General features: G+C 39.9%; 1 protein-coding gene across 1 annotated transcript; it reads right to left on the bottom strand.

Moving 5' to 3' along the window:
• Positions 1–34,095: 34,095 nt before the first annotated feature.
• Positions 34,096–117,533, bottom strand: antxr2a (ANTXR cell adhesion molecule 2a). The gene is made up of 17 exons (XM_073466852.1): positions 117,003–117,533; positions 110,640–110,711; positions 107,064–107,135; positions 105,693–105,774; positions 105,487–105,591; positions 105,118–105,186; positions 102,766–102,846; positions 99,462–99,522; positions 98,508–98,603; positions 94,724–94,793; positions 84,808–84,886; positions 84,069–84,164; positions 78,722–78,772; positions 77,972–78,061; positions 75,839–76,006; positions 74,996–75,076; positions 34,096–36,847 (listed from the first exon to the last, which is right to left on the bottom strand). Exons 1-17 carry the CDS (start codon positions 117,173–117,175, stop codon positions 36,809–36,811), a joined length of 1,485 nt encoding a protein of 494 aa, XP_073322953.1. The 5' UTR covers positions 117,176–117,533; the 3' UTR covers positions 34,096–36,808.
• Positions 117,534–144,179: the final 26,646 nt, after the last annotated feature.

Consider the following 144,179-nt stretch of genomic DNA (forward strand, 5'->3'; position numbering starts at 1 on the left):
ATTGATATTGTAAATATAACAGCTTAAGCAAGCTCATGGTTAATCAATTGTGTCTAAGTGTTCAGTCTATAAAGTGTCTGTGAATAAGGAAAAAGGCCCATAACATGTTCCCAGAGCTTATGGTGTAGGTCTTCAAACTGCTTATTTTGTCTGAACAACTGAGAAGAGAATCCAAAAGGAGTTAGTTCATAATAACATGAGACAGAGAAAAGCTGCACATGTTCACATTGGAAAATCTCAAATCTACAAATGTTGAGACATTTTAATTTGAGAAATGACTGAAAACAAGTACACAGTTTCCTGCCCTTTATTAATTTGATAGTCATTTACACATTATTTGTTTTAGTCCTATCACATTCCTAATTAGTTCACAGCTAATATAAACAGGCATCTGCAGCATCATCATGCTGCAATTTTAAAGAACACCTTTAAGTGCGTTTACAGGTCTTGGGAAGTACTACTGCATAAGTGGAAAAAAAAATAGTATAAAGTCTTTTGTGGCTCCAGAGGAAGCTGCATGTAATCTAACTAATTGCCTCCAGTGATGTCACTCAGTGGCTACGCTGCATTGTGGGTAATGTGGTGCCAGGTTTAGAAAAGGAAGAAGAAGTTGTGGAATAAAAAGGTGATATTTCTGGTTCCACTGTATCGATTTGGATCATTTGTTTTTTAACTGTCCATAGTGAGTCCAGCAGTGTTATAGGAGTGCAATATTAGAGCAGTGGACTACTTTTCAAAACCTGCTTCCTACATTGCCCACAATGCAACTTTGTCACTAAATGACATCACTGGAGGCAGTTAATTAGATTACATGCAGCTTCCTTTGGAGCCTCAAAACGCTTTATACTACTTTTTCACATGTGCAGTTGTACTCCCCAAGACCTGTAAACACACTTTAATGTGCAATAATGGTGGCGTTACCCTTTAATTAAATATTATATATTTAACAAAATGGAAAAAAAGAAACCTCAAAGCTATCTCTTATCAGATTTTAGCTCAGATCAATACACAAAATTTAATTGTACACTATTTAAACATTTCTTTAAAGGAACCCCAGTGCATTTATTGGAGCTAAGATATGCATGCGTTGATCCTTCTGCTTCTACGACACCATTAATAACATTATGTTTATGTGGCGGGGGCTCCCCCTCCATATGGCCAGAGAGAAGCTTCAATGTCAGTCAGCACAACACGAGGCTGAAGCAACAGTGTGTGTTGCAGTGTTTACATTCACGTGGACGCATGTGTGCCCGTATGTCTGCATATGCATTGTCAAGTGACTTCTCTGACTGGGCTCATGGCTAGTTATTCATCTGTGCTGATCTCTCTCTCTCTCTCTCTCTCTCTGTTCTCTCTCTCTCTCTCTCTCCTGTCCTCAATGAATGTCTCTGTCTCTCGCCCCTCCACCCCGCTCTCTGTTGACATGCCAAGTTGATAAAGAGAACGTTTCATTTCATTCCCCGGCAACGGCACCATGGCTGCCCTGCATGAGCGGCTTGTTCGTTAGAGCGTACGACAAGCGAGGAAGATCCTCGAGCGGCCGGCGCTGCAACGCACAAAGTGAGATACAAAACAAATGGGCCAAGAACAGAAAGAGAGGGCGAGAGAGAGAAAGACAGAGAGAAAGAGAGAGAGAGAGAGAGAGCAGGAACCAAACATATGTGTGCGTTGGAAAGTCATGTCCTATTTAAGTGACTATTATTAGAGTGGGTCACCATCTGCAAGTCTAGATAAAGCAAAATGGGGGAGGGGGGAGGTGACTCTGCGGAAGATTAAACTGCAAAACAAACAAACATATTAGCACATGCTAATGTTAGCTTGTTAGCAGACGAGATGAAGTCTAACATATGTCCTGCAATGACTCTTGCAGGGAGTTTTGTCATGCATTTATCATGCACGTATTACGTATGTCTCATATACGTTTTTTCTTGGAAATTAGAAAGGGTAGGCTTTGGTTAGTTCCAATATAAGTTAACCCTGATGACATCACTATAACATCAATGCTGGTCATTTTGTTAGGCTTGATGAAGCTCCTTCGGGGCTACATCATGCACTGAACAAGGGCTGAGTAGCGCTTACGATGAGCAAACGATCCCCATGTGTAAATTCGGTGGAGTGTCCCTTTAAAGAGGCACTATGTATTTTTTGCAGAAAAAATTCAAACTCAGAATTTTAATATTCACAGCATTTATGAGGTAATGACACAAACTCAAGTATTTATTTTTCTTATCCCACTTTGTATCTGAAAAACTAAAAAGTATATCAAAGCACAAATGTAAACTTTTTTGTCTTATTATATTTATATTTCATATATATTGATTTACTGCTGACATGAAAATGTGTTCTTTCCTGAATATTCTGCCGTAGACACAAAATGCATCAGAAAAACTCAAATATGTGTATTTTCTCCCCAACTGCATCTCTCGGGCACGGAGTCAGAGTGCAGCAGCAGTCGAGCATCGCTGCATTAAGAAGTCAGACCTCTGCAGTCGCTCCAGTGTGCAGCTAATCGGAGTGGGTATGTTGTTCTCAGAGCTAATGTCACCTTGCTATGAAGGCACATATTGCGCAGTGTGAGAGCAACTGCTTTTCAGCCCACACAAACAAAACAGATGTTGCGGGTGTCAGGGGTCGGTGTGCAAGCTGCACAGGCCTTAATCAACTATTTAAACAGCTGAGAGCTAATGACGTCATTACAAACACAGATTTACAGGCACTTTCAGCTCCCTCTGGTGCGACTGGACACATTTTCATTTTAATTCATCTCGTTATTTCTGCAGCTAGATATTTACTTGTGCATCATGCACACAGTGTGGTTATGTTTATGTGCATACAGCCACAACCTATCCACTGTGTAAGCTCCTGTTGGGTTTGTGGTAATCACTCATGATGTGTCAGCAACTATTAACCAGGTCAGACGGTCAACTCCTCGTAAACCTGTTTTGTTTGTGTTATATGTGTTTAGGATTCCTCCAGTTCAGGAACATTTTTCCCTACGTAATGAACACAACTGTCAAGACAGCAATTAACAGATCTAAGAGTTACTGAAGAAAAAATAACATAGCAAGCTAAAGACAAGAATTGTAAGACAAGAAAGAAGAACACTCAAGTTGTACGGTGCCTTGGATAAAAGCATCCATCAAACAGAATATGCTATATTAGAGACAGCAAGCTGTGTTGCATCTCAGCATTTAAATATCACAAGTATTCTTTCATTTTCTATGAGGGAGACATTTTGTGCCACATTTAGCTCCAAAGCCACTCATTTCTAATAAAAACACATCTCATCAACCAAAGGTGTCATCTTTCCGTCGGTCCCGTTGGCTTTTATTTATTCACAAGCAGAATATGTACTTCTTTCCTTTTGTTTTAGTTCAATCATTAAACCTGCATTACCTGATTTTTTTTTTATCCCATTTGGGGGCATGGTGCACTTGTTAGCAAACATCTAGCAGACATGGAGCAACATTAGCATTCATTATAAATCATGTTTGGGTCTACCTGATGAATTTAAATCAAATATAGTCCACATTGCTAATGTCTTTATTTTGTTCTCCTATGCAGGTAGTGTACAGTTGTTGTCTTTTTTTTTTTTTTTTTTACCTTACTTTACTTCAAAAAGCTGCCTGTCATGTCCAGCACTGACACTAATGAGAGCGCATAAGAATGAACCAACCCTTACAATAAATGTTATATGTGAAATTTGCCTATTCACACGTGAATACCATGCAAATGCACATGCACTTGCACATCTAAATTATTTTTATATGCGAACTGGGTATTTATACAAGTGATTGGCTTTTTTCACATATAAATGAAATTGTACGCATGTGAAATTCACATTTTCAAATGCCAGTTACACCCATTCATATGTGATTGTCTTTCAAAAACTGTTTTACAGATGATTCACTGTTTTCACATACGAAAACTTTACATGTGAAAACGAAATAAAGCTGCATGTAAACTGAACTGAACTGAAACTGAAGTGTCTGGATTTTATTCACATATGAATGAAAATTTTCACATAAGAAATTTACATGTGAATTACAAATGTTCATATGTGTCTAGCTTTTGTCACAGGTGGATAAGAATTTCAAAATGCGTAAAAAATTTTAAGTTTAAAGTTTGCGTAAAAAATCCAAAATAATGAACCAAAAATCACTAAAAAGTCAGTTTGTTGGATTCACTGAAGTTCGCCATCCTGTCCGGTCTTTATACTGCAGCTATGATTGAATTCTAAGTGGATCCGGCGAGACAGCCTCTGTTAAAACTCATCACTCTCAGGATGCTCGTAACCCCAGCGTATGCCCCTCCTTCTCCTTGTACCGCCTCAACTTTTACTGTAATTGCACCCTCTTCTCTTTTAAAGCATACCGCTCTGATCCAGACTGCTTACACAGCACTCGTGTACATAGGGCAGGTTGTGCTTCCCTGAGTGTCCCACCGCAACCTCAAACAATTAAACAGCAGATCGAGGAGACACACACTCCCATTGGCTGCTACAACGATGATGGCGGCGGCTTCCCGTCTCACTGACTGACAGAACAGTGTGGCGGTGGCGGAGAGGACGTCAGAGAAGCGAGACGGACAGATAGAGAGGAAGGGAGAGGGAAAAAGAGCCTGGGGGTGTTGCAGTCAGTTTGTCAGAGAAACTCAACGGCCACCAGAGCTCCAACCTGCGTCACTTTGAATTCCTGGTCTCGCCACATGATATCCCCCGCTCCCACCCCATCCTGTCCGCCTGGAGATAGAAGATAGTTGCCCTGGCCGTGAAGCAAGGCCGGCTGTAACAACATGTAGGCCCCAGACAAATGATTGATTCCCTCCTAATTCTCTCAAATAGGATGAGGAGGGTGGAGGAGGAGGAATGGGGGGCTGTGGAGACAGAGTGGTGGTGATGGTGGCGGATTCGATGGGTGGGGTTGTAGGAGAAGAAAAGGGGCAAGAGACGATAAGTAGGCCACCCTGTGTCAGGTAAACTTTAGGCCTGTAGCTAACTGGACGTGTCAGGGCGGCTAAATGTTGAGCTGTCGCCTCGGAACAATGGGGTTAAAGATATGGCCTAAAAATCTTATGCTAGCATCACACAGAGAGAGACAAGGAAAGAGGGTGGAAGATACAGTGTGGGAGGAGGGACCATGAGTCATGCAGAGGATTCCTACGTTTCAGCTTTTCCTTTTATAAGTTGAGATGCACACTTAATTGGTTTTGAAACCTAATTTGTAATGCAATTTCTTCATTTATTTTGACATTGTCTTCATGTTAGTCTTTTTCCTGTTTCCTGCCAATTTTACATAGTAGTCAAACCGTGTAATTACAACGTCACGTGATGCAAAAATACTTTTTCCCATAAGCTAGCATTGTGAAAAAGGGCACTGTAAAACTGGGGAAATGGGACACCCAATGCTGTATCCCAATTTCCCTAATTAGATCCGTGGGCCTAACCTACTAGCAACTGATGAATTGTTCTTGTAAATGTCAAACTATGGTGGCGATTGTTGGGTGCAGTTAACCTAAAGTTTGACCTGTTGTTCACAGAAATATCTTGATTTAACAATTATTATTTCCGCAAGTCTACCTACAACTACCAATACAGCTGTGTCCATCCAAGATTCCCACCCTGAGTTGGAGGAAAATGGCTGTCATGTGAATAAGCTTGATTTAGAGGTCTGCAACGAGGGTAATGAAGAACTAGCAGACTTCTTGCTGAAACTTGATAATGCAGATGAATAATGACATTATACATGTAAAAACTAGATGAAGGAAATTATTGTTGGTATGGGATGTATGTCACATAAAGAGATTATTCTGATAACAGCTGGCAAACAGCTGTTTTTCTGTGGCCAGCAGGCTGCAACCAAGCACGTGGAAAATGCACGTTTTCATTCCATTAGAATGAATCAATTCATTTGTTTATTACTTCCTGTAAGTGTATTCAGTACAGATATCATGTTTTGACTAATTAGACCCCACTTTATTAAGTCTGTGAAATACACTGCATTTCACGTCACATTGTTTCACACACACCTGCCAGATGTTAATTGGACACATTAGATTGCTGAAGCATGTAAACACATAGATCATCTTTAACCATCTGCATTTATACCAGGATGACTTACCGCAATTATCAAATAGCTGCACGTCAACAACAAAGTGACTCTCTTATCTATAGAGCATGTTTGAACACCTTAATGGTGTTTAATCTGTTCATCACTTATCAATATGGGATGTCTGAGGGATACAAGCAAGGCGAACTAACCCACTGTACTGCAACGAATGGTTATTGTCAAAACTATGTCATTTCTTTTTGATTTAACGTTCAGTTAATAAAAGGCGATCCATCCCACAGGCTAAGAATCAATAAACACTGATATAAGACGGAGAAAAGCAGCAAATCCTCACATTTAATAGGTTGAACCCAGAGAATGTCTGACATTTCTGATTGTGGCCTAATCATCCAAACTTTAGTTGGTAAACAAATTGACTGGTCAATAATTGTTGCACTCCTTTAACTACAAGGGCATTTTTATGTTTCTCTTCCTTCCAGTCAGCAGTCCCTCGCTGTTCTAATAAGTCATGTAAACGTATGGGACAAACAACAGTGATCCAGAGCTCCTCTACAGAGACTGGGCATCTGCCTTCGTTAATCAACGGTCCCTTCCCCCTCCCTGAGTACGAATTGGAATAATGAGTCAATTAATGTGCTAAAACGTCAATGAGAGATAGCAGAGAGAGGGAGAGAGAGAGCGGGGAGGGGAGGGGAACTGGAAAAGACAGTGACAAGAGAGACAGGAGCGCCATGTGAAAAGGAAGGAACTGAAAGGGAAACAGTGTACAGAAGAAATGGGGTGTTGTGCCATTTCATTGATAATTGACTGTTTGTGTGTGTGTGTGTGTGTGTGTGTGTGTGTGTGTGTGTGTGTGTGTGTGTGTGTGTGTGTGTGTGTGTGGCAGTTGTTTGCAGTGTAGCGCTTTGTTTTTTTTTTTTTATCACATCCACAGAGCCACACCGCGGCGTCCATGCATGACTGATGGTCTCGGCTGACACCCGCCTCCCCTGGCCTGTCTGTCTTAAGTGAGGAACCCCCGGGTTTAATTGCAAAGGGCACATTGGAAATGAATCATGGGAGAAAAGAGAGAGAGGGGTGGAGAGAGAACGAGTGTGCGTTAGACAGTGACTATAAAGTGAGCTGGAAAGAGACTCGTTGGGGTTTCACTTTATGTTAACCGGCTCTGCGATGTTTATTTTGGCGCGTCCTGCACACACACACACTGACACACACACACACACACACACACACACACACACACACACACACACACACACACACACTTTTTTATTGACCAAGCTCTGTGTTTTTCTCTATGACACCTGGTTCTACTCCAAGATAATGAATTATTCAGTAAACTCCAAACAACAAACGAAATACTTACGTCCAGTTGTTGATATCCATCCCTGTTTCATACTGGCAGCCAGCCAAGTACTGAAGACAGGAGAACACACAAGATTTGTAAAAGAAAAAACAACCCTTCTCTTAAAACCCAGAAATAGTCTTATGAAGATTTTGTATCGAAAATACAACCAGTGCAGGAATTCACCAAATGGTATGTGTCAGTATTTTAGCCATTTTTGACTGAATTTCTGAACAGACCATACATTTCCTTCAATCACCTTCTCGGCAGTGACACATTATGAGGAGAGTCTTCTGATTCACTTCATCATTTGACGTTACCATTGTGACAAGTGGAAATGAGGCACTAATTGGTCATTTCTGAGACATTTAAACAAGGTGACCAATCAATATGGAAATATAAATGATGGGTGACAGCAGGCAGTTGAGAGAAATGATTGTATCCGGTTTGCATTAACTCTCAACCAACTCACTACACAGGTCTAAAGTAGTCTGAATAAGTCAAGATAGGGTACACACACTCTCACTGTAGTATTAGTGAAAGCTTTAGTGTAAAGGAATGTTTGGATGTACAGTTGATATAACTTACCTCCAGGGAATGTCTAACAATTTAAGGGTACCAAAGACAAAAATATGGATCTTGTATTTTAATTAAATCAGGCAAACACATACAATCTAATGTTAACTTAGGAGGAAAATAAGAATTTTAAGTTGCATTCAAAAGACAGCTTACATCAAGCTTTCAACCACCACAGCTCTCTTTAATCTGTTGGGTTGAAGCGTGATACTGCGTGCCGACACCGGTGCACACATGTGGCATTAAGAGACGCTGGTTTTACAAATTGGCAGTAAGTGTAATTACCCTGCTGCTAATTGCCCCCTGTGAAAGTGGCACTGCCCATGCCATTACAGTCCACAGCCTCTTCAACCTCGCTGATCAATTATTTCCACTCTTGAATAATTAATAACAACTTAATTGTCCGTGTTGCTGGCGAACAGTCAGGGCCTTGACGATGGCAGCAGGAGGATTCTTTATTCACACTCTTGTTGTGCATCATGTTTCACTTTTTGAGTTGTTGTTTTTCATTACGGCTAAACACACAGACGTAAATCAGAGTGTTCACATGGTTATAATCCACAGCCACAGTGACCTGACTGATCAATTATTCAAAGCCATTTGCCTTTGAATCAGTCACTGACACACCGCACGGACGACAGGAGCTTGTACAGCGACTAGGAGAACACCAGGAGGTCCGGGCCCCAGCGGAGCTTCAGGTTCAGACGCCTGCACACTTACTTTCAGCCTGTCACTAGGAGTCACCGACGACCTTTTAATGCTCGCACCCCCCCCACCACCACCCCTCCTGAGGCTAAAGTAAATTAGCATGTGTCTCCGAGGAGCTCCTTTACAAGGCGAGGGTCTTTTAAGATACAGCGTGTCTTATGAACGTGTGAGATTGTAAAATGCAAGTAGAGTCGCTGTAGCGTTCAGAGAGATTCAGGAAGAACAGGCAGGCGGGTGGTGATAGCGACAACACGGCAGGGAGGAAGATAATGACGGGTTAGGAGCACCTGAATGCAGCATCAGTGAGAATCAGTGTTTACAGCGACACACTGAATATCACCACACAGACAGGTGAGAAATTAAAGGGAAAACCTGAACAAATGCAGATGCTGTCACACATGACTGCTCAGTGAATGGTCTGATGAATATGACAATGATGTGAATCACACTGTGGCTTTCACCAAATCTTAGCTCAGTTCAACACCAGTAAACAAGTACAGGAGAAGCCTTCATTTCTAGTTAGATTTTGTCCTTTAAAGAACAACATTTTTATAAATATAGAAATCTTATATCCTTTCTCTCATCAGTTGCTATAACACATTTAACCCATAGCCAGTTCGTGAGAGATTTTTACATTTGCTGCTCTGTGAGATGATGCATTTCAAGTTTGTTTGGAACCAGTAGGAGAAGTGGGTATAGTTTGAGTTGCACCTTGAGTAGATTTGCAAAGTTATACCTCTGTTTGGTAAAACATTGTCATTTCAAGTCATCAATATTTATATACCCATTCTGCTCTGATTGGTCAGCTCAAACATGCCTGACCCAGCACCACTAACAACAATAGAGCAGCTGTGCTAAATCAAATCTTACGTGACAAACTAACCGCTCTGCTGCTTCATGTCGGATAAATGTCACTGAGAATGCTCAGCAAGAATATGACACCACATAGCTTTTTACGCGTGTTTATGAATTTTATACTGAATATAAATAAATAAAATGATTGGCTGCACGGACATCTGTTAGTAGGATAAGTGAACTGCTGGTTTTGGTCTTTTCATTGGATTTGTTCATAAAATAATACTTTCATTCATCTTGCAGGAAAATCCAAACAAAACAAACCCTTCCGACCAGTTCACTGTTCAAACTTTCAGGAAAATCATACAAAACGCACCACTGTCCGTACCCTTTCGGCCTTTATTCGCTCCTTAAATAACGCTTTCTGTGTCATTTCCTTGATTGCATTTAGAACACACACAAACTACTGACTAGCAAGACAGAGAGGCCTTGAAAGCATTTTTCCTCGTCCAGATGTTGGTGACATCTCCCAGGCCATTCAAGCCTCGCACAGACAGACTAAGTCGCCCAGAGACTGCAGTCAGATGGGAAATTACATGAGGAATAAGAGCCAGTTTGTGTGCTTTTCCATGCAGGCTTAAGGGAACAGTGGGGAGGGCGCTTTAATAGACAGTGCGAGAGGTGGTGCGATGGCACTGGATCCATGGCAGCTGTTTCCTTCAATGTTTCATGCTCATAGCCACAGCTGCTCTCCAAATGAGAGTTAATATTGCAGGGGGGCCGTCCACCCTGGGTCGAGCCTTGTCGCATGGTCTGAATGTCAAACTCCACCCAGCAGGGTGACACCGGCTCAAAGGACACACTGTGTGATTTCTCCCCTCTCTCCTCTTTTGCCCTCTCCTCCCTGTTGATGTGTCTTTCTGCCTCATTGGATCTTTTTCCCCCAACTGGACAAGGGTGAAATCTGTATTTTTCATGGGTACACCAATGTGGTTTCAGCTTTAAATGAAAAATAAATGAGGAAATAAAAGACGGTTGTTTAGTTGTAGCCAGGAGAATTATGTGTTGACACTGGGATCAGACTGGAACATGTTTTTGAAGGCTGTCACTGACACCAATGTTTTTTATAGACATGCCAGTTTTGCCAATGCTCAAATGTTATTGTTCTTGTTCAAAGATTCACTGTTTTGTGCATCCATCTGAGCTTGTGGACAAACTACCAAAATATCATTTGGACAACAATAAATCAATAAATCTACAGATGGAATGATTTTTACTTAGTTACTACTTAACTGCTTAATTACAGGGGAAGCCACTGTGATTAACTTTACAAAGGATACATTATTGTCTCTAAATAAAGAATTATTTCATACACATTTAAAGTTTCTTTAATTTAAGTGCTCTGCATGGTTGCTGAAAAGGAGGAATATTCAGAAGTGGGTGACAGTGACCCTCTAATCTCCAATAATTACAAATAAAGCCAGTGATTATGAGAATATCAATGCAGAATCAGTCTAAAGTTATTATTTATTTATTGTTATAGCTAAAGCTATAGCTTCAAAGTAAGAATAAAATATTAATACCCAATATCAAGTCATTTTAATCTTTTTTTCTGTGCTCTGCAGTCACATTATTCCATTAGACAGTGCATTTCAACCTATTTACTTACTTTTAGAATCATAATCGAGCACAGAGTACAATTTGAATTAATATCTAAACCTTAAATCCGCAATTTTGTAGCCAATAGGGCTATCGAGTCCCAAAGGGCCGATGTAAACCCTGACATACAGACAAAAATCAAAACAAAAACCCCCACGAAACTCAAAGTAAAGCAGGAGCTGGGAGTAATTTAGAAACCCCTTTGATTGAATGCCTGCTATTGATAATGCATTAAACATCAACGGTTAAAAAGTAACTAATACTCTGAGTAGTGATTGAAAAGGAGTACTTTGTGTTAAGTATTATTTTAATACCACTAGTTTTATTTGCAATTGAGAAATATCTATGTAATGTAACTATACTTGTACTTGAGTACAGATTTTCAGTACTCTTTCCACCACTGTAAACTATCCCAATTCAGTCTCCAAGTAGTAGCTTTCGACCTTATCACATGGTGCTCATCAGTAAACGGAGCTTGCTACGTTGTCATGGAGATGGATCTGTTGGCACGCAAGCTGCTATGATTGAGCTTGAGGATTGTTTTGTCATACTACTGTTTCACGGGATATTTTAAGCTTCTAAGTCAAATGACTGATTCTGTTGTTTCTCTGAGAAGAAAATATCCTCAGTTTCTTTATGTAATTAGAAAGAAGTCTAAAAAAATGGACACGAGTACTGGACACCTTATAGATGAACTGCTTCACACTATTAAACAATACAAAGAGTACAAAGATGTTACTTCTACGGTTAGTAACTCCATGAATGCCACCCACAAAGCACCTCCTGTGATTCACAATCTCTGATAAATAAGGAATAACACTTTTTCTCAGGTGAGCCAGTTTGCAAATTAAAGTAGGAAAGTAGTAAAATAAAGGGTGGAATGAAGACAAACTGTTATCCCTTGAACTGATTATTACATTTTTTTTTCAGACCGACTGAAATATCTGCCTGGACGGGCTCGTTTATTCCCACAGAGTCGGTTACTTGAGGCATTTTTGATGCAACGTAGCTTTTATTTCTGGATATGTGTGGAATAAAAGCATCCATGTCAACGCAGCTAGTGCCATGCACTTTCAATAGACAAACACACAACCTGCGCAGTAGACCTGTGCTTCCTCTGTGCTGATAATATCCATAGTGATAGATGTAGGGTGCCCCTCAACCCTGTGTTGTGTCTCACTGCAGCGACGAGCAGTAGATCCCTTTGGACTGCCACACACACACAGTGGTGGCAGCGATGAGCATGATTTGAAGTGTCCTGTCTGCGGCGGTGCAGCTGCATAAAGGAAACAGCTGCTGAAATATCACAGGCGGCCTCCCCGTGTCTCCTAGTATCTATCACACACACAGTGGCCAGCTCAGCCTGGAGAGAGAGGACACAACAAAGACATCTGCAAGATGGCCTCGGACACACAACCCCAGTGATGTGTGCACTGCTGTGATGTCGTCTTTGCTGGGTGGATGACAAGAGCGCCGCTGTGATGTGCTCCTCTCCGGGTTTTATCCCGCGCCTGCTGTTTTCTTTTTTGTGTCGTATGGTGAGAGACTGACACGCAAACAGGAAATGATGTTCAGAGTCTTTGTTTGATGCATGAAGAGGCTTTTTCTGATGCTGCATCTGTGTCTTGTTCAAGGATGGTCCTGGCCTTTCCACGGTCACTCTGGTTCCTTTCCTCATCCTCTCAGCTTCGGTTCGTGTGATTGTTACCACCTCTGATGGTGTTCTAGACCTCCTGGAGATGTCACTGCCACTCATGTGTGTTTACATCTTGAGTCTACATGCAGCCCTTTAAAATCCTTGGAGCTAATGTTGACCACACGGTGTGCAGCAAAAAGCAGATGGTGGAAGACAAGCTCTGACACAAGCGGCGTCCATTTTAAGAAGAAAATGGATATATGGAAATAACTGGTATTAAATTTAATGCCACAAAACATTTTAAACTGTGTGTTGAATGCACCCTTTTCCCTATTTTTTTGTTGAAAAATATTAGACACACATTCTCATTCAAAAAAGAATATTCTATATGCATCCTAAAATGCGTCAAAATGTGTTATAATTGGAGCTAATATTATTTAAGGAGTAATTGGCTGATATATCAAGGTTTATGCATCTAGGATTTTCTTATTGTTGGTAAAGAAAACAGGATCACAGCCTGTCAGCTGAAAGAAAAAAAAACAGTGTGTCATCCCTTGGGTTCATTTGATTCCACATACGGACAATTGGTGGCATTAAAGCACAGGAAAATGTATTCTCCACCAAAAGAGAAGAAAATGCAGACATGTTAAACGAGGCAGGAATTACATTGAACATGGTTGCTACGCCTCAACAAAAAATACGATTTGGTGAGAAACACTGAACGTAAACAAAACCATATTTGATGACAATGAAAACTCCTTCGGGTGCCTTTAATGATACCCTGCTTATCTGGTTGATAGAATTATGACCCCAGAGGAGGACGAATAAGATATAACAATATATCACCAAACATCTGGTTACTGTCAGTTAATGATTCATGCTCCATTACACCATATCATCGACCAGATATAAAAAAGATTATATTTCTTCAGGAAACACTTGAGGCTCTCTTTTCACCTCATCAGCTGTTTAATTCTCAGTGGGAGTTTTAGGTTCCTGGAGTCTTTCAGCTTTCACAGTACCATCTCATCACACTTTGAAGGGAAACAGAAACCTCTGCCAAGTTATTTCTCATAGACGTCCCATACGCCCCCGCACCTGTTGCGTTACAGCTCCTTGGGGGATGTGCCATATACTGCTGACAATTACAAGACATAAAAAAAGAATGTAAGGAAAAGTCGGTGGCATATGGATCCTATTTGAGCAGCTCTGGTGGAGTTGAGCTCAACCAGATGTTTTGGCAATCCAGCATGCTGAAAGGTGGAGTGTGTTATTTGACAGATGACCCCGTGGTGCATACGAGCCAACGACTTCAGTGATCACTGAAAAATCGAGTTGCTTTTTCCGTGCATAAAAGTTCATCTCATGTCTAGCTGAGAAAACGGGTGCAAGATGGTCACTCACACTGCCATTCATGCATTTCAATCAAAACGTCCAGATTTTTTTATTGACAGAAAGTTTGTTCATAACTTATGATGGAGTAAAAAAACAGAAATAATAATAACAGAGCTTGTTTTATATTCTAGTGTCTCAACAATTCACACTAAGTTCAACTTTCAGTGAAGAAAGATGAGGGACACTTCGCTTATGGCTCGATGCCGAGGGGAAACAAATAAAGTCCTGCTACTCTCAACATGAAAGTAAAGGAAATACAGGAGTCTATAAGAGTAAAGCACATTGCATCAATAATACAAAGGAAGACAAATGTTTTTGCTGTCAAAATAAGTCCACTCTGTGTAACCGGGGCAACAAGGACAGTGAGTGACAGACAGCTTGCCTGTCATTGTAGCTGTCATCCGCTTTCACAAATTCTGTTACTCATCTCATACCTATCTGATACTCTGCTGTGTCTTGTAACACTGGTTTTCATCATTTCTTATGTCATTCCAAGCATGTAAAAATGTACAGTATGTTTTTGATTACATGTTTATACATGTGTCCATTTGATTGCCCGAGCTTAAAGGATAAGTACACCCAAAAATTTAAATTCAGTCATTCACCCCCATGCCCATGGAAAGTAAGGTGAAGTTTTGTAGTCCATAAAACATTTATAGAGCTTCAAACCAAACAGCGTGGCAGCATTCTCTTGAACAACTGAAGTAGATGAGGACGTTTATTTTTAAGTCAATTTGGGATTGCAGGCCTTCCAGAGACTTGGATTGTGATGGACAAGTTGTTTGGAGCCATTTTGTTTTGTTTTTATTTTTCAGTTATTTTTTTCTGTTTTATCTAACTACGTTTGTTGTTGAATTCTGCAACACTGTTTTGCTGTGAAGCTCCAGGACATTTTTGTGGACTATGAAACTTCACCCAAATTTCCATCAGCAAGGGGGTGAGTACATAATGACTGAATTTTAATTTCTGGGTGAACTTATCCTTTAAGTGCTAACCATGGAGTTTTGATGCGACTTGCACACCCAAGAAAGGATCTGTCCATCTTGTTATTTATCCAACTAGTTTAGAGGCAATGTACATGGCATCGAGCTGCATCGCGGCAGCTGGAGACGATCCCCTACCATTTTAGGAGGAGTGTGTGTGTCCACCGGGTCCGTGTCTGCAGGGTCTATGTTTGTCTTCATGTCTCTGAAGATTGAAATTCACTTGCAAATGTACTGTATACTGTCGTAATAAAGTTGAAAACTATTGCCACAATTGTGATGCACTTCATTTGTTTCTGAATGTGTGTACACATAACAAAGCAAAACCAGTGTGAGCGAGGGAGAGAAGAAGAACAACTGGGGATGGAGGGAGAGGGAGGACCCAAAATGTCTGATCACTACGTTGTCCGGCAGTCATTACAAGGCTGCTGAGCTGCAGATGAAGCTAATTATTAAACGATCGACATCAACAGGCAAAAAAAAAATGCAGATAAAGTCTGGTTTGGTTGAGACTAGCTATGTTGACATTTAAAAGGTTTGAAGAAACAAAAAGCTGTCATATGAAGTACAGCCAAAAATCATCCAATACATAACTAAATGAGCTGCAAGCACATATTTATCTATTGCATTAATTTCCAATGTTCCTGGTGCTTACATGGTAACACAAACTCAACATAATGGACACCTGCAAGCCAAACAAATATTTCGACTGATTTTGATATTAATAATAATATTAATTTCATCATACTGTATATACAGTATAGTGTGCATGCACAGTAGCCTGCCCAGTATGTCAGAGATGTATCAGTGAGAAATGTACTACAGAACCATTTGTCTCACGTCTGCTTATCGCTCCATGCTACTTCTCACATATGGCCATCTTCAAAGAACGAGATCTCTGCTGGAGCCGGTTTTCCATCTGGCAAAGTCATACAGAGCCTCTCAGAGCCGAGCTCGCAGCAGGGTGACGCTGAGCTATATCAACAGTGACAAAAGTATATTGAATAATTATCTTTGGAATTAATACATTAGCCCAAACTTAAGTAAATGTCAGCAGATCAGTATATCTGGGAATGAGAGGGAAAGCGGAGGAGAAATGTGAAGGACGCTGCGCTTCATTAATCACGTCTTCCAAAGTAATGTAGGCAGATGAAATGATTCTTACAGAGAGCTGTCATTACAATCACACTGGTCATTTTAGATATCTAATTCACCATTCACCATCACAGCCTTCTTAACTAGATGGGGGGCAGAAAATTAACTCACTCAGTGCTGATTTCTATCCTATTGATACGCAGGCAGATGTGAAGCAGGAAGTTACCACCAAGCAATTTCACAGTCATGGTAATCTGCATAAAGCACGGCTAACCTCAAGATCTACAGTACTTATATTTTCTTTTTTGGACTTTGACAATGTTCCAGTTAGTTTGTACGTTAGATCGGCTTCATGGAGTTCAGATTTAATTGGAATTGTGGAAAGTAAGGCTGCAGACCAAAGGAAAACAGGCTACATTGGGTACATTTCATCCAGACTTTCTTCTTTTAATTGCCTGACATTCACATGACGTAAGGTAACCATGTTTGTAAACAAACTAAAGGACTACATCATCCTTTGCTGGATGAGTGTGGCTCGGGAGGCAGAACGCTTCGATTCCCAGCTCCTCCTGTCCACCTGTCCAATTGTCCTTGGGCACTGAACACCAAATTGTTCCCGATGGTCAGGTCAGCACCCTGGATGGTAGGTCATTGCTATCTGTGTGTGAGTATGTGTGAATGGTATGCAAATTGCAAAGTGATACTGAGTTTTGCATCATAACAAAGCTCAGTCTATCACCTATAAACTAGACTATTCCCCTCATTCCAGTGGCATAAAAAAGAGGGAAAACTTTTCCAAAACAATTTCAGAGCAGGGCTGTAGTGCTCAAGTGAGGACATACTTAAGTTATAGACTCAGTGACACAAGAGCAAAAAATCCAAAGTACAAACAATAAAATGGCAGGCAACAAAAAGGTAAGCTATACTAAAGTAATACAAACTGATCCTGTTCCTATCACATTGTAAACCTTTCTAGATCCAACGTCTTGTACTGACTGATTAAAGTTACACTCAGCAGCCACTTTATTAGGTACATTTGTATAAGTCTAAGGCAACCTGATACTACTGTTCAGCCATAAGTTCTACCATAATTTACATCGGACTGAGAAGTGTTACTAACGTACTGTCAACATGAGGAGGGAAGACTTGTACAGTAGAAACCAACCCAAGTAAGTTTCTGCAAAACCAGAGATAAGTTAAAACTGAGTGTTTCAACTTTACGTCTGTTTAGGTTGAATTTTTTATTTCTCTTTTGTCACAACTCTGTGTTTATGCCCTGTTTAGGTTTAGGCATAAAAAAGTTTGGTAGACGTGTCAACCTTGAACTTGAAATGTTAATTGCTAACATAATGTCTTTGCAACTGGGCTGGTAGTGGTATAATCCAGTCTAGTGTAACCTAAGTAACCACCGTAAAGTTGTATTAAGACCTCTCTGACAATGTCAACTAAAGTGGGAGCTTATGAAATATAGAATTTGTGGCAGATCTGTTGTTTTAGGTTGCAGTAAATGTAACAGCACTGTCTTTTTTAAACGCTGTCCTGACTCTTCCATTTTGACTTGGTCTCAACTCGATCTCAATCCTGTTCTAACTAAGACGGACTTAATAAAGGCTTTTTGATGAGGATGTTGTTTCAAACGTTAGAAAGCATGCAGTAAAACGATTCAACTTCAACGGCTAGAAAGAGGATGCTGTTGTCTGCATCTGCACAATCATCCATAGTTAACCTCACAGTGAAATGTGATTGATATTTCCTGTGACACGAACATCAGTTTGTCGTGAGCCGCACACACCCGAACCAGAGACTGCCCCACTAAAAAAGTCTGTTTACATTATTCACTGGTATGAATAAATCACTCCCAGCTCTTGATCGTGCAGCATATGTGAGGCCTAAGTTGTGTTCATCTGCCATTCCAAACATCTGTTTAGCCGCAGCCTCTGAGGATCGCTGCTCAGTAGTGACCTAGCCTGAGCCGCTGGGACGCGAGAATGAAATATACATGACAAGTGTAGAAAAGAAAACACAGGAGTGAGTTCAGGGCGGTGGGTTATTGATGACCCTCCATCCTGGCTCAATCCTGAGCTGCTATCTCTCTTATTTTGTTTCCCACAGCGTCTCCATATTACATGATCGTTCCAGGGTCAGAGGGTCTTACATACATTTCTGATTACACTTTAATTGGCTGCATGCATGTTCCTGATCTATAGTCTTTGTACTTGTAGGTTGCTTTGAATAAATGATGCATATAAACGCTGTGTAAAACAAATGTTATCATGTAGTAGGGTATTCTTAGAAAAACTGACCAATAGATGAGGAAAAACTGTTTTACATAATTACTTTTGTTAAAAGAAGCTGCATGACACCATTATTCTCACCTTATTTCATATTACAGTCTTTTAAGCTACTGTAAAACAAAACAAGAGAAGGCAGATATGACCTGCTCTTACAGTGCATTATCCACTCATAGCAACTAAATCATGATTAGTGTGTTTTATGGTAATGTCGAGGAATTTGGTTAAGTTTAGAGAAAGACAGTCTTCTTGGTCACATATCAAACTAGTAATCTGACTAACAAGGCACAACACAGGGCATGTTGACGTCATTAACAATAAACCAAAACCACAATCTTTCCCTGAACTTAAAGGTGCCAATACCGTATGTAAGAGTTGACCACCTGTCGAATTCATACTCAAAGCAATAGGGAACAGCATATCACCAGAGTGACCGCTAACTGCTGCGAACTGTAGCTGCCTTGTTAGCTCAGTCAGCTGTGCAGCTAGCAAAGAGAGCAGAGAGAACTGGGGGAGTGTTGGTATTTACACCGCTAGCACAGGAGCTTTAAAGCCTTTTCAGACCAACCACGGATTTTCGTCCGAAAAATTTGCACAAAAACTGATTTTACAGGTTCTTAATGTACGCACACCACTGCAGAACATTTGTGCGGGGTATATCAAAATATGAGAATGAACCTTACAAAAAAACAAAACAAGAAATGATAACTTAACCAAAAAACATTCCTAAAAGAATATCAGATAAGCTTCCATATCGACCTGAACCCATGAGATAAAACTCTGTACAACAGAGCAGGATGAGATCAGGGACATGGCAGCCATCCTCCTGGCACAGTCTGCAGTGCTAATTTATCTAGATTAAGTTGTCTTGATCCTGTTCAAAGTGTGACCTCCTCCATACAGTAGCAGGTGCTGAGGCAAGTAAAATGGCCCTGGATGATTGATGCCTTTTCAATTAGTCACAATGTGAGACCTTCACATGTCACTCTCCCTTCCTTATTAATGACATGCTGTGTTAATACTGGGTGTGTTACGGAGCCTCTGAGTGAGGTTTGTAATTAATGTGCACGGCCTTAAAGACACACGCTGACTGAGGAATCATCAGATTCAGCTTCAGGTGTTTCAGTTCAGTGTTTTTTTTTTATATGAATGTACTTAATTATCTACATGTACCATCACAGAACATACACAAAGATTTAGTTATTCAGTATTAACATGTACTACACATCATTTATATGCATTTATAAATGAGTGTTTAAATGAAATGAAACCCCAGTTGTAACATTTGACTGATTGAAAAAGTTCAATCTTATCTCTCCCTGAGGCTTCTTATAATTGAGTGTACAGGAGATGTCTCTGATGCATTCGCATGAAGATGTGCGTTCAACGCCCATTACTTCATTACATGTTTTAGCCAACAGCATCCATTGTAGGCAATTTGATTTTGTTCATAATTGAAGCATGAAGCTGGTAATTTAAAAAATAATAATTCTGTATTATTATTATTAATAAATCCAATGAAAAGACCAAAACCGTGCAGCTAGTGGTCCGGACTGCTAAGTCAGAGAGGTATTAAGAGACAGGATGGGCTGGGGTTAGCTGGTTAGCATGCTAGCATGCTGACTTCATCAGATATCACAACAACACAAGACATTGTCTTTGACAAAACGGCCAAAATCTTATTTCTTCACATTCTGTTGATAATTTACTTAAAGGTCATATTGATAACATTTTTTCTTTTTCTTTTTTTTAAACAATGCATCTACAGAGCAGGCAGACAGGTGCAGAATAAAAGTATCAACTCTAAAAATGTTCCTTAAAAACATTATGATGATCGTGAATTAATAATTAAAGAACATTTGTCGGGTCCACAATGATTGTTTTGTTTACGTCTGTGTAAGAATTTGGACAGTTGGTTCCAGCTCCTAACAAGGTTTGTGAGCCAACAGCATAACGCCATTGGTATCACCTGGTATTTTTTTCTCAGCGTCAAGAGTCTTGGTTGTTGCCAGTTTGCACCTTTAAAAGAATAAAACATACAATTGATAAATTAACATATATCAACAATAAACATTGTTCTGAGTAGACTAGTTTACAGTAGTGATGAAATTAATAAAAGTGTAATGTAGACCGGGTTTGCAGTAGTAGTAATGTATATGCTTAATGAGAACCAGTTAAAGACAGTTATAAGTTATATTAATACAGAACTAATGAGCAAATTAATTGGTATGCATTTATTTATAAAGCAACATGTGCTTGCGACTGACGCGTTGCTCCTCTCATGTTTCAACAAAAGACATGTTCTACATATTTTAATCCCATCTCATGTCTGATACAGGAAGATTTCATGTATGCTTCCCAGACATTACAGTATTAATAATATACTAGAAACAGGCTAAGCCTCAGAGCTGCCTCCCTCGCGTGACTTCCGATCATCACTCCCTGCCTTAAGAAGTGCAGGAGTTAAGCTGTGTAATATGTCATCAGATTCCCCAACAGATTTTCATTTGGCCCTCATGACAACATGAGTGATCTGATAGCTATTGATCCTCCAGTGTAAGTTTGGAGGTCACATAAGTTTGGTCACGCTATCGGAGATTACAACAATATCTCCAGACAAAAAACATATAAAGGATTATAGAGGACATACACTACAAATGAGAGTACATATGTGTTCTCGTTGCATGCTGTATGTTGTTGTTTAACAGATTAAAACCCAAGAGACACCTCTGATCTCCATACAGAACTGGCTGAACTCTCTGAGAGGGCAGATAGCTTCTTAATGCAGTCAAGACTGTGGGATTTTTACTGATCTCACTGGCTAGAAACCCCTCAGACAGACTATGTGTGTTAGCCATACATTTAGTAAATGCACAATACTCAGATACTGATGTGTTTTGAAATATATAATAGTCTCCTAAAAATGTTAGGGAACAGGCCAAAGGCATTCTCTGAGCTGATGCAAGCAAACATGCACGGCCTCCTGACACAAAGTTGGATCAACCGATCATCCTGTCTGACGCGCTGGACCAGACAACACAGTGGTAGAATTTGGAAAGTGTTCATGTGGACTCCTCTGCAAACCCGTGTCCCCTCCAGTTACCCAGAAAACCCTGTTAGATGTTTCTTTACAGAACTACAATTACAACCCAGTGGCATTCAGCAACGCGCTGCTCCTCACAATCTCAAAAAACCCTTTTTAAAATCTTATAATAAAGACTTAAAGGGTGTTATTTTCCTGGTGTGAAGGGGCTTAACGACTAATCCTAATGTTTGGGCAACTGAGTCATTTGTTGCATGTTTGAGCTCGATTCAGAAGTACCAGCAAGTCAGTTAGTTTTTGAAAATGAGCTTCAGTAAGACACCCACTGTTTATGTCTTTATTCTTTCTAAGCCATGTCTTTGGACTGCAACAGTGACTGTACACACTAATACTCCACTATTACTCAGAATATGACAATATCTAGAATTTGGTACGGGCCACGTAACAGCATATTCTGTTTGGATATTCTTAATTAGGCCTTTAAAGGTCCAGTTTGTAAGATAGTTGATTGTTGAGTCTCATCCGTCAAACACTGACACTTCAGGTTGGTCTGTCGGCCACCAGGCCAGAGCATCAGTATTTGACAGGATGAGGACAAGACTCAACAATCGAGATTGAAACATGTAGGATATGCTCATATTATTTAGGTTTTAATAGGCATTCTTTGAACATACGGAGCATTCAGAATATGAATCTGAATTTGACTATTTCTTACAATATTGTTTCAGCTTTATAATGAAGGAAAAAAGGCAACATAACAAAACAAACAAATGATTCTGTTACTAGTGATTATTAATTTCTTATACAAATCGTGAAAAAATGATAATGAAGTATATGAAAAAAAAAAGCCCATATTTCTGGTTGGAAGGGGAAACACATCTACTAATAAACATTAGAAAAGACCTTGATATCAACAGGTCTTGGATATGCACAATTATCCTGACGCTAACCTTTTCAAGAAGGTGGTTGAACAAATGAAAGAGGGAGGCTGTGCTCATTAATTCGAGTATCCGCTGCTGAATGTGAACAGGAATATTAGTGAAATATTTATTTTAATTAGCCATATAAACAGCTTAAAAGGATATATTGACTTTTTTGGAATAAGGTAATGTAAACAAGAGTTTGAAAACAGACAAATTGACAAAGAGCGAGGGAAAAAGATGAACAAATGAAACACGGGTACAGAGAAAAAGGGCGGGAAAGGACAAAGACAGGAAGTGGAAAGTAAGGGTTAATTCTAAAAAATAAAGCGGGAAACACTAAACTGAAAACCAGAACCATGACAGAAGGCAAGTGATCTTTTTTTTAGTAGATGGACGTAAAGCAACAATGTGTAGAATTTGGTATCTTGAGCAATATGGCGCCCCCCACAGTCTCTGAGTGCAACAAATAAATACTTACTGTCATAAATACAAATACCAGGTCTGTAACAATTTGTCAGATGTAATGTAGGTGCTAACTACAGACACATTTTATTACATCATAACAATGTTATGTGTTGAAAACTTGTATGTTGAAGTAAACATGTATGTAATGCTGTGATCCTACCCTCTCACTGAAGTTACATAGTGATATGAGGATGGAGTGGCTGAGACAGAGACACCATTCACCCTATTACAAAACACTGTACCATCAACATGATTCTGAAGCTGATATTTTAAAGCAAAAAGTTACATAATGTTGCTTAAATGTAATGATTTCAAATGTTAGGAAAGGCACCTGATACTCTACTTGATGTCTGCTGCTTTTGGGCAAACTGGCAAAAGTAAAACAACTTTATTCTTTCTGAATAATCTGACAGTTGTAGTACCTCCTCCACAATAACTCGAGGAGACATAGTGATACTGCTGGTGTCAGATCTTCACACAGTACGATATAGTGAAGGCTTCATATCACTGACTGTGTGTCTTCCAGCAGAGACGGGGGCATGTGAGGGTTTGGTGGTGAAACGAGTGGTGGGTTGTGGATGAGGTCAACCTGCGCCCAGGGGCTTCCTCAGGTGAGAACATGTCAGGGGAATCTAGTGCTGGAGACGGATTTCTTCACCAGAGAGCTATACGGACCCCCGGGGGGCCACTCTCACTTTATCTTAATGTCATTCTCTTTCAGCCATCCAGGCGGATGAGATGATTGAGGCTGTCCCAGCCAATTGTCCGAAAAGGATTTGATAGAAGTGCAAGTCAATGAGGAGGAGAAATATGCAATAATATGCAGGCAGAGGAAACTATTCAGTCAGTGGGAGTGTGACGGTGGGATGGTAGAGAATTGTAAAGAGATGTTTGCCTCTAAATCCTACACACTGGACCTTTAAATTCTATGTGTAAACTGATCTCAAAGATAGACAATAGGTGGAGGATCGGTGTGTGAGTGAATTAGCATGCTTTCTTTATTTATCATACCTTACGTCTACATTTCACTCACTTCTGCGCATGCATGCTTGTAGGAAAAATGTCACAAAAAACATAGATTTTCTTTATTTTTAGTCTAACCGGGTGATGGATAGCTGAAGAAAAATCCAATATTTTCATATTTATCTATGTTTTCAAGTCCTCTGTAACTATTTCCAGAAAATCTGGTGGTCCGGGGGAGCTTGCCTGCAAAACAGGATAATCATGAGGATAATCTCAATTATTAATAGGATGGTACAAATATGATTCACTGACCGATTGTTTGGACACATGACGGCGCTGAAGCAAAACAAAGGCAGGCCAGTGGGGTTAGAGGAGGAAGCAGCCAGGGAATTATCATGTATGTGTTGTACATGATCAATCTGGGATCAACAGTGTGATTTGTTTGGGCATTTTTGGCTCCGCAACTCGCACTCTATTGGTGGATTGTTATGTTGTTGATCTGGGAATTTGACCTCGACGTGTGTGATTTAAAGTACTTTCCGCGGATTTTAGGATCAGTCATACGCCTGAGATGTTGACTTAAATGTGAAATTGAATTGTTTCATCTATACATTGTGAAGAAAGAATACATACCGCAAAACGGGAGTGAAATTCAGTATCAGCACTCTTCACCACACACTTCAGATGGTAGCACCCAACATCCTGCCAGCCTCATGAATAAATTATTTCACTCCTCACTGCCAAACTGTGCTACAATGAGCTAGACTGTATTTTTGCCATTTAAATTTCTGAGCCCATTTTCATGCAAATGGGAAATTTATTGTCACAAACCGTGTAACGCTGGCAGTAACACCTTATCTTAATGAATATCAAGTGCGGCTGTATTTCCCTGCTGCAATAGCTCACTAATCAAGTTTTAGTTGGAATGTGATTCATAAACGGACGATTCATGGCCCCTCGACTTACACTTAGACTCTGCGGCCTATTCCACTGTGTTATAAGGATTGATGAAGTCATCCATCAGATTGATCGCCAGCATTCTACCAAATGAAAATGATTATCGAATTACTGTGGCCGAGCCGTTAAAGGACCCCCGGACTCGTAAAACTCGGAAGTTAGAGCTTCTCTGAACCCACTCAATTAAAAAGTACGAGGTAATCGCTTATACATGCTGTTAGTTTGAGTTATGGTGGTTAGCACAGTCTCTCGTCACTGGTGCTCCTAAGTCTACTGTGCAATTACTTAAGAAATGATACATTAAACCTTTAAAAAGTATCGAAGGTTTAAGTTCAGATGACCTTTAGAAAGTGCAGTAAAGTTAAATAGAAAGTTGGACTGCGAGGGTTTTCTATTAAAACCGCTCAGTTGCTGGTGCAATGCATAATCCTTAAGCCTCCCTCCACCGTCAGTAGCGTGACATGAATTCTTTGTCCATAAGCCAAATATTGATATTAATCAAAACCTGAAAATGAATTAAGCCTCTTTACGTCTTTATCGACTTGTTTTTGACCTTTCACACCATAATAACATCCAGTGCACACAGTAGGCTTATTGTTTCCTGTTGGCCTCCAACAGACTCGAATGTCGGATGTAAAGACAGAGAATAATAATGTTCAGCTTCAACAGTAAGGCTTAATGTAAAGGACAGTTTTTAATCCATGTTTAAACAAAACAACCTTTTTCTCCACTTCCTAACAGGATATTTGTCAACATTTTTTTTTCTCTATCTACAATATCTGCATCAACTGCAGGGTCAGGAAAATGCTACTGCTACGGTAACAAATACAACTAAAAGACAAAAACAAAGAAAATCCTCTGTTAATATGAAAGTCAGATATGCTACATGCAACTACAGAACACCTCAACCTCCTTTATATTACTAAATTAAAGAAAATAAAACAAACTCAACCTGCCGTCACTTCAGAATTGATTGACAGGCCTGATAACAGAGAGGCTAAGACCGCACAAGCTTAATTGTTAATATTTATGTAATGCTTCCAAAGGTTTTGTTGTTGATGAGAAATGTTTGCTAATACAACAAATAAAATCTTTTTTTTTTTTTCCAGTTACCATCGTATTATAGTATTATTACCAGACAAAATGTTTGAGGAAAAAAAAGGTCCAGTTACTTTCTTTAACCAGATGTTGAAAAGTGAATCAAACTTTTACTATTATTGGTACAAACAAAATAGGCTACGTGCATGTAACAATCTACAAAAACAATAGTGAAAAATGAACCCTGATTTAGAATTTTGAAGCTACTACAGCCAACATCCAAGAAATCCTTCATATGAAAAGGAATAATTAAAAGTAAAAAATCCAACCAACCAAAAATCAGCCCACTGTGGTCAGTGGTGCTGTTTTACCTGTTTCCTGTCACATTTATTCACCTGTGAAGTCTAAAATCAAACCTAGATTTTCACCCTCCCATCGCAGGTTTGTTTCTCTACAAATCACCAGATTTCCTGTTAAAATCTGGTGATTTGGTTCAGTTTTGGTGGTTATTTGGATTTGGTGGTTAAATTCTCCTAGTTGAAACAACTTGTTGAGTGTGATTACATTTGTTTTTATAAAGGTCAACACATATACACCATGTAACACAAATACAATACAAAGTGCGCTATCTAATGTTTATCCTGTTTTGCCTTAATTATTATTATTTAAGTCACAAACTAATAGCATCTAATAAAATCTCCCCAGTGTCTCCATTAATATTTTGCATATAAAAATATTATTATTAAAAAAATTCAATCATCCTGTTACCCTAAACAATTTGCTGTGCTTCAGTATGAACCAATACCCTCTGCATATTTGTTGTTAGCCTCTAACAAGATATATAATCAACTTTATTAAATCTTCAAAGTTACAAGGAAACAATCCGACCAAAATATTAGACACGTTCGAATCTAACTTGAACACAACAGCAAATGGTACAGCAGTATGGAACCACCTCAGGATGAATTCAAATATTTTTCAGACATATTTTCAAAACAAAAGCATTCCTCCTCACGTATGCAAACTAAGCTTTTAAGTCCTGTTTTTGGTTAACAATCAAAATGATGTCTCTGCATCAAGGAATTTCTCACCTTTTGTCAATAAACATGCTTTCTCTAAAATAAGAGCTTTAGTGCTAACCACAGTGATGATTGGCCCACATGTAATACTCTCGATTTCAGAGAGGGGAACAACAACAACAGTAATTCCCTGAAGGCTTTTGTCCCTTTGTTTGTGACAGCTACTTCAATTACCACCATATGACACTGGGGACAAGGTGACAAACATGTTGTTCTCTGTGTGCACATGAAATTGTTTGTTTGCTCTAACAAACCAGCAGGTTGAGCTAATACCTCGCAGCCTTTGCTAGATTAGACTATTTGGGAGGTGTCAATCAGCAGCCCTGCCTTCTACCTTTGAACGGTCACTGACCTGTGGACCAATAGAAGAGCAGGGAGGGGACATCACCCTCCACCTTTCCCCCCTTCACTCTCTCTGTCTCCCTGTCCTTCTCTCCCTTCATTCACTGAGGATCAAGCCTCCATAATCCCTGGATTTTATATCCACCAAAACAGCTTGGGCCCATCAGCAAATTGCGATGGCATATGGTATAGGTTTATGATTCATCTGGCACATGCATAGCAATGAGAGCCTCATCATCCGTGGGCAAACACCAGGAAAATATCGTAATGTTAAATGATGCCAGCCATGGAGAGAAGTGGCACCGGGCGTGTGGGAGGGCTGTGTTTGTTCGGCCCAGCGAGCGCGGCAGCTGAGGTTGTAAACAGCGTTTCGGATCTGTCGTCCCTCCTGCGGTCCGGGCTAGATTAGGGACCGGCGCTGGGCGTGGACCCTCCGAGAAGAATTTGCGCAGGGAGGAGAGGATGGAGAGACAGGGAGGGAGAAAGAGACAGGCACCAAACCCCAAAACACCAGAGTTTCATCAGCTATGTAAACATTTTGGTTCTAGTTTGAGAAAAAGTTTTACATCAAAATGCAATTAAATTGATTTAAGATTAAATGAAGTGTTTTTACAGGCCCATAGTATAAAACAACCATTATATAAAAGGTCAAAGGTCAATAAAGTCAATTTGACTTGCTGTAGTATATTCTGTATGTATGTAATGAAATAAATAGATTTTTTACTTGTATGTCTTGTAGTATAATAATGTAGCACTGGAATAGCTAATATAACAGTAACTCTTCCTTAAAGCTGGTTATAAGATATATTTTCTACATACATCTCTATTAAATGCAAAAAAGAGTCCCAAGTCAACTCAGCTGTCATTCCTGAGTTTCTCTCTGCTTGTTCACCCACAGACATAATCCACAACATTAGCACCATTTCCAAACATCTGCTGGAGAAGTCAGAAGCGATCTGCTGCCTCCTCTGCCCGTGCCTCGTTGGAAATGTGACATGATTACATACAAACACCTCCAGCCAAAGTTTCCCTCTGCCTTCATTAAAGGGCGACGCAGAGTGCTGCCGGCAAGGTGACTCGACCCGGCTTCGCCACGGCTCCACCCCCGCCAGGGCCGGCACGGGCTCACTGGGCCCCCACGCGATTGGCTCAGAGGGCCTTCCGTCAGCCGCCGCGCCGGGTCAATATGGGTTCAGACGCAGAGCAGAAGCGACCGCGGCTGCCCGCCTGGATCTGCTGCTCGGAGAAGGCCTGCCATGAGCTGACAGTCAGTATGTTGGAGGTTTATCATTAGCAGGCTCCAGACGGCCCACCGACCCCTCCGGCCGGACAGGTGATCTCGCTCGGCCGTCTGACTCAACATATGCCCCCGCGGAGCTTCAACACACATATTGTGCCATCATTATTTCATACCTAGCAGGAGCATCTCTGAGCGCAGCCCAGATTTAGGTGCAAAAGCAGGTTGCTGTGGACAGAATTATAGCAGTAGGTGGGAGAGGGAAGCAAAGTGCAAAAATGTCATCTGCAGCCTTTTGCATGTGCTGACCATCCTTTCATGTGAGCACGTAAAGATAATATTCATCATTAAATTATTTCAAAGGAAATTATTTTTAAAAACTAGATTCCAAATATGAACTTCCTCTAGACAATCTTTTAGTTGTTCCAATGGCAGAACCAAAAACTTTTGGTTTTTAATGGTCCAATATCCATTTCAGAATACAGAATGATATACTAGTCTGTAACTATGCACATGCGTACACATGACAACACAACACGAGTCTCACACAACATCACTGTGGTCTTGAGTGACCCCATTTTTTAACAGGTTATAGTAACTGTATTGGAATACATTTTTAAAGTTACCTCCCCAACACTGTTACTAATGCACTGATATTCAAGCAGAATCTGAATTTTGTAGCTGGGTGAGAATATAATTTTTTACTACTTAACAGACAACCGGATCAGGCTGTGGATTATTTGTAACTTTTTGGTATTACTGCTGATTCCATGTAATGCTTTTTTGATGGCCTACTTTCAGAAAAAGAAACATGTTCTAAAAAAGCCCTCTTATAATTAAACATGAGGAGCCAAAGTTTGTAAATGTTTAATGTTGTTTAACCAAAACAACTGTACGGGTCAAGAAATTGGCAAAAATTGAAAAAGAACAACTGATTTAAATCAGTAACTATCTGAACCATCTGATCAAAGACCACAGACATGACCTGATATTTACGGCCAACTTTGGGTAATTAGAAGTTTTGATAATCAGTGCTTCAGACACATTTTGTTCAGTACCAATACTAATCTTTATATGGCAAGTGAGCAGATGTATTTGAGAGGTATAGGCTTTTCATTTTTATGTTTTTCATCCATTAATTGCAGTGGACTATAGTGGTAGAAAGTCCGGTACTTCAGTAGAAGACTGTTATCTAAGTAGGTTTTAAAGCCTTTGGAGAGACAAATCTTAATGTCTCATGGTTCATTGTGATCATGTTTTTCCTGGAGTGCACACAACAGCCTAAATCTTGCGTATAATATGATTGGACTTCTATTTCATATACATATGTGGCTTTCCACTTCCCTGCTGCTCTCTTGAAATAACTGTATACCATGAATAACATACAGTCTAATCATCTTACAGGAGTCCTAAATCTTTATCAGCGTATATAGTATATTGGGCTTTAAAAATTCACAGGGAGCTCACAGAAAAGAGCATCAACATAAAGCTCTGAAATCCCGAACCGTCGAGCTCTCCTAATCCCCCCACCTGCATTTTCCACAGCCGTCGCTGAACAGCAGCCCTCCATATCGCCTGAGAAGGGGATTTAGTTGTAATGCTCTCGGAAATACAATGCATAAAATCAAGTGTCAACTCTAACAAGCTGTTCTTAAGGCGGATGGGCTGCCCTCTGGATCTGACAGGGTCCGGGCTCAGTCTTTGAAAGGTTAGCGGCCGTCCAGAGTCACAGCATTTGATCCCACAGTTACCCAAATTTCAGAGACAACTGTGCAAATCGGGATAACCTGGGAAGCCAGACGGGTTTTCGGGGGGCAACAGCTGCTTAAGTCCGTTCAGTGCCTGCCAGAGAAACTTTATCAGGGGAAGTGGAGGTTGATATTTTATGGCAGCTAAGCCCCCTCCATCAAATTGCGAAAACAGAACCTTGTGGCACAGCTCAGGATGGATTTAGGAGTTTGCTCTGTGTTTTCTTGGCTGTGAGTGTTAATATAAAAATAGAAGAATGCAAAGACCTTCGGATGCTGCTGTCCTCATGTGCCACTTTTATTCCAACCATTATGTTAGACTTGGGATCAACCGAATACAATGGTGAACTATTTTCTTCTCTGAATCTGAAAATTCTGATTTTAAAAGCCACAAATTGCTGCAGCGAGGCCTAATGTGTGAGTTGATGCGAATATCCTCAACTATAGCCACAAAATCATCTTTAAAATTGATTTCTATTCTCGTGTTCATGTTTCTGTTTTGTATCGTATTTGTGAATTTCTTTCCTGCTGAATTCGAGAATATTTGCAGCGTCTAAGCTTCTTTCAACACATGACATCTTTTGGGTAATTCAGCCGCTTTATTCTCCTTTCAGATGTCTTTTCATCTCCAAACTATTTTGTTTGTTCACGTATGGCAGTGTGTCGCTATGCACTGAGCCCGTTTACATATCGTGCGATGTATAAGCTTGAATGACAGCATGGTATATGAGCAGGCTCCAGTGTGAAATAATGGCTCTTCATTTAAAAGCATATTTGTCACAAAGAGTGTTAGCAGACTGGAGAAAGTCTGTGTTACTGGCATTGGAATAATTTTAAAGGAGCTAAATTAAGTTATTTTTTTCAGAATTTCTTCTGGTTTTGCTGCTCGCTCACTTTGTCTTTTGTTTCAGCCAATTTGTCCTTTTTGCTACTGAGTGAATGCATTGACCTTTGTTTTAGATACTCCGCAGACAATCTTATTTCATAAACCTAAAGAGACAGAAAAAAGTTCATACGTACGGTCACTTACAAATAACAAATCTGAAGTTAAAAATGGCAGCATACAGAGTGCACTAATGAAGATAATTTAGACATGCTTGTAGTGTCCTCTAAACTCTATTTTTGAATTAATTGTTTAAATGTTGATATTTGAATGCAGAATTATTGCTGTAGGAATCAGCACTGGTACTGTAAATATATAAAGTTCATCTTTTACAAGAAAAAAAGTCAAAATCAATTTAACAACGGTGGCATGAGATTAAATACATGTACACACACATATATATACACACACACATACATACATAAATACATATATATACAGTATATATATGTTTTTTTATTTTCCTGTTAGTGACTGAATCTTAGGGTTGAACTTCTATCATTCATGAAGACCAACTTCTGCTAACAGTGTTGTCAGTAACACAAAGAAGACCGACGAAACTGTGGAGGAAAGAATAAATAAGAAAAGACGGGACATGTGCTGTCTGGACATTGGTCGCGCAACAGACTTCAGTCTAGAAACGTCATATTTAGCAGGAAGATTACTAAACTCAGATTACCACAAGTGTTTCCTTCAGCCGGCTGTGTTTGAAGCAACCCAGCCTGTAGCTGCTGCTGCTGTCGCTAATCATAAACACAACAGTAAACAGAGCAGATAAGCAGATATTTTGATAAAGCAGTTTATAAATCTCTGTGATTTAAACACTTGGTACTTCGTGTCTCCAATAGCTGGTTCTGGTGTTTTTTTAAAAGCTGTGTGAACTGGTCAGCTGAGAGCAGTAATCAGCTTATGGTGATGATTCAGTTAGCGTAGAGCCATACTGTCTGTGGATCAGAGTGACACATGGAGGATGTATTTAGTCCAATTTATACAGAATCAGTAGTTCAAGCTTAGGAAACCTTGAATACACAGTGAGTCAGTCGTTTTTTAAGGGTTTGTTGGTTTCCTGCAGCTGAGTGAAATATTTGTACTCAAGACGTCAGTGAGCTAACAGATGAGAGGCACAGCTGATACAAAGTCAATGCATTTGTGTCTGAAGTGGGGCTGCACTAACTATGTTTTATTATCTTTTAATATGTGTTTGTAGTTTTTTGATTCATTGATTGTTCAGTCAACAGTTAGGGTTAATATTGTAATATTTAGTTTATAATAACATGAAGATATGTGATAGAGAAAAGATACCAATCCTCATAATAGAAAGGCTCAAACCAAAAAGCCAAAAGTCATTTGTATTTGATATATAACTTAAAAAACAAACCAAAAAAAGATACTTTTACTCACAATTAGTCTTGTTAATTTTTTATTTAATCAGATAATTCCATACTTTCTTTTTAATTTTCCTGTACGGCAGTGTTTAGATCGTAATTAACTATTAAGTTTAATTAAGTTTTACTGTAAATATGATAGGTAACAAATATTGTTTTTAATGCTTTTATACGTTTTCCTGTGTTTAGCAAACATTTTGCTGAATGTTTTCTTATTTGTTGTTTTTAATTACATGTACAGCCCTTTGAGGCATGCTTTGAATCTCATTTCATATTTGAGCCTGACATTGAGCTGTAATAAACTTTGACTTGTGTTCTTTTGTCAAATGTTAAACGGTGTGAACAGATGAAGATCAGGGTCACATACTTTGGCCATTAAAGGTGGTGACCATTAGAGAAACCTTGTTATAGTGGAAAAACTATTCTTTTTTTCATTTTGATGTATTAGTGTATCTGGTTGTGAGTCAACACAAACATAAGAAACAATCTGAATATGAACACTTGATTTCTTTGAAGTCCTTAAATGATGTGAAACTGTAACTTAAGTTAAACTGTGACTCTCTAACTAAGACAGAGGCGGTATCTAACTGAGTATACATAGTTACAGAAGGTACTTATTAGTACTTAATATTATTACTACCTGTCACCTGGTCTTTTTTTTTACCATGTGGGGTTTTAGAAGAAAAGCGTGTTTATGTTCAGCAATGTAAGTGATGTAAAAAGGATCATTTTAATGAGCAAATGTGATCATTGTCATGCTTTCAAGTGAACTGTCCATTACTGCTTATGTATTCCTCACAGTAACAGCTTTACATGACTGACCGATTTTAAAACACAACTTTTAGAGGCTGAAATGATTGCATCGATGGTGAATGATTGATTTTGATTTACAACCTTCATGAGAGGAGAGTTCAGCCTAGAGAGATGGATCTGTGACATCTACACCTCAAACAAGGAGGCATCACTTTCCCTCTCTCACTTCCAATATAGAGGAGGGGTTATCGCATGTATACAAACACACTGACCCACACACACATACATACACACACCTCCGCTGGCATCTTGTCACAGCATGCAAACGTGGACAAAGCAGAAGGTGTACGAGCGCATATTTTTACTAAATGCAAGACCTCATTTTTGGGGCGTTGAAGACCTTGGAGGGATTCTGAATGTGTGTGTGTGTGTGTGTGTGTGTGTGTGTGTGTGTGTGTGTGTGTGTGTGTGTGTGTGTGTGTGTGTGTGTGTGTGTGTGTGTGTGATGCCTCCGGTGACTGACTTCACAGGGGGAGAGGCTGCACACTGTCCACTCCTCTGTCCACACACACTCTGTATAATCACGTTCCCTGTCGGGCCCTATAAATCTGCAAGGGCCCAATTAAAGATAGCCTTTAGCATGTCCACCCCTACCAGCACACACACACCCACACACACACACAAACACACACACGCGTATTATAAAGAAAGAAAAAACAAAAACACTGTTCGCTTTTCATTGAATGTATATTTGACACAACAGACTGCAGTGTAAAACAGAAATTGTTTGACTGAAAATAAAAACAGTGTAAAACTCGTGAAAAAAAAGCTCTGCTGAAAAAGATATTTTTGGTATTTTGGTGGCAAATCAGACTCGTATGTGCAGCTTATGTGATTTGAACCTGGACTTAAAGGTGCTACGTGAATATAAAAAGGCAGCAAGAAAGACACAAACTGTACAATTTTAAAAATCATTCGAAGATAAATTACAATTATTGCACCCTAAATGAGCTGATAGTAATGTACTAAGCAGAAGGTAGTGCATGCAAATCAAATCAAATCAAAAAATTTGACAGAAATGTTGCTAAAAAATGAAGATACATCAGCAATTGTGGTGATCTAAAATTTTAAAGCTATAGTTGCATTTTGAATTGACGAAGTTGAAAAACTTATTCAAAGTGAATCAATGGTTTAAAATAGCCAAAGTCAACATTTTTTTTTTACTTTTGGTGTTTGCCTGACATTAGATAACCTCATTAAACAAGTGCAGAAATACAAAAATACTTTCTTTTTTGCATCAAAGGCATCAATTTACAAGAAGGCACAAGGAAATTCAATAGTAATCTTTTTCTTATAGAAATGAACACCACTGTGTGTGATGATGTGTGGAGAGGACGCAGAGGGGACATATGACGTGTGTTTAGCAGGGCGGCTCGTGTTGTGACTGCTATGTAAATATCTCATTAGTTCGGGTTAATAACATTCCTGTGCTCTTGGTTGTAACATAAAAAAGACAAGATCTAAGTGCTAAAATTTCCTCGTTCACCGTCCGTCCAGCAAGAGGCTGATGAGCCTATTAAATGTCAGCCTGCAAAATTATGCAAGAGGCTAAAAGCGTTTAAGTCGGACATAAATACCAGCACACCCCGAGGATTTGATTTGGAATTATTTATGTCCCTCAGATCGGGACGAACAGGAAACAAAAGAATAATTAGACTGGCGTGCTGCGCGCCGCCCGTCTTGCACGCTCTCGTGCCCACCGAATGTGAGACGCTCACCCATTCCCCCTCAAACTTGATGGTTGTTGAACTTATTTTTAGTGTCATTTGATAAGCTTCCCTGCTTGCACAGAGACATCCCACTGACCCAGCCACTGGTCATTGTCTATACCGCTTCCCGTCAAAGCCGGCGCGCTTTGTCAGGTTTCGACTCGAATATCCATTTTGCATCTGAAGTACGGTATCCGAAGTGACTGGATCATTCGAGCCTTTTTCTTCAGCTGCTGCCCCCTTTCCTCCCCCACAGTGTTTCCGCTCACACTAACATCATTTGGGATTGGCGTCATGACAGCGCGCTTGAGATATCCACCATATATTTAAGTATATATCCCCTGCTTTTTGGGGTGAGGGAGTTGGGGGGTGGAGGGGTGGACATAATTTCTGGAAATGAACAATACTTATCCGTCCATCGCATCCGTTCCTTTAGGTTTACGTTTTGGACGTGTCGCACCGTCACCGTCGCGCGGTGTCCTCTTTTTTCCTGTGAATAACGCAGTAATAGGTCATTCAATGTCAAAAGGCATAAAAAAGAGACAGCCAAGTCTTCACAGGCTGCTGCTTGCTGTTGCCTTTAATTATTTTAATTAAACTTTGATATTCTGGTGCTGAAAGAACTAGTGAGTTGTGACGCAGCCGGAGAGCCCTTGGAGGATTGAGACGGTGGGCAGAGGAGCGTCGACGCGGCTGTATCTATATCTTAAAAGTCTTAACTGATAGGCCTGTTTATGGGCTGTGATGTGCTACGCCTTGCTGAGCAGAGAGCAGACTGCGCTGAAAACAGGGGCAAAAAACACCAAGCGCCATGTCAAGGTCTTAAAGGCATCAATCCCTCAAACCTAGCTGGAGATCATCGTGGTCAGGAGGCTGTCCTGCGGTCGAATAACGCTCTATTAATTTTCTTGTCCCCAGTGCATAATGAAAGGAAGGTGTCTTTAAAAAAAAAAAAAAAACTAAAGGCAAAGTCTTGATGCCTTCCAATACCTTGGGGCATCCTGTCTACAATTTGTCATGCGTGTGCACTTCTCAGTGTTAAAATGACAAGATAAGCCAGTCAAAGGGCAGCCGCCAGGCATCCAGCTCTGCGGAAGTTGGAGAGGATTCGTGATGAGACATTGCCAAAAGGCAACGGACTTCTGCACTTGTGAGGCCCACTGGGATTATTCCGACTTCGACGCCAAAGGCAAACAGCCCCTTTCTCCATGTTTTTTTTTTCTTTCTTTTTTTTTTCATTTTCTCTTTTTAGATAGCTTCCGTCTGTGTCCATGAAATGAGTTTTTTTTTTTCACAGAAGGCACAATATGGTCAGAATATGTTAAGCCTTTGGTGTGCACGAAAAGCTAACCGACTCTGAGTGCTAAGTTCTGGGGCGCCCTGTGCTTCTGGTCGACTTTTTTTTTTTTTTTTTCTTAATTAACAAAATATTTGGTAATGGAAAAAGGCAGCAAATAATTTAATGAATAAGAGTTAATATAAACATTTCACCCTGTGTGCTTCAAAGGGCGAAGGGCAGAGAACCAGTAGGGAAACTTTGTGCAGAAAGTAGAGCGGAGTGAGCAGATAGTGGTTTCAGCTGAAGGATTACAGATTTTCAAAAAAACCTGAAATTCTCCTCTTGTCCACAGCGATCAGCACATGTTGGGTTTCACACAGTCGTCCTTCTCTTCTACTGATGCTGCACACGGCTGAAATTAATACACCGACCCTGAAAGCGCAAAAAAAATAAATAAAAAAAATTAGAACTTTCATAATTAAGAACCATCTTATACTTTACTGCAGTTTTTCAAGTACTTTTTGTCCTTCATATTGAGCATCTCTAATCATTTTCTTATCATCTCATTTACATAAAAAAACTACTTTAAACAATACACATTAAAATATGTCCAAATGTGATAATGATGACAATAGAAAGGTTAAAGTAAAAATAAATAAAAATATTGATGTATATATATATATATATATTTATATATATATATATATATATATATATATACACATATATATACACACATATATATATATATATGTGTGTGTGTGTGTGTGTGTATGAATGTATATATTATTATTATTATTATTATTATTATTATTATTATTATTATGAGTAAATTTCTTCTGATACATGCCAATACATCAAGAAAGCACAGCAAGGGAGGTGATATTCAGTAAGTGTAATAATAACAAGTAGTCATACAGATGTAATAAAGACAAAGCATAGAGTAAACACAGATAAATTCATGACAGTATCATTTAAGGACAAATAAAGTTCATCAATACCCCAATGAGCAGAAATTGTATTCAAATACAAGAAAAAGCATCAATTGGTGAACCAGCAGCAGACATTCCTGTTCCCCCACCACACTGAGAATATTGACCAAAAAAGGCATCTTACTGTAGCCCCTCTGTGCATGGTCTCACCCAACATGTGTATGTGTGTGTGTGTGTGTGTGTGTGTGTGTGTGTGTGTGTGTGTGTGTGTGTGTGTGTGTGTCCAGGCAGCTGTCTCAGCCTCTCAGTGCAGCAGCAGCAGCCTGTTCACCGACAGTAGGCCGACTGGCACCAAGAGGGAGCTCTCGCACAGCGAATCCTCAACAGCCAGCAGGCCTCCGACCTCACACTCACACACAACTCTGACTCTCTGTACCTCCGTCAGTGTGTTTACATGTGCTTACTGTAACCTCATTACAACATCGTAAAGGTAGTCATTAACCCTTGTTGGAAATTTGTCCTCTGCATCCTTTGACTAGTTATAAATATTTACTGGGCAGCATCAGCGTTGCAAACAAGGACTAACTCATATCTGAAAACAGTGTCTGGGTCAAGCCATAGCAGGATTATTCCTAAAGGATAGGTCCAACAGAAAATATAAAACCTCACAATTTCTAACTTCATAGTAATATCAATCCATGCACATGACCGGTGCAATGAAGGTGATTGGAATTTTGTTTGCAATACTCAAAGCAGTGAAAAATGACTCAACACGTACAACACAAACAATGTCTCAGCTGTGACTGATGATCCACAGACCTCACTGTAAACTGTTTTTACTGGGACAATTTCTTGGTTAAAAAGTAGTTCTTTAAAAGTCTTCTTCTTCTTCTTTAAAATACAACAAGAGTGTCCTTGAGGAAAGCCATGCAATCATGCGCAAAAGCTCAAAAACAAAAAGCCTCCAATCAGCTTCAAAGTCAGGACCTTCTGGCTGCAAGTGTGAAGCTGTGAGACTCTGAGCAGGTTAAAAGATTAAATACACAACGTTAACAGAGCCACATTTTTTGGCCACGTGGATGCATGCCTGAATTACTACCTGCTGTCGAAGACTTGAGACAGAGAAAGTATCACAAAGAGCCAGAATGATTCTAGTTTCCAAAATAACTGAAGCCACTGAAACTGAAATGAATCAGTCTGAATAAGATGGTTTCCACAGCTCAAAACATGAGAAACCTATTAAGAAAAACTGCACGCTCACACCACAGAGACTGTCCTCTCACTGTGTGTTTAGTCCAAAAAAAAGATCAGGGGCAGCTTCATAACACAAAGCAGGTCTCTTGTACAAAATAAACCCTTGATAGAATAAAAATAGGCAAAAAAACTAAAAAATAAATGTGATCACTGACCAACTACATGTACAGTAAAAACATAACAGCACATCTGAGTATGTTTTTTATGATTTCCTACCTGAACCTGGTTTCTTATGTGAATGTACTCTGGTCTCCTCTCCCTCTCGCTGTGCCTCCTGCTCTCTGGATTACCAGACTGATTAGTTGTTATTGTCCAGACCTGATCTCCAAATATCGTGTCTGGACAAGTGTGAGCATTTGCTTATCGACTACATTGGTTGTCATAGTAATAGTACAGGCTATGGCACTGTAAGGACATCTTTCCTGTCCAGCAAGAACAACAACATAACATGAAAGCATAGCTTCTGCTTTGTCATCACAGTGCAGGACATACTTGCTGTTGCTGTATCTGCTTCTTTTGTCCCAACAGGTGTTGACTACACATTTAATCGGCTGCTATAGTCTTGCTTGACAAAGACATTTCTATACTGTTTTTTTTTTTTTACTTTTTTGGGAAAACGCATATTTTATCGTTAATAGTTACTGAAAATACTACACTGATAAAAGAACAATCTTAAAATACAACAATTTTCATAAATACTGTATGCTTTGATTCTCCCTGAAGAGTAAGAATCAGAAGGGAGACGCTGATATGTATCAGTATAAAAAGGTCTTTAATTGATCAGAGCCTATGTTGCATTAAGCAGTTATTGGGGGAAAAAAGTACAATTGGATATCATATCAATTTTGGTTGTAATTTCCGGACCAGGAAATGTGTGACTGCAAAGTTTTGAATGGCACAGAGTTTCGAGTTTAAAAGACCTGATTCACTGAATTGGCATTACAATGTGTGTACATATTTGAATTGCACATCTCTGCCTTTCTCTGTTTGAGAACAGAAAAGCACATTCTTGCACATGCATGCTTCACACAGTCCAGGTGGCTGCTTCCCATTGAGGTATTATGGAGAGAGATGACCAGGACGTTGGCTCCTGAGCTGCAGGGTGAACACAGAAGTCAGCAGCCAGTTCCTCTGGTGTGGGAGCTCTTACTGTATCTGCACTACAGTCTGGCTCCGGAGCAGAAGTGTGCACGGACCGACTGTGACGAGGGCTTTAGACAAGCTGGAGAATCCTCCATTTCTCATTATTTGGCAGGGCTGGTGGGTGTTTGGTGGAGGGGTGGGGGATACGCTCCATCTCTGCATGGTAAGCCCCTCGACGTGTACCCTCTGCAACTAATCTCACACAGTCAACAAATAAGGCACATCAGATGCTGTTTTGGCCGCGGCCATCAGAGCGGCTAAGTTCAGTGGATTTTACGGGTTTTACGGTGCAGGGGCTCGGTGAGGGAAGAAGTGCTCTCTGCGGCAGCAGAATGGCAGGGGAAGCAGGGGGATCTGGTGCGAGGGCGAAGCAGGTGCAGCACAATACGGTCAAACCCATTCCAGCTCCCCTGTTCCCGGATGAGCGGGGCCTGACTTGGCAAGGAGTGCCGCCTTGTAACTGGGCCATGTTGGAGAGATGGAGGCCCACCTGTGCCACCCGGAGCGGCAGAACAATAGTCTGAATATGTCAGCATGAAATGTCAGTGAAATCTCATCAGACGGATGGGAGCGTGACTGCAGATAGACGGGTGGATGAGTCAGGTGGAGAGATGGAGAGGTGAAGAGACAAGAGGAGGGGGTGAGGCGGAGGGGTCAGAGAGAGGCATTGACTTTCCAAATGAAGACTGTGATTAATAAGGTTCATTACTGACACTCCACTGACGTTCTATTGAAATAAATGAGAATATATTGAATGGTGACATCAAATTAAACTGATTAGAACAATAATCCTGAGAGGTCCAACACATAGAGGTAGATCGTTTGCAACACAAGTATGAAAATCATTGCCTAAACTAATGATTACCTACCGATTTACATTTTTTGAGTTATTCTCTGGTGTTTAAAATGACTAAATATAAAGTAATGTCCATTTTAATCTTTAAAACTTGTCTTCAATTTGTTTTTTTTGTCTAAAAAACCCCCCCAAAAGATTCAGAATACAACGATTTGAGGTGGAAAATAGCTGCAAAATGTCACTGACAAAGCTGGAATGTACTGAACAAATATTTGGCTTTTTTACTTGATGAACTCCCTAAAATGATTAATCAATTATTAAAGCTGTGGATTCATTTTCTCATCAATTTACTGACTGCTAACTGCAACACTAATACAAACATTTTGAGCAAGAACAAAGAGTTAAAATGCTGCCAAAAATTACAGGATTCTTGCATATTTCAAATTTTGTTCTCTTATGTCGTCAATAATCTGAGCAACCAAAATTATCTTCTCAAGTCCCAGCACCAACTCTGAATGTTGACTACTTCACTAACAGGAGTTTTAGCCACCTACACTCAAGTCTTGTTAGCGGGAACCCTCGCTGTGTGTTGACAGGAGCTGCAGAGGTCCACATTTGCCCAGTCCTCAGACAACATGTTTGTCACTTGGACTGTTGGCTTGTAACTTGAGGCAGAGCTCCAGAAGTGAAGTGGAGAGAGTGTGACTGTATGTGTGTGATTTTGATTCTCATCTCTCGCAGTGTTTCGCACCCTGAGCAGCTTGAGTCCCCCAGAGCTGCAATTCTCTGAGGAGCTCCGCAGCACGAGGCTGCAAGATTCAGAAAGCAGACAGACGCAACTTAAAGCTCAGACCAAACTCTGTACTATTTTATGCGTTTTTGAGCTCTTACACTCGAAGAAAGCAAGAACTACTGCATGAAGATTTTAAATAGTTATCATTCTTGTCATAATAGTGTTTGTGAAAGTTTCTGGGAAAGAATCGATGATACTGAGGAATATTTTTGTTTCTAGTAACTAAACTGTAAAAAAAAAAAAACTGACTGCAAATTGATGGCTGACTGGGCAGCCCTGTTATTTGTACGCGTCATATAAATTATTTGGACAGTTCTACAATTTGTGTCATATCACATTCACATTACATGTATATTAGCTGACCATCATGTCCGGTCGTAGAGGGTATGGTGGTCGTGTGACAGCTGATGGCTGCCGAGTCAAAGACCACTGTTTGAGATGGTGTTGTAAAACTTTTAGCGTGAAACCACTGGTTGATCTTAAGGAGACGTCAGGACAATATCCAGCTGTGTTTGTGGCGACAGAATGAGGTAACCAAAATCAAAATCCAAGATATTTTCCTCACCCAAAGATAATAAGCACAGCATTGTCTCAACATAATACTAACAATCGAACAAAAAGAAACGTAAAGTCGCAACATAAAGAAATGTTTCAACATATCCATGCAGAAATGTCAACTGCAACCATTTATTCTGGTGATTTGGTTGGCCTGGGTGGGTTTTGAAGACCTATAACATAATAAATTGAACATCTGGTTACAATTTAGTTCCCTAACCTCATCACAAAGTATTTATTTATTCTGCATAACATTTCTGGGTAGATGGCAATGTCTGCTCTCTTTATCTAATGTCCAAGAAAGGCAATGCTAAAGGTCCACTTCCTATTTCCTGGCTAAAGATGGGATCTGGGACAAATTCACTTGAGTCAACAATGGCTGGATGGTTGTGTAAACTCTCCATAAAACGTCATACATACGAAGGAAATGATGGCTGGCTTTATGGTTTTCATTGTATGCAAACAATCATTCACTTACTCAAGAAATTACCAAATGTAAACTATGTTTCTATTGTTGGCATGGATACCAGTAAAGATACATTTTGAAGCGTTTGAAATGTTTGTTCTGACATCTCCAGAGTGCATGAAAAGCTTTTAGTGAGCAGGCTCAACTGTAGGTTGCAGCTGGACACATATTCCAACTCCAAAGAAATGGAAAGTTAACATTAGTAATACTATTTATCCAGAGCTGAATCCATTCATTGTGGCTGGTTTTGAATTGAGGGTTTTTGTACAGCGGCTCCATGGTGGATGGTGCCCAAACTGTCAGTTCACCTTAAAAACCAGAACATCAACACATTTATAAAACTTAGGTATGTCATTTCTTGCATGGTAGGATCTGATCCAGAGCGTGAGTCAGTCCCTGGAAGTTACACCCATGTGTGTTTCTTCCTCTGCTTTCCTTCTCTAATTTAGAAAATAATCTAGACATCTTCTGTGATCTGTAAATTAAACAAAACTACAACTGAAAAATTAAGTCGCCATGTGTTTGTCTCATCGTGATACTCGGAACCAGTTCGAAACGAAACTCAACATTTTTGGGAGACAAATAACAGGAAATAAACACAGCTGATGGCGAGTTAGCTCTCTTCCAAATGTTTGTATTGGATTGTCTTATTAATTGATTGTATAGTTTGTCCCATTTATGATATCATAGACGACAAAAAGATGCATGAAAGAAGGCATCCATTTAGGTTACAGAACGAATCTCCCATCTGGACTGTAGTGTGAAAACACTTGCAAGCATGAGAGTTGTAATCCAGTTGCAAGATGCTTATTTTGCAGTGATAAGCTACAGGATTTGAAAGATTTTATTACCAGAACAGTCTTTTTTTTCACATTAGAGCTTTGCAGCCTATACAGTAGCTTAGTTAATCGAGGGCTTACTTAATCCAACAGCAACAGGATGACTGCAACTCTCATCACATTAGTCCAACGCTTGTTTGTTGTTGTGACAAAATGTTAATGAGCTAAACAGGAAATTTATACCATAAGAACTCATATAATTGATGTAGATGCTCCACTTTTGACTGCATGCGACTACAGTACCTACAGTATGTACTGCTGATACGTGTCCACCTGAAAAGGTTTGGGAAAGGGGTTTTCAGAGATCAGGAGGAATGTTCTAGTAAGTGCAAGATGAAATTAGGTACATCACCTCTGAACAAAGTGGAGACTTTGTTGTGTCACAATGTGCTACAAGGTTGGTCATCAGTCAATAAGAAACTGTTACCCGAGCTGACTGGTGGATCCAACTGGTGCATCACTAGCTACACTATTGTGTCACGTTCAGGACAGACCTGTTTGCACCTGTCTTTCCATTTATGAATAATCACTGCTTTTATCGTTCAATGCATGAAGTGACTATTAAATAAAGTACATAAAGGAATTAACTGCTTTTTCTTTAAAAACCTAAATCAGTATTACAATCCCAAATCTTATAAAATGTTGTTACTTGTGGGCAAATTTTCACCCCTGTCTGTTTGTTGGTTGGTTGGTTGGTTTGTCAGCAGGTTTACACAAAAACTACTGAACAGATTTAGACGAAAACTGGATGGAGTACGGGTCTTGGCCCAGAATAGACCCCATTCATTTTTGGTGTGGATCCGAATAAAGGGGGATTTTATTCTGAACTTTTTTCTCACTTACTATAAGGTCGACTTTTTGACATTTTTAATTATTTCCCAAGGAATCATAGATCTGGATGAAAAAAATATGGTGTATTTAGCTGACTGGTATCTATGAGTGAGTACAATTTGATGCTCAACTTAAATCTGGTGATCTTAAACTATGGTTAAGCAGTTATGGGTGGTTTTAAATGGGACTGTTGGGCCTTGGTGGAGGTATGCACTCTACTGAGTGCCATTCTAGTTGACGATGAGTTGCACAATCAATCCTTTTCAATTTTCTGATCTCTTATTAACTTTGAACTAAGAGTTGAGATCATGTAAGTTAAAAAATGGCCACATTTTGGACAAAGATAAGCTAAACAAGCAAGTTCCTGGAGATTGAGGTAACAAGAGAGAGGGGTATGATACTGCAACAAAGGTTGCCAGTTGTGGTGGCCATGTGGCAATGCCTAATGCCTAATCATTTGGCTATTAAGGCAGTCTGGTTCACCATTACTTTTACAAAGTATAGTTACAAACAGGAGTCTAAAACCATATTTTTTTGTTGTAAATGTCCTCCTGGAGGATGTAGCAACAATGGTGCCATTTATGGTTTTTCTTCAGCGATCATTTCTGTCTTGACTGTATGGTAACTATGGTGGTTTTTCTTAGCCTAATCACTAATCCAGGGTTTACCAACCTGGATAAATCTTTTTTTTTCAAATCAATTAAAGTGATCCCTGCTGGTACAATCTACAATCAGTATAAAAAAATGTACTCTTTGAATAAAAGAAGGAGTGTGAACTGTCCCTGCCTATCGAGCTTCAGCCACCAGACATGTGTTCTGTTTTACTCTGTGCTCTCTGCCACATATTGAACAAATTAAAAGTTCAAGTTGAAGGGAGAAGCACAGCTGCACGGGGACAGAGGAGAGAGCCAGGGTGTGAGCAATCCTCCCTCCACGAGGCTGCTGGCCCTCTTCTCACAGCCCCTCGTCCACACACACACACTGCCCACACAGCGCTGCCATCTGGCCTGCTGGGAAATCAGAGCCACCTGAGACTCGGCCAAATACATGATGCTCGCTGACAACTCGGGCATCTCTTCTCATTGTAAAGAGATGAATAAAGATTATACAGGCACATACGGTACATGGGAGGACAACATAAAAAAATAGTTACTCCTTTCACAACTGTGAAGTTAAGGAGAACCTGGAAGAGGCTGGATGAAGTTTTTTCCTGTTCCAAAACAGGAGAGAGTTTCTATCTATACCTTTATGTACTTTCCATGTTATAAATAACGCTGTGTTTACATGTATTACTAGTGCATAGGGCTAAACACATATGAGTAAGACTTGTTATTGTTAAGAACTTTGATATGGACCTAAGCGTCTGTAGCCTTCCCAAAAACATAGCCAAAAGTTAATGGACATCCATGAACAACATTACACCCATTTGTGATTGTTGAACATCTTCCAAGCCCATGCACATAAATCTGCAGGTGTAACAGCCTCCACTCTGCTGGTTTCAGGCTTCAGGACACATTTGATAACCTCGCTACAGGGATTCGCTCCCATTCAGCCCAAAGAGCATCAGTGAGCTCCAACACTGATGTTGATGGTAAGGTCTTGCTCACTGTTCATGTTCCACTTGATACAAAAGGTGATGAATGAGGCTGAGGTCAGGGCTCTGTGCAGACCAGTGAGGTTCATCCATAACAAACTGGGAAACCCATTTCTTTATGGAGCTGGCTTGTGCACAGGTGCATTGGCCTGGTGAAGTATGAACGAGACACACACAAACAGTTGCCACAAGGTTGAAAGTGTACTGTTATCTAAAACTTTGTTTTATTTGTTTAAGAGTTACCTTTATAGTGAGTCAGGGACCAAGGCCATTAAAAAGTGCACAGAGTTGTGCACATACTTTAGGCCATAATGTATATACGTTTAGTCCTAGAGACTCAAGATGGAATAATTTCTGATACCATTACAGAATCTCAACAGCAGCAATATTCAATTCTTATTAAGTAAATACATTACTAGACAGCAGTTCTTGACAATCATGTATTCTTATTTATTCTCTGACTAATGTATGCACCATTGTAAAAACTAAAATGTTTGTTTTCTGCTTGAATTAGCTCAAAGGTATGCACAGATGGCACATAGAATCTGCCTTTAAAAAGCAAATGTGGTCCTTCAAAGTAAAAGTCTCTAGCAATGACACAAAGGGGTAAAGAAAAAAGTAAAAGTGCTAAACGGAGTAATTTACAGAAAGTTAAAATTACATATCTCCAACTCATTTTTTGGAATGCCCCTGCTGGCATAGTAGCCAACAACACATTACGGTTACATCCCTTGTTCGAATCCAGAGACCAGAAGTTGTATCATTTAAATTATGCAAAATCTGGTCAACTAATAGGTAAACAAGACTAAAAGACTGACCCAGTATCCGGTGGCATCTTTGAGTACTAGTTTAAATTTGACACGTTTAGTTTGATGCACAGCCCTACCTGTGGTTTGAAGATTGACTAAACTTTAGTGAACATGTAACTCTGGAGTAAAGGCCCTTTGAATGATGGGGACACTGAGTACAGTCTGATGTGCCTTTTAACAGTTAAACTTAGTTTCATACCATAGGCTATATCAGTGTAATACAAATATATAATGTTCATGTTAAGTCAGACAATAACCCTCATACCATCATCCTAAAAGAATAGCAATAATAAACATTTACCATCAAAACTGATGATGATATACAGTAAAAATCCACCCTCTGGCAGCATATTTACATCTCAAGCTTTTCAAACAGCAACACCGCCTCCAATAGTTTCAGTGTGAGTAAAGTAGTGGTTGATGGGCAATCAGGCTCTGACGGCTACTTCACTGACCCTGGGAGCAGAGAGGGAGTGAGCGACAGCTTGCAGTAAAAAAGTTATGCTAGCAGGCAGCAGCATATGGTCTGCAGACTGTCAGAGCGTCACTGGCTCCCATTTCCTGCAGATAACAGAATATTTTACTGAGTGTAGAAAAGAGAAACTGATGGTTAAGAACGAGGTCAGGTTCTTTGCATTTTTGATTGAGGTTTCCACAGCCATTTGGAAACAACGTTGATCAGATGGGAGCTTGATGAGAGCTTACTGAAGTGCTTTTTGACTTCAAATTATTTTGGTATGGGCAGGAGAACTGCCTTCCTCCTTACATCTACAAATGCTTGCATTGTCAGGTAAAGGGTTAGCCATGGCAGAGCCAGAACTGAAGTGTATTATTGGTGACAGCAAGTTGTCTGCTTTTGCAAAACATGAGTAAAGAAAGATGCTCGCCTGACTTCAGAACATGCTTCAAACACCTACAACATTTTTATGGTGCTGAAGAGCCAGACTCTTTCTTTTTGGCATAGCTATAGTTGGAACTCCAAATACTGCAAGTACAGGTATATAACTCGGAAATAAATTCTGCTTCTTTGTGCAAATTCACTTTAAGTTTGCCCCTGAAAGGTCAGGTTCTGCTACATAAAAATATCCTTGCGGTTTTAGGGCTTCAGAGTGTTGCTTAAAGGCACTTCAGAAAGGGACATGCTTGCCAACATGTCTTTCAACTGAAGGCCTACAAGGCCATCTGCTGCATCATATCATTTGCAAATTTTCTATTCTGTTTCCTGTCAACCTGTACCTATTCACTCCAGTCAGTGTAAATAATACTGCCAGCTAAATGTCTAAAAATGAAACAGCTCTTGACTCTGTATCAGCTGTCTGTTGTTGCAGGGATAAGTGGTATCTCCTGAAGCTTGAAAATGGAGGATGCAGTACTGTAGGTGCAGCTGTTTCCTGCCGGGGCCTCCTGCTTGCTTCCACCCCCCCACCCTCTCTGGTTTTGTCAGAGTAAGTGCACATCATTGGCAGCTAAAAGCTCTGGGCACCGTCCCTCTGGTTGTTCCAGAGAAATGCCAATCGTTTTGGCGTCGACGGGGCCCTCACAGACGGCGCAGGAAGGCACAGATGGCACTAATGGACGAGCAGAATCCAACCGAGGGACCGGGACAGAGCCACACCGGAGCGCCGTCCAAATAACTGTAGTGTGAATGTACTGTATGGCCAACGCGCCGCTCTGCTCTAGCGGGGATGATGCCACGGCAATGCGGCATAAAGAATTTAAAATGATAAAATAATCATAAGAGAGGGAGATCGTGGGAGGATCAGCGTGGAGTGGTGCCAGGAGGATCAGACAGAGGAGAGATTGTTCTTGGGCTGATATATGCTGAAGTGAGTTAGACAGACCTCGTCCAAGTCAACCTACTGCAGCCAGACAACTGGGTTTACAGCTAATGGACTGACTGAGACACTGTCTGTCAAGGAAGAGCCAGTTTATAGACTGCACCTTCTCCTGGTACAATGGTACTTTTATACAACGTGTGAGCCAGCTGATAGTCTGTTTTACGACCTGTGAGGCGATAGACTTACATTTAGACTTTTTTTTGTCACCCAAATCTTTCCCTCCATTTCCCACGTGATGCCTACATGCAGCAGATCTTAACATTTGTTGTGTAAAGCATTGACAAAAAACATTACCGTGTGCACCACTCTCCTTTTTAGCTCGTAGTGCTAAGCAGATGCTTGTAGGAAGAACTAGTCACAGCTTTAAGTGGTGCTAAGAGGCCTCTGAAAACCCGTTTGGAGCTCTGTGTTCTTTTGATAAAAGTTTAAATACTTCTGAAGGGTCACGGCACCTTAAGTTTGAGCCTTTTTCAGCCAACTCTTCTAAAAATGCAAGCGGTCTTATGAGCTGAGAGGAAAAGCAGACAGGTGGGCAGATTGGAAAAATTGTAGCGTGACATTTTTCAATTCTGCAAACCACCAAAACAGCACTATATGGATAAAAGTATTTCAGGCGCTAGTTGGCAATAGAAAATACTGTTAAACAAAGATGACACAAGTAAGATGCTAAGTTATAGTTCACTTTGGATGAAAACATGCAAACTCCAGCATCACCCGAATTCCACTAAAGAAAAAAGAAAAACAGGCCAGTTCAGCACTGGACACACAGCTGTTCAGTGTCCCAAAAGCTCAGATCTGCCGTACAACACACTCAGACAGCATGTGCAACCCTTCTGACCAGGGATTCCAAACACAAACCACAAATAAAGAGGGGGCCATTTGTTAATTTTGTCTTCTGTGTGCCACAGTGTATCAGCGTCCGTAGAGAGCCGGTGGGCTCATCTGTACTTTTAAATTACGTGTCATCGCCACAGCCGTTCTCCCAGTGAGGCCAGGAGAGACGCCACAAACACTCAGAACTGCACTCAAAACATAAGCTCTCATCATGTCTCGGGGCCACGGCCCTATCAACAAACATCTCTTATATTTGGCTAAATAAAGTCTGTGTAATATTTGCCTGTTAATACTTCACCATAAAAATTGTCTGTTTTATGCTAAATGGAATGAACCTCGCTGTTGCTTAAACCTCAGGGTTTTTAAAGGCACACACACAAACACAACTGATGATAAAATATGTATTAGCATGACTTCAGTGTCTCGTTCACAGACACAAAGCAGAATTTATCCCCTGTAGCAAACAATTCCATCACTGCAGATATTAAAAGAGGTGCAGGGGATGGATGAAGAAGCACTTTACATGTGCATATAAGATGCCTAACATTCTCTTTCGGATCAGGTGCAACATCTTTTAACACTGCAAGTGATATTTGCTGCGTGATTGTTAAACAGTAGTGACAACTTGCATGGATTGACTGCTGCAGCATTTTCTCTGTAACATGAAGTCCCACTAACGTTCTCCCTGTTCTGATGGTCGATATTACAGGAAGTCCTGAGTGATGCATCTTTTCTCACTGCTGCAGAAGATATTAGATTTTAGAACTGTGTTTTTAAGTAAAATAAATCTACTTACAGCTTACTGGCACTATAAAGTAGCAGTTTTTTTGTTGTATACCTTAAATCTACATGAAACAGCAACAAATTACATATTTAAGGGGAGAAAGGTAAAAGAAATGCATTTAAAAAAGTAATATGTAATTTTATAAAGCGAGTGCTGAGTTGATTGAAAAGGTGATGTTTACTCTTTATGTACAGTGACATAGTAAGTTTTTTTGACCTCACAAGACTTTACAGTAAAATTTGGCTATTTGCTTGCAGTCACATTTCTGATGTGATAAGGAATCATTTTGTAAAATGCTCTTTCACTCATGACTCCAGCATTGTTTCAGCTAGTGCAACTAGTGCTTCAGTTTAACTGTCTGACCTGTGACTACAGTACACTGTTTTTATAACAGGCCCTTCAAAAGCAGCCAGCCTTTACCGTCTGCATCTACAATCAGACAGCCTATAATATTAATCATTCCTTCCTATTTTAAGACTTGAAGGGATTTTTTTTCCAAAAAATAAATATGCTGGGTATCCATTTGGTCTAAACTTTGTTGCCTTAAATTCATCTGTCAATATTTCAAAAACACAGATGATTCAATCTTCAAAAACCTATTTGTAAACAAAGGTTTTAAGATGACTCATTAGCAGCAATGTGCTTTACTTCCATGCCAGTCGTGTTTTTGTCAGAGTAGGCAGATATATTTTCAAGTGCTGAAGATCTCATTTTGGAATGAAACTCTTTGATTGGCCTCAATTTTTGGACAGTGTCCCTTTAATGTGTGTAAATGTGAGAGTGGGTGTGTGTTACTACTCGGGTTCCCTGCATGGTTCCCCCTCTTCCCCCTCCACCAGCGGCATGCTGGACGGGGTCACATGTGATCTGCTCTTAGCAGAGATGCAGGCCATGCGACAGGGAGGGCCAGTAATTGGAGTGAGCTGTCAAGACGGGGCGGTGTGTTTGTGTGTGTGTGTGTTGTGCACGTGCCAGAGAGGCTGCCCTCCTACAGGGTGGCACATATTAAAGTCCCTGATGAGACTAATGCAGGAGGAAATGGGTTTGGCGTTGCGCCCGGTCGAGAGGTGAAAAAGGAGGCTGGTCTGGGTCAACCGTGACCTGAAATGAATCTGGAGCAAGAGCGAGAAAAAGAAGAAGACAATTTCTGTGTGTTTGACTTTCATGTGTGTAATCCTGAATTGTTAATTTTTGTAATTGTTCCTCTCGATTTGATTTGCAATGAATATTCATATTTTACCAAGATATTCCTAAAAAAAAAAATTCTGTTCCCCAAATCTAAAAAAGCAACATCTCATATTTGTATCATTACTGAATCATTGATCCTTCAGACGCAATTAGCAAGAGAGAGATCACAGCCCTGGATTCTCTTTAAAGAGTTAATCAACAAATTAAAGATGCAGATTTGCAGCTAATGACGTGCCGACGTGAACTGCCAAAAACATGCAACGCTTTCCTGCAGTTGACATGATTAACAACAATTACAAAAAAGGTAAAACAAAGGAATTAATGGAAAATTGTGTCTAATCAAAGACACAAAGGACATAATTGCGCTGTGTGTTGATGAATTAATTATTATTAGTCTCTCTGACAATTCTGGTTTATTTTATCTTTGCCAGTACATGAACATCTGTAGCTGCCTTATTAGTGTTTGGCTCTGACAGACAAAAAAGTTACTTGTGGAACACATCAAGTCTTTATGAATTGTTTAACCAATTAGTCTGCCTGATTTGGGGTATTGAAGGTTTTCTCCTTTATTTCGTCTTTTAATAATTATAATAATCCCTGTTTATTCTTATTATAAAGTAAACTGATGTTTCTTTTCATTTTTCATCACGAAATGTAAGATTTTAAAATGCGTGGATGTGAGGTAAGGTATTAACATCTACTCACTTTCACTCATGTCCTGGTATCAGTGTGAATAATCTTGAAAACAACTGATTATGTGTGGAAAAATCACCCTCATCTTAAAATTTACACAATTCCCTAATTATATTAATTGTTTTGACCTACAAGTTAGATTTCGTCATTTGAAAACTCAATTTCGTTTAACCTTTTAACCTAAATGTATTTAAAGCTAAAAGAAGCATACAGTTTACGGCAAAACACACAATTAACTTAAAAACCCAGATACTTGATATTTTTTTCCGAGCATTTTGAACATCCACTCTGTGTTGTTGTGCTGAATATTCCAAGGCTGTTCTGCTTATTTAGCAGAGCTCATCGTTGATTTACACTAAACGTTCTGTGTTCATAATTCACAACCAAAATCTGTCTCCATGTTCAAAGTTAAATCTGATTTTACAGCAAAAATTCCAGCTTTAAATCTCAACAGGAGAAAAGTTGTTATTTACGAGGCTGTAAACTAACAGGGTGGAAACAGAAGCGAGCGGCGGCGGCCTGCTACGCTGGGTGGAAAGGCTCGGTGATAAAGCATCTTGTTAGCTCTACTGAGGAAAATATGCTTATCAAGCCGCATGTTAATACAAGCAGTAAATAATGTGATCATCGGCCAGCGATGCTGGAAATATAACAGCGTGAAGGAGCCTGAAGCCACGCTGACTACAGGGAGGTGTTGTGTGTGTGTGTTTTTTTAAACATGGGCTACAAACTGTGAGAACTGGGTTAATGTGACCTGAGCAGTGAAGACATTAGCAGCAACACACACTGGGTGGACCGACAACAGGCATTTTACCAAACACACACACATACACAGGGCTCACAAAACCTCAGACAGCTGTGTAAAGGCAAGGTACATGAATAAAAATGTAACGTGATAAATCAGTGCACAAGACAAACTATAAACAGATTATTAAGTCAGTCTTAATGGATGTCTGCTACTGGGCAGAATTAACATGCAGGTTTTGTTTTTGCTGCTTTCAGGGGGAACTGAAACCGCAAAGTGAGCAAAAATGAATAAAATAATGCACACGTTTGCTTCCAATGTGTAATTTTTTTAACTGAATTATCTGATCTTCACTTGTGGGACTCATTTTGAATGTATGCATGTTTTGACTAGGCAGTAAGTCAATGTAACTGTATTTCATCTTTCAGCAGAATCATATCGAGGCAATACAATTGTGTCATATGATTGTGTCACCAATTCATTTTGTCCAAATTAATGATTTAGAAGAAGGTGTAAATAACCAGTTAGTTAAAAAAAGTTGTTACGGTTTTTATTTTAAATAAAGAAAATGAAAAGTTAAACACATTTAAGTGCTTTGAACATCATTTAGATTTGACTGTGTATGCCATTTTTAGATAGTTGAATACCCATGGGTAATTACAGAAATTTGAAAGACTACCTTTGAGTATTTTGCAACATGTAAATGGAATAAATCATAAATGAATTTAAATGTATATGTCCTGTTTTATTGGGGGATGCTAAATTTTTAAATTTGAACAAATTCAGAGAGATTTTTTTTTTTCTTTTCTTTTAATTCCAAATATTGGTGGACATTAAGAACCATTAAGCTGCATTAAAATCTGTTCTTGACTATTAGGAAGCAGAAAAACAACACTACTGCACCACTATCTTACTAAGCTGTTTTAGCTGATATTGCTAATGTGGTGGCTAACAGCCTTCTTCAACATTCAATGTACATTATTCACTCTTCTTTTAGATCTGGTCTTTAGCCACAAGTTGCTAATTTTGTTTGTTTGTGAGAGCTTGACGGACTCTACAATACAGTCTATTTGCAGCTTCTTTAATAAAAAAAGGACGAAAAAGCAGTTCATCTCTGTGTAGAGCTTCTGATTAATGTTAATTCGCTGTGAATCGGGCACCACAAGCCATTTTTACACCTGATCTCTGTTCCTTTAACCACACATGTCCCTGCTGGCATCAGAGACAATCTTGCATTACAAACTTTCCCACTCCAGTGTGTTTCCATCATGCTGTCTTCCTCTGAGCTTATCTTAAGTCTCACTAAAGAGGAAATAACACAAAGAATCACAGAATTGAAAGAACAGAAAACAAATGAACAGACTGGAGCTCTTTAGTTTTGATGAAAACAAACCAACAAATTGAATACGGCAAGTAAATACTCCATAGCAGGAATCGTCTTTCTCTGTGAGCTTCTTAAAAGCTTCTCAAAAGTGCATATCAATAGTTAAGGCACACAGGTGTTAAGTTTCTTGACAATATCACGCTTTTGGTGTAATACATTATTTTTGCAATAAATCTTGGGGCTTCTCATTTTCAGTCCCATCAGTTCTCCAAACTCAAAATGCATCAACCACTACACGAACATATGTAGAGATATGACCCTTTATGACTGCAGGAAGTTTGCCAGGAACATTTTTTGGAACACAGAACTTTTACCTGCAATCTTCCTTTCCATCTCTATATGTCTACATTTATCAAATTGTCTTAATATATTAAGCTGTTAAAATGCAGCGGAAAGGCAAACAGATATACTTGAGGAACTTTCATTGTTTTGTTTTAATTTTACTTTTTTTTGTTTTGGTTCATGGCTAAAAAATGCATACAAATGTTTGATCCAAAATGAAAAGGTCACATTTTAATCTGTTATCTTCACTGTGCTTGAATTGCAAAAAAACATCATATAAAATTGACTAAAACTTGCTGGATTAGTTTCTGAGATTGCTTGGTGAGAAAGGCCCACCTCAATCCCTGATGTTTTATTATTTATTGTACCCAATAGCCCCTCTAGAGCCGTTCTTACAAGCTCACTGCTGATGCTTTGAGACTAAACTATGTTGAGTAATGCACAGTGTAAAATCAGTGAGTGTATCTTAAGAAATCCACAGGGTGCCACACACTTAGCGGAGGTCTTGGGGTGTACTACAGTGCAATCAATCCAGATAAAAACAACTGCTGTGTGCCTCTGTGGTACATCTGCTTTTTTTAAGGGACCGCCCTCTTAAGTTGCACTGCAGTTCTCACGACTGTCCTTAACACCCTTGGCTCCGATCACGAAAAAAGCAACAGTGAACTTGAGTCAACTCTGGTTGACCTGGGAGTTGGTAGAAGAATGGGGGTGGGAGAGTTGATTTGCAGTATGATGAATCGTCGCACAGCACGCTCAAACCTTCCCCGAGGCCCAGCAGTGAAATTAACAAGTTTGGCAGGCTGACGCTGCCCTCTGAGGCGGACACCGAGTGTTGCTTTGCGAGAGGAAGGCGGGCACTGCCTCTTTGTCTCAATGGAGACAAATCTTGGGCGGACTGTTTGTTTGGGGAAGGGGTGTGAACGGCGCACAAGTCCATCAAATCAATTAGAGTCTTATGCAGAGACGGCCTGGCTTGGCCTGGGCTGAAGGAGCTTGGCCCGATCTTTTGTGAGGGGTTATGTGAGTCAGAGTGTTGCCACAGCCAACAGTCATGACTCGTGTACTCACAACACCAGTATGAGCGGAGGGAGGAGGGGTGAAAAGCTTGCATATGGCCAGAGCCAGTGTGTCACATTTGGGCTACAGTTCACATTGGGCTCAGATGCTCACACCAATGAACTCGTGAGGATTGTCGAGCTGCAACACTGCGGCCTTGTTTGAGGGTGAGATTTACCAGCTTAGAAGCGATGGGTAGAAAACCACACTACGTGTACACTGACAAAACCAACTGCATACATTTATCCTCCATCTTATCCTTAGAACTGCAGAGTGTTTACGTCTAACGGTGCAAGGATTTCACAAAAATGCAACAAATACTTTTCTGAAGTTTTTATGCAGGATGAATACAAGATAAATACATTTTCTGGGTGTGTTTCCATAGAATTGGCATGGTTAAAAGGGCAGAAAGGAAGGAATGTAACTGCAAACAGTTATGAAGCAAACTAAAAAAAAAATATAACACCTGCAAAATGACAGTTTATCTAACGATTTTATATGCCAAAACAAGCAGAAATGTAAATTTTCTGCGAAAGTACAAAAGCTTTTTGTTTTTATCTCCTCATGTAAAGCTTCGAGAGGTCACACTTTACTCACATATTTGTGTAACACTCACAGTGATCCTGGATGAGGGAAGTAGTATTCCTGTCTGTCAATTATCGAGCTCGGATCTCTTCCAGATCAGCGTCAACTCAACACATCAACTAACCACCATGTGATTTCTCAGGTGATGGAGGCTTTCTCACCTTGACTTTCTAGTTACGAATATACGCAGGTTAATCTGTTCACACTTTCCAAACGTGTCTGGTTTTCCTTTTCCCTCTTTGAAAATGTGCAATCAACAGACAAACGTTATTCTGCTCGAAGCCAATGACTGCGTTTCATGGCTTCACTGAGCGGCAGTGTGCAGATGTGTTTTTTAGTACAGTTAAAGGAGGCAACTTTGTGGATGCACTTATAGTACTAGTAGTGAGTAATTAGTAATAAGTTATTGACATTAATACATGGTAGGGTATATTAAAACAATTTTGATTATCTTTCTCTTTCGGAACAAACTGTAGAGCCTGTTAGAGAGTGGGATTTTCTAGAGGTTATATCAGTGCTGCTTAATTGCGTCATGTGTGACTATTATTTTGAATTTAGATGTCTCACTATGAGGTTTTGTGGCATTAATAACAATACCACAGTCAAAATCCACAGAGCTGCAACATTAAGGTCAAATAAACACACAAAAACCTTCTTTAGGTGTAGCATTGGTTTGCTGCGAAGACAATATCATCAACTCACTCAGTCAGTTTCTAGTCTCCAAATGTCAGCTTCCACACGTGAAAAGGATTTTCCTGTTACTACACTTTTTGTGATTTAAATCCCTGCAGTAACACTGATTGCACTGTTTAATTAAGTAGGTTTTGAAGCTCTGCAGTGGGTCAACACTCATTTCAACTTCCGCTGCTGCCATGAGCACGAATCTGAGTGCGATTTGCATTATGTTAATTTATTTGCATATGTTGGGAACTACAGACATTCACAGTTGCCTGAAGCCTCATCTCAAACACTCAGTATTAAGTGTAATTATTCACCAGTGTTGGGCGACTCCATTCTCTACTGCGCGGCATTAAAAAGGCTAATATAACTGCTGTTTTCCTAATGGCGAGGTTGGTGGCCATGTATTTCATTACTATGTGCATACTGGAAGTCTCAGAGGATATTTCACCAGGAGGACCCACATATGATGTTACATTAACTGGCCGAGAGCATTTCGTTGCAAGTTTCCAAGTTTTTTGGGGAGTCAAGCTGTACTGTTAGGGTGACATGCATGCTAATCAGCGACGCCTCATCCTCTAGTCTTTTATTATGCGTTTTTCAACACAGCGTGTCAAGATTATTTCGTTTGAAGGAAAACGCCAGCTGTCATGTTTTATGCATTCGCTTTTCAGTTCAATTTCTCTTTCACGTTGCTGTTGGAATATGCAGCTTGACTTGTGCTTCAGCTTTTATATTTTACAGCGTACAGGTTTCATACATTCACTGCAGATGCTTGAGCCTTGATCGCATGCCAACGGACTAGACCCCATACAGCGGTGATGGGCTATGACACCAATGTAGCGTCTGGATGGGAGCGTGTTGGGATACAGCTTAATTTCATCTTCATCTAGCTGAAGCGATTATGACTCAAGAGTTCATTTCTTCCTGAATGGGTAAAGCACAAATGCTTTTCTGGGTCAATTAATAATTCAAAAATGATACCTTAAAAACAAAACTGAGAAGAATACGGAATGACAACAGGTGTGTCTTGAATCCAAATGTATGCTTGTTGTTGTAAAATGAAACTGAATTGCTGACAAAATGTTATAATCCCAAAGTCTCACTATTCTGTTTTGTCAGAGCACTAAGACTGATAAATCAATATGTTGAAATTGTGAACTTTCAAATTCACAGACACTATTCTTGTGTAGTCGAATATCTGTACAGGTCGGGCTGTCCTTGCTCATAGTAGAATACAAATATTCTATCAGCCAATATCTGTGCAAGATTTCGATATCTTCACGTGATGAAAAATACAACAGATTTTCAGTACAGAGAGCAAAGTACTCTTAACATATTCTTAAATTATGTTTCTCTGATATCTGTTGTTTTATGTCAGAAAATGTTTGCATGAGTGCTCGTGTATGAAGAGAGAGTGAATTGAAAAAAACATTTATATTAATCCAAGTAAGGTATTAAAAAAGTACGGTGATATCAGAATCAAAACTCCAGTATCAAATTGACGGCAGTATGCAAACATATTAAATGATATTTTACCTACTTTTTGATATAGTAGTCAGTTAAACATAAGCATGGTCATGTTTTTTCATTTTAGATGTATTACGCATGTATGTGCAAGGCTATTCTGAATTAGCACTAAAAAAAAGTAACACACACCAACTCCTAATAACCATTAATTATAAAATTAGTAAAAGTTTACATCTCAGCCGGTGCTTTGTCAGGTCATAATGTGTTTTGTCATGTACATTAACAAAACATACCAAACTGTTTTTAATAAGAAACCTGCCTAAATGTATCCAAAAGTTAGAAATGTTTGCCGATCCAGTTCAGGAAATCTCAGTTCTAAGTTGAAACAAGTTATCATGGTTAAGGTTCTGATCGATCATTTATGAGTAATTACCGGCTCAATACTGGTAACACAATGTCAATATCCATATATACATATATAAGTACATAAATCCCTGTATGAGTACTCACACATGCTCTAAAACTATTTCTTAAAAGCTTTGAAAAATGTACTTGCATACACAAAGGTGAATATCTGAATTGTATAAAATATGATAACGTCATCATGATTTGATTCCGCTGATAGTCAATAAATTACAATATTGGATTATCACCCAGCCATAAGAATGATCTTACATGCGAGCAGTAGACAGCAGGACTTTCAGATACTGTATGAGAAAATGGACCTATCAGTCAAAGTGCAGGGCAGCAACTCTCACGTACTCGATCTGTCTAATTGACTCAAAAATTCTGCCCTGATATCCCAAAGGGCTCTGGAGCAAAACCTGCACACACACACACACACACACACACACACACACATACACACACACACACACACACACACACGCACACACACAGAGGCCCCCTGTCCCCTTCGCTTTCTCCTCCATAGCCATGGCTTCATTAGCAGCGGTTTGCATCATCCCCGGTGAAAACGTCACATGTCATCAGTGACTCCATTCTTTATCACTTCCTGCGGTATAGACAGTGTAACCTTCAGAAACCTGCTGCCCACAGTTTTACGTCTTAATTAGGAGCACTGTCACAGGCGCCCAGCGCCCCTCGTCCCGATGTGAATGGACAGAGAGGGATGGAGATGGAGAGGGAGTGTGAAAGACGCAGAGGAGGACAAAGTCAGACACGAAGGCAGCAGACAAAGGCGGCGAGAGAGAAGGAAGGAAAAGATGTACAGTGGAGGAAAAGAGAGAGGGGCAGTAGTGGAAAGGGTGGGGGGGCTAGAGGATGAAGAGATGAGCATGGAACTTGTGACAGTGTGCAATAAAAGAGACGGGAGAAAGTAGGTAAAGAATTCTGAGCAAACCAAAGTTTCATCACGCAAAACAAATGATAATGCTCAGGCTGATTAAAAGGAGAAGTACACAAGAATACACCATCTTCTGATGTAGAGAAAACACAAAAATAAAACATACATATGTGAGATTGGATATTGTTTGAAATGTTATGATACAAAAAAAGACTTAAATTATGGCACAATATTGTGTATCGTACTTTTTAAAATACCAACATATGTAATTTTTTTTAATTAACAGAAGAAGTTCTAAAATGTTTAATGTGGTCTCAACACAAGCAGTCGTACAGGAACTTGTCAAAGAATAAACTGTACAAACAATTTTTAGCAGAAATTCCATGCCACGTTTTGGTAAATGACAGTTTTCACTTTGTACCACAGGCAGATTTTAGTAGGCGCCGACAAGGTTTTGAAGTTTAATAGTTAGCCGTAAAACATGTTCCGAAAATACTAAAAAGACAGATAATTCCGAAACATCTAAAGCCAAAATAGTCCCCCAGGAACCTTACAGCGCTTTTAAAGTCATGACACAGTGTGAGGTTGAAACCAGTGGGTATTTTAAACCATTATGCCCAAATAAATTAAAGGCCTCTAATATAATGTCTCTGTTTGCTCTGGCTAGTCTGAAAAACATTTCTGTGACCAAAAAAAATCTTCTTTTTCTTCTCATCTGGAGAAAAAATATTTTCATGTTGGTTTTGTCAAAGACAGCAGCAGTCAGCAGGAGAGTACAGAGAGAGAAAAGGAGGAGGAGGATGGTTTTCAGTGGAACTTGTGTTGGCTACTTGCTCGGCGAGAAAGAGTGAAAATCCGGCTTAGCGGCGAAAACACTGGAGACGCTTGTGTCCTCAGTTTGGGGACAGCTGACGGGTTAACACTATTAAGACTGCAGAGAACACAGCACTGAATGTGCATCTGTGCTCCCAAACAGTGGGATTGAATGCCGCAATCGAGGCGTTCACTCAGTCGCAGATACAGAGACAGACGGACCGCAGAGAAGCAAAGGGACGACTCAGGAACACAGATTCTTCTTGTTTTTTTGGTACTACACTTCTCTGATGGCTTTGTCTGTTTTGGAAGTTCATAAGCAAACACAGCTTTAAGATTGTATGTAATGAAAGTAGATCATCACAGTATGCTCTGGTTTAATTCATCTAATACAGTTTTTCCAATCTAATGGCATTTTTTTTTTTTTTTGCATTATTACTGCATGTACAGCATTTTACCTACATTTCATGTTACCTGTGACATAGAATAAAGTTCATGTTTCTTGATGGCCCGTGGCTAAATATCTGCTGCTGTGGTCCGACAACCAGCGATACAAATAAACAACAAACAATAAAGGAACAGTCCACTGAAGCTGTACTGGTGAGCTGCTGTACAGCAATAAAAGAATCATTCGAGCACTTAAGCATTAATTAAATCTATATCATCATTACTCAGTGTAATTGAAGGTGAGACAACCTATCAATTGTAAAAGATCACACTGTCATTAAGGTTAATAAGCTGTTTTATAAACTATCGTCATTAACATCAGATACATCTATTATAATGATAAACGACATATTGATAAAATAGGTGGTAAAATTGGCGTCTTCTTCCAAGATGGTGGCATGGACGAGGTGAGACAAATGAGACTAAGAGGCGAGCGAATCAAAGTCTGATCAAGATGAATTCTTAATTCTGCACTTTATTGTCGGAAAAAAAAGACGACAACTACATCTGGAACCCCTTCAAGGATGTTTTCAATTAGCCGCTGTGCCGTTTTGCCAACTATTGTCACATCTGCATCTTTTCTCTCAATCAATTATGAAACACTGTAATTTATTCATGGGATACTCAGGCTCCAGTTGTGAGAATGTATGACGAATTCGACAACTGGACTGACAGAAAAAAAGAAAAAAAAAAAGCTTTCAGCAGCGTCCTTAAAGAAGACATCTGTTTAAATCATAGGAGATGCAGTGAAAACTTGCATTAAGATTGTTTTCAGTAAATAAAACTCCCTTTCAAATGTGTGAGTGCACAACTGCTGGTGCATTTTTAACAACTGCATGGATGTCTGAAAGCTCAGATTTTGAGGTTTTTCAGCTGCATTCAGGACATTACAATAAAATACTCAATGTGATTTTCATTAATTTTGTTTAGTGTAACATACATGTAACTGCAGGAAGAAAGACATTAGCACCTGCTGCAAAATCATGTGTTGAAAAAAAACAAACATGTTTGACGCAAGTAAATCTCAGCAGAGGTCACTTAATAGAAAATTTTAATCAGCGTCAAATACAAATTAAAACGTCTTCGAATGGATGTTGAGCCTACAGTTTAGGATGAAAGAGCTCAGGCCATTTGCATGCTTAAGCTCATTAGCATAATTAAGCTCATGTTTAAAAAATGGCAAAGGCCTGGCGTTGAAGGAGTTAACGAGGTGGAGCCGGTAATTGGACGAGGAGTGACCCTTTCACAGCCGGTGATGGGGGCGCGGCTAATTCACTTAAATGGTCACTGGAGGCCGATCAAAACAGAGACGATGAGCATCTTGTGGTGCCTTACTGTTAATAAAAAGAACCAAACAAACAAAAAATTAAAACGGATAAATAACCAGATGTGGGAGGTTGGCGTATGAAACATCTGTGAGCTCAGCTTTATCAAGACGGATGTCTAAGTTTGTCTGACTTGAATGTCGCTTATATCAATTCCTATTTACACGTTTTTGCCTGGTTTCATTTATGGATACTCATCAATTCTGAAGAAATAAAAGTCAGTGTCCAACTCTCTGAGCAGATGTGGTGATGGCTCTCACTTTTCAATGTACTTTTAGATGAGGACTATAAAACTGTACAAAAAGATGTTGTGAATGACAAAAAGACACGCTAGACCTCAGCACAAGTGACATATTGATCAGTTCAGAGACATCGGCTGATTCTATGTTAACATGTGATCTTTAGTGTAACTCATCAGCTCCGAAACAATATTTACCTTTCGGGGCTAATTGTATGTCCTTGTACCATAAAGTATGTACATCTAACAGGGCCGCTTTTAAGGATCTACTTAGTGAAAAAATATTTTGAGTGGAAATAATCTTGGAAATAGTGCATTGTTTAGTAGGACATCAGAACATTAATTTCTGAAGCCGTATTGCCTGCAGTGTTTCATGGATTAACATCACATTTATTAATAGAAAAACCTTTTGATAAAAAGGAGAACAGGCATCGTTTCATGTTGTATATTTAATGTGTGTGGCTTTTTCTAACTGCTATCTTTTGCACAAACTGAATTGATCATTAGATAAGATGCATTAACATATAACGTAGGTGGCTAACCATCTCAGACCAACTGTTTCCACATGTAGACCCTGTGCGCTATAACTGAACTATAGCAAACACATGTTGGAATTACAGCCCAGAAATATATTATTATCAGATATCAACAAGTATTTAAATATAAGTTAGTGGTTTATTGAAGCATATCTGAAGTCTTGATCTTGAGTGTGACACCTGTGCAGGGTCCCATATGGGTGGAATCTTGGCCTGGGTGACAGTTCCACTGTCTTTTAATTTTAATACTGTACATTTAGAGCTTTGTCTGATAATACTGGAGATGGCCACCCCAAAATTACAGTATGCGTTGTTCATCCTTCACTTGCTGTGCAGTGATACATCAATGGCTGAAATATCCAAATTACAATCGTAATACAGAAGTATAGCCATATAGATCCGGCCTTGTGCAATCTTTGGCTTTGGTTCTTCAAGGAATGATTCACCTTTCAGAGAATGATTGACCTGTAGGAGTTTTATCAACCTTTAGTGGAGCAACAGGACAACAGAAGACAGAGAGGAACAGGGGAGCAAAGAGGACAGGGAGGAGGAGGAGGTTGGACGGCAATGAAGACTAGGGTCAGGCCTGCAAACCAATGAATAGAGCCACATTAGTGACACTTCACTGCTCTATTCACAATGGAGGAGAGAGCCTCAGTGTTCAGGGTGTTTATAGGAAGCTACTCATTTTGTTTTCTCACCAAAACAGATAAAAATAAACACAACGATATTCATAATAAGCCTTCAGGACAGTGTTTTGTCAGTGAAATCAGATTTTGACAAGAAAGGATAAATCCATGTTACGAGGACAGAGAGAATTATAGAGACTTATTGAGAGGGTAATACTAGCCTAAACTAATACAACATTATCAATGATGGTAAAGCTTAAGGATTAAACAAGTATTAAAAAAAAACTTCTAAACAGTCACATTGTCCATTCGGTATGAGAATTACCATCTGAGGCACATGTTTACATGTTTATTCATGATGTACGTCTGTTATCAAACATTTTAGATCATATAACATGTAGCTTCATGCGAGAGCCCTTCACTACATATTAGCCGGCACCGTCACACCGCTACATTTATGTATACAAAATACGAGCAGGCTAATTGAATATTCACTGTGAACATATTCCCTACATAACATTACTCCCCGCTTCCATCTTTTTAAAAATTCAAATCGATGGGAGGAGAGGAGGGGAGCATTAGAATACATTACTGCATGTATGTGTGATCCCCCCACCCCCTGCCTCCCCTCCTCCTCCTCCCTCCTCTATATGTCTGTCAGGAGGTGAGCCAAGGAGGAGGAGGAGGAGGAGGAGGAGGAGGGCAAAGTGCACGCGACGGAGCGGGCCTCGGCAAAGCTGACGTTAACAATAATGTAATTTAATTAAAGCCAAGATCCCAGCGGTCCTCGCCAAACGACGGGGCTTTTGATTTTAATAGGTGATGAAGAAAAGGCTCGGCACACGGCGACACCGCCACCGCTCCAACCAGTCTGAGGGGTTCTGGGAAAAAAAGCACCGGCAGGACATCAGTTTAGATTGTATCAGGCACAGGGGGGCAGGAGTGGGGGAGGCCAGTGGGTGCAGGTACCAGCCCCGGCCACCCAAATACAACAACACCGATCAGCTAATGGAGAGGAAAAGGGGAGACCTCCAACACAGGGGGCGGGGGGTACGGGACTGGACAGTGCCAAAAACAACATCAAGGACAACAACACTGGAAAATACTTGATTGAATCTCAAAATTCTTTTGTAGCGGCGCGTATAAAGCTGTGTTAGAGTGGATTTCACTGCAGAATGAGCTTTAAAGGGAAGAGAAAAACAAGAGCTAATCCAAAACTGACCGAGAAGAGATCAGAGTCACAGTCTTCACATGCAGATAAATGACATTAAATCTGGAAGGATATTAAAATATCTAAACAACAGCTTGCTGTGGTTTAGTTTTTTTTTTTTTTCATTTCTGGGTGACATGTTGCTTGAGAAACTGTTTTTCTTCGTTGTTTTTTTTCTGTTGTTGCTAGGAATCCATCATATCATCCATAATATCATTATTATTTTTTTTTTTTAACCAACGTAAAAGCTTGGTAAGAAAAGAATCTGTTTTTCTTCTTATTTGTCTCTATTTAATGACCTCACAAACACTTGAAGCCTGGGTTGTAAAAATATATACAAATGCGTGAGTGTGTTTTCAATGTATACAGATACATATGAGCTAAAGGATCTCTGTACATGTACATGTGTTTCAAAAATACACATTCAATGAGCAATTCAGTAAAACAAGCTGCTCTTTCAAATCATTTTAAAAAATTCAACTTCTATAAATTCGAATGCATTCCGAAATTAAAATGTTTAAAATGGTCATTACAGAAGGTTTTTTAAAGTGAAAAAGACATTTGATGCCACAAATCCAAGACTAAGATGCTGAGAAATTTGGGTAGAACTAGAGGGGATTTGGTCCTGATGCCTCACTGATCATTTTCTCATTATTTCTCTCTTTTTCCCACATTAGGCTACTTTTCACTTTTTCTCCTCCAACCAGCCGCCACCAACAACAATTAGCTTCCTTTTTCCTGGTCCAAGAAACACACACACAGACACACATGGGGAGGGTCCCCTCATTCGTAATCCTGTTACCAGCCAGGTCCCAGCCTGGACTTGCCGTGCGGGGGCATGGACGAAGAGGGGAGGAGGGAAGATGGGGGGGGATTAACATGGCGGTCATTATCAAATTTACAACCAGTCATACAGACATCTGCCCTACTTTTCCTCGGTTAATGTAAAAAGAACTAATCTGGTTAAGAGAGCACGGGCACGGCTCATAAATCGGCGGCACTCTCCGCCATAGTTAAAGCTGTCACTTCTCTTGTGGGGGGAGCGGTGGCTGAATGGAGCTGTCAGCTGACTACTTGTTAGGGCTAACAAGGCCGTCCACTGATAGGACTAATGAGGCCCAGGGCTCGCCGCTACCCCACAAAGCCCACCGCCACCACCACTACTACTGCTTCTGCTGCTGTATTATGTGCGATATAATGTATAAAGAGCTCCAAGGTGCGGGAGAGAACACAGATCAATCTTGATTATTAGTGACAATTGAGATAAAAATAAAATGGACAGCAGATACATCCCTCTTAACAAGTCTTTAAGTGTGATGATGAAGAGAAGAAAATCTAACTTGGTAAAATATCTTTACTTGTTACCTGGTTTTCCCTTGTGTCAAGATTTTTTTTTTTTTGCATCTTGAAACAACAATATAAAATAGATCACTGCATGTAGTCTCAAAGAGATGACACCTAATGTTTGAGTTTTTATTGTTAGGGGATTTTTTTAGGGGAAATAATGTCACCCCACTGGCAGATAGTTTGCCTTGTTTTAAGTACAATAGACAGCCATATCAAAAATACTGTAAAAAACTGTAAAAAAGGAAATGTTTGTTCTGCAGTGCACTAGAAAAGTCTGCAACACATGACTTCATCAAAAAATAAGATGCTAAGATTTTTTTTTACTAGATTCTTGAGCGCTATACGTTGATATGTGATTAAATCTGCAATTAAATTGTTTTCGTTTCTTACTGATTATTTTTGTTTCAAATGTTTTCCCTGATGTTATCAGAATGCCTGAACATTAAGGTTGAATAGTATATTCGTGGCTCTAAATACCTCCCAAAACCCAAAAAAAACAAAGTCTTTTACAATACTTAACCCTACTGATTTACTCAAATGTATGTATTTTATGTTTGTTATTCAGCAGTTTAAATTAGCATCTTGAAAATCATCAGAAAATCCTGGGGTCAAATGACCATACAATTTAACTGACAAGATATTTCTTTGAAAACACTCACATGCTCTTGGGTTTACAAACTCTTGAGGACTTCCCTTCTGGTTAAAGAGTGACGAACCCCTATAGCTGTCCCAGAATTGTTATATTTTACAGTGGTGGCCAGCTATTGACCCTGTTTGTCCATCTCTATATAACTTCTTGAGTATAACCCCTACAACACACAGGCAGTGTAACAAAGAAGCTAAAAAACACAAACAAAATAAATTCCTCCCCCCTTCACCATGGAGAGATACTATAAATGTGATGTTGGTTGTTGGGGGTTAAATGTCAAGCATGAGTAACATCTGATTGTTATTTTGAGCTTTGTTTTTCAGAGTCAACTCAAGCCTTTTCCAATGAAGCCTCGTCTCTTCTCCCAACGCTTCATTATTTGTGACGCTCTGGTTTAATTCCAATTACCCCTGTTAATTAGGAAATCTCATGCTCTCTGATCTAGGGGTTCGTTTCAACTTAATATCATTTGCCAGGTTGTTTACTTTCGATTAAAGCCTTTTATTGTGAAATTAAGTGTTACATTTGTTACAGCGAGGTATTTATCTGTGTGATGGTAAACATCCTGACTGATGTCAACATGTAGGAGTCCTCCCGCATGCATTACTCTGTTTATTCTGCATTAGTGCTGCTGTCAACTCTTTCTTCAGGCATATATTATAACCACATTAGCATATTGTCTTATCAGATGTTTAGGTACCAAATTATTCCTTTCAGCGGCTGTGGAGAGCGTGGGCCTTCTGCAATGTTGAAAACCTTCAAGAATTTGTCATCTTTTGGCTCTTCTCAGGCATTTATTTTAACACCGAACAATACAGTTTGACGGCTTTTATTAGCTTCAAGAAAGATGTTCTCACCATATTCAGTGTGGCATTGTAATGCAACGAGATAAAAGCAACAAACGGAAAGCGTGAAAGGATGAGTATGTGTGCATCTGTTTACGTTTTTTTTTAACAATACAGAGCAAATGTTTGTTCTGCTTTACATACAGAAGATGCAAAGAAAGAAGCTGCTAAATACATCCTTGATGTATAAGACTGAATAAACAGTCTGTTGAATGAATTCCACTGCCGAGCACAGTGTAAAACGTTCAATATCATCTATTCTCAGTGTCTTTTAGGATTTTGTGGCCATCGCAACTCTTATATCTAAATGGGTCATTGTGTATCTCCCAGGCCATAAGCAGCCGGCGTGATTTCCTGTGAGGCAGCCATTTCCTCCCTTGGATCATTTCCATGTGACCAGCCTGCCCAGTACATACTGATACACCAGTACAACCAGTATGGCAGCCAGTTTACTGCTGATCCTATGGCATGGCTATCGTCCAATATCTAAATCTGTATTTAAATCTGATTCAGTGGTGTAGTGAGTTGGGTTTATCTGGTCTTCTACTGATGATATTGTAATTACTCATCCAGCATGTTTCTATGTCAACAGATCAGTAACAGTTTGCTCTTTGAACAGCTGATATGCTGCTTTCTTAAAACTCCAACAACTACAGTTTTATCATCTTTTTAGGTTTTTTTTATGTCGTGTGATTTTGCGCAAATCATAATTCAACAATATGCCTCAAGATAGCAATGCACCAATAATGTGCCCGATCACACCTCATGGGACTAACATTGTTTATTTTTCATGTATTGTTATGTTCAGTTGCAAAGAGTTTAAGTTGTTTTGCTCCTGGTTGTTGTGCACAGATGCTGCCGTAAAGAGCAGCTAAAATTTATACCAAACAGACAGCTAATATGCAACTGTCATGGACAAAAACTAGTAAACAACAACAAGTAAACACGTAAATTTAAAAAGTTGCTGTTTGACAGCTGACTTTGAAATCTTAGGTGTCTGAGTGTAGTTCGACATATCACGGGAAATGTTTACATCTGGTCTACTTTCGCAAAAGCAAAACAGATGACATAACTTATCTAAACTAAGACATATAAACTAACAAACTAAAATACAGAAGATAACTGTAGAAACGACTACTTGTTCAGTATGGATTACAAACTTGAACAGAAATAAATGAATGAACAGAAGTCAGAGCTAGTCTAAAATTATGCCTTTCTTTTGAAAAATGGTAGATAGCATCATAAAGCAGACACGTGTTCAATGGTACAAAATCTGTGGTAAAGCTCTTAAAAAACTACATTTCCCATAATTCAGTTCTTGTTATAAAGATGACATTCAGACCAAAGCTTTTCTCTGTGGCATTTGTGAAGATGATAAACATATTGGAAATTATTTTTCCCCCCTTCAGCCACTCACTCCTCTGCCATCTGCCATTGAGAGAAACTCTGAGAGAAACTTGAGCTCCATTTGCGCTGGAAGAACATTTCCCACAAAATGTGACCCGGTGGCTCACAATGTAAAAATGCAGTGTGGAGGCCAGAGGGAGGCTGCCAATCCTCTCAGACACGGTCTTGTTTGTTTACAGTAATTATAGTCATGTCTCAAAATGAATGTGGCAATTACTGATGACTTACTGATGTTAAAATGCTACATGTAGCACCTTCATGCCAGTCAAATATTCAAACTGAAAGGCAAATATCTTCCAGTCTAATGTTTCACTTGGCTCTATTTCCATGCAAACAGTCACCTCGCAGCACCTCGCAGCATCCTAATTGAGCCCTGAGAAACCGGCAGGCACCAAACCGAGCTGCCGAGGAAGGAGAAAATAAACCAGAGCATGTATTGCTGTGACCTCCAAGGACAGCTCTGCCATGCCATGCCATGCCGTGCCGTGCCAGGCTACGCCAGGCAACCAGACTGTCACCTCTACCCTCTGTGGCCCTCGGCTTATGCCAGCCTTGTCCTCCTCTTTTTCTTTTTTTTTTTTACACCTCATATTACATCCATCCCTTTCTCTCTCTCTCTCCTCCCTCCATCTGACGGGACTCTTCCAGAACAGGTCCGTGGAGTCCCTCTGCTCACAGTCACTTAATTAAAGGCTCCCACAGCACTGTCGACAACGTGACCGACGGCTGTTAAATTAAGACACCGTCGCAGCCGGGGCACCGAGCGCTGGCAGGGTGAAGGAAAGATAAACCAGCTGAGCAAAGAGACACAGTGAGGTGGGCGGCTGCCTCTTCGACTCACATGTGTTCTTTATCTGAACAGTTTATAAGAGGCCTTTTAAGGGGGGCAATTCTACTGTCTTAACCTTCAATCCAGTGTAAAGCTCTGACGATTAATCAATTAGTTGTCAACTATTAAATTATTGGCCAACAATGACAACCGATTAATTGAAAAAAGGTTCTTAAATCTTAACATTTTCTAGTTTCTTTACACCTCTATGACAGTAAAGGGGCCATCTTTGGGCATTTGGGAAAATTGTCATTATTTCTGACGTTTTATAGACAACTTAAGGATGGATTGAGAAAATATTCAACAGAAATCACTAAAAATAAATGTCAGTTGCAGCCCTCATCCAGTCTGCCTCACTTGTTACTTTGTGCAAAGAGATTATGTATATGTAAATTTGCCCTATTATAAAGTTTATTTTAAGATTTTTCCTACTTAGTTAATATTCTTTAAATTAAAAGTACTAATAGTATAATATCATATGCCATAGAGAGGACAAGAGAAATGAGAATTACAAAGAGAGGTGGAAGAATTTCCTTTTTCAGTTTGTTTGAAAGTTTGCAAAGGATGTGCTAAAATGACGTTTGAGATCTTGAGCACTATCCAAGCTGCTAGTGGGAGGATGACACATGCTTCTGTTTTTCTTCTGTGTTTCCACCCAGAGGGATCACCTCATTACTACTTTTTATCTAAAAATTACAAGACTCAAGAAGGAGCTGTCCCCCCCGCAAAACTATGATTGAAAATGTATTTTATAAACTCAACAGCAAATATGCTTCAGCAGTAGTAAAAAGGTCCATTAGATAACACCATTAACCTCCGCACACACCAGCATACTCAGCCCACACGTCCCCCTGGTGAGGAACAGATGAGAGCAAGAGGAACAAATGGAAATCCAACTGGAAATCCACACAGACTCAGAACAACTCTAACGCCTGCTCTCTGTTTTTGGCTTGCCTACTCCTGTGTATCTTTTCCTGTAGGCGGACACAGAGGGTTTAATGTATGGTGATGCATCATTCATTGCACACCTTGTTTGGACATTTTTTGGACAGCTGCTTTTAGAAAACAATACCTAGAGTGTAAAGGTTGGGGGGGGGGAGATTTCTGAGAGGAAAAAAAACACACATGCATGCACACCACCGCCTCTTCAAAAAGAGCCTGAGTGAGCACCAGAATAAGGCCAACCTCCCTTCTCTGTCTCTCTCTGCCACCTTCCTCTACCTGCTGTCCCCAGTCGATCCCCGGCAAAACTTGGCGGCAGATGTTGCTGTGCTAAGTTGGCTCTGAAGTGCCTCCCCGGCTCCCCTGTCTCACCGACAACACAGTCAAACCACATTAGATCTCTTTATTTGTGCCTGGGGCAAGTTCGGCGCTGCAGCTGTGTCCACCCCCGCTCTACCTTTGGTGTTGAAGGCCCGCCGGCGCTAAATGTGAGACCACAAAAAAAAAAAGAAAAAGAGAGAGAGAGAGAGAGAGAGAGAGAGAGAAAAAAAACTGTTTCACTCTCATTTTCTGTCTCTCTGTCTCTCTTCTGCATCTGCTGACAATCCAGCAGTCTGGCTCCGGGCGGCAGCACTGAGGAAGGGAGGGGGGGGGGGGGGGGGATGAGGATGGAAGCTCAGCAAGGAGAGGGTGAGGGTGAGGGGGTGGCATGGACACCAGGGTCCCCGTGCTGAACAGATGTCTGCGACAACCTGCTTCCTTACACCTGTACGAGTCCTTGTAACCCCGCGGATGCAGCCTGCTGAAAAATTCATGACCCTGGAGGTTTCCTGTCCGCCATCAAAGACCACTGCCCTCCCTCCTCTTCTCCCTTGCTGCCTCCCCTCCCTCCACTGCTCCTCTCCTCTCTCTTCTCTCTTCTCCACACCACCGTTGCCCGCTCTGCCATCTACACCTAACCTCCCACCGGACAGTTCAGACTCCTCTCACTTTGATCAAGTCAGGTTTATCTGTTCAACAAATTATCACACGCCTGTCTCATTGAGGGGCAGGCTGGGGAGGGCCAACAATAGTAGCAGAAGTTACTGACTCAACATGAGCTCTAAAGAAGACAAGGAACAATAATAAAAATTTTAAAAAAAGAAATATGACAAAAGAATATATGAACAAAACTGTCAGCTACATAGTTGTACAGTTGGATGCTAATGTTGTAAATCAAAGATTTAAAAGTCCAGGAAAAACTGGACTCCGGGATCAGGTCCAAGTAAAAAACTACTCCAGTGAAATGTGTCCAAAGAAAATCTAATGCCAGTTACTGTATATGATATTGTTAGTACATGGAAACTGTGTTAGTGCCCAAAGCCAAGAAAAAGAGAACACATGCTAGAAATAAAACATAACACTTAAATATCTTGGTAAAGTTGACAATATGTCATGAGACAGTTGTGTTTAATTTTCCACTGTCCAAATTCAAGACTTCTTTTCTTGGACAATAAAACGACAGATCTGCATCAGTATCAGGATTTGGAAACTGATGTCTGAAGTTTCCATATATCCTAGTCTTTGATACTGTATGTAAACCTGCCGTGCCATCTTCACCACTGATATTGATTCTATTGGATGTTAAAATAGTCAGAGATGAATTAAAAATCTACCACTGTCTGAAATTTGTAAAGAAATCTAGGTTGATTGATTTAGATAGATTAATAAGATTAATAATATACACTGAGGCACTCTGAGTTTATTTCAGTAAAGGTTTTGTATGAGTTTAACTGCTGTCGACAGGATCATCTTAGTGACACCTTACAATATATATTGGTGGAGTTGTTACTCTTTTGAGAAGTACTGGAATTACTTAAATCAGACTGAATCAAATTAAATCAGTTTTACAGTACAGTTAATCCAATTTCTAATTAATCTAATTAAAAAGTAAATAAATTGGATTATATCATAACTTAAATCTTCATAAAAATAATTTGCTTTGTTCATTGTGACACTAGGAAGGCAGGAAACATCATTACCCACTTAAAAATAAATGCTTTCTGTTTTCACCAATATTAATTTTCCATTCACTGTCGACTACTGCTCTGTTAAGATGTAACTTCAAACACACACAGCCTCCGTGGCCTCCTGTTTGATTCTCTCCTGTGTCCGCTCTGTACAGTCTTGATCAAAGACTTAAAAGCGGGGTTTGGCGCAGTGATCGGCATGTGAATGAAGTGTGCCAGCGGTGCCAGGGACTCCACTGGCAGCTTTTTCTTCCATGTCCTTTTCCTCCATGTCTATCCTACGAGCTTTGACACAACTGGTGTACTCACCGGTGGGCTTCACTCTCCGTTTTCTACACTTCCAAACTGTTTGCTCGGAGCAACTGAGGTGACCTCTTGTGTGGGAACATCTATCAACTGTCACACAGTGGGAGCTAGAGCCATGATGTTTCCACATTCTGCCTTTTCCTGCTTTAAACTCAGACAGTTGGATGAATATTGTGCAGGGGAATTGTTGTCATTTCTACATGAAAACAGCAGCCTTTCCAAGGATTGTACTGCAGGAAAATATGCATGTTTGGTCAGCTAATTAAAACCCTGCCCACACCATTTAACCTCATAACACAACATAAACCGCAGCAGCCCATTTAACAAATTGTTAACAATTTGTCATGGCAGTAAAACAAACTCATATTGTACTCAAGTCCTTTTTGCCATTACAGAGAGTAGTTTCTTGCACAAAGATACATCTATTGATCAGTTTTGAAACACTCAAAAATGACTGGCCTGCACTGATTTGAAGCTAAAAAGACGTCGAGGTTACATGTAAAAGCTGTTTACAGAACTTCAGTTCTTGAAATGCATTCAATGAAGAGATGTTCAAACATTAGTTATATGCTACCTATACACACACACACACACACACACACACACACACACACACATATATATATATATATATATATACATATATATGTATATATATATATATATATATATATATATAGAGATAGATCAATCAATCTAGTTGGATATCAGGACATCCTCTGAACTGCAATTAATAGTTCAGAAGATGTTGCAGTTTTTTTATGGAGCATCTTTTGGCATTCTGAGCTCTGCTAAACAGCACTGTGACGCCCTGAGTAGCAACTGGCAGGCTCACAGCTGGCCCACTGACTCGGTTTTTTCCATGTTCTTCAGAGCAGCAAACGTTATTCCATTTGAGATGATGCAGTCTGACATCATTCTGTGAACCATTAAAAAACTCTTATGGTTCCTGCTCTGAGAGCACTGTGAAGAGGAAGAGGATCAGAAGTGCCCACCACAGTGGATAAAGTTGCCTGTAGAGCTCCTGTGATATTTTACTTCATTCACAAAGAGAAAATGTTTGAGTGAGTCAGTTGTTGGTCTTCTTTCAGCTTCAAATGTGATTTATTCCTTTCGATGACTATATGAAAAGAGCTAATGTTACCTTGTAACGTTCAAAAAAGAGCTGTATGCAGAATTAAAGTGGGATATCTGCACTGCCTACTGTATAAATGTTTGTTGGGGTGACTTCATAAGAAGAGGCCAAAGAAAACCTGTTTCTTGGCCTGAAATCTGGTCAAGAAAAAAGATTCTTAAATGCTCCATCACGCTACACCAGTCTGCAAACTGATTCTACTCTACTAGATTAGACATATATCTCAGTGTCAACAGCAGATGGTGCGGTTTGTTGGATTGACTGCTGCCTTATAAAGCTAACAACATATCACAACATCTGGGTAACTCGGATATGCTGGCGGTTTGTGTGCAGCGTGCTCTCTTAACCGCCTGCGGGGCGTCAGGTTTCAGTGCGTCGGTTAGTGGAGCCGATGTGTTTCCCCTTCTCCAACTGAGGTTTAGAGAAGTTCAGAGTGTGACCATATTAGGTTGTCGCTGTCATGCTCTCTCTGGTGAGCCTTTGCAGCTGCAGCTCACATCAGCCTGATTAGTTAACAACAACACAATGCTAAAGTTGTGCCAGCAGCTTCCTCTGCTTTGAGGCAGTACACAGATTGTTGAACCTCCATGGCTGCAATAAAACAGTGAGTTCTTAACTGTAGTTATGGTGACTCAAAAGATTTAGGGGGATAAAAATACCCAAATAAGTCATACTGGGGCATCTTGCTTTTACGATAGTCAAAAAACAAGACCATCCAAACTGCTGACTGATGAAGAAATGCTCTATTTATATCCATGAATACAATAAACAGCACAGATGACAACAGATGAGACTTTGACTCACTCCCTTCTGGCTTTAGGTTTGTGCAACTAAAAATCCTTGACACTTTAATGTTGATTTACTGTATCCCACACACACACCCTACAGATAAACACCCACGTACATTTCACTCTTTATCCAATCTTGCATGCCTCTGCATAATTTCTTCATCATGGGTATAATTCAGATTTTAGGGCAAACTGTGAATAAACTTTCCACGGGGGAACGAAAGTGTCAAGAGCTGGAAAATGTCACGGTTCTTTTTACTGACTTACCTTGTCATCAGATGTCGGTCGCATGAGGGAAACTCTGCCATACTGCCGCCTCAGAAGAGCCCACAAAGCGTCCATACGACCCTGACAAAACAGAAAAAATGGGTCTTAAGTTCAGCAACGTGTTTGGTCAGTTTATTTGTGGACATGGTAAGAAAAATAAAATATGTATAATCTAGAAATCAAAAAAACAAGACGAGAAACTGGAGTACTAAAGGTAATTTTTGACTCTGTAACAAAAGCTTTTAGGAGCTTTAAACCGCATCAAATTTCTTTATTCAGCTGAACTTGAATAGAATTGGCTTTCGTATTATCATGTGACCTACATTTCATAACCTCTGTCGAGATTCAAGGATGATCTTGGGGTTAAGATCATGTGTTATCACTTGACTGAAATTTCACACTTAGATTATATAATGACTCCTGAGCTAACTTCATTTGATGAATGAAGACCGTGAGAGGCTGTTAAAAGCTTTAAAGAGCTGGCAAGTGTGATTCAAGGTTTCTTTATTAGTACCTGAGGGTAAATTTGTTGTGCAGATGGGAGATTCTGCATTCCAGAGTTAAAAACAGATTCAGATACAGATTCAAAGCACGTCAAACAAAATACATTTTAAACATGAGACGCCACTGTTCAACAATAGTATTAAAGTATAAGAACTCTGAAGAAGATCATGACAAGGTAAATCTACACACATACACACTCAAAAGCTTAAAATGTTGTGTATGGGTGAAGTCGAGCTTTAAACATAATTTATTAGAAGGAAGAGAAGTGAAAAAGATTAATCCTGAAAGACATGTTCAGTAACATCAGTAGTAGGTGCATGTACAGTATGTGGCACTCACCTTAATGGGAGTGTACCATTTGTTCTCGTTTTGATGGTAGGTCGGGGCAGCCTTGGTGGGACGTTTGATCATCGGCTCCGCATCCTCTTCTGGTACTGACACTACAGCATTCTTGGCTTTCTCCAGCCTGGCTCCCTCCTCAGTCGAGCCTTTCTCACCCCAGCGTACCTGCACAGGTACAAAAAAAAGAAAGAAAAAGAAAAAGAAATACAAAAATAAAAATTGTATTAAATTGGGGGATGGGCAAGACAGATTTAAAAAAAGGAACTGAAGGTGCAGATATGATATGGACATGATATATATTGTGTGGACCAAAGAAAGTCTAGCGGCTACTTTGTGGAAGCTGATGGGAATCAACAATAAAGCAAAAGCAATCCTGACTTTTAGTACTTAAAATGGAAACACAGGATCCTACACTTCCCATAATGCACCTTGAGAGTGTATTTTTACTAGACCCATGCTGCTTCGTCACAGCCATGTCTTTAAACTCCAAAACCCCAATTCGTTACAGTTCTGTTATAAATTTGAAGTCGCCAAACCCAGTATGTGATTAACTTGATGATCACTTTGACATCATGGGCGTGATTTTCTCAGTATTTTCATACATTAAGCAGTAGTCAGTCTGGATAGATAATCAAATTAAGAATTTGTTGCAGCCGTTGATAGAAGCCGTAACCAAAGATCAAAATCTGTTGTGTTATTCATAAACTACTAAATGTGCCAATAAGCAGACAGGAGAGGCCACAAAAACTTTCAGACATTGAGGAGCTAACCTCTACAGGTAGGAACAACATTATGATAGTCTGAAGGGAGTTGCATAACAGCTATCACTATCAGTATATTCATAAGAAAAGGAAATGACCTGAAAACCTGTTTTTGCTTTTATTAATAAGCACATTTACATGTGGTATAATGTGTTATTGTGTGTGTGAGAGAGAGCGTGTGAATGTAGGGCTGTGTGTTAGTTAAGCTGTCCTGCTTTTTAATTGAATTCATCACATCTGTTGCAAGGAGGAGATAAAAAATCCACCGTCACATGAATGGGGAGAGGTGATTAATTAGCGACACACTTTTCAAGCTGTAGGTTAAGCCGTGACAATATAGAACAGCTTTTCAGAATCATCTCTGGGATACATCCCTGGCCTGCCGCATTAAGAAAAGAGAGGGCCGCGATGAATAAAAGATACGTTGTCACCTCAGCCGCCTCAATATGCGTTTGAAATATTGGCAGCGGCAAAGCAATGGAGGTGGAGGTGGTTTTCTCAGTGTGGCGTCTTAAATGTGGATGCAGAGGAGAGGGCAGGTTGATCTTAACAAGCACCTCATTCTCCATCCGCAGGGGGGAAGCTTCAGAAGTGGAGACGGGCCTGTCGGTGGGAATCAACCTGCTGCAAGAAGAAGAGAGCAGCGGGACAGCCGCACTCGCAGCTCGCCAACACTCATGGGAAGGAAGTCGAGAGGTACGAGCTCCCTGATGATGCTGGGAAATCCCTGCAATGCCACTAACTTCCTCGGGGCTGAGAAGCGGTAGGGGGTACAACAGCGAGGGGGGAGGTGGGGAGCTCGCCTTTAAACCTGGATTCCCTTCGGAAGGAGGCGGACAACAAAGGGGCTGCCAAGGTTTGGGAGTTGAGAAGGGGGGAGGTGGAGAGGAGAGGTGGGTGAGGTGGATATGTCAAGTTGACAGCAGCACTCAATCCTTCATTCTGGCGATGACTTGATCCAATCAGGGCTGCACGGCCAAGGACGAGATGGCAGGGCCTGTCATGTCGGAGGCATCAGTGGACTGATGAGGACAGCGGCCTAGTCAGTCCCTCCTCCTGCTGCCTGTGTAACTTGACAAACTTGTGGCTTGTAGAAAAGACTGAATGTCAGCAGTTTTTTCTCAACATGATGCTGGTTTACTGGATAACAGCTGTCACATATGCGTCATTTCCTGCTGTCTAGGATCTTGGAATTCTTTTTCACTGCTTAGATAAGGAGGAGTGCCCGAGTGTATTAAAATATGCTGCTAAAATCAATTCAAATCGAGAGAACTTTACAGAGATTCATGTGTCAAAAGTAATAGATATGCGATATGACTGCAGTGAAAGTGTTTCATTCATGATTGGGGGATGATGGTTAGGCTCTGACCTCCATGCGTTTGATCCCTCCAGCTCCTCTTCCTCCGTAGTAGGAGGCGTCCACAGTGGGCCACTTCTTCTTGGGCAGCTGCTCTGGCTCCTTAAAACGACAGGACAATTAAGACACTCACTATCATTAATAGCAGAAGATGTGTTTGCAGTTGGAGCCACACGCAAAATGTATTCTTATTATGTCTATAAACTGCTGCATAGACAAAAGGAAGGTAGTACAGGACTGTGCTACTTTCTTTCAATCCCATTCATCACGATTTGAATGCACTTCCTCTCAACAGGAAAAGCTCATTTACGTAATTTTCTCATGAAGGAAGAGATACCTACATCCTTTTTTCCTGCTAAAGACATCTGTTCTTTCTACATGGTTCAATGAATTTCAGGGACATGATCAACAGAATAATTAGTGGATTTCCTCCAATTATTTCCTTGAGTAATCATCTGCAGATTAATCTAATCTTGAAAGCTCTTAAAATCTAGTGATTGTTGAAGACCAAAACCTGTTTCTGCATATTTTGATGACAGAGTATGAGTCAAATTTTTAGGATGTGATGATATCGTTTTCCAGAAATGGCTTATCCAACATTAAAAAGTTGTGTAAAAACAACAAATCAGCTCAAGTTTTTGCAGCAGCAACTGCTCTAATTGTTTCTTTCTGGATGCTAGGATAGTACACACATTTTAAAACTTTCACTGGCATCAATTGAAATATGCTGGCATTGTGACAACACTATCGTGATGTACTCACAGGTGGTGGTGGACGGGAAGGTGGAGGAGGTGGCGGTGGGTCTTTGATGACCTGGATAAACAGAAAAAGCAAAAGAGCGTCAGCACAAGTCCATCAGGGGACAAAATACAGACACACACAAACACACATGCTCAAACCTTGTCAAGACAAGCGCGGACAAGGCTGACGGAGGTGATTCGTGACAGGTGACTGAGTCAAACAGAGACATCCCTCAGCTCGTCACACAGCGGAGACGCTGCTGCTGCCAGGCTGCTTTGTAACTGCAACTGGCACCCCATCGCCCGGCTGACTACTGATTACAAGGATTCTGCTTGTAAACCAACATCAGGGGCCCCCCGTGCAAAATAAAGAAAAGCTGAAAATCAACTTGTTGACAGGGGAGTCTTTGGGGCGAGCGCCGCTGCCCGTTTAGCTCTTAATTAATTGGATGGGGTTCAGTGCTCCCAAGCAATCCCCCCAATCATAAAGTCCTAAGGAGTTAATTAGCTCCAATGAGATACAGAGGAGGAGGCTTGGGCTCAGCTCCAAGCCCTGTCTCCGTGGAAGATGAGTGGCGGCATACACACAGAAAAAAAGGGAAAAAGCCCACATACATAGTGGCAACACACCTCTCCCACAGCAGAGTGACCAGCCCGGCGGCATTGTTCATGACAACACTGGATGACATGGCACCTGAGGAGCAGGTTGTCCACAATGTGATTCCACTCAAGGACAAGATGCCTCTACTGGGTTTTTCAGATGTGCATTGCAAAGCAAAGAGCAGCCTGACAGTGACATTTGTCAGGTGTCAGTCAGACGCTTCACATACTGATGTCCAACTTTTTACCGCAGGACTGCTGAAGACACCACTGCCACTCATTCCGTCTGTGAGAGCAATCACGCTGGAAAGGTGGAGATTATTCGACTGTGTTTTCAGGTTTCAGGTTTCAGGAGTTGAGAGAGGCGGGCTTTAGCTCCCAAAACACATTAATGTCCTCTCTGTGTTTTCTAAAGATTATGTGGTAAAAGTGACCACCAGCTGCATTTAAAGAGACTCTAATAATTCAGAAATAATCAGAAGACCTTTTACTAAACACCTCAGCTATACATAGGTTCATCTTAAATCACATAAACTATCAAAATTAAAAATATCAACTTTTCTAATCAGTTTGTCTGTTGTTGCCATGATCGTTTTCACCCAACAGATGTGACTTTGTAAGAGGCTCTCGCCGATAAACTGTCCATAGAGTTGACATTTTGTTCAAATAAATTGTTTCGCCATCATGTTTCCAGGAATTAGATGCTTCAAATTGAGGGAAACCACTACGCACATGTCAAAAAAATTTATATTCTGATCAAATGCTTTGGGGCATGTAAACTCACATCTCATCGGATCACTTTATTTAGCATGCATGTACAGTTAAGTTGGAATCGGACTGAAGAAATATTGTCAATATAACTGCAGCTATAGATGCATAGACCCTTATGCTAAGGGGGTGACCCATGGTAAAATAATTTGTTAGTTAATTAATCAGTCAATGGACAAAAAATCAAAAATTAAAGAAGTTGACAAGAAAGGATAGAGTGCTTCCTGTTCACCATTTCACCCAGCTTTTCCCTGTGTTGGTGTGAGACATGGCCTCACTTCTTACAGAGTAGTGGACATTAGCACTACACACAGAGTACACTAGCCGCCCTATAAATACTGTAGATGTAATTACAGTGAGGACATATCTCAACCTGGGGTGTGCAGTAAAGTGGAAAACAGACCTTTGTACATTAGTCATCGCAGACAGATACTTCACTGTCATCACTGGTTATGCATTTGCTAAATTGGTTTTGGAAGGGAAAAAAGAGCAATGTAATTATGGCATATCATAGATCCTAACAGCTGTTTCATTCATTGTTAAGCGCAGGCATACCATCACACTCTCCACATACTGTTGTCATTAGAATAATGAAAAATAATCAATTAGGGTTAATTAATTGCTCTTTGACACACAACTGGCTGTAAGCAAATCCAGTGCAGGTCTACTCCTAACCTCTCCATACGCTGATTAACATCATTTCAGCCACACCTTACGTTGACAGGATTATCTCTTTTTATTAAGTAATTATGCAGCAGATTTCCTGGACATATTGTGGGATAAATAAAGCATTATACAAATGACGGGGCGCTGCTGCTCTTTCCCAGCTACCTGATAGACAGATGTGAAGGAGAGCGCTCAGCGACATAATTAAAAACTAAACCATGGGATACTTAGCCGCCTGACATCAGCCCCAGCGGCTCACCACCGCAGCCACGACACCGGGAGGAATCAGACCGATCAGAGGCTTTTGGGGCATCGTCCCCATATGGCTTTCCGTAACTGTCCAACTGGACTTGATAATCCGTTCATTCCCAACCTCAAGCTCAAACCGTGTTGTGTCAAGCTGTTTTGAGAGGCTTACCATGATGGATCAGTGGCAGGTAGCATATTTAGAAATATAAAAATGATTTGTTCCTTTAACCTTGGACAAATGAACCTGTTTGCAGAAAATAAAAATGGTTCTGAGGGGAAAAGATAAAAGTTCTGCATCAGAGAGCAACGCTGACAACTTCTAACATAAAATAACAAGAGATAATTGGAGATTATTAACATATTAAGCACCAAATGAGTTGAAAATGTGTCCAAAAGTGAATCCAATTCAGTGAATCATTTGTAATTTTGACAAAATGGCGATGTAATTCGAAAGTGCATCTCCGATCTAGAATCCTTTGATATGAACTAAAGGCTACGCCATTCTGAGTTTAATTTCCAAACAAATCATAAACAAAGAAATTACCACTCCACAGCTTGTATGACCTCTCTCCTGGCATCAATCCATGTGGGAGAGAAACAGAGAAGAGAGAGAGAGAGGGATTGTGGGAAAGAGGTTGGGTGTGTGTGTGTGTATGTATGCGTGGCCTCATCCCGACTGCTGAAACCTGGCAGACTGGGGGTTTAAATATTAACAAGCCACACATGGCCCTCCTCTTCTGCCGCGTCCCTCGATGGAAGGCAACAGCAGCTCTCTCCACCAAGACAAACACGTCCACGGCCAGACATGCTGCAGGGGGTTTACATTTTAATGCCTTTGTTGGTTTTCCAAAATATGCTTCCATCTCATCCTGGATGGGCTCCCTTCAGGTCCACAAAGCCAGGTGACGTCTATCATTTAAGGGGCGGTGTGGGTGAGCGGGAACGGAGGTGTGGTGGGGAGGGTGGTTGGCAGTAGTGGAGGGTAAATTTGCCTTTATCAGAACTCAGTAGAAAAAAGAAGAGAAACAGAAAAAGACCAGGGTGCACCATCTGTAGCCCCTCTCTCATAGCCCCAAACGATAATCTGTTGTGGATTTTTGTAAATGGTTAAGTGGGTGAGACCATTTTTCCAAAGGCAATGAGGGCAGGAGGAGTTTACAATCATAGCTTTCATGAATATCCAGCACTAAGGAAAAGTTTAAACAATGGATTAAAGGGGAAAAAAAACTTCCATCAAGTACAATCAAGTTGTTCAAAGAGAAATGATAAAGGAGTGCTCACAACTGAATTGCAGATTCAAGAATCGTTAATTAAACGCAGTCTCGACTTCCACCTTAACAAACAGCCTGTTCACATGGGATCAGTAACACGTGGTGATCTGTGGAGTTAGAGAATAACCTTCCAACCTCCACATTTAAAGAAACACATTTGCACTTACCAACAAAATTCTCTTTAATCACAAGACAATCTGAACTTGAAACTGCAAGACTCTATATTTCGTCATTTCAAGATTTCAATGAGTGATGGGGTCCTATAAGAACAAAATATTTTTTTTCAAAGTTAAAACAGTTTTGTTTATTTCACACGAGATATTTCTGTCTGTGCTGTTTTCCTCTGTGCTTTTCTTATCGGTTTGAAGTGGGCGGAGGTTAGTTAGAAAAACATGTTGTGTTTCTTCTTGTACCAATCCGAGTTTAACAATATGTTGATCAAAATGTTATAACACAGTGGGTTGTTTGCTTGTGTTGCCTGGACAGTCAATCAGATCTTATCAAACCACACCCGCACAGTCCTGACGATAACGACAATATGTTTACAATTGGAAGAGTTCATTGACCTTCATTTGTATGGATGCCAGGAGGTGCTGTTGGTTTCCTCTGATAGGACACGAGAGTTTTTAATCCTATACACCTGTCAAAAACACTTGTTTTGTGTGCAAGAGAATTGTTGAAATTGTTTTATTTTTTTACTTCGAATTTTGTTTAAACATGAATTTGGTAATTTAGATACTTCCTCCATTCTTGATGAAGGGAGGACGGAAGTCAGCAATCATCAAAATAATAATAATTATTATTATTAATATTGTAATAATAATAATAATAATAATAATAATAATAATAAAAATAGGGGGAGGCAGAGGATAAATAAACCAAGGGCCAAAAACAAAGAATAGCTGAAATGAAACACTGACAGGATTAGTAAAAGAAGACTTCTGTGTTTACCAAAACAAAGTAAGTATTTTAAGCTGCAGCATGAACAGATTCGACTGTGATTAAACCATAAGCAATCTCTGTGATTATTATTAATCACTTCAGTCCCCAGGTAGGCCTAAAGTTAGTCCTGGACAAACAGAGATTTTGTTAACTTTCATGCAATCTGTCCATGACATTCTTCTTCTGCTAATCTATCTCTCGTTCTGTTTTTTACATAGTTTGCTCACATGAAGTGACTTCATCTCTTCTCAGAATTTGTGTGTGATCACATGCAGTCATCAGCCTGAACTCAACTGCAGGATGTGAGCTCTTCACTTCCTGTTTGAGGTTCTTCCTCTGCGGCGTTGCTAAGCCACGGCGGATGAACGAGGTAAACGGGACGCGTGGGGTTGGGCAGATGTTCAATACCACTTCCCTTTAGAGCCGGTGAACAATGTCTAGCTTTCTGTGTATGAGCGGCCTCGGACACAGTTCAACCTGGCAATGACCTGCTGGCAATCCCTGGTTTGTGGTCACAGCTTTGGGCTTTCTGAGTGAACATAGCACGCTTTGGACCACTTCCCCAAATACCACTTGATTTGCTGCATTTGCAATGACAGAATGTTTTAAAAGTCATCCAGCTCTAAATGCAAATCATTATATAAAATTAGACTGTTATCGTGATCAGCTCTAGGGAGGGTGAGCAGTGAGTACTATTTTTATTATTTTGGATTGCAGGCAAAACAGGCAACATATGAGTTATTTGGCATGTTTTGCCAGCACAGAACCTGCTGCTGTTATCTGTGTGCAAACCCAGATCGAATGAATCATCAGCTCTGGTTGCCCAAAGTTGAATATGTTCAGAGTTGGTTTTAGCAGAGCAGCAACACTCACCACTTTGCAGCAGAGAGGCCAGAACCACCACATGAGGGCCAGAGCTAGGAGGATCAGTAGCACCAGGAAGACTATCGCCACCACAAAACCATCTGACTAGAGGAGAAAATGACAAGTAATCAGCTTATTGATCCTAAAAATGCATTTAGGTGTTAAATTCAATGACAAAATGGTAAAATTTAACAATCAAATCACTGCTTTTTGCTACTGGATAATAAACACAATCATCAAGTGGAAGTGGAAGTCATCCATTGACCCATAAATGGCACAAAGAAATAATAATGTGGATAACATATTTAGATATACATGTAGACACACTGAATGTTAAAGGAGATTAAGATAATATTATCATTATAATTGTTGTTATTATACATAGACTGTGATTTAAGGTCTAATTTTAATTCAATACAGGGTTTTATTTTTATCTTGTTATAACAATTTAACTATTTTTAATTTAAGGAAAGGTTTCAGTGTTTCCCTATTGTGTGCATGACAATAACAAATCACAGTGAGAAACTGTGGAACAACAGAACATTAATGAGGTCAACACTGATGAAAAAAGTTGGGAGAGAGGAAGAGGGACAGGACAGGAACATTGTGACTATCACGTACTCAAACCACAATATGAGCAACACTGACTGAAACATTAACTGAAAAAAATCTGGCTCCGATTATGAAAGAGAGGCGTGAGAAAATGTTACAGAAAGATTTTGTTCAAGTGAACATGGTTCAGACTTACACATGTGGAGGCAGTGATGGTGTAAGCGCTGGAGATGAAGGACTTTCCGTTGTTTAGGCTGATTAGAACATCCATAGTCCTGTAAAGAAAAGGGTTTGATTAATTGTAATTAACTATATTGGATGCATACAAAAGTGAGCTATGTGCACAACAGAGAGAAAACCCCTGTTGAAGTCTCTTTCAGGAGTCCCACAAGAAATGCTTTATAACATCACAAAATAGCTGATTTACCGGCAGGTCGACAAAATCAGTTTGTTGTATCGTGTTGTGTACAATAGTACAAAAATACTGTTTTATGCTGCATATTTATGTATTTTTTTGTCTTATTTTGCTAAATGAAGTCCAGCTGTGGATCAGGAAGTACCATGAGTCGTCCACTTATCACAGATTTGGGAATTTGATCCCCAGAGTCAAATTGAACCCCAAATTGTTCCCTAATGGCATGCATAGTAGATCGAGTGTGTATGAATGGGTGAATGAGAGGCAAATTGTAAAGCCCTTTGAATAAAAAATCACTATATAAATGTAGCCAATCACCATTTAAAATTGTTTTATTTCTATTTCCCACTTTGAATGATATGTGTAATTATCATGCTTCAGTTGACATCTTTCTGGGTGATTTTATCTACAATAAAAGACAAAAAAATGTGTACTGCTTTTTCACAGCATCATTGTCCAAAATCAGGGTACACAGAGCTTTAGAGTTAAAAAAAAAAAAAAAAAAAAAAAAAAAAAAAGGGACTGGTAAGAAATAAGGAATATCCAGGTTTTGTTTTAAGGGGAAAATTTTGTCACATCTATTAAACTGACCAAATATGAAGGATTTTTATCAAAAATGTTTTTGATTAAAAAGAGAGATTAGATTACATTAGATTTACATTTTTCAATATCCATATCAGTGATTTCCTTAAAGGAAATCTTCGGTATGGTTTCATAAAACATCTCTTATGATCTTCAGTAATAGAATAAAGAGATTAATTGTATTATCTCCCTAACTAATCCTATTTAAAAATGAGTAACAAGTCCGGCGTTCACAGTAGCACAATGCTCAGTAAGGAACACAATGGGTGCAAACTAAACGGTCAAACTCAGAGGGAGGATATCCTCTCATTATCACATCCATCAGCCTGTGTGGATGAAGTAACCTGACTAGCAGTAACAAGGCTCGTGAACTCCTATGACTTATTTAGAAGGAAAAATGCGAGGCCAAAATGGGCGCAATTAAAAGCCTAATGATGAACGGCACCGCAATTTCCATATGTCTATTACGCCCAATCCAATTACCGCAGGTTTAATGAGAATTCAGGATATGGAACGAGTGAAACGCCTGAAATCCTCCCTCCGACACAAGAAAGGGAGAAAGAGAAAGAAGTACGCAGAGTGGTATTGTGTGCGTGAGGGGCCAGCTGTGAGTGTGTGGTAGCGTACAGGGGAGGCCTGCATAAAAACTGGTGCTGCGGAATAATAACAAGAGAGCTCTTTGCTTTGCTTTGGATCTTGCCTGAGGCAGTGCCTTGGGCCACCAATTCTCCTGTGGTTCAGAACAGATGAGCAACCAGACCATGTGTCCATTACTATGCAGTGGATTCTAAATATTCTAAACTGACTCCTTTGCACCTTTTCTAATTTACCAACGCTAAATATTTAAAATACAATTCATGGAACTTTAAAACCCGATGCACTTTGACACTTCACTCAACTTGTTGATGCCTCCACCTTTCTTTGTTTCCTCTTTTTACTTGCTATTCTCTTCTTATTTTCTTGCATTTGACATGTGATGCTCCTCCTCTGCATTTGAGTTTTCATTTAGACCATTGAATCTTTATTTGTGTCGGATGGTTTAACTGGGCAGATGAGTCAATAAAACAGACAATAAGGAGGTAAGGCTCAATTAAAGCAGGAACAGACAGGTAGAGGATAACTATTCAGCACGGTTTTGAGGTCAGGGGAAGTGTTAGTGCTTTGATTTTTTTAGGTGACATGGCAGATTATTCCATGAGCAACAACACTCATAGCACAAGTCTGTTCTAGTTCAATTCTGTCCCATGATCCTGAAGCGTTAAAAGAAACCAAGAACACAAAAATTCAAAATCTGAATACTGTACAACAGGCACACAAGTGACGAGTGACTGAGAGTAAATCTATGAAAAGAAGAGTCATAAAATGACTCTCGTGCCAAAATTAATGTGTAAAAGAAAGATTTAATGAGAGAGGAGATGTGTGGTAGTGTTGACACTAGAGTTTCATACATTTATAAAGTGTTAATTATCAATCTAACTTTATGACACAGAGAAAACTGATAAATGATACATTTGTCATTAGTAGTAAAGCTTAATGAAATGTAACTGAAGGTTTAACTGAAGTAACACACGACCCCTGCCATCCCCACAACCTATGCTAACCCCTCCTTCCCTCTCGCTGCCGATACAGACAACCAGTCTGTAAAAAAAGAGTTTTGTGCCCAACGCTATAAGGGCTTTAAATAGCCTGGGTATGTTTGTAAAGTTTTTGTTAGTTTTTTTTGTTTTCACCTTGTTCTGGATGTCTTTAATGTGTGAGAGTGAAAACAAATTTCCTCTACGGAGGACAATAAATAATAAGTATGAATCTGACTCTAATGATGATCAAGTACATACATCAAAGTTGAACAAACAGGTTTTACAGTTTAGAAAAGACAACCGCTTTTAATCTTATACAGAAAACATACCTGAAGTTTTTCATTTTGTGTTGAACGTTAAATATGGATTTTTGAACATTTCTACGTCTGTGTATTACACACACATTTCTTTAATCTGCTCTATGTGCCCTACTTCGACTACAGGTGTTAAAATTGTTTGCACTTGATCCAAACTGTTCACAGGAGGTTGGAATGTGACAATCCCTAGCGCACTACAGAAGCCATGTCCCTAATCCCTACTCCTCTTAATCATGAATGTATACTGTGCACTCTAAAAGATTTGAAAACTCCTGATTTTGACAGTGAACCACTTTGCTTCCATCGGAAAACATCTCGTTGTGTTGAACGTGGATCGGTAAAATGCTGCACGCCTCTGCAGCTCATTGAAGCCGTTCCAGGTCCATGCATGTTAACGAAGTGCATGTGCTGAATGGGTGAGGGGAGAGGCTAATTTAGCTGACACCCTCAATCCGTGATAATGGTGGGCAGGTTGTTAATCAAGCTGGAGGTGTGGACCTCGGCGTGTGAAGGAGGAAAGCTCCCAAGCGAGTTACACTGATGAACGCCCCCCGCCCCCCCTCGCCTGACATCGCTGGACATCCTTAATGCACCACAACCCAACCATAGTTAGCGAGGCCTCTTTTCTTCCTCCCTGAGACACTGACTGCTAATTTACAGAGTTACTGTTGAGTAGGCAGAATCTGCTCCGGCAGAGGCATAAGTCATACATGCGTTTCTCTTTTTCACCATTTTTCCAGGAATATTAACAAAACAGCGATTAGCTATCAGGACACAACATCTATTTAAGTGGTTATTCTATGTATTACAATTAGTGCTGAAATGGTAAGTTAATCAATTAGTTGCTCGTCATTCAAGTAATGTCTGACTGTTTTGTTGAGAAAGTAACTGTTAGTCATTTATGATTAAAAAAAATAAAAGAATTTGGTATTTTCAGGTTCTCAATTATGATTATTTGTCAATTTTTCTGCTTTATGTCATTGCAAATTAAATATCCTCAGATTTTGAAGTTTTAGTCAGACATAACAAGAAATTGGAAGATGTCGCCTTGTGCTCTGTAAATTTGTGATTGGTGTTTTTCATTAACTCCTGATACAGACAAAATGATTACTTGTTTAATTGAAAATGAACCTTGACAGATTATTGATAATGAAAATTGTTAGTTGCAGGTTTTTGTGAAGGCCTATAAACAATGTGTACCTATCTAGTTATGTTGCCCCAAAGCATTTATGCTCTAAATTCTCAGTTTGTACAAAACCGTTGTGATGGTCACCAGTGAATGCTACTATACACGGGAAACACTGAGCAAAACACGAAACAAAGAGGAGACCAAAAGGGTTAAAAAACAATGAAAACAGGGAGGTAAGTGACTATAAAAAGTAGCCAGATGAATAATTTAAAGCAACACTCGCTGTCATTTAACTTTTCCAACTGGTGAAAGCCAGTGAGTGACACTGAGGAGAGAGCTGCAGCTGCTTGGTGGGTCGATGGTTATGTATGAATAAATGAGAGATGAGAGGGCAGATTGTCATGGGGCTGAGGGATCAGTCAAAAATTGGGTAGAAAGCGACACAGGCTCCCAGGGACACCAGTTGAATGGCAGAAGGCTTCTTCCCGCTGCAGATCTCTGGCTTCACGTTGGAAAAACTTTGTCCCCGGGCTCGCTGTAATCTGTCATAAAGTAAGCCCGCCGTGACACTAAGCTTTGGTGATGCGATACAGCTGGAGCGGCTGACAATGGTGACGCTAATGGCTTTCAAACTTCCCTTAAAGATGTGAGAATTGAAGGAGCTGAATAATTCACTGCAGAGCATATGCGAGGCCTGTCACTCGGCATCCAGGAGTCATCACTCTGCACAAATTTGTGTGGCAGAAGTTCTGACGGAGGAGAGGAAACTCGACGGACAGGAAGGATCGCCTCATGAAGACTGGGGACCAGATGAGAACTTCCAGAGTGAGGCATTCACCATTTGGAAGAGTGATGCGAAGAAATTAAATGACGGGATTTCTAGTATGGCGGCTGGAAACTGAAAGGGCCATTCAAGTGTGTTGCACGATACAGCTGGTTAACTAAATATCGATACTTTTTTCAAACTATTTTGCAATACACGGTTTATAGTTTAAACATTTTTGGATCAATTTTCTCGATCAATCTAAGTAACCATTTGTTTCCATTAATTTCTATGTCAATTAACTGACTTATTTTCTTGAGTTGTGTAATCCATCAAAGAAAATACTAGGTATACAGTATATTAATTATTTTTGTCAATGTTCCATTATTATGTGCAGTCAGTGATTCTGGACATAGATAGCTGATTGTTGAGACTCATTCCCAGGTCATCAAATACTTGGGTTTGTGGCTTGGCTTAAGCAAATTAGCCGTCATTCTCCAGAATAAATTGCGGCACCGTTAGGGGGTCACAGGCTGAAAATTTTGGGAATCACTGATGTAGACATGATTTGTAGTCATCAGGCAAGAGGTGGCCTTATTAAAAGAATTTTGCACTATTTTTTAGGTTATATTGCAAAACAAGATATATCTCTCATCTCTCAGATGAGATGAGAAGAGATGAGAAGATATATCTCAATATTTAGAAATCTCTTCCAAAGCACTTTATAAATCCTATGCCTAGGTGACAAAATGAAATATCACAATGTTTTTGACCAAATACCTCAAGATCAATATTGCGACAATATTGCAGGGATGACTACTGGTTCTTGAGATGAGATTTTTGATCAATTATCTGACAAAGTTGGAAATGGCAAGTATCAGAACAAGTAGAATAGTCTAGTAAGTTCAGAAAATTAACTTCAAAAGATCCATAGCCATAGAGGACAGTATAAAGTATCATATCACGATTTTCGATATAATATTCATATATTGCCCAGCCTTACAACAGGCTAAAACAAGTAAAACCGCATAAGTCCTCATGCAAGTCATACAGACTGGATTCTGTTTATTTGAGTAAAACCACTGAAAGTGTTGGACTTTTGCTTATTTTTTTGTTTTCCAGTACCAAGAAGAGCTTGAAACATCTGACATTAAAGATTCAAAATCTAAGCTGACACATTGCTCCTTACATCTTTCAATCATAAAGAGTCGGTTCAAGCTTCATCATGGGACAGCAAATGATTGCACATCCAACATGTCTGTGCCACAACTTGGGGGACAATCAAACAACAGGACAGTTCTATCATAAACATCTTCATGCGCCCACTGGAGCAGATGGAGTGATGTCGCTGCTAGCAGCAGCCCTGGGACAGCCTTTTTAATTATTGACGAACATTAGCATTAGCTACTATACCTGCTTTGTAAAGCAGGTGTCGACTCCCCCCTCAGTTATTTTTTGTCCTCCACCGTTATTGTGATAACACCAGGTGAAGACATGCTGCTGCAAGAGCACAGCCACTTAACCTCCCGATCGGTGCCCCAGCAGGGTGTTCTGGGTCTCCTAATGGGGATATACAGAAGGGGGAGGAGGAGGGGGTGGGGAGGGAAGGAAGGGCGTCAGCAGATGCCAGTGTTTCAAGCCTGATGCCGCAGCTGTCAGCACAGATGATGCCTCCACCGTGAGTGCTCCTACACAGCTCGATGACCAACTGAGGACACTGTGATTCCTGGACATCGAGGCTGGATGTGGAGCCGCCTGCTCAGAGTTCCCGGTGGACCAGGAAGCTGCAGCTGAGCACCTCAACTCGGGTGACTGTCACATCTGAAATATGTTCCCCAGCAACCCAAGCAGCGTTCGCTGAGGAGTAGGCCTCACGTGTAACAAAACATGGTTAAAAAGGGAAAACGGGGAGAAGGAATGTGCAACGAAAAGGCGATTCTTCTTCGGCTGAGTAGAGCCATGTTAACTGAGCACCCTGTGCGCCGGGAGCGGTGATGGAGCAGAAGCAGACAGATGGACGGAGACGGAAGTTTCCGGGCTCTGCCGTTCCATGCAGGTGGTCCTGGGTGCAGGGACTGGCAGTGCATGGTGAATTATTTAAATGGGGAGCGTGGAAAAGGGAATGGCTGCATCTGTCGCACATCCTTTTAAAGCCCCTCCAGCAGATGTGTTTACTCACCGCCCGTACCAGCTAACTACTTAATGGGTCACCATCGGCAGCCAAGAGTTAATTAAGCAGGCCTTTTGCAAATGGTGGGCACGTAGCATCAGCTCAGGTCCTATCAGGTCGTAGCAAGCGCTGTAGGCCTGTGGTTTACAGATGTAGTCGCTCAAGTTCATCTTTTAACGGCATCCTAAGTGAGTCGGTTGAAAGATATCAGATTCTGTTTCTATTCAAGAGAGAAAATCTGGGTAGAAAGAGGACTTCTACAGCAGCTGCTACTGTAAGACCAGTTGTATTCAAAATGTTGCATTTTCTTCACACTGATAAGTGAAGAAACTCAAATACAATCCAACAGCATTGTGTGAATGTCCTACAGTATATTACAGAAAGTGACGCCAGCTGGGGAAGTGTAAAAAATAGTTTTTCTAGCAGCTGGAGGAAAAGAAGCTGTTAACCTGCTGTAATAAAATAAAAATACAAAAGAAAGAAGTGTGAGAGCGCATACTTCCGCCGAAGCTGCATCATTTTGAATTTCTTTATTTGCATTTTGATGCAGATCTGCACTGAATCTATGTAAAGTGATTAATCAGTATGTCATAAGAAAAAATGTAAATGATCAAGTTTAAAAAAATGTTTAAAAAAAATGTGTGACAAATTTTCTCCTCACACTGTATTTTATCCACTAAACATTTTTGGCTTCCTTTCATGAGGGGGGATTTCTGGTAATTGTGTTTTTTTCTTATGTACCATGCATATAACATACAAAACAACAAAACCAGTATGTTTTAAGGATATTGTTTACAAAATACAACATTTAGTCTCAGTGATCATTTTGATGGATATTTGCATTATTGCTCAACCTATGCTGCACTTTATAATGTGTGCATTTTCAAAGTCAGAATTTAAAAAAGTGCCAAAAAGTGCCAGTTCTTATGATATGAACAATTTGTTAAAAAACTGCTTCTCTTGGTCTGATTTCCTATTTATTTATTCATTCCATCTCTTTATATGACAGATGGATATAAGATGTGTAGCAAAAACTTATTACAGCCCTGGTCACCCCTAGACTTTGAATGCAGGGTTTAAACAGAAATAGAGAAAAAAGGTAGTCTAAGAGATCAAATTCATGCGTCTATGTACTATATTTGCATATTGTACTGCACAGGCTGTGTATGCATTGACAGGTGCAGAAGTACATTTTTCTGCGCGAGAGTGCATGTTGTGTGTCTGTACATTTATGTGCCTTTGTGTATATGGTTTAGTGTATGTGTTTCTGGTAAAGCCATTATTTCATTGTTTATGAAAAACTAAAAGCTGAACTGAGTCCAACTTCACGTTTTGTATCCCCTCAAAAACTCACATTCCTCTTTCAGCGCTGTCTGTCAGCGTCTGGCAGAAAAACATGTTATCATGAGCAGTTTGGACGTGAACATGAGAGGATTATCTGAGGTGAGGTTCAAGTTGATTTGGAGTAGTTACAGCATCGCCGTCATCATATGATACATAATCTGTTTTAGAGCCGAAAGACCTTCAGGAGCCAGCGGCACTCATAATCATACATTTTTGATTGGATTGCAGTCATCCAGGACATTAAAATCTGTTGTTCCATCTAGGATGCCTTAGCGATCATCTGTTATGGTTTGGGATTATAAGAGATGACGTTAAAATCAAACAATAGCTACGGAGCCGGGAATACATCCATATTTACACTGTTTTCACTTAAATCTTTGGGTTGTATGTATGGAGTGTTTTTCTGTCAATCTACAATGTTTACTGCGTCTTCATGCTACGCCAAACCCTTCATCCCTGCATCTACTGTTTTAACATACAGCTGATTTATAGATTTAGGAGTTGTTTATCTGCACAAAAAAGAAGCCAAAAAGTAGTGCAGAAAAATAAAGACTGTGAATGTAAGACCAAAAGACACATAAACGATTGAAACAACTTAGCTAAAAATAAGAGAGATACGGGAGATTTAAATAAAAAAAAACACAATTCTTAAACTGAACACAGAGGAGAGAAGCACATAGACACGAAAAGGCCTGAAGAAGGGGTAACAGAATTATTTTTCAAAGAGTTCTGATGTTGGTAAAAAGAGAGAGGAAGTATCTCAACACTATGACTTGACTTTTACCAAACACAACCCTCCCTTTCTTCACTATTTTACGGCAAAAAGGATCTGTAGGAGAACATATTCCAACTATTTAGATGGTACCATTTATAGACACTTAATTTAAAGAGTTCACAGAGAGATACGCGTCATTAATACTTAACACGTTTCCTGTCATCCATATGCCAAGATATTATTTTTATATTATATTTACAGACACACTGCCCTCACATCTACAGCTACATATCAGTTATTTTACATCATGAGAAGATAAACAGAGAATTTCTACATTAGAATATTCTATATTTTCTATTTCTACTATTTCCAGCTGTTTATTCATTTGTGTCAAACTTGCTTTAAAGAATTTAAACTACTGTTTATGCAAAAAAAAAAGGAGCAACATATTTGGACATTTTGGTGGTTATGTTTATGTATAATTCATCTTTACTTCAATTTGTATGTGTGATTACATAATAATCAAATACTTTCACCATCACTGATCTATCTTGGCATAATATCTAGTGATCAGTTTTGCAAAATAAGAATTCTTCAAACAACTACAATTATAATTTATGATACACTAGGTGCTACTAGGTGTTATCTATTTGTGTCAGTTGACATTTATAAAAATGTAAAAATCCCCTTTATTTTGGGATTCTACTCACCATCGCTTTCCACTTCCATGACACACAAATACACAAGTGAGGATTTTAAATGCAGCGTGATCCGACTATCACACTGCACAGAGAAACTCTGAACAGCATTACTGTGTAAACATAACTGACTTTGATATAATGAACACAACTGAATTATTAATAATGAAATCAGTAAAAAGAAAAAAAAAAACCTGATGATAAATTAAATCTGCATTTGAGTTAATTCTGTGTCTTAGGTGATGAAAACACCTGCATCATATCAGCGGTAGACAACATGTTTGTCCAAATATCTGATAGGGATATATTAATATTTAATAAAGAGTCAATATTTGCACCATATGCAACACTAACATACTCCACCAGCACTTCACTCCAACAGATATTCCACAGGCTACTTACTGTCCGACTTCATAGAGCTTCGGTGCAGGACACAGCAGGTAATCATTACGCACAGTACTCGGCTTATGATCTATAAAAAACACAAAAGAAGACAAAACAGCGTTAAATTAAGTCCTTTAATGACTCAGAGATAAGACCTGCATGCACATCCAAACCGAAAGAGGACAGGTGCTGAGTTGAAAGTGAGCAAAACATGACATAAACAGATAAACTGCTCGTACAGTGCAGGGCTCTAATATCTACTTAATGCATCAAAGTAGTGATGTTTTGGGTAACATTGCTCTTCATCAGACAGTCTGGTGATAACAACATACATATATTCAGTCAGAATTTGTTCTCAGTAAGCACAGCATCAGGAAAGCGCCAAATGTAAATTATATCAGGATTAAACATTTGTTTACTAAACAAAATTAAATTAACACTTTGAGAAAAAAAGTTTAACTCTGACATCTGGGCAAGACAGATTTGCAAACCCAACATCTAATAAATGTGATTTACTGTTACATATTTAAACCCTAAACCTCCTTTTATATGAGTTAAAGCCTCAGTTATTATAAGCAACATTCAAAGATCGTCATCAGCTCAGTTTTGCCAAATTTGGGGGGAACTTTTAGAGCAAAATGAGCGAACGATGCTTATGTGAACTGTCCTAGAGTTCTTTGTCCCTCTTCTAGTGTTCCTAAGAATTTATTTTCAAACTAAATATCAGTGATATTCAAAAAATAAAAGTAGCTTAAATGTGTGATTTGATATTACAACACTATTTTATGATGGGAGATTTCAAAGTAAAAACAAAGACACGACATATAATGTGTGTATTTGTGTGTGTGTGTACGCGCTGTGTGTGTGTGTGTGTGTGTGTGTGCGCCCGCATGTGTGCGTGTGTGTGAGATCAGCACAGGTCAACAGAGGCCTGAACCATCTTCAGCCATGGAGGTCGTTCAGATTATTGATATTTCCTTTCTGCTTGTCTGCTCGGGGCTCCAACTGGTTTGGTGAAGGAGAAGACTGTAGCATCTGTTCCACATATGTGGTGTGTGTGTTCCATAGTTGCCATGATGCCTGTCCATAATTATAAGGTGCCCCACTGTTAAAAAGGTCTGGGCTGAACACATGCAGAAGCCAATAAGGGAATAAATAGCCCCAAGTGGGCGAATGTGAGACAGCCTAAACTGAGAAAGGACTAACAGGAAGACATCTGCTAATGGCCACTTCCTGATTCGGATGAAGTTCTTTTTTAAAAAGAAAAAAAAATATGCTCAAGTGTTTTAGTCGAGTTGAAATGTTGAAAATCAAAAATAACTTGTCAAGGAGGGAAGTGTTGTCATTGGCAGTCGTCGATCCCACAGATCCCACGGCCAAATGAGAGCTTGAAAAGATTGGCTTTCGGTGCCAAATCCCGTTTGCTTCCTGAAAAAGGATTTCTCAACAGAACAGACTGCAAGCTCAAAATAAGGAGCACAGTGACCTACATACCCTCCTTTCTTTTGGTGAATTTAGATCGTATAGATAGGGAGCGGCTATGAGATAACAGATACGGTGGGACAGGGGTTTGTTTTGCCATGTCCTTTCTTTGAACACCCACCATCAATTCATGTCCCAGCAAGTTGGATAAGAAGATGTGTTGAGTTCTAAGATTTGTGCAGGAGATGTGACATATTGTGTGTCCATAACAAGGACATAAAATACAATAGAACACAATGAATCCTCATATCACAATATAAATCAACATTTACAAAACATGCAGAGGGTGGAGGTTTTTACTGCATGTCAGCAAGTTTATGTCTCATATATTGTATTATTATATTATATCATATTATATTATATTATATCATATCATATTATAGGTCTGACTCCAAAGACAGGTTGTTTCTTATCTTGTTATACAAGGAATCAGAAACACCACAGTCAATCAGACAATGGATATTTGTGTTTTACAAGCCATTAGTTGAATAGTGTTGAGTCTGTTTAGTCCTGTCAGATGGTGTTGAGGCCTTCAATGTATCTGCATTTCTTTGCACTCTGTTTGCAATTTCCAATCTTTCCATCACTTGCTCTGACCGGCACTATTTCTCTGACTGCTGAGCTCTACTACGACAAACAGCTTTTAATACAGTGATTTTTACACATGTTGTATTCTATTGTATTATTTACTGCTTCATATGCTTAAAAACATAACATAGTTAATGTAAATGTTGCAGATTTTTGTTATATGGTGACATTAAAAATGCACGATAAATGAACAAGGATAAGTTAAATCTTGCGGCACACTTGGTGGAGCCTCAAGGCACCTCACGGTGTCATGACACCCACTTCGGGAACCACTGCTCCAGAAAGAACTTTATTCAGATTGGACGATCAAGGGCTGCGATATACCGATTCACAGAGAAAGTTTTGAGGGGCCACATCATAGCAGAGTCATTGTTTCATCATATGCGGTAGGTTTTCTATTACTTGTGACAGCCCTGTACAGATGTATTTAGAGGACCACACACTCAGTGGACAAAGGTTAGATTTGCTACAATGACCACAGTGGGTGCAACTAACTGGAAGCTAATGCTTGTGCCACTATCAGAGATTGATAATTATCATTAGGTATGAGCAAAAAAGTTCAGCTTATGATCATGATATGTGGTTGAAAGCTGTAGAAAAAGTGAGTTGGTGAACTTGCCTTGTGAATTTTTTGTCAAGCAAATCAGAAATATCATCTATAAAGTTACAGATTTTCATTACATTTGGACTAAACTACGTCAATCTGTACTATATTATGAATGACATAAGGCTCTATATAGGCTGTTCATATTTTATAAAAAAGTTATGAGTCTCTCCAGTAATCTCACAACAGACATTGACATTGTGTACATGATTAGAGTAAATGCCTGAGAAAAAAGCAAGCAACAGGTCTCAATACTGTGTAAAATGCACTTGCTGAAATTGGTCATTACTTGGACTATGGCAGCAACAAACAATAATTGTTATTGTTGATTAATCTGTTGTTACAAATTTGGTCTATAAAACGTCAGAAAATAGTGAAGAATATTGATCAGTGTTTCCCAAAACCCTGGACAGAGGTAGGGTACATGATGATGCTTTTATAGACAAAGGACTCAGTGCTTGCTGCTGTGCGCATGTAAACTTCCCCTGTATTATCTATTTATAAGATTCGGACACTTTTAGACTTTTAGGCTGAATTTAGTAGCGATGAGTCTTTTCTCTTTTCCTGTAGACTCAGAGTGATCACGGATGTGGATGAACTGTAGGTCCTAATATAGCAACATGGGTCTTTTACTAAATTAAGAGACACAAGGTCTTGAGAAAATTTCAACATAAAGTTTGCAATCAGCTCAAAATGGGCAGTTTTCTCATCCATTATTGATACTGTATAAAATGTAAATGATTCTTCAAAAAACACATTACAGCCACAGAGTGACTCTTGAGGTATGGACTAAATTTAGATATCTCCACAATTCATTTGGCTATTTTAATTCTTTGCTTTATTGCCTTTGCTGTCCCCCCATGCTACCACTGGCCTAGCCTTATGATTTATTTATTGTCAACAATGCTCACAAAATCCCATTTGACCATTTTAATTTGTGATACAGGATGCATGTTTTGTTGTCTGTAGTGATTAGACGATCTCCGAGCTGTGCTGAGTGAACATTTTAAGCTGCAGTTTGAGCCACGGGAGCCTAATCTTTGTCTAGGCCTGTGGTTACAAAACTTTGCTATGAATATGACCAACTCAATGCAAGGTTTGTACTATAGTTACTTCTCCACCACTTACTGAAGGTTTGCTGGTCCACTATGAAGCTGCAGACAACGCCTTCATTGCTGCGGCCGAGGGCGAAGCCATTGCCTCGGAGGACGATGTTGAAGGACTCTGTGGAATGTAAACAAACAGGAGATAAGACTGGGAGGAGGAACATACATATAGTTAGAAAGTCTCTTCTTGTGTTTATCTGGATTTAGGGGCTTCTGCATACAAAGGCCCTGAAAAGACTCCTTCCAATTGGACTCTCAGCATTAACCACTTACTGTTCTGGAAACTATCACTATCACTAAGTTTCATGAAAATGAACAAGAACAAAAGTGTGTACTGTGTATATAAAACACAGATACATGACTCTCTTTTCACAAGTGCTGTTGTATTGTTGTATGATATAATTGGGCATGTTACCAACACCAGTGGTTCCCAACCTAGGGGTCGCATCCCCATCATGAAGGGGGACACATCAGGGTAACAAGATTATTATAGGGATAAGACAAAAAATGTATTTCTGTTACACAAAATGATGATTTTTTCGCACTTTTGATTTTTACTTATCTGGATACTTTTATGTTTCTAAAATGCCTACAAATAAAAACAGCCTGAGAAGGAATTCATTCACTGAATGCTTACAACTCATGTTTAAAGTATGCCACAAGCAGTCATGAAGAGTTCATTATAAAGAAGAACAGGCCTCAATTGTTGGGAACCAACTGACCAAAGTCTGAAATAATGTCAATTTTCTGAGGTCCTGTAGGGAGGAGTGATGGCCTGAGTTCTCTCAGATGATTTTCTATGACCCACAATGATCTACTCCTTATCTCCGAGGAGACTTGCTACTTTACCACTGCTTGAAACCGAGACATCTTTCCCATCATTCCCTTGGAGAGATGTCATAAGTTTCAGTAAGAAAGCAGTAAAAAGAGGGCATGAACCTTTCTGTGCAGAGTTGCAGCAAGAGGATCCACTCACCGTTCACACAGACGCTGGAGGGGTCCACACTCAGGATCTCTGTGCACGATCGCTTTAATATCTGGGGGATGAGAAAAAAAATGAAATGGGTACATTATCGCTTGAGGGCCAAGAATAAATACATCAAGTGCGGGCCGTTATCGGCTCTGTCAAGTTTAGAAAACAGATTAGAGTGCAACACCTGAGAAATGTCTCACTCCTGATCGGGCCCTGGCGGCTAAAGAAGAGCGCCGAGTATCAGTGGCGAGGAGAACAGGAGGGAGAAACGGCAGCTGTGTCAGCCTTTATGGGAAAATTATGCAAGACTATTACATTTCCCAGTTCTATTAAAAACCTCCGGGATCCTGCATTATCATATAAAGAGGCCAGTGTGAGCCCACTGTCATAGAGCTGCACTATCCGCTATGATTCAATAAATCAACAAAGGACAAACTATGCAAATCCCAGTACACAGTCGGTAAAAAGAAGCATATTAACTGCAATATAGGACACTTGAACCTTTCATTTGATGTTGGCTGAAACTTCAATCTGAGGAGTGGAAGAGGGAAGTGTTTACAGCGGCCTTATTAAATATGATGGTCTGATATGGAATCGTTAAAAGGGGAGAGGGTTGTAGATGACAGCTGGGAGGAAAAGGATCTGCTGCTGTTCCTCTGTGCCACTATTTTCCCCGTCTAATTACTTCCTTGGCAGTGCTCGAGATAAAAAGGGGGAAAAAGAAAATAAAACAAAACTGATTGCTTAAAATGATGGAGGGACCCGAGGAATGACATTGTTTTTCCCATTAAGTGTGGAAATGTAGACACTTCCGCTCCAAAATAGCATTTGGAAAAGTAGCATTGACTCTTCAATATTGCAAAGTATAGTACTTTTTAAAGAAATGTGTGTAAATTAAGTAATTTGTCAGGGTTGGAAGATTTACAAACTAGACTTTCAAATAAAAGCTTTGAATGCTGAGATTAGAGGCCTGAACTCAAACAGCAGCTATTCATTTCTCTGGGATCTTGTGACAAACATTATTTACAGGCTGCAGGGGGAAAAGGAGGCAGCCATCCAAATATCCAAAGTCATCCGAATATCTCAGCCAGTGTTGTAAGTGGTGGGGTTTCTAAATGGATGAGGCTGGTTTTACTCATTTTGTGGAAATAATTAGGTGAAAAGGTTCATGAGGGCATTTTTGTCAGTCAGTATTTAACAATAGTGCAATAAAAGATAACGGTCAGCAAAACTGTACAGGTTTAGCTTATCTCAGCTGAATGTGTTCAGCAGCTAAAAGGGAGTTAACAATAATGATGTGGCTACATTGCAATTTGGGGTTTTCCCAAATGGCCCACAGCTCAGACAACAAAAAGCCCAGTTCAGTTTAAAAAAAAAAAAGAAAGAATAATGGCCTAACAGGGAGCAGAAGCACAACTTTGCCCGGCTCTTTCAGTGAGTTTTGTCATGCTGGTCACAGAGGCAGCGTGGATCCTGCAGCAAAAGGCTGCACAGATGATCTCAAATCCTCACAATCCAACAGAGGAGTGAGGAGGCCAACTAGTCAGGAATCCAGTATTACTAATCAGAGAAGAATGCTCCGCGTTTCATTTGGATGCTGGAAGCAGCACTGTGCTCTGCGCCTCCGAGGACTGAGGGGATGAGCTTTTTTGTTGTGCTGGACATTCTTGTGCAGGCTTTCAAACATTTTAAAAAGTGTTGTTGTATAAAAAATATATACATGGCTTTAATGGGGAAGGACGACCTCGTGCAGGAGACTGTAAATGCTCTTCTCTAGATAAAAGATTTTCTTTGCTCAGCACAAAAACATTAGAAGCATATTCCCTTCTAATTATCAATAATCAAATCCACTTTTTCAGGGGCTTCATAAACAATGTTATTTACTACAAGCTGGGTTCACATACTCATTAGAGAAGACAATATTCTAGGTCAGAACTAGTGTGTCATTTTTTCCTTTTTCATTTTTCAGGGTTCTAGACACAGTTACTCATACTTTATAATGATCCAACAACTATTACACCTGTTTCAAATGAATGGTGGTTACATTTTTTTTATCGCGTGTTATTATTTTGCTGCTAAATACATGAAAGATGCATCACCTGGACTCATTTAAAAAAATTGATTTGTCGTACATACACTTAAACTAATGTTTTAATTATAGTGATAATTTGTTTAAAATTCTTAAGACAAATAAAGAGAAGAGATATAAAAGCGCAAATTTGGCATCCGAAATATTCTGCACATTATTGTCTGCAGTTTTCAGCTTCTACATTATGTGAACCAAAAGACTGAGAGCCAGAGACTCAGTCCCTCCTTTACTCGACAGCCATGTTTAAAGCAACATAATCAATCATAGTTGTTGTACTTTGCGTCACACAACAGAAACAGGACACACCCTTTGGCTTCTGCGTCCTTCCAGCTGCACGTCTCATAGCTCTGTCTAGTTCTGCCCTCTCCCTAAACACTGCTGGCCTTGTCGGCTTCGACACAGATGTAAGTCCGGCACAGGTCAGTGAGCTCCGCAGGGCTCCGGGCTCACATTCATGTAAAAATGTTGCCATACAAACCCCCGCCTTGGCTGACAGCGTTTAGGCTAAAAGCTGCAGCAAATGGAAAGTATCACTAATTGGCTGGCAGAGGACGAAGAGGCTGCATGGGAAACTTTGTATAAACACTGTTTAAGGGACTCTTATGCTCTGACAGCTATTCACTGATTACAGCATTACAATGACAAGATGGTTTTGATGCATAACGCTGGCTTTCATTGCAAAATTCTCACTGACAACAAAAAAAAATAAATGCATTAATTGTACTGAAGCGCTGCTGCTGCACGGAGAGTTTTGTCACTCAACACAATAAAAACATTGTGAAGAGGATGTCATATGGACAGTGACTAACTGTCAAGCTGCTCCCGTTACAGTGTCTAAATTGCTGCAGAGTGGCTGAGACATTTCCTACCCCATCTAAAAACTGAGGACACAACGAGCACTTCTTTCCACAGACATTTTCCATGTAGCTTAGCAGGAAGTTCACTGAGGTTTTGCTTTAATTTGTGACAAATTTCAATGAAGCCAAGGGAGGAAACAATTTTATCCACCTGATGGCCAAATATACCAACAATCTGCACTATGTTACCACCTCCAAAAGTAAGGGAAAATACCTTAAAATGACTACCTGTGTCTGGTTTTAAAAGTGAAAATTAGTTTAAATTCCACCTATTCAGCTCATACATGAAGCACAAACCTGAGCTGACTGAAAGTCCAACAACAGACTCACTCACACACAAACAAAAAGTCGGCAAACTTACAGAATTGACAATGCCTTTGAGTGCGTGGAAGCCATCTTTGACAGGAAACACTTGGTCCTTGGTGTCCGCAATCACAGCAAGCTGTTGGTTTCATAAAGGAGTTGAGTAAACAAGAAGTACTGCTGATTTAATGCTGCTTTCTTCTTTTTCTGTTTTCCTCTTTATGACTGAGCACTGTCTTTCCTTTCATATCATGGGCAGGAGGAGACATAGCAGATGGCATGACTGTGGCAAACACTTTGCTCAACCATAAAAAAAAAAATCATTGCAGCACAAACTGGGACTCAATATTGCCTTTTGTTTTTGACTTAATGGGAGCTCATCACAGGGTGGTAACCAATGGTTACAAGGGACAGGCCACCATGTTGGAGGAGAGACAGAAAAACTACAGACACCACTGACACAAGAAGGAAAGATTGTGACTTTGGTGCAGCTCAGACGTCTAACATTGTTTTTTTTAAATGAGGACAAACTCTGAAATGAAGATTATTAGATGTGGAGACAAATAATAAATTAAGTAGTGATCAAATTCTTCTGTAGTTGATTAAATTTACTAATTTCTCAACAATGTGACAGCCAGCATAAATGGTGCCTTTAATCCACAGTTTCTACTTAAAACAGCATTCAATGAAAATCTACACAGTAAGCTTAAATAGTCACACTCCCCTACACATCAGTGTTAAACAGATTCTTGGTTACATGGCCCTACTGGCCTGTCCAAGTGTGAATAATACCCAACACAGAAACTACACTCTTTGTGTATGTGTGTGTGCTAGAGACACTGCAATATTGTGATTTTTATCAAGAAATGTGTGAAGAATTGTCTGTTGAAGATATGCTTGCACTTTAAACGTCAATGCTCACTCATTTAGCTTCTTAATAAGAACATTAAAGGTCCAAATCCTTTTAAAACACACAGTCATTTAAAGAGCTTCCACAAATGGAACAAATATCAGACAATATCAGAGAAGTCATTTCTCATAATTTAAACTAATGTGAAAGTAGAACTAGTATTTGATAGACAACACTCATATTTTGTGAATGATGTCCCATTGTTTCATTATGTTTCGGTTTATGTGGCATGTGTTTGTGCAATGTAATTAACTTGGATGTGTTGGAACAATAAATAGCTGTCATTTGTTTTTACCTCGTGAATTAAATCTCATGTTTTAGTTAATTTTGTTTCTATTCATTTTTTTTTTTATTTACTGGTCTTCTCTCTCTCTCTAAGATGTGATAGGCATTTGTATTGGTTCATATAAAGAAGAAAAAGGTCTTTATTGGGAGGTTCCTATCATTTATAACTGCTATGCTATTGGTCCTTTGCACCTTATCAAACTCATTCTAATGACTGGCTTTCATTTCAGGTTCATCACGTTTGTGCCGAACTTGGAAGATCTGCTTTTAGTTTCTATGCCCCAACTCTTAATAAAGCACCCTAAAAATGATGAACTGACTGAAACCACTCAGCTTCTGTTTGTACCTGTTTTAATTTAGTTGTCTGTGTAACTTGTATCCTTCATGAACTGTGCTTATATACTTTTTCTAATTAATTGTCTTATCTTTCGTATTTTGTACCTGTTATACGTCATTTTAGACTCTCTACATTACTACAAATGAGGGTCTGCCCTCAATGATCTTGAAGTTTGAATAAATGTAATCTATACTGTGGAAAAAAAAATGTTTTCCATATTTTTCCCACAGTATAAAAGATTAGCATCAGCAAATCATAGAGCACCCCAGCAGCCAAATTGTTAAAGAACTCTCTACTATTTACCTTTCAATAAAGCTGAAAAGGCCAAAAACATATTTTTTAAAAATGACAGCAAACCAAAAACAAAGCTAAAACTAAGACTTTATCCTGAAGAAAATATTCAAACATACAAATATTGCTGTCCTGGAAGCCCCAGAACTTCACTGGAAGCAGCATATTTCATCTTATTTTGGCAAAACAATGACTATTTGGAGCATATTGAGCATGCAGATGAACATCTGAAAAGTGGATTATGTTGCAGGAGTTTTTTGATTATTTTTTTCCCCTCCATTAGAATTCGACATTTAAATCCAGTACAACTGACGTGAATTCAATCTGACCAAGGAATCTGTTTTCTCTTACAAACTACAAACTTTGTTGCACACCTTTTAAGTCGACAGGGGGTTATTTGTTTGTTTTAAGGTGGAATATCACTCTAAGACAAGGATTTTCCACACAGGTAATGGCACTCGCATTACATGTGTTTACCTGTCTTGACACACTTCCAACACAATGTCTCTTTTTGTCTTTCAGCACACATTTAGTGACAGACTTCACTGGTGTTTGCCTGCTGCAGATTAAGACTAAAGCTCTCTTACCTGCTGCTCATCAAAGTCCTTGATACCCACACAGTAAACACGAGCGCCATATTTTCTCGCCTCATCAGCCTGCAAATCAAACAAGTGTGTAGATGATGTGCAACAGGTCGAGGTCGAACAGAAACACTTACATTCATCAAATCATATTTAAGGAAAATAAATGAATTAATATATTAACCAATTAAATAACTAAAAGTAAAAAATTAATTGTAATAAAAAGAAAATATTTGGGTTTAAAGTTTGTCAAACTTTCAAGTACAACATCAGCTTTGTGGGAATCTGCATGAATTCTCTTTTGACACCAGAACATCAACATTTTAACACAGAAACAAGACAACTTGTACACCTGTTTGACAATAAGTATCTCACCTCTTTCACTGTGAGCTCATGAACGTAAACTTCAAGCTTCCCGTCCGTCAGAGCCAGGATGATGCTCGACGACTTGGTCGTTTGTGCCTGTATCTGAGCTGAGGCCTGCAGGTTCAAAACGAAGGACAAACATTTCAGCAGATATTAATTTAACATAATGTGAATGTTTGAGTTGTAATAAGCTATAATTGAGAGGGTAAACTGACCTGTTTTATTCCCTCATGCATGTATGTTTCACCTGCTGGTTTCACGTCATGCAGGCGCTTCAGACCCTCTTCAATCTCGTATCTTAAAACATGCACAAAATAAAGGTTTGACTTCTCCACATGTGCTCTTCTGTACTGAAATCACATCAGAATTCCAAATACTTATTTTTCACACAATGGGAGAAGCTTATTGTACTACCACTATAAAAACAGCATGTTAACACCTCATAGATAATGTGGTGGAAATTTGTGGTTACGGTCGTACAAATAACTATAGGTTCCAAAAAAAGAGATGTTATCAAGTTGTTCTTGTAATAAAGACGAAGCTGTTTATCCAGAATGTCCCAGACAGTCTGTTTTTGGCATTTAGAGGCCTAGTGGGGATTTAACCTCTGACCTCATACTAATGTCACCATGCAAACATTTCATCCTCAGTGGCCTGCAAGAAGAGGCCAGAAAGACCCAAATCAACAAAATGCTCTAAGTATGCAACCACAACAAGGTAATATATACAGTATAATATACATATGGATACCTATTAAATAATAATAATGTATGCTATTATTATAACAGCTTTGGAAAGTGTGACAGTTTCATATTAGAGAGCTGTTTGGATTCTGATTTCAAAACACACCTTAGAGATTTGGACTATCGTTGTTAAATTAGATTACGCTCTGGTACCTTATTTACATACTGTATAGGTTTGATGATGGTGCACATAAGCACATAACTGATTTAATTTATCGTATGTAATGGAAATAAAGCACATACTTACATGCAAGACCAAATTTAAGTGGAATTATAATTCATTGCAATTTATATACTCTGTTTTTAGGGTGACTAACATCTGTCCAACTACTACAGATGAAAAAGGCATTTTGGCGAACTCCGGTACATATACAGCAATGTTTATTAATGTGCACTGTCCCTGTTAAATAAACCACAAAAATGCAGAATAATGATGAGGAAAATATCAGTTTAGTGTACCCAGTGTTGCATCCTTTTTACATTGGTGCAGCATATACATTATACCTTGACCTTAAAATTACTTAAGACACAATGTTTGTTGCTTTTCTCTTTTTTTGATACTGAATTAATGTGTATCCTACAAGTAAGTGATGGGAAATTGAGAGACACAACAATACCAATACATCTAAAAGGAAAAGCAAAGATACTTTCATCATTATACAGTATATTGTGAACATTTTCTTGAAAATCATTTTAGGGGCTGTTATTGTATAAACAAACTAGTCAGGAAGTTATTGTTGTCGGTGATATAAAAACAAAATGTAAAAACTGAGCAGGAGTAGAAAAAGTAGACACAACATTGTCATTAATTTATTACAGAGAGTTGATCTCAGAGTTCAGTACCTGTCTCCAGTCAGGGGCAGGAGGACTGTCGCTCTGGCTGAGAAAACGATGAATGACACTCTCATACTGGGGCTGATGAGAAAAACAAAAATGACATTAGGTTTCAGAAATATTGCATTTTTCATTCTTAAAATAAATGAGCACAGAACTATGACAATACTGTATACTATAATGTTGTAATATTTGTTCAGCTCTTCCTTAATGCATAAAATCATTACTTCTGCCCACTTTGTTATCCACCCACAGAGCGTGAGATGTAAAGTGCTCCTATATGACTGAGTATGTCTGGCAGTTTTATATAAAGCTTTAACATAAGTCCATGTCATTTAAGGAGAAAGAAGCATTAAGGGTTAACCAAACAGAAGGGGCTCTTTAATGTCAACTAATATTAGTGTGCAACCTAAAGCAGCTTCTGTGGGGCTGAAGGAAGTGATTAATCAATTCACAGACAGGAAACATGTTGTGGCAATGAGTCACACTCAAACACACACACATCCTGTCGGTAGCACTAATATATACTTTGTACCTGTGACTTTAAAAAGGGTGAGAACTAAAGCTGGACACTGTGATGTGTCTCTGACCACAGAGTGTGGCATCAGACTGAGGCTTCTCTGTACAACCTGTCCTGTTTACATTCAGTGTCCCTCTGTCATGTTACTGCACACTTGCCTTCTCACGAATATCAACACATTTTTTTGTAAACACCGCTGATTTCTGAGTCGATAAGCAGCTGAAATTTGTGAAAAATCAGCACAGAGATGATGAAAACGTACAACTCCCACTGTAAAAATGTCCCTGAAAACTTCCCTTCCTTGAGTTGATTATACAAACTCAATTACACATTCTTTATGCAAGTAAAAGCTGCAGCAACACATAGGAAAAATACTCCAATACTGGTAAAATTAAGTGATTTTAAATTTCTTTAAAAAGCAAAGCAAAAGTAACTAAATGTATTTTTTGATTTAGCAAAACAAGCCAATCTTCTCAAAAGGCATGTCTTAATTTCTTGCTTAACACAATGCAGTTGTATAACAACTCTGCCTATTCTAGATACAGACTGTAATGAGCAAAATTATGATTGAAATAAGGAGATAACTAATCAAAGAGTAAGGAACAGGATTAAGAAGCAGAACAAGCACTCAGGCCAGCTTTCAGTACATGATAGTTTAGTAGTATAAGGCTTTGTGCTACTGACACATTTCAATCAAAACTCAAAAAGTAATAACATTTGTAACCCAGCAGTAGTTCGAGTTAAAATGTTTTTCTTTACTATTTTTTTTCATATATGTTTGCTATCTAATATTGTCATCCTGTTTCTCCTTATCGTAATTGTACTCTTATCATTTCAGTCTTGGTCTGTTTGCATGATATCTAATATCTGTCCTGCTGAGGGATTCTTCCTCTGTTGCTCCTCATCAGGTTTCCTTGTTAAACCCTTTGAGGGAAATTTGTGATCTGCAATTTTGTGAATTGCAATTTCTGGCTGTATGAATAAATTCATCTTGACTTAATTCTGAGGATTTTCATGAATGCATGATGAACAGAAGGAGTAAACGCTCCTCTACAGATCAACTGAATGGTCTCTGGATAGCTTTAAAAGTCTCTGTATCATGAAGATGGAACAAGGCTTTTTTTTATTCCTGACACATCAGCCATATTTTATCTTTTTTTTTTTCACACCGAATATAAAATAAGGGGTTGGTGCCGATGCTGACCTTATAAAGCAGACTTTGTCACGGACCAATGTGATCAATACACATTAAATACATGTTAGTTTCTTTGTTGTTTATAAAAAGGTAACAGCGCAATGTGATAAACTCACTGCAAGAATATAACAATCATTTGCACAAGCCTATAAAGCAAATGTGTCACTACACAGAACAAGTGATGCACTGTTAGTGCTTTGCGTTAGCTTACACACAAAAGACTAATACCAATCATTTCTACACAGCGAGGTTTATACATTTTTATATTGAAAAATAAAAAGAGGTGGTATCAGAATTTGTATATGGAGAAACAAAGTAGAACCTTAATATCTCTTTTTAAAATCTTAAAGCTATAGGTGACCAGTAACTCTGGCCATCAGATAAATCTAAGTGAGAAAATAGTACAATAACCTCTTCTGAAATATAGAGGGAAAAAAATAGTCTCAAAGTACCAAATAAAGTCTTAAGGTACTGAAGTACAGGACTCGAGTGAACGCACTCAGTTACTTCCCACCTCTGTTACAAACACAAAGCACACGAATGCCATCCCACAGAGCGAGTCAAACTTCAGATAATTAAGCGCCCAAGTGTTTCCTTCAGAGATCCGAAGCCTTCAGAGCATAAGGAGAGGTGCTGATATTTCTCACCCACGTGACACATGGCCCAGTCGCGATCCTCCCCCGCAAACATAGCACAATCTTTAAAGCCACACGGCCAGATTTGGCAGGGAGCGGTAGCAGCCGTATACATCCACATCCTGTCTGCAACTTTCAGAGTGATATGTGGACTAAAAACTAACCACGCTCAAGTCACGGATGACAAATCGTGGGTGGTGACTTAACGTCGAACTTTAGGCTTTCAGTGGAGCTTATGACTGAGTATGTTAGCTCTTGAGCAGTGTTGAGATATTTTCTGTTTCTAAGAAAGTCTACAGATAAAGCAGCAGGGATGCCAGGGACATATCAGAGGGTGGTGGTGGGATTCTTTTCTTTCGAGGGATGTGTGGAGGGGGGGCTGATGAAGTAGTCCAGTTTGCTCCACATGGCGGAACAGAAGAGCTCTTGGTGAGCGAGCATTGTTTAGCAGATTGTCCTCGTCGCCTTCCAGTGTTCTTTTGCTTTACTGTACATTGTCTGCCTGTCAGCCGTTCTGTGGTGGAAGCAGGGGATAAGTGTGGAGCCGGACCCCCCCGGTGCAAATGGCCATTCTCACAGCCCAGAAGACTGCTCCTCTCTGCCACCCACTCCCACCTGGTGCCTTTGCTATTTTCTTCAACCAACCACTTCATTCTGGCTGGGTCGCTACCGTCTGTACTGTGCTGGCAGGCGCCGTTTGACTCAAACGTTATGCAAGCTGAACGTTTCAAGCCGGTTTCTCTGCTTTTCGTCTTTTTAATGAATTATGTGCAAAAAGGATGTCACTGATTTTGCAATTTTGATAGTTTGTAAAGCAGGTGGGAAGTGCTTTAAATCTGTGCAATGGGCTACAGCTAACGTTGCAGACTCTTAATTGCAGACATTTATTTGATAAAACAGCAATGAAAATGTTATAAAAATGTTAAATAAAAGGTGTTTTGTCAAAAAGACTACTATTTCCCCAACCAATTCTGTCAATGTAGATACCATTTTTTAAAAATGGTAAATATCTCTTCTTGAAGGAATCATTATTGTAATATTTAATACTTTTATTGCTTTATTATGTATTTTCACATTTCTCCGTGTTGCTGTCATCGTTAAATCATTACTCGCCCTTGCTCTGTGCAATATCAGCACGTCTAAATATTACTTATCTGAAAGCATTATGAAATCCTGAAACTTTTCAGGTTTGAAAAGAAAATGTATGATTTTGACCCTGGCAACTTTGTACTGACCTCACAAATCTGTCTGTAAGGTTCTTCACGAACGAGTAAATCTCGAACCAGTCAGCAGAGACACTTCCAGACCTGAAACGAGAAAACAACAGTCAGTTTGCAGCTCGTCAGCGGCAGCAGATTGTGTGCTGGGGAGTAAAATACTGTACAGTATTTGTGCTTTGTACCACAACCACAGTTGGACATTAACACCAGCCACATGCTGGATAATTGTGCCGATAAGTCTGTGTTCCATAGCAGCCGCTTCAGCTGTTACAACCCTCGAATGTTCACAGGAGTGCTGCCTTTCTACAAATCTAGTTGGCTGGGAGAGTTAGAATTTATTTTCCAACATTAAAAGGTAGCAAAATCATTAAAGTAAATAAACTTAATGAACAGGAAGTCGTTACACAGAGGGGGAGGTAAGTAAGTACAGTATTTATAGTACAGTTATAAGGAATGCGTGTCAATTCAAGTTCATTTGTAACCAGAGCTGCAACAATTAGTCGATCAAAAGAAAATCAGTTGCATATTATTTTAATATCAATAAATTAATCATTTCTGTCATCTACAAGAAAAAATGTCAAATATGAGGCTGGTTCAAGCTTCTTAAACGTAAGGATCTGCTTTTCCTTGTTATTTATGACAGTAAATGAAGTGTCTTTGGGTTTTGGACTGTTGGTTGGACAAAAGAAGCAATTTGAAGACATTGCTTAGGGCTCTGGGCAATCATGATGAGCATTTTTCATAATTTCTGAAATTTTAAAGACTAAACCATTAGTCAATTGGCAGATTAATCGATAATAAAAATAATAGTTAGTTCCAGCCCAGTCTGTAACACATGCATTCTCTCAGAGGGCTTGTTTGTTAACAGTACCAGTAGCTATGAACACCACCACGTTCCTTTAGAAGACAAGAAAGTCCTCAAATAAAAAAAGAGCATAAGTTAAGACAAGGATTGCCAGGTGTGCAATAGGAGCCATGGCAGGATAACACAAACACAATTACATCAAATTTAAATATATCCACATTTAATGTACTAAATTCAATGCAGGACTTTCCAAATAAGTTAAAGAGAAAAGATCAATAGAAAGTCTATTGAGGATGATGTACAATGAATTCATTAGTAAATCCATAGGTGCTAGAATTGTGAGACTTGGTTTCACTCTTAAGTCTTTCGTTCCCTTACTCATTTATATATGTGCAACTTTCCTTTTAATGTAGTTTTTGTTCTTTCCTGTCCTTCTGTTTTCTTCTATCATCCTTCTTTCCTTCCTTTTCTCAGCGTATGAAACTGGTAAAAGCAGGTTTCCCTTTGAGGTGTTGCCATTTTTATTTGAGTAAAAGCACTGAGGACTTCCTCCACCACTGTCTTGTCTCATTAAAACTAATTAAGACCCAGTAATTGTCACAAACGATGCATAAATTTTGCTGCGACCAAGGACAAACCAATGTTAGGTGGGTGTCAACCTGTAGCCCTTGGCCCTTCTCACCCCTCGATAAGTCAATCTGACCACAATGAACACAGTGAGTAAAATGTGCCCTTGATATAACGACAAAGAGGTAATTAAACCAATAATTACAATTCAATGTATGTGCGGAGAACATAAAACGGTAGAGTTTGACCATTAGGAGGCTCATTTTTCATGCCACCTTTCTCTCCTCCCCGCTGCCCAAAGACAAGGTCACACAGCGGAGGGAAGGCGTGACTGTGAGGGTGAAGAAAAGTTACACTGCACTCTGACAATATTTAAGTGTCAGCGGGTGATTAGCAGTGGTTAACTGTGGTTTAAGTGTTGGTGCGGCAGTTAAATTTAACGGCTCCAGAACACATCTGTATCATGTTGATGGTGCTAGTGATCAGCTGAGGCATTTTAGCTGTTCTGGCTTTTCTGGTTTTTCAAATTTCAATCTGTATTTCTATAAATTTCCATCCAACTAGGATCTCACTCTGTTGTGCAAAGGTCGCTATCATTGCTCATGCTGAATACCTAGATCTTTACCTGTTGGTTACAAATACACCAGGATCTAGAGAGGGGCAATAAACCAGTCTAAGTTATGTAGTGATAGTGATAAAAAGATTCTGTGATTTGCTGAGCATAATTTTACAATATACTTTAAATGTTTCCTTTTACAAAAGGACTTCAAGTCTACGTTACCAAGTTTTACCAAAGTTTTTCCTGTATCTTTACCCACAGGTACACCACACCCATAACTATTGGTTTATCATCTATACTGAACAATCATAGCTGATATTTTACTCATTGCCTTGTGATCGGGGGGCATGGAGAACATAATTATTGGATTTTTTCTGGAAAAGGTAAATAAACTCTGATGTAATGAACACTTAAGACTGAAATCATGTTATTAGATTACATATATCAAGATTTAATTGCGACCGGATTGGTCTGGGTGTGAAAAGTGCAAGCACCTCCCTTGTTTCCACCACTGAGCAAAGCCCTTAGATTGCAATTACAGCTCAGTGACCAGCACATCAGACTGGGGTTGTACTGGGCAGCTTCCAGGTGTGAATGTGTGTCACTGTGTGAGTGTGACCAGGGTGTTCCTGAGAAAGGGAGCTTGGCTCTCAGTGAAATTTCCCTGACTATAAAGCTTAGTGACACTAAGGGACATTTCCTTGAAAAGAGCCACCTGAGTGTTCAGGAAACCAAACAGAAAAGTTTTCATGTACTGTCCTCTGACTGAAACACCATCTCTAGGTGTTAGAACACCAAAATGGACGTGACTTTGTACAAAAACGTACAACAAATCTTGAAGTGGAAAACTGCTGACATCAGGACTTATCAAAGGAAATCCAACAGTGGAGTACTTTATCAGCAGGGACAAGTTAAACTTCCATAGAAGAGACGTGCAACTATTTGACACCCAGCAATCACTGCAGATTAAGCTTTTGTTTCACAAACATAACCCTGCATATGTAAACCAAAGAAACCCCTAACTCACAAATGTATACAAAAATGCAGAACAAACTACGATCGGTGCACTTGGTCAAACTTGTACCAATAATCTCAGTCATCATCCTGTAATTTAGATGAGGGTGGGGTAGTTTAAAAACGGGTCAGGGGAGCAATGTTTCAACTCAACGGCCCTGAGTAATGGCCCGTTTCCAGGCCGGGGGAGGACAGGATTAAAAACAGTTGCTATCAGACCTGTAAACTCTCCATAACATATTGGAGGCCTTTTTGCATGACGCTACAGCAGCGCTGCAAAGTTTTGCTGAACTGACTGAAGCTGGCTATGCAGTTTGTGTGTGTTTGATGTCTGAGGCAACACTGTGAGTGCAGAAAAGACACAGGAAGTGGTACATTCTTGCTAGTTTGCATCATTAACACACAACATTCAAGGCCTTCCCGAAGATGTTTATGGGCTGTGTTTTTGTGACAATAAATGACTCAAATGGTCATATGTTAAGGGGACATGACAGTGGTCCAATTCCTGCTAGCTGATACTCGAGGACGGATAATGGTTATTTCCATCTCCCTAAAGGTTGAAATGATGCAACCTCCAAAAAAACATGGTTGAACTTATTTATAAATGTATTCTGAAGAAGTAGTAAATGTCTTTGTTATTGTGAGGGAGGAAGAGATGACAAACCTCCATTCTTCCTTTTTCATGGTAACCCACTCACATTGTCAGCATTTCTCATGTACAGTAAGGAAACAAGAGATGTACAAACCTCATGATATGTGAAAAGCTTGTATGGTTAAGGCTTGGTTAACCTGGATGAATCTACTGGGTTAGTGTGGTCATGGTTAGCCTTGTGTGGCTCCCTGAGGTTTATCATCCTTCAATGTTACCACGGAGTATCACATGACTCCAGCCAATCAGAGACATGCCTCAGTTATCTATCAGGTCAGAGAAGTCAAAGGCCAGAACCAGATCCACCCAGGTTCATCCTGACCAGTTTCACCAAGGTTAAAATTTCCAAGTAAGGCACGAACATGCACACTTTGGTTCAACTTTGAGGGACTGTGCAAGTTTGTTTTGCAATTTCTTTTTTCTGACATTACTGCTGATTATTTTTCAAGAACATGATGTAATGTTATCAAACTTTTAAACAGGTTTTTTCCTACTTTCCCACCAGGCATTGTTTTAAACTAATTGCCAAAATCTTCGGAGACATTAACTGACTTTACTAATGCATTATCATAAATATCATGTCTGTTTTTATTTAGCCAAAGTTAGTGTAGCTACAGACTGATTTGAAAAATCTGTACTTAATAACAACACAACAATAACATCACTCTTACATAGTTGATTTGCATACTAAAATTTAATGAAATGAAACCAGTGGTTGCCTTGTTATTCAGGAACTGACAACACTGTGGAGGGAACAATATGGAAATAAGTTGGCTTTTGGTGTTTTTATTTTTTGTCATGCTGTGTTTCAAGAAATCCATTGTTTTTTACTTTGTTGTAGTTTGTCTTTGTACATCCGCATCCCTTACTGTGTTGCATCTGTCCTCTTTGTATTGCAAATTGCTTGTACTTTAGTGAAAAGACATTAATAGGTCAAACCTTTGAACCAGTCAGTAGTAAAGTGTACAGTATCTTGTAGTAAATGGGCTAAACATGCAAACTCAGTGGTCTGGTCTTTCCTGTGAAACATTCACCGCTGGAATCTACTCAGTACAACCACAGTATGTTGATGGGCACTCAGCAGCTCCACTGAAGCAAGCTGTAGCCACTGTACCAGCTGCCTTGCTCATGATGAGTGCCTCTGTGATAGCTGATGAGAAACAGGAGCCCAGTTTTAACCCCATTCAACATGTGCAGGAGATGTTACATTGAAATCTGTGACACAGAAGGGTCAACTACGGAAAGCAAAAACACACTGTGGACCAAATATTGACAGGTGAGGTGTTAAAGCTTCATACACAGACTGATACAATATGGCCATTACACCCTACTAGCACAGCTACACTTAAAGGGGCACTATGTCGTTTTGGAGAAGACATTAAAAATCTGAATTGGGTCCACCAAATATAAACAAAGCAACAGTATGAAATTGTGTTGTCCTTTAAAGTAAGTCTGTTTGCTCAGTTTATTCAGTCATGAAAACAAAGAGTGTTTATCTAAAAAAAAAAAAATCAGTCAATGAAGATCTTTCTCTTCTGATTAAAATGTCTCCCCTAAAACGACATAGTGAAACTTTAAATAGGATGTGGGCAACCAAACATTGCACCCATATGTGATTGTTGAACGTGCTTTCAAAACCATGGGTTTTTCAAGTTTTCCACAAGATTTTGGATCCTTTGGCTGCAGGAATGTGCACCAATTTAGCCTCAGCCCAACTCTGATGTTGGGTGATAAGGTCTGGCTCACAGTTGGCATTCCAGTTCATCCCAAAGGTATCAGATGGGGCTGAAGTCAACTTGAGTTCCACAACAAACTGGGAAAAGCATTTCTTAATGGGACTGGCTTTTAGGGGTAGATGGATTATTGGCCCTGGCCAATTATCAGGGCCGATATTCAGTGTTTTCCAATTATCTGTAAAATTTACTAATTTAAAAATGTGCTACTTAATGTCCTGCCCACAACAATATCTGATTGGTTAGACGCCACAATTAAGAGCCTATCAACAGTGAATAATCTGAATCTGCAAAGTAACTAAAATTATCAAATAAATGTAGTGGAGAGGAAGCATCGAGTAGCAGAAAATGAAAATACTTGCATCAAGTACGTGAGAATTGTATTTAAAAACAATATTTGAGTAAATTGTACTACTTGTTCATTCCATCACTGGTTGTTTGAAAGAGTCAAATGGGTTTGCAAATGAATATCAGTCCCAAATATCTGTTTTCAGATTGATTTCTAATAATCGGTATCGCAACTGAAAAAGCCATATTGGTAATCGTTATCACAACTGGTATCGGTATCGCAACTGAAAAAGCCATATTGGTCGACCCCTGGCTTTGTGTCCTTATGTTGACATGGGAAAGAGCTTTCCCTAAACAACTGGCATCATAGTCTTGAATAACACTGCAGAACTGTAGTCCCCTGTATTGAAAGTATGTGGACACTCTGTCCACATTGTTGCCATATGTGGTGAGGAGTGTCCACATACTTTTGTCCGGATTTGTTACCCGACATAAAACTATGGTGGCACCATTTTCGGTGGCAGCTACCAAACTGCAGTTTGTGATGATACAGAAACGTGTGCAGTGGCACTGTCTGAACCAGGTCACAGAAAGCGGTGTCACACCTGCGACCGCGCTCACCCCCTTCCCCGCCACACCAGCAACAGTTTATAAGATAAAAGGTAAAGAGTGTTGCAATGACATCATTTCAGTGTTTAGCTTCAATAAGAGGGGACAGTGGTCTGAAACAAAAGCTGACGAACTTGTTTTTCTCCTCACTTACTTGTCTAAAACAAAGTAGAGGTCGTAGGCTCCGTGACAGGATGCTTCCTCTGCCCAGCAAGATGAAGCAAACAGCCCCAGGAGGACGACAGCGACCGCCGCCGAGGTCCAGCGACTCTTTCCGTGGAAAAGTTCACCCTCCGGGGCGAAGTAACGTGACAACTTTTGCAACATTTTTTCCACACACAAAAAAAACTTTAAAAACGACAATAAATAACTTTCAGGCGGTTTCACGTTGCGTAGAGTCCGTTGAATGCGACGTGCTCATCCCGCAGTGTGAGCAGCTACATGTCAAGAGTTCCTCCAAAACAACCAAGTTAACTGTTTGACCTGCGAAATATAGGAAATCACCGCGCCTACGTCACCAGCTGTGCTGTTTCTTCATCATCTTGACTCACTGTTCACTCACTCACATCCTCAATAAAAACCAACCTGGCTCCTGAGCTCACAGCGATCCTCATTGACAGATAATCTAAATCTCAGCTAACAATAAACTTCACCGTGCTGAAGTACACACTGAGAAAAGTTAGGGGTGCCTTCAAGAGCTCCTTGAGAGCTCGTACTTCTGAGAGCCGCAGGCGTGACTTGTTTTTGGGTTGTTTTTTTTTACCACAGTTGTTAATGATTATAAAATGACTGTAATATGAGTCATAACACTTGGATGGGTTACTGTTTCGTATTATAAGAGTGCACTGACACAGGGGCTTAATGCTGCCTCATTTAACTAGAAAGAAGAGGATATTGTTTTTTTATTAAACGTGTAACCAATGTGTTATAAGGTGGCAGAGAAGTGAAAAAGATGCAATAATTATAGCCTAACTGCAGTTTGGTAGTAATTTCAGGTACTCCATTTTTACTGAATCAACAAAAACCTAATATAAGAATATATTCTTATAAAAAATAGCGCTGATACAAGTGTCAAATCCCTGATGTACTATAGTGTAGATAGCATTTTTTGTTAGAATTAAGTTCAATTGCTGTATTTTATGTAATTCAATTTAATTTAATCTATAGCAATGAATAACTGACATCAGAAAAATGTACTTGAATAGGGTTAGAGTGTGCTGATATTGATTAAGTGCAGCAGATAAGAAATACAAATGTGTATATCCATATTTTCACCCTGAATTTAGGCTATCTAGATGGTCTGATAAGTATCTAATACAATCCTCAACGGGACCAGTTGTCATTAGAAGGGGCATATACGGCATCAGCCACCATATGCTGCACCGACTTAGCCATCTCGCTGCCTCCAGCCCCTTCACCAAGCTCAATCCCTCAGTTTTTAATATGGCTGTCTCTCATGTCCCTTAACGTCTCACCAAGGTAGCGACAATTGTCTGACTATTCAAGTTCAAGTTTCACTCCGACCTTTCCGACAACACTTAAACGCCTCATCAGTTTCTAACCCAGTGCGCATGCCCGATGTGAAAGCAGCTGCTGGACTTCTGCAGAGCTGGAGGTCTCAGCGCACACACCCTTCAACATCTGTATTGCCTTTTGTACAAGGCTACTTAATAATGTTACGTTCACAATATTTACACATTTGCATTTCACATTTGCTCCTGTGAGAAAACAACTTGCAATTGTGTTTCAAGGTTCTTGTTAACTTTCTGCCTGCAAACTAACACAGAAAGAGGACCATTTAATACAGATAAATTCCATTTCCCATCATCCAAGCTATTATGACTGATTACATTTTGGAAGAAGCACACAAGCTGCACAGGCAAGGAAATTTGTATCTTCTCCTTTTGTCAAGATTTCACAATTTCCCCAAATATTCTTTTGACATGCGCGCTAAAAGCCTCCCATTCAGCCACTGATATCCGCTTGGCTTGGCACACTCAATTTGAAACAGTGAGAACACACGTGGCAAACAAAGCAGGCATCCAAAACTCTTTTCCCAATACAGAACAGTCCCTCTAAAGGAAACAGAAAAGTCTGTTGGCAAAAAGTGAACAGGAAGAGGCTGCAGATGTGAGGTCCGTCACATCAAAGATGTTGCATAAGGACAAATTCTGAGGTGTGGCAATAGTGAAATCCTTATAAATATTTTTTGGAAGGGTGTGATGTGTTTTTGTAAACCTATTTGTGTATTTTTTCTCATCCTGTTTGTGTTTCTTCAGCCTTTCTTTTTCACTTTTTTTTAACTCTCATGTGTCACAAGTGTACCCAGAATAACTTTGGCCTGCAGTCCTTCAATTACACACAACAGAAACAGACCCCCGAGCACAGCAGAGCTATGAAAGTACTCCTTAAAACTGACTGATAACATAGTATTAAAGGTGTAATATGCACGAATTGACCACCTGTCCACCTGCTTACTGTAGCTGCCGTTAGCTAGTTAGCTTGGTTAGCCGTGCAACTAGTGGTCCAGACTAGGAGCTCAGAGCACTGTGGGAGTTGTTGTTGACACTGCTAGCAAGGGAGCTGTGGACTGGGATGGGCCGGAGTTGGCATGCTAATTATAGTAGATCTCTGCAACACAATCCATAGACATCATAACTGTTTCTTCACATTTTGATGATAATTTTAGTTAATTTTTGATTTATGTATTTTTTTCAAGAATTTGTACATATTGCACCTTCGAGCAAATCCAGTTGGTTTGTTGCTGTAACAAAGAAATATGCTAACACAAAACAACTCAGGAGGAGCAATGGGATATTTTCTGTTCAACATTTAATTAATTTTGCCTTTTTATTCGAGGCACACTATGGAAACTGCAGGTGCCTCTATCTTCAGCATGGATGGCTCATTGTGTGATTTAAATCCCCAAACCTGGCAGACTCAGCGCATTTCTCTCCTCATTGATCTACACAGGGAGCTGAACCTCCTAGCCTGGCAAAGTACCACGGAGCTGTATGCATGTATAAAGCTGAAGCCTTCCTCATCTTATTGCTGCCACGCTCCACCCACTGAGCTCCACAGCACCTCTTAACCAAATGCAATATGAACATGTGGCCGTTCTAAAACCAAAAGTCTTCAAGGGAATACTGAGACAGATGATGCAAATGTTCTCACAGTTGTATCTGTTGACTCTGATGAGTAATTACGTTTCCTAACTCCTGTGTATCTGACTAACACAACCTCAGGTAACAATAAACGCCGATGACAGCTTTCTGCAAGTGGTATTTTCCAGGACACACAGGAAGTTCTAGGTTTGGTCTTATCTGATCACTTGTTTGAACAAGGTGTGTGTAGCTGGCTGTGACTCCAGGCTATGCAATTAGATAAAAACACTGACAGGCACTCAGCTCAGCTGTTGTTGAGCTCTAGCTGCTTTACCTGTATCTGCTGCGACACATGTTCTCAATAAAGGTAGAGTGAAAGGATTTTTTATATTTATTGCACTTTCTGTAATACCTGTAGGTATATTTGCTGGTTTTACAACATATGTCACTGTCGACAAATTACGCAATGACACATTTGTGGTGATAAAACAGGTGGTACCTGCACTGAAACCCATGTAAATCCAGCAGCAAAATAAAGGTTTGTTGTCCATATTTATTTGGAGATACTGACTGTGATTATTGAGGAAATCAAAACCTATTTTTCTGTAATATGTTTAACATATTCCTAATTGTTCAGCTTTAATTGTGCCATGAAATCCTATTTGCTTTTTCTCAAACTTTCCCTATACTTTTTTGTAAGTCATTGTTTTACAATTCACAAGCAAGTCTCAAGTCCTTAATCTGAATTTAAGGTCAGGAAAATTTGCTAAATACTTTCACAGTCTTACAACAAGTCCAAGTGAACTCATGATTTGTTTGTTTTAAAGTCAAAGTCGGGCTTCAAGTCCAAAGACAGTAAATTCATGTGACTTGAGTTCACACTTTGGTCTGCTTGTCTGCTTTGACAGTGAGCTTGGCCTCTTCCTGCACACACTGCTCTTAAAATACAGCAGACAGATGTGAGCCAAAGATGATTTCAAGATGTTTCTGGGAATGTGACATTTCAATATATTTAAAAAAATTAGTCAAGTTTCTATTAGGATGAGTTTCCACTAAATTTACCTGGCTGCAGCTCTGTAAATGTAAATGCGAAGACGACAGCTGTAGACATGACCAAAAGTCATATTCAAAGTATTGAGACTATAAAATCAGAATAGTATGATACCATAAAAAGAGCTGCCAGGCAGGACATCATGCAGAGATTCCCCACTGTTAAAAAGGTTTCTTGCCTTAATAGAATGACTTAATCTATTAAAGCTGTTAAACTTCATGTCAGAATGTGTTTCACTGGAGAGCTTAAGTGTATAAAAGTGATCCAAATATTGTTGCAGAAATGTATTGTGAGTAACATGCTTGCAAATTTTTGACATGAAAACCTAAAATGGTAAACAATGAATGTTGAAAACGGACTATAGACAATGTTAACACAAAAACACTTATGTCCACATCAAGTCCTGCTTTATTTAAACTCGTATTTTGCTCTTTTCTCAGGAAGCAGTCTCACTTTATTAAGTGCAACAACCATTTACTCTAAAACATGGATTATACTGAGGAACTGAATCTATTTTCTTTTGTTTTGCCTCGGTGCGAAAACTGCGCTGTCACACAACTCCATATCAGCGAGGTAATTACCACTAACACACCTCATCAAATCTGAATAGTCCAGAGAACAGCGACACACGAGTATAATTATCTGGCAAATCAAAGTCTAATTAGATTTTAATTAGAATGTTAATTCTTTTGCACGCCATTTGGTTTCCGTATATGCTACCTAACTTGGTGTATCCTGAGCAGGGCTCCATAAAACAAAGAGAGCAAAAAACACAACAAGCATGTAGTTTCCATTATTTGGAAAATGTACATGTTTATGAGAACCCAGTGGCTTGAGAAAATAGTTGTAGTGCATGAATTTGTCATGGGGTTTTTAAGCTGGAGGAGAAATCAGAAGTGACAGTTAAAACAACAACACTAATTTAAGGAAGCAGTGAGGTGTTGAAGCTAATCAAGAGACAAGCCCATGACAAAATGCTAAAGTGCAAGAATAAACAAATATTTTTGATAGTTAAGAAAGAAACCCAGGGAGATTTTTGTCAGCAATCTCAGATAAAATGGAACTAAGGGACCTTTGACCTCCGACTTTAAATTTATGAGTCTCATTCCCAACATTCCCAAATACTTAGTAGGTACTTAGTAAGTATTTGACGAGCTGGGAATTCTTACAAATTGGACCTTCAAGAGAAAAAGAAAAAAAGAAAAAACAAACACGACCTCCCACTTTACCTCCTCAGAATAACTATACTAACTTAATAAGCCCCTCAGTCTTTTGAAAAACACAGACAGAGCTTCATTTTTGCGCATCCATATTTAGCCTAGCTTAGCACAAAGAGGAGAATCAGATGAAAATTGCTAACCCAGCTCTTTCTAATGTGCTTTCTAACGACATCAAAGTTATGTCTTACACGGGGAATTCATGTTTCAAATGTGCAAAGAAAAAAAAATAGAAAACAAGATATGGTTTGATAACCAGTTAGCTTGCACAACCTTTTTTTGGGGCCTTTTTGTGGCTTTATGTGATAAGACAGCTTGCGATATGACAGGAAGTGGGGGATAACATGCAGCAAGCAGCCACAGGTCGGACTTGAACCCCGGGTCGTTGCAGCAAGGACACAGCCTCTGCTCGGTGTGTTACAACTGAGCTAATTGGGCATCCTTGCATAACTTCTTAACTCTGAACAAAACCCCGGTAATTCTTTGGTAAATTGTTTGCTAGCTCTTGAAAACAACTGAACATAAGTAAGCCAGTTTTGGATTTGTTGAAAGACTGTTTTTATCCAGTGTTGTGCTAAACTAGGTTAGCATAAACAATGTTAATTTAGCTCATTAAAATGTCATATTGCTAAGGTTAGCAGAACATTAGCCCAATGTTTAGGTAATATTGTTTGCGGAGCATATCATACATTAACCCATGCAAACTTTGGACTTCTACCTCGATAACAAATACATGATTTTGTTCCTCTACATTACAAGTTAATCACTGTGTTTGAGTCAAGCATAACATGGAGAAGCAAGAACATTTCAAGTACTTCCAACTACACTTAATTCAGTGATATTACAGTGGGTGCTGAAAATGATCAAAAGTTTCAACCAGTTGAGAGCATTACTGAACCAGTTTCCTGCTCTCTGTGACTCACTGTGGCTTAGTATACAGTAAGTGTCTCTTTACTGTCAACGATTTGTCCTCTGAAGGTCCTTGAAGTTCAGAACTGCTGTGTGTTGATGAAGCTTCATCACGAGAGAAAAGAACTCGTTATCGATAATTGGAGAGGCGTCAGAAAATCAAGGCACCTCAAGAAAACCCACCAAAGAAGTATTAGTCACAATAACAAAGATCCACCGAGCCCTAATAGCATCTATAACTCATAATTACCTTAATAACTGTTATTTTAGCTTGTTTTCCCTCCTTTGAGAAAGCATTGTTTGTCACTAATGGCATCTTAAGTTGAAATTGAGTGCCTTGCCCACAAGTAAACAGCATCTATCAATCATGACTTGAGGCCAAGTGTCACAACACACAAAAGCCAAAAGTGTGCGTATGTGTGTAATGAGTGTGGTGTGTGTGGGAGTCAGACACCTGCCTGATAAGTGTGAGTGGTGATTACGCACACAGTGACCATCTTTTGTCTATCTGAACAAGCCATTTTTCATTTCATAGCAACATGCAAACTCCTCAGCTGCTCCACATCAGCTTCATCAGTTACCCGTGTCACAGATGAGATACGCCGCCATGCTGGAAGATGTTGTAATGTGTTCAAATTGTGCAAGTGTGCATGGCGGTTTGTCCATTGCACTTATTCAAGACATTGATAGTTTTAAAATAATTAGTCAGTGAAATGAATCCCAACACCAATATGAAGGAATCAAAACCCAGATCAGTAATAATTAACAAAAAAATAATCTCAGATCTCACTGCAGTTGAAACCAGTCCGAATTTGTGTTACTCAAGTCTGACTCAAGTCTCAAGTCTTAACCCCACATGTCTCTGTTGTACCCTCACTTTGTGACATAAGATAGACTCTAAAACAGTATGTAGTACACAAGTATAAAAACATAAAGAAGGATGGAGCCATAATAGCAAGAAGATACCTCCGCAGGTACATGATAAAGAAGTCCATCTTGACGTATGTTTGAGCTGACTGCTTGTGGGTTCAGCCTCCACTACATCCCTGCACGATGGGCCTCAGTTTAAAGCACACATCTGCACTGACTCCATGCTCCTCCGAGGCAGACGTTAGCATTTAGAGAAGAACAGGCAGCAAGGCATCGTCCAGATAATGAAATGAATCCACGTTTGATCCTCTCATCGTCTCCCGGTAATTGTTCTTGATTCCCCCTTTGTGTTTCACGCTTGACTCCCCACTCATATCAGGGCCCGTGTATGAAGACGTGCATCGTTCCCCCTATCAGTGACAGCAGAGTTCAGTGATTAACAAATTAAGGATCTTCTTTGCCTTAATCTGTCTCGAGGCTTTTTTTCAGCTGGCTCCTGCAGAAACATGTTTGGCAGTGACAGCACCTCTGCTCCCATGTTTAATTGGATTAGAGGGAAATCGGGATAAATACACTCTGAGACGGGGCGTCGGGGAGGGCTGGATGAGAGAAAAACAGGTGATGAAGTCGTTTCAGAATTACCCTTTCAACTTCTTTCACCACGCTGTTGAGATGTCAAAGATTTCTTTGGCGTGCAGTATCATGGGAGGAAGTGAAAGCCTGTGTGAGGGCGTATGGATTAATTTCTGGAAACATTAGGCTGAACCGATTAATGTCACAGTCGGAACATTCAGTGGATTCCTGATGCAGTGGGGATGGGGCAGTGCAAGGTCGTTATTAGATTCTCTACTTAAGTTAGTCCAAGACTGAAAATGATGGGATGTTTTGCAGCTGAACCATTTTCACGTTGCTGAGTTGCTAGCAGTCTATACAGTATGTTACAGTAGCTAGCTAGTCGATCGGTCCGTCACTTTAGGGTTGTGTTCTCTCAAATTGCTCAGTTATATGGGACAAAATCAGCCTAGTCACCAGAATAAAATGTTAGAAGTTAACGTTTCTGCAAACCACATATCCGTCCATGTATACGTATTATATATTATCACCTTCACATTACATGTGTAATACCTGACTTTCATATCTGGAGGTGGAGGGTTTCAATATTTTTAAGCGTGACACCACCAGATATATGTAGGGAGACCTCAGGACAATTTCCAGCAGTGTTTATGGCAACTGAAAAAAGGTATTTCAAGCCAAACCACAATGTTTTCCTAAACCGAAGTGGTTTTTGTGATTACCCTAATCGGAGCATAGCACAGCATTGTGATGAGAGAGAAACAGAAAATTGAATCTAAATAAATGTGAAGTTGCAACTTAAAGAAACAGGACGTTTTTAACGTATCTGAGGTTTTGCAGAAACATACTTTGCTAACATTTATTGTGGCGACTGGGTTGGTCAGAACTTAAATTTGTCCAATATTGTGCTTGAATGTAAAACTAATGATATATGGCTATACTTGTTTATACATACATTGATACATTTTTTTCCTTGGACAAATTTAGCTACTGGCCTATATTACCTACATCCACAAACGTCTCACCATCACCTTTGTGCCGATAAAGCTCACCCTCTCGTGTAATATTGCTTAAAAATATACTTACTCTGCCAAAACTTTTTTGTTGCTAAATGGAACAGCTAACAGCTACATTAGAGGTAAACAGCTAACCATACCAGTCAAATGACAAATGACAAGTGAAAGCTTTAGTTAAAACTATTGAGACACACGGTTAATAGTGTTGGTGTGGTGTTAATGAAAGGTAACTACAGCTGCCATCCTCTGTGAAGGATTATTTCATCAGAATACTATGGTTTCCAGTTTGCTCTGCCCTGCTGGCCTAGCACATAGATTTACTGTGAGATTCACAGAGATATTTGTCACACTTTAAATTCTAAATGTTTTTATTTTAACGGATAGATAATATTACCCACAACACCTTTGGTTTCAAACATACTCCCCCAAAAACTGCCTCCTCTCTCAGTTCATACACCACCGCTAGTCTGTAAGAACACAACCATCAGTTTGCATCCATCTCATTCCTCCGTCTCACACTCCCACCGGCCTCCCCCTCCCCCCCCCCTGTTTTATTTACTTGGCTGACATGCAATCTTCGCGCTGGCAGCTTTGTCCATCAAAAGGCACCTGCTCCTGGTGATTGTTTGCTCACCTTCCTGTCCAGAGCGCTGCAGATGAGTGTCAGCAGCATTTCGCTCTCACCACCTTTTTTTGTTTTTTGTGTTTTTTCTTCTTCCGCTGTGATGAAATGTCTTCCAGGCTGACGAGTCGCCTGTGCAAACATCAGGTCAGCATGGCGTCCTGAGGCATGTTCGTCCCTGGAAGAGTCACTGGATTTCATCACTGAATTACGTTTAGCACATTTTTGGAGGAGTATTTTGTTGAGACTCTTTGCGTGAGTGAGTAAAGGGGGAATTCAGAGTCTTGCTCAAGGACATTTCATAATATAGGATTGTTGATTGACACACTGCTTGTGGAGCTGACCGTGTGAACCTCCCAGTACAAGGGACCCTACAGTAGGCCTTCGGAAACGTACAGAAGGCGATGTATTGCTTACTTTCTTTACGCCATCAGTAAAGTAATTAAATTTTGGTATCAGCATTAACTGACTCACTGTTAGGAGAGGAGCAACGTCCAACGGTATTCACTTGCTGACACAATTATATTACTGCAGCTGCAGCTTTGTCAGTGTGACTGAATTAGCTTTTGTTGCATGCTGAAGATGAATTTCAGTTAATCAAGGAAAGTTATTTGCACTACATTTTGGCATTTCCTAAAAACTCCAGTTCGAATGCATACCAAAAAACATATTAGACATAAAATTACATTTGAATTTTTGCACATTAATCAGAGCGATGATTTCTGGCACATCTTCACCTACTTCACAGTGCTGAAATACTTTTGAAATACTATTGCAGCGTAAAGAACCTGATGAAGGTGTATTCTGTGGCATAAATAGACATTTTTTCCTATTAGGCCTTTTGTTGAATTGTTTTTATTTATGATAATCATTATTGAACTTTATCTTTCATATTAGAAACTAAAGAGGAACACTGGGGGCAGGGGAAGAGATGGCCCCCCTGGTGCCCCCATGGTAGACAAAACATGATAAAGTGCCCTCTAGAGTGCTCTTCCAGTCAAATAGTTAATAGTTCCCATAATAAAAAAACATAATATCGACTAGGGTTTGTACCGATTTTACTATAAATGTATCACAACTTTCTGCACACTGGTGCCCCACCACATACAGCTGGTTCCCTTTTTATTTGTTTTGTACTTTTTAATCATTTCATATGAATGAGGTCTAAAACTTGAAAAGAAAACGACTACTTTTACCTTCAGTGGTAAGAACGTTGGTGCAGTGGATGAGGATATTGCACAGAAACACATGCACTGTACGTGTTGACACATGCTTTCCTTACATTTCCTCAGGCATGTTGTCTTGCCCTGTCACAGATGAACTCTGTTTGTCATCTTAAGCAGTAGAAGTCAGGAATTTTACCCTATTCTTACTCCAGAAGGAGTCTTTGTGATCAAAGCGGTGGGTTCAGTGGGGCATGGATAAGTGGAGTTGGCTGTGCTGCACATCCCTGACCTGTCAAACATGAGCACAAGTGCCAGTTTCAGGTACAGACAGCTGAAACATATAGCTGAAATAAATGAAAATATAGACACTGGACAGACAGACGGCCTAATGTCAAAGTGTATGAGCTTGATTTTGAGTCTGCAACATTTTTTCCTTTCTTTGAGACATTTCTTCACATGTAGCATTTGGTAAGTCCAGACTACTATTAGAAATGACAAAAACCAGAGAGGATCGTAATTAAGACCACAATGATGACAACAGTTGAACTTCCTCAACGTTGGTGGGAAATGGCTCAGACTGGTCCCAGCTACGCAGACGATGATTAGTGTCCATTCTTCAAATGATGAGACACAACATATTATACAGTACAGTGAGGTCACAGGGAAAATGAGTAAAAGCGGTAATGTCTGACCTTTACCAACCTCTATTGGCAAACAGTTGCAATTGCAACAAGCCAGAGAGAATTTGATATAAGTCTTATCTCACCTCCTTTGGCAGGATCGTCAAAGTTGTATTTATTTCTCCAAAGTAGAGGAAAACCCAATACTGAAAGCCTTAAATCCAATCACCTGGAGAGCAAAGTAGTCCCCATGCAGATATGTCAATGTGTTGCTGCTGTAGGGCAGCAAAGATCTTGCTACTGCCTCTTTAGGTTTGGATTCAAAGTCAAAACAATGGTTGAAATGAAGGTTCATGTTAAAAATGTTGCTGCTAAGGGTTAAAATATCCCTACGTGAGTTCAGAAAAAGTACTGAATGTAAAATTAGGGTTAGGGTTACTCGTGTGTTTGACTGAATGAGCACGTAAGACGCAGACAAACATTGAGTGGAACAAAGAAAGACAAAGAGAACGAACAGCAAGAGCGCAGCCGCTGATGTGAAACCAAAGTGGACGAGGCTTTCGATTAGCTGTTGCTTCACATGTCAGGCCGCAGCTCTGCTAAACACTGACGGGGGCTGATTGGTGAGGGCCATTCCTTTACAGCTTAATGATTGTCCCACAGCACCCTGTCCCTCGGGGGGAAAAACACTTTTTAAAGAAGAAGGAAGTGCATGAGCCTTGCTGTCGCTTAAGTTGGCAGCAAATAATCCGTCCAACCTCGTCACCTCCATGTGCGACCCACAATCCTCTCCCCCCTTGTTCCACCAGCCCCGGTTCAAACTGCCCCGGGCGCTTGGAGCAAGACAGCGAAGAACAATTGCTGTGTTCACAGTTCATCTTGCCGATGTTTTTTCCAGCCTGTCATGGGAGTCTTTGCACTTTTCCAGCGTTAGAAGAAAACTTGCTGGCACATTGTTGTTTTCTCGTGGCTCAGGAGAGGCTTTGACCTCACATGACCTCACAGGGGGACAGGTGCTTTGATGAATGTATCGCAGCTCAACACGCTGAATAAATGGTCGTCATTAAACTTTAACGTAAGTTACTCACATGTACAGTAAAGATGACATGCATGGCAGAGGTATGGATATACTGTGGGCCTTTTGATAATGCATTATCTTTTGGTGACCGGTTTTAACCTCTGTGGGCAGTGAATTATCTTCACTACTCTGGTTTTCCTACTGGTTTTTATTTTATTTTTACAGGACTGTGTCATATCTAATGACCATGATCATCTTGCATTGTTGCTAAATTGGACATGAAAGATTATCATTTGTTTTTCCATCTTTGCAAAGAGAAATTTTCAGTCCCTTTTGATTGTTTACCAGCGGGAGAAAAGGAATCGCATACTTTTGTTAAGTGCGAACTGTTGCACTGTTGCTGTGTTGGATGTTAGATTGTTTTCCATGGACCAAGTTTTAGTACTGATTCAAGGGTTTCCTGAACTTTATTCTCATGAGCGATTGGATAAAAAAAAAACAACAACTGCTTTGTGTCTGATTCTTAGGTAATGAAAACACAATGATTATTAGTTTCTGGTTATTATACACTAATGAAAACATTATGAATAATATATTCCATGTCTGCCCGAAGTTCCCCCTAAGTCCTCCACACTGGACCTTTAAATGAAATTATTAAAAGATGTTATGCATTAGGCTGACATAAACGAAAAAGCCATTAAATTGCTCTAAAACATGGAAATTTGAAGTTCATCTGCATGAAGATTATTTCATATAACTGAAAGATTGAGAATAGTTACTCAACAGACCTTGTGATAAGACAACAGGGACGGATTTCATAACATGTCGAGATTTTTAAGCATTTATTTCCCCACATGGACTACTATTGATTTTATTTAATTCAGCAGATTTTTTGATATGCAGTTGATGCACCCACTTTATCAGAAAACATCTTCACTCAAGGTTTGTTTGAAAAGTGCACCTCTTTTAAATTCTGCAATCTCAGAGTTATTTTTACTGTTCCATATTTATTTGTAATCTCCAGTATCTTAGTTGCAATGTGATGTTAAATGTGATGAGATATTCATATGTCTGTTCCCCTGGCTTTGGCTGAATCATTGAAGAAATCCCCCCTGTTCTTAGCCCTTTTAATGGATTTACCTAAGCAGTCACACTTGAGTTCACGCACGGACATACCTCCTCACTCAACTTGACAAGCTTGCCGGTCCGCATTTACTCTGACGACCAGGAGTATCTAACGCATGTGACAAAGTCCTCAGACAGATCAGGGCGGTGGTGGTGGTGGTGGGGGGTTCGGCTCTCGCCTGCTCCCCCTCAGCATCACATCTCTTGACAGCTGCCATTTTCAGTACCGTGCTTCGCCGTCGCAGCCAGCCGACTGCCAAGTCCCCATCAACTTTGCTTTCTCGCCGCCTTTTCCTGCTCAGGTTTCAAGAGCACAAACTGGAGACAGCGGAGAGAGTTGCAGCAGTGTCGCCAAATATTAGCAACATGGGCTTGAGGGCCAGCAGGCCTCCGCCTGACCCTGAGTGACAGCTGGAGAGGACAGGAAACCGAAATGAAAAAAATCCTGAACTTTATATAGTTAGAAATGAGGGCGCGATGGAGGATGTTCTGCCTGATGCTGAATGGATGCTGATGGCTGGCACCAAGATCAAAAAGCTAGTGTGACTACATAACCGAAGTGCAACACACACAATGTGTGTCTTTTGTCATATCTCAATCTGATATTACTGCAGAAAAATGTTCAAAGTTTTAATATACATTTGTATGATGCTGTTTTACCTGTATGTGAAATTTCGAGGCCAGGTTGTGATGATGTTGAACATGATTGTATCCCTCCTCCTCAAGTTCAAACTGATGAGGCCTTTTAACTGAGCTTGAAGAAACAGAATCCCTTTAACACAATTTCAGCGGATGGAAGCTTTATTTTCTCTCCAATTTCCTTATTACTGTGAAGATGTGTTCAGGCAGGATACAAAGCATCATTTATGTGAATCTGAGTGCTGAACAATTTGTGATTATTTTCCCCAAACAGCCAATGTGTCAATGCTATATTAGCTGCAGGCTAGCTAGCAACAGACGGTCAGATGGACAGTCACCGTGGGAGTGTGTCTGTGCGTTTGTGTTCAGCCCAGCCTCTGACTGAACTCAGAACTCACCAGAAACTCTTGTCTCTGCTCTCTGTCTCTTCCCTTTTCCTGTCACCTATGTTAATTATTACAGCAGATTCATCAAGCCCTAGAATACACAACCATTTTCTGCTTAAGTTGAACCATTCGATCAATTCAGTTGAGTTTGTTCCTTTGGTTTATGACCAAATAGCCAACCTGTAAAATTACATTCCCATCAACCTGAGCTTTACTTTGTGTTTAGTGCTAATTAGCAAATGTTAGCATGCTAACCACTAAACTAAACCAGTAAGCACAGTAACCATTAGACTTGCTAATTATCTGTTTATAGCCTAACATTAGCATTTTTTACTTCTAGTGATTTAATTTATGCTTTGAAAATCACAAAAGTGGTGTTCATCTGTGTAGATTATCTTGCTGAACAAAACATATCAACTTGTGTTTGCAACAGAGCTTATTTTCTGCAATAATCCAATTTTCCAACGGAAAAATCCCTATAGGCTTTTTGACGCGGGAACCAGGGCGATGCTAACTTAGCCTACAAAAACACGTCATCCCTGCAGCACTCCATTAAGGTCAATAGTAAGGTAAGTAAGAAAATTTCCCCTGCTGTGACAAACCGACAGCGTTGATTATGAGAGTCACTGCTCATATGAGCTAAGACAGACTGGCTGAGACGCAAGTGAATCTCTGCTCCCTGCAGTTCTCATAAGTGTAATCAATAATCTCAGCACATTCCCTCCTCGCCAGGCTCGAGTGAGAGAAAACACATGTTAGGTACTGTAGAAGTATCAGAGCATTCATGAATAATCACGCCTGGCCAGTCCACATAAGTGAATTCAGCTGTTGTTTGGGGACCGTATTGTTTGGATGAGAGAGAGCACGAAGATTCATCCAGCGTCAACTCACGTAACCTAGAAAGCAGCAAAACAAACAGAAAACACAATGACAAACTGGATGCTACCTCACCCGCAGTCTGTAGTTCAAGAGGAGGCAGCGTGACGGGAATCGTTTGTTTGTTTCGTCAGGGGGACTTTTTGTTTTATCCAAGCTGCAGTGGCATGAAATTGTTATTCCTCTCAGGAATTCATCTCTGGTTGTTTTTACCTTTAGGAAAACACTGAGAATGAGGTTTCACAGTTTATTGGGCTCCTCCTCTTGTATACCGTAAGATACCCGCCCTTGACCAAATTGATGGTCAAGTCAAATTTGTGGTTGGACGTTTTCCCTGACCATGCGACCACATTTAATGCTGATCTCACCAGAAGTTGATTAGATGTCTTGTGACGGGTCAAAATTGGCAAAATGTCGTAGACTGCCAAGCAATAGCTTCCTTAAAGCAATCCCGCAGCACACTGTGGTAAGATTTCTTCTGCATGGTCCATTGTATAGGAAGAGTTTGAAATTTTGGAAAATGCATATAATCAACTTGCTTTGAGTCAATGCTGGAAGCCATGGGAAACAATAAGCCTGGTTCTCAGTATGCAACTATAGAGACAACTTGTCGTACTTGACAAACAACAACGTATCAACAGTCCACTCCTTCTTTGCAGCGCCTCTGCTGGTTGCCTACTGACTTCGTCACTCACATAACGTAAACCTACATCATTTACATATGTTAACGCACTTACATAACATAACTTATAAACTAAACTGACTTATAAACGTCAACTGACATATTTGATACAATGGGAGTGAGAAGGGACTGGAAATATGGTGCATAACTCACCGGAAAATCATTGGTATATTTATGTGTCCAGCAATTAAATGAGTGAGAGAAAATGTGTCAATCAGCGAGGTGTTGGGAGAGATACTTTTGAACTTTCGACAGATCCGGGCTAGCTACTTACAGTCCTCGTGCTAAGTGAGGCTCTAGCTCTGTACATAAGGCAGAAGTAAAGTGATTTTCCAAGTACAAACAGTTCCCTTGAAGAATGAACTTGTATCATGTTGACTTAATATCAGCAAAGTGTCTCTTTACTTTTCTGATATTGGCTCTAAACATTATATCAACAATCACAAGCAGCTGTATTGCAGAGTATGCTAACCACTTATCAAAGGTAGCAGAATAGCTACTTCAAATCTAGTGGCATGTATACATTTTGAATTGTCTGTCTCAAGATTAGAAAGTAACCACTAAATAATGCATAAAACTCAAGTGTTTCTCTTGCTTCTGAGCCTCAACATTTACAGTACACTGTGTAAAACCTTCACTTGTTTTCACAAAAGGTGTGACCTAACCATATCTTCAGTACAGTTAGAACCTCTTCAGACAGTTAAAAAACTAGATTTGATAAATGAGAGATGCTACTGAATTTTTTTCTCCATCCTGTCCATCCTTCTCAGTTTATGTTTCAATTGTATATTTCACTCAAAGTTCAATGCTTGGTGTAGTATCAAAGGAGCATTCTGTGAACTGAGCTCGAAAAACCATTTTAGACAACGTGAAAAGTTTAACACTGTCAGATAAATTTTCAGGTCAGCAGGCAGCTGTATCTTTTGCTCAACTGTACATCACTCTGAGTATCCACAGAACCATCAGCTAACAAGCTCCATCTCAGCCTGGAGTCATGTTCCTGTAATGTACACCAGGGATCCGCATCTTCTCCCTTAACATGGGATCCCTTTGAGGACAGCCACAGCACAGCACCGTTTTTTCATCTCGGACTACTGTGTGAACTTTTAATGCGATTACCGGCCACATAGGATGACATGAGTCCAGGCCACGGCGTCCGTTTTCCCGAAGCGAACATAAGAGGTTTGGATGGATGGTGGGCAAATACCCCTGCACATCCCTCCTGGCAAATCACTCCAAGCCTCCTTCTCTGGTCATCCTCTAATTTCCAAAGGGTCACTAATCTAATATTAAAGGGCTGTGACAGTAATGAGCGCTGCGGATGTGTGGTCCGAGGCTGCGGGATTAAATGGGCGCAGTTACAATACCAGTAAACTCGGGCCAATCTCAGCAATATTTAGCCGGACGTTGAGCTGCAGTGCCTGAGCCTCAAGTCATGTTAGCTTAACACCAAACGCCACTCAAGTACAAGGGGGTGGGGAGGTGTGTGGAGCTTAGACTCGAACCGAGGCCAAACACTTCAATGGGTCACATACTTGGCTCAGCAGTGAAACATTTGCTGCTTCCCAAAGTCTTTTGCTCCAACTTCCTCAGGCAGTTTGAGGATACACCTGAGTGCCGCTTCAGTTTTCTGAACTGTGGAGTTAAATAACCAGGGACTCATTCATCCCTGCTGCAATTACAGCAGATTGTCCAATTTGCACATGAAATCAGGAAGCCTCTTGTGCCCATGTAACAACGAAATCCGCTGAATTTCTTTTGTGGTGGACTCCTCCTCTGATTCTAACATTTGTCAGCATTGTGTAATTATTTTATCTGATAATCTGCTGGGTTTAATTCTAAACTCTTTGCTCCAACTCAATTTCTCTTAAATAAAACAATCAGGATTTGAAACGAGTTGTGTCACATCCCCCTTCCACACTCTGATGCCTTTTTTTTTTTTTGTCTCCCGCACACTCTCTTTCAATCTCTGAATGCTTGAGGCCAAGAATATGAGACCAATTAAAACTCGGAGCAGGGTCCATCCTCTCTCCTGGCAGGCGTCCTGGTAACACGTTGCACATTCTTTGCTCCAGTAAGCCTCGCGCTCCCAAAACCACATAAGACAAACGAGGACTGGTGGCTTGGGGTGCGTGCCAGGCTCCAACGTGCAACAACAAAGACAAAGGAGATCACAGTGGGAATTAGGGGATTCCCCAGAGAGCAGAGCGAAGGATGATGGTGGTTATGAGGTAAATCTGCTGTGAAATCTCCCCCATGTAGAAAGTGCAGAGGACAACGCCGTCTGCTTAGCCCCGACGTGACAGGAATGAGGTCGATGTAACCCGGGTGCATGACCCCTGAGTAAGTCCAGGGAATAAGGTGCCGGGGGCAATGGGGTGCTTCGTTAAAACCAGGGGTCACTCATTAAGGGTGGGATCCCTCCCTCGGCTGAAATGTCTTAAAGGAGAGGGGGGTTTCAAAGTGATTATGGTCAGACATGGTTATCCATGTCAAGCAAGGTCAGAAGTTAAAGCATCCCTGGTGACTGCCGGCATGTCCCGGGATGGTGCCCCCCCCTTTAGCTCCCTGTGTGGCATCACTGGAAGTCCAGAGGGATTTATTTTCCTTTTTTTTATTAATGCCACCACTCAAATCGTGCAAGCCATATGGTACTAAAACAATTTCTAAGAGAGGGGTCAGTTGGATTGTTATCCGGGCTCTCACCCTGCAGTTCAGGATGCTTCAAAAGCTCCACACTTATAAAACTAAAGATAAGACATGTAAAAATACTTAAGTATCAAATATCATGCTGAAATATATCAATAAAATCCTTTTTATTGTGTGATAAAAACACATTGTCAACTTTGAGGCTTCAAGTAAAATGAACAAAGTTATTTTTTTTGACAGCTAAATTCAAGATATATAAAGGAAGTCTTGAGGCCATGTAGAAAGTTGAACAAATTGCCATCAGTCAGTTTCTAGGAATTCAAACTCAAATTTAATATTAACAATACAAATGAGGTAATAATACAAACTCCAAACTCCTTTTTTCCAACATCAACAAACAAGCTATGCTCAGAGGAAAGTAAGGTTCCCAGAACACTGTTTGAAGCTAGACAGTTGGCAGGGTCCGCCACATATAAAGTAAAACAGTTTGTTTATTCAGTTTATTCAATCATGAAAACCAAGAGTTTGTTTATTTTGGATGTTTAGACATCACAATCCCTTTTCCTCCCTTTCTATCTCTTCTGATTAAAATTTCTCCCCCCAAACTATGTAGTGCACCTTTAAAAAATAAGGAAAATCTAATTTCATTTCCAAATCCCATGAATTTCTGCGTGAGTTCCTGTTAGGACTGCAGCCAAAGCAGCAATGTGGCAAAAACGTGTCACCTCCACTACAGCTGCATCTGTGCTGCACATCTCTGTGGCCACGTGCACTTTTGCACTTGCTGCTCTCGAGCGTCCACGATGGAGGGCCTCCTCACTGAGGCCTTGTTCATGTCACTGCTTGAATCCTCCTTTTGAATATTCAGGTTCCGGAAAAAAAACCTTCCCACTCTGATCGGCTGTCTTCAGAGTCTGCATCGGTCTTCAGTTTTTGTTTTTAATCAGTTTTCTAGTCTGTCAGCCAACCCTCCACCCCCCTGAATTCTCATTCTCTTTTCAGTCTCTGTGTGTTTTTGTCTCTTTGAGATGAAACGTTGGTGCACTTATGGAACGCAGAGCTCTCCCTGTGCAGGGAGTCTGAGAAGGGCCGCACCCCCCCCCAATCATCACACATAAATCCACCCACATCTAAAATGCCCTCCACTAAGCAGCTGTGTCCCACCTCTGTTTGCTTTAAAACACACACACACACACACACACACACACACACACACACACACACACACACACACACACACACACACACACAAACACACATACACACTCTGCTCTGCTATGCTCCCTGCCAGTGTCCGCCTGCTGATGCCCGTCAGGACACGGCTATGTGTTTGCTGCTGCTGGCTTTGATTTGCTGTTTGGTGCGGCGGTCCTGCAGTCGTCCCGGGCCACTGCAAGTTTGGAGGGGTGGAGATGGCGGTGTGTTGGGGGGAGGTTGGTGTTGGTGGTGCTGACAGCTCCTCCTCAAGGCATTCCACATCGTTTGTCATCTTCATCTCACATGTGTGTCTTTTTTTGGCTCCGTGTTACATCAAAAGACCCCCCTGCCCTCCCCTCTCAAATATTTTTCAAACAGAGGTTTAAAATTTAATTTGGTGATATGAGCTTTCACACAGGACTTGTATGATGTGGAGACCTCATGCAATTCATTCATCCTACAAACTCTGCAATGCATCTGAACAGAGTAATGGCATTCATTGCCCAAGATACATGAGAGTTTGGTAATGAGTTTGTAACTTAATGTTTTCTGGTTTGGCTTTTTAGGGCTGTTTTTTAGGGCTACCTCCAATTATCCCAACACGAGAAAAACAGCAATAGAAGAAGAATAACGTATGATTGAAATTATTATCATTTAGGGATGTCTGTATGAGAAACAGTGCTGGGGGCACATGTGAAATATTTTAGTTTAGATGTTAATTTTGAATAATTATGAGAATAGTGTCAGAATTATAAAATCAAAGTCCAAATCAGAACTGTAACTGTAAAGTCAAAAGGAGGAAATTCAACAACCATTTACACTTGTAAATAATCTGTACACTAGTATATTTCAGATTTAACCATATCATCATATTAAAGTATTTCATAGAATATTGAAAAGAAAATGGAACTCACTTTACACTTTTCCAAATTCACACAGCTTATATAATCTGTTTTTTCTAAACATTTTTGAATGTGCCAACCTCAAAAACCAGAGGATAAATACAGTATGTCGACCTAAAGATCTTTCAGAATTCTCAAATATTCTCATGGCCCAGGAATCAGTAATCACCAACATCTGTTTGCACAAGAATACGGAAGAAAAATTCTGCCAAATTCTTTAATTGACAAATAATAGATTTGACTTACATTATTACAATCACTGGACACCTGAGGAAACTTTATGCAGAATGCAAGAAATGAGATCTGATTTATGGAGGATTTAGATTTTGTCTTTTTGTGCAAATAACTACATCCACATGTTATACATTTTAGTATATTTTCATGAATCAAAAAGGAAATTAGTGATTTATTAAAAAACTTTTTAAACTGGGAGCTTCAGTCTGTTTGAATCATCCTGGTTACATGAGACAACGAGAGCAAAGCCAAGTGGAGCATTTGAAGAGTTTGGAGGACATTGCCCTGCTCAGACAGAGGCAGACGTGCAGCTCTCTTCCCAAAGTGTGTTTTTGTTTGTTGGGTTGTGTATGGGAGGATGCCCTGAGGGCAGAGGAACCTGGAACATTAAGCCTTGCCATGGCGGCTCAGCGCAGCTCTGAGCCTTGAGCTGCTCTGGCAGCTTGCCTGGGGTAGAGGTGGCAGCGGGGGTAGCACAGGTTTTGAAAAGGCCCCTCAGCTTGCTCCTTTTCACTCTTCTGGGACGCACAACCCCACTCCATGTCCGAGCTGGTGGAAATGTTTTTGTCACTTTCTTTTGGAATCACAGATGCGCAGAAGGGAAAGTTGGCCTATGTGGCCTTTGTTTGACCGTGTTCATCTAGAACAGAGAGTAGCAAGGATTAAAACATTTTGGAAGAGGGATGCAAATTACTAGGTTGTGTTCAGTGGCTGGACAGTCTCTATGATGCAGACAGAAAATGTGTCACTGTCCCTTTGAAAACGGCCCAAAATAATCACCGTTGGAGCAGACGCCAGGTTGTTCTCGGCTCCTGGGAATTGAGTTGAAAGGCGACAAACAAACAGGATTTACATGACAGAAAGTCATCAAAAGGAAGCTAGGTCCGTGTTTACGTGCTTCATGGTCAGTACAACCCGAAGCTCTATGAGAGACTAGCTTGATTACTGAATCAGCAGAGAAAATGAGAAAGAAGCCTCCACTGGCCAAGTCATTTTATAAGCTTCTGTGAATTTGTGTTTCCCATCTTCCTCCAACGAGCCACTTTGATCTGAGGACAATGATGATTATTATTTCCAGCTTCATTATTTTATCTATTGCTTGCCATCCTTAAGGTGCCATAGTGGTTGTTTATTAGGCCTAGACCCATTATTTGTGTTTCCATTTGGAAGATTGGTCATTATAGCAACCCCCTGTTGTCTACTTATGAACATGAAAGTCTGTAACTTACTGGGTGAGTGAGTTAGTGATGAAGTTACACCATTGGTTGGTGAAGTGTAAGAGTTTCCCCATTGGTCATTACGCCTTCCAAATGAATAGGTACCATAACTCGTAAGAATTATTACATATGTGTGTATATATATATATATCATTTAGATGATAAGATGAGATAAATTGAAAAGACAGCATTAAAAAATAACCAACACAATGTGAAGAAGCAGCAGCTTTACTGTTACATCAAAGACATATTGTGTTGATGACATATCTATTGAAGTTAGCATGCTAACTGGCTTGCCCCTGGCCTGAAAACCTCTTTGTCCCAGCAGTCCAAATCCAAACCTACTGTGTTTGCAATGTTAACAATAAAACTCCCTTGGTGACCGCACAGCTAACTGAGCTAAAAAGCTAACAGTAGCTCAGATAATTTGGATTTATGATACGTAACTAACATACTGTGTCATATAAGGCAACGTGTGACGAGTCTCGACCTATTGAATATGTAATTGGTTGCCTAGGGAAAAAAAGGCAGCGGTGACGTCAACGGCATGTTTCTGAAAAGTTTAAAGGTTTTCAACTTGAAGTGCTCGGGAAAACCAAAAAGGCGGAGTGTTCTCCTCATTAGAAACAATTGAAAACAGTTGTTGCTGCTCAGAAAAAAACGGACACAGGCCCTCAGGCTATTGCTAGATGTATAAGGACAAGGCAAGAGGTTTTTGAGATAGGGAGAGATACATGGTCAAGTTATATAGGTTTTGGTCTCTTGTTAACTTGAAGCTAGAATAGACCCCCATTTGATTGCTCTTTCACATTTAGGCTGACTGGAACTATTTTTCAAGATCCAAAACAATAACAACATTATTCTGTATGTTTCAGAACATAGAAAATTCAGCAGTTCCTCCCCCTCTCTAACAATTGAAGCTCCTGTGTAGTCTATGGATTTAAGTATCTGACCAAGTGTGAAAACTGTGACGGACCCAAGACCATTCATCTGGACCACACCCGTGTGTGACAGCAGCTTTCACGCTTTCAAACAATTGTACCAGATTCTCAGGGCGAACAGCCACAGGTTCAGTCAGCCCGAGTGTGAAAACGCCCTTCAAGTGCCATCACACCTATACTTTATTTTCTTGGAAGAGTTGACTTTGTTACTTTTCTGTGTTTGGTTCGACGCGGTTCTCACAAATCCACTAGAGCTTGAGAACAAAGTCATTTAGAGACAGAAAATAGTTTAGTAACTTGTTGTACCATAAAGATGGTCGCTGTTTAATCATTGGCTGACAAATAGCTTTCTAGCTCATGTCTCTATCTAGGCCTACATGCATGAGGACATATCCTATTGCGCCCTTAGTTTGCAAAATTATGACACAACTGTTGGTGCAAAAACTTTTCCAGGCCATAAGCTCATTTGCTAGGCAGCTGCAGCTCACTTAACAGTTGAAAAACCTACCTGCAAATGTCAGGATGAGATTTTTATCCGCCAATATCATACTAACAAAATGCCATCTGTGCATGGCCTAGAATACGTTTACTGTTTTTTAGTTTTTCCTTTCCTTCAGTATTTTATATAGATTCTAAATAATTCAAGGAGTATGGTCTAGACCCGCTCATTTTGGAAAGTGTCATGAGATGATTGATTGATTGATTGATTGTGCGTGTAAAAGGTCTTGAAAGTTAAAAAAGGTCGAAAACCGCACCAACAGAAGCTCCTCTCTCCCACAGAAAACACTGCTCCTGAAACGCCTCGCCAGTAGTCTCACCTTTAATTCCGTGATTTCTTGACTTCACACTACGTCACAATGTCGCACATTTGCATAATTTATGCCTAGTTGCTAGTTTGGCACGCAGGAATTGATTTAGCACAGCTGCTCTGCTGTTGTTAGCGGTGCTGGCTCAGACGTGTGCCAATTAGACCAATCAGAGACGACTGGGGTTTCGGGAGGAGGGGCCGTAATGAGCGTTTCAGACAGGGGGGGAATACAGTGAGAAAACATACGCATTTTTTGAACATGAAAGCATGTAAACCTGTCCTAGTAGCAACCCAAAATGAAATTATGTGCCTGAAAATGAGCAAAATGTGTCTCCTTTATGAACTCCAGAGTCTAGTCCAGAGTCTAAGCTGTGTTTGGACCAAAGGAACCAGGGCTCAGATTTATCTCTGGGCCCCCAATACATCCGTCTTTGGGTTGCAGTACTTTCCACTGTAACTTCCAGGAATGACTCACTCACTCGCCAAACACAAACGTTGCAGCTGCTAAACTTGTGCTCAATTTGGCCAAAAAATATACATAAATGGAATGCAGATGGCTTTAAAGCGATAAATCTCTATCATACGTAATCAAACTGCAGCAGGGGGAGGCTGAGGTAAAGTTTAACGCTTTACGCTTCATGAATGTAAGCAATAATACAGTAGCTCTTTATTTAGATCAAGCTATGACAACTCACACTGTTTATTAGTCTGTATTGTTTACAGTGCTACAGGTACAGGTGATATTTAATTTAGTGGCAGGACAAAGTCATCATTTCAAGTTGGCGTCGGCGCCATGTACTATTTTCAAAATGGAAACCACGCCCATTCAGCTCACAAGTATCAATATTAGGACTGGGGGTGGATATTTCCTGTAGTACGCCAAAAAGCTCTCCGTCATCCTCGGTCTCTGTTTCCACCTTGTCCTGTCGTCTCCACGAATCTGTTCATTTCAGCCATCATCAGGCTTATTTACCTCATTTCGACTGTTCTCCAGATGTGGTGAAATGCCAATGGAAGTATGCAAAATTGAACTGATGTTGTTCTTGAGTTTAGTTCCCGTGGCTCCATCTATTTGGTCAAAAAATGGACAATTGTGACCCGTCGCCCCTGCCGGCTCAGCTGTCAGTCAGACACGTACACCAGCCCGCCTGATCAGAGGCTTGGAGGCCACGGAAGCGAGTGGCAATGTTCACAACCGACCAAACGAACCGAACAGAGGTAGAAAACATTACTTGATCTGAACACAGCCTTAGTTTCTCTTTGTCTCTCTCCTCTTCTGTCCCTTTCTTTCTCTCTCTCGCTCTCTGTCTCTTTCTCTTTGTAGTAAGAGCACCAGAAGCTGTGGAGTGAAGAGTCCAAGCCAGCCAACAAAGCTATTGAAGCATTACTCCCCCCTCCTCCCCTCCCTCACCCGCTCTCTCCATCCCTCTCTCTCCCTCTCTCTCTCTGTCTCTCTATCTCCCTCTGTTCAGGCCTTGCTGTGTTTTTGGCAGTTAGTACTGACCATCATGAACGTCATTGCCAATTTTTGTGAAAACTGGCACATATGGCAGCTGAAGTGCCATATGCCATACAGAATATTTTTTGGCCGTTTCCCCCATTTGTATAATCGCTGGATCCGGTATAAAAGTGGCTCATTATTAATTCATTCCTTCCCAGTTTTTTTTTTCCTTTTCAGTTCCCCTCTGTGTTTTTTTCTCTTTTTTTCTCGTTTTCCTTCATTTTTTTCCAAATCCATTTGATGTCTATGAGGACAGGAACGACAAGTTAATTTAACGTGCAGTGTGCGGATTAAAGCGTTTGGTTAATTCAAAGCTAAATGTGGGGATTACTGCCAGTGCGGAAGTCCGTCTTTATGCATTAATCTTGTTTGTATTCAACACTACTATGGCACAAATTAGGTTTTAAATGCTTTACAACAGGAATAAATTGGTTTATTGTAACAATAAAACCCAAATCTTCTGACATTTGATGGCTGGGAAGAAAGCAATTCTATATTTCTTTTTTCTTTAAACCAACATGCAGGATTCTTTGAAGGACTGGCCTGTTGGTCTTCTATATTTGTCCGTTCTCAATACTTTCCAGTTTCTCCACCCTGTCTGTGGCGCTCAGCACCAAGCACCCTGGTTCCTGGATGCAAATCCGTTAAAGCTGAGGAACATATAGTTTAAAGGTGCACTATGTAGTTCTGGGGAATCAGAAGAGAAGGATCTTCATTGACTGACTGACATTTATGCCCAAACAAACTAAATAAACTCTTCGTTTTCATGACTGAATAAAGTGAATAAACAAACTGACATTAAACGACAACACAGTTTCATACTGTCTGTTTATATTTGGCCGGACCCTGCCATCTTCCTAACTTCAAACAGTGTTCTGGACCTTATTTTCCTGAGAACAGCTTGTTTACTCAGTTATGGTAAAAATAGATATTTCTGAGATTGTATCATTACCTCATTAGTGCTGACATTCTGAGTTTGAATTTCTTCTCCAAAACTACACAGTGTAACTTAAATTAAATTTTTTTTTTAAAAAACTCAGAAATTTCCTGAAATTCCTGGGTACTGTTGATTTCAGGAAACATTGTTCAAACAGGACTAGATACTGCATTTCTTGGGAACTATTTTCAGCGGCAGATCAATACAAATGTGCTCCGGTGAATATCACAAGCTGCAAGATGGTGTATGTGCGATTGAGTGTGTGTGTTCATGGTAGTGAAGGAACATGTCACCCAGTGCAACAGTGTGACTCACTGATGTGTTTTTGGACAACAATGAAGCTCTATGGCACAGAGGAATAAGATATATCAGGCTGTGATACACACACAATACTCCTTTGTCAGATTCTTGCATTTCATTTTCTGTTTTTCTCACCTGTCAGTCAATGGATTTTCTGTTTTTCGTTTGTTTCTTTTTCTTTTTTTTTGTTTGTCTGGCTCCCACTTAACCACCCAGTCCTTCTTGTGTCTTCCACATGCGCCAAAAAACGCATCACTTCCTGTGTGACAGAGGAGGATTTAAGCAGCTAATTTAAGAGCTATCCTGAACTGGCTGAAGGTTGAGTCACTGTTGTGTTATATCATTTAGCGTGAGTAGCCGGACTGACATTTATTTATATAAACTTGTGATGAAATGAGACCTCTTTTTACCACGGCCTGTGCTTCCTCCTCTGTCTCTCATGAACAGCTCTCGCATTCCTCTTCTACTATCACAGGAATTGTCTCCTCGTGTGTGTGTGTCTGTCTGTCTCTGTCTTTCTTTGACACTCACACACAAACATCCCACACTTCCTCTTTGCTTTTGCCTCAGAGTCGCTGCCTGTCTCTTCCCTCTCCTCTTCTGCCCTCCATTGGAAAGAGACTGGAAGGTCTACACTGACTCCCACATTCACAGTCGGGTCTCAGCGTTGCCGCTCGTCCACCCTCATGTCAGTTTTCCCCCTGTGACTCTTCTTAATTGCATCTGGACTGTGTTTACAACTCCAGCGAGAGCCTGGGTCTCCTTGTTCAT

Source organism: Pagrus major, chromosome 5 (assembly GCF_040436345.1).
Source record: "Pagrus major chromosome 5, Pma_NU_1.0".
NCBI classification, from domain to species: Eukaryota; Metazoa; Chordata; class Actinopteri; order Spariformes; family Sparidae; genus Pagrus; species Pagrus major.

Excerpts from the sequence above, each read along its gene's own strand:
- antxr2a (XM_073466852.1), bottom strand. The coding sequence starts at position 117,175 with ATGTTGCAAAAGTTGTCACGTTACTTCGCCCCGGAGGGTGAACTTTTC. Across the intron at positions 94,794-98,507 it reads AGTGGACCAGCAAACCTTCA|ATCATAAGCCGAGTACTGTG; the intron begins GTAAGTGGTGGA and ends TGTTTTTTATAG. Across the intron at positions 78,062-78,721 it reads CTTCCCGTCCACCACCACCT|GAGCCAGAGCAGCTGCCCAA; the intron begins GTGAGTACATCA and ends TGTCGTTTTAAG.